At 46.4% G+C, this 135,326-nt stretch overlaps 1 protein-coding gene and 1 long non-coding RNA gene across 18 annotated transcripts; both read left to right on the plus strand.

Moving 5' to 3' along the window:
* Positions 1-29,033: 29,033 nt before the first annotated feature.
* On the plus strand, positions 29,034-120,051 carry CD44 (CD44 molecule (Indian blood group)). Of its 17 annotated transcripts, none has more exons than XM_042958586.1 (18): positions 29,034-29,252; positions 65,054-65,219; positions 69,393-69,526; positions 76,843-76,911; positions 79,109-79,342; positions 84,084-84,203; positions 86,327-86,455; positions 87,774-87,899; positions 90,261-90,374; positions 90,833-90,949; positions 95,309-95,437; positions 98,420-98,521; positions 100,273-100,371; positions 101,249-101,455; positions 104,285-104,350; positions 108,040-108,111; positions 110,421-110,499; positions 116,888-120,051. In XM_042958586.1, exons 1-18 carry the CDS (start codon positions 29,186-29,188, stop codon positions 117,090-117,092), a joined length of 2,235 nt encoding a protein of 744 aa, XP_042814520.1. In that variant the 5' UTR covers positions 29,034-29,185; the 3' UTR covers positions 117,093-120,051. The 17 variants fall into 17 exon arrangements, with proteins under 17 accessions (XP_042814520.1, XP_042814521.1, XP_042814523.1 ...); XM_042958587.1 differs by having other exon boundaries at positions 29,035-29,252; positions 100,273-100,362; XM_042958589.1 differs by lacking the exon at positions 98,420-98,521 and having other exon boundaries at positions 29,037-29,252.
* A 5,125-nt stretch (positions 120,052-125,176) lies between these two features.
* LOC122231191 lies at positions 125,177-129,162 on the plus strand. Its single transcript, XR_006208384.1, has 2 exons — positions 125,177-125,340; positions 128,685-129,162. It is a non-coding gene; the product is annotated as an uncharacterized LOC122231191 (long non-coding RNA).
* The last annotated feature ends 6,164 nt before the right edge of the window (positions 129,163-135,326 follow it).

Here is a 135,326-nt window from a genome sequence, read left to right on the forward strand (position 1 = left end):
AAGTTGAGGGCAGCCATGATGGGCTGTGTGTGGGTGGTGAGCTGTGGGTGGTGAGGGAAAGGCAATGGTTCTATCGCTATTTACAAAGCTTTCAGTATTTTAGGCAAACCACATTAAGAGCTGACTTTTCAAAGATGTTTCGACACAGGTTTAAAAATTGGCCAGAGAGAATGGTTCCTAGGTCTAAGGCAAGTTAGCTACATCTTCTAGAATCAGAATTACGGTGTTCTTTCATTCATTGATTCAAGGAAAGCGTATAAAGAAGCTAATGTTTGCCAGAAATTGGCACGCTCTGGGGAATGCGCTAGTGATTAACAAAGAGTGGTGGACCCTGCCTTCCCTGAGCTTGCAGTCTGGTGGGGAGTGTTTGAGTAACCAGGTCTCACAGAGCAGCGTGATAAGTCCTTTGTGGCGTCTTACAGGATGCTCAAGTTGGCACTGACCTAGTCTTTGGAAGAAAGGGTATATTGGTTATAATTGTGCTTGTCTACAAATAAGAGACTCCACTCCCCTCATCTGAACCTGTCTTCAGCGGGAAGAAAAACAGTGGCTTTAACAACTGGGAAGGTTATATTTCTAGAAGTAGGTGGTCCAGGGTTATATGGCAGCTCCAAGATGCCACCAGGGCTTTGCTCAGTCATTCTTAGCACATGGATCTTGTCCTCATGGTTCCAAAATGGCTCTTAAAGTTCCAGCATCAATTCTACATGCCAGGCAGTAAGAAGAGGGCAGATGGCAAAATGCCAGAAGAACCTGTTGGGTGTTTTCCAGAATCTCAATCCAACACCTTCTTATCTTTTTGGCCACAGCTGTGTCCCATGGCTATTCCAGACACAGGGGTGATAAGAAATGTAGCTTTGGGCTTTGTCAGTTCAGACTAACCTGGACTTCTGTCAGTCAAGCAGAAGGCAAAATGACGATGGGGCATCAATTACAACCATTTGTCCCAGGGGCAGTGTAGATGGACGAAGAGAGCATCACGTTCCTCGGCACTGGGTTGATGCCTGTGTTAGCTTTTGCGGTTATAGTGATCACAGGCTGGAGCACGGTGGGGGGAAAGCCTGAAATAACTTCCCCCTCAGTCCTGCCATTTCAGGCAGAACCACCTCGAAACATGCCAGGTGTGCTCAATGTCAGGATGCAGTGGTGAGCCAGAAAAATCCCTCCCCCGCAGGGACATCACACTTAGTGAAGGAGTCAGAAAACACAACCCTTCTTAGTTAAAACGTTTCACTGGTTTTTCACATCGTATTAATTCCTCCCAGCAAACTCGAAGGTAAAGCAGGTGTGTGGTCACATCACATGGATACAGGAAACAGAAGGCCGGAGAGGGTAGAAATTTGCCCAGGGCCAGACTGCTGGCTAAGGAGAAAGATTGGACTAGGGTCCAGGGTGACCACTTCCCGGAAGAGCGCTCTGTCCCCTCCAGAGTCATGTCCTGCCCGGGGTGTGGCGACCTCACAGCCGCAGGGGTCGAGCAGCAGTGAGCTGAAGCATATCCCTCGGGTGGCGGGGAGGAACAGAGAGGAAGACACGCTGGGTGGCAGGCGTCAGAGCAGTAACACGTGTCATCTACCTGCGAGCCGATTAGGCCTCACTGCCTACTCTCTCCGGTTCTCACAAGAGCCAACAGTGGTGTTTTTCCCCATGATCAGAGGCTTCAGGAAGGAATTCCCAGGGCAAGACCTGCGGGGGTGGCACCTCCCTGGACTAGTTCTCTTTTTTCTTAGACAAGCCCTGCTGGTTACTGCTTTCCCTCTGTGAATGGCCTGGGAAGATTGGTTGGCCTTATTACTGTCCCTTCTCGCTCTCCTGGGGCCTCCTTGGCCGTCAGTAGCCTGTCCACTGGGTTTAGGGTGGAGTCGCTCTGAAGAGCCCTTTGAGAAGCGAGGCCTGGCCTTGCCCCCCTCCCCACACCCCCACTTCCGTTTTCCCTTCATTCCCTCCCAGGAAGAAGGTTTCCCTCTTCCTGCCCAGTCCTGGCAGCCGTGGCTTCAATGTCAGATGCCACAAGGAAGTTTTATGCTTCCCCCATGGACCTACGCCTGGGTCCTAGGCTTGGTACCATGCTGGGTCCTCAAGGAGGCTCACGAAGGTGGCTGTGTGGACCGGGTGTTCTGGGCTGTGTCTTTCCACCAGTGTTTCTGCTGCCAGCAACGGTCTTTATGTCTTTTTCCTCTCTCCCCTTGACCATGAGATCCTTACGCCCTCCAGCTCTCAGACGGCACCTGGCACTCAGCAGGCCCTCAATAGGTATTGGGTGAATCAAGGACACATTATGGCGCAGAGGTTATAGAAGCGTGTGGAAAAAGCCTTTGCCACACTCTTGAGGTCACTTATGCTAAAGTAGCTGCCGGATGGGAGAGAAATGGCCCATGGGTAGGTCACATGTGTTGAGCACTTAACATACGCCAGGCACCATTCCAGGCTTCTCTGCGTGCGTTACCCTAGCGGGTGTTCACAATAACCCTAGGAGACAGGCGCTCGCCCCGGTTTGCTCATTAGGTAACAGAGGCGCAGAAAAGCGACATGCCCACAGCCCCACAGCCAGGAGGCGGTGGAGGGATTCTGGCGGTGGAGCTCGAGCCACTGACCCTTTACCACACACACTGCATCTTCAGGCGCCCGCTCGCGCCCTCCCTGCCGTACAAGAGCCTGGATGTAGCATGGGCAAGATATCCTCATGTGAATCAATCCGACAAAAAAGCAAGACACAGCCTGCCCCAGCCCTTAACACTCAATCCGTGTCCAAGTGCTAACGTGGGGGTGAGAGGAGGGAAGAAGCACTGAGAAGTGGAGCAGGGGAAGGGCCTGGAAAGCCTTCCGCAGAAAAGGTGTGTCCTTATCCAGCCTGGGAGGGCCCAGAAGGGCAGGCCCAGCACTCCCAGCTGACGCACATGGGCGGTCCCTGAGCCATCTTTCCAAGACGTGGCAAGGAGCAGCGGCTGGCCGAGACCCAAAGCCAAGGTGGGAGAGTGGCCTCCAACTTCCAACCCCTGGAGGAGGAAGGTGATTCCTGTTCATCAATCAAGGGTCGACGGAGATCAGATCTTAATAAGACACTGCTTTGCCTTTTGGAGCACGGCGGTCGTTTGTCTCCTACTCCAAGAGAGCTAGGAAACAGGAACCGTCTGCATAGGGCTTGATATCACCCACAAATGTCACCCCTCCATTCCGGCACTGCCACGTGCTCTGACACCATCAGGGAGAGATCTGGAAATGTTATCCCTTCCTCTTCTTCAAGATTAAAAGAGTTGACACAGCCATAGAGCTTGACAGGTGGCTAAAAGCGTGAGGTCCCTCATCGCAAGTCAGAGCTCCCGGTCTGCCTGGGAAGCATGAGGGACCCTGTAAGTCGTTGTTCAAGTGCCTGAGTGATGAGGCTGTTGGAATCCCACCTCTGACCAGCTGTGAAACCCTAGGCAACTCAACCTCCAGTTGCCTCAGCTTTATTTGCTTATAAGTGGGGTGATGACAGCACTCATCTCGTAGGATTGTTAGGATTGAAGAAGTAACTAACGTGATTAGAACCATGCCTGGCCTGTAAGTGTTATGCTGGTCCCATGTTACAGGTGAGGGAGACTGAGGCTTGGAGAGAAGAAGGGCTCTTCCCCAGGCCACACAGCCAGTTGGTGGCAGAATTGAAGATCTGATCTCTGTGACATGATCTTCCAGCTTTGAGGAGCCTGATGAGCCCCAGCGAGGAGGGACCCTCCTCCTTCCCCATCTTCCCCAAACAGTGATGCTCCTTGCCGTTTGGACAGGACAAACAGGTACCTGGAAGACAGGAGTAAAAAGAAGATGATGCGAAAAGAGATCAAGGCTTGTTAACACTCTGCCATGCACCAGACCGTCAGACTGGGACTCAGCAAACATTTCTGTAAAGAGCCAGCTAGTAACAGTTGAGTCCTTGGGGGCCCTCTGGTCTCTGTCACGACTACTCACCTCCACAGGGGCAGCCACAGGGAATATATAAATAAAAGGGCATGGCTGTGTTCCAATAAACTTTATTTCTGGACTCTGAAATTTGAATTTCGTATAATTTCCGTGTAATGTGAAATAGCACTCTTTTTATTTTTTACAGCCATTTAGAAATATTTTTTAAAAATCCTTTATAGCTGGGGGCGCCTGGGTGGCTCAGTCAGTTAAGCGTCCGACTTCGGCTCAGGTCATGATCTCGCAGTTCGTGAGTTCAAGCCCCGCGTCGGGCTCTGTGCTGGTGGCTCAGAGCCTGGAGCCTGTTTCAGATTCTGTGTCTCCCTCTCTCTCTGACCCTCCCCCGTTCATGCTCTGTCTCTCTCTGTCTCAAAAATAAAGGTTAAAAAAAAATTTTTTAAATAAAAATAAAAAAAAAATCCTTTATAGCTGAAGGGCTGTATAAAGAAAAGCGGCAGGCCAGGTGCCTGAGGGCAGTAGCCTGCTGACCCCAGATCTAGAGGTTAGAGTCAATCAACCCTGACCACAGCTTCGAGATTCATGTTACACACGAGGAAACTGAAGCCTGGAGGGGGATGGGGCGCAGGGGGTCACTGGCCCGGGTGACAGGGGAGTGGAGAGCAGAGCTGAGATTCAGGTCCTCTGCTCTGTCCCTCTGCTCCATGATGCCCTCGGAGCTGGTGGCTTGGGTTCCCTCTGCATTTTGTCACCACCATATGAAGACGTTGTAAGACCCACCCTTCTGGGACATGAGAAGCTGTCCTAATGGAGGTGCCTATGTGATGGCCCTTTGGGGAAGCAGCATCTACCAGCCAATGTTTAGACAGGTTCTAGCCAGGGCACCAGGCATGTGCCATAGTCCTGACTTTGTATGCGGCATGGGACAATGCTTCTGTCTAAATAAACTCTCTCTGCGTGCTTGGGTGGCTCAGTCGGTTAAGTGTCCAGCTTCAGCTCAGGTCGTGATCTCGCGGTCCATGAGTTCAAGCCCCGTGTCGGGCTCTGTGCTGACAGCTCAGAGCTTGGAGCCTGCTTCGGATTCTGTGTCTCCCTCTCTCTCTCTCTGCCCCTCCTCCACTTGAGCTCTCTCTCCCTCTCTCAAAAATAAATAAACATTAAAAAAAATTTTTAAACAAACCCTCTCTGAGCTCTGTGGCCCTGGTGATGAGGCTCACCGTTTCAGGGCTCACTGTTCTCACTGCACAAGAAAGACGGGAGGTCCACATGGTGGGTAGACATTATGGAATAATCCAGAAAAGTGGTTAGGGCTTCGGGACATCAGAGTGGGCAAGTGGCAGAGAACATGAGTGAGATGTGCGTGTCTAAAAGGTGAAAACTGGACCAGGAGGTTTCCTGGCGGGTGTGGCCCGGGACGGGGAGAGTCCCCAGAGGGCCACCTGGCCTTTCTTCCCAGGCTCTTCCCCATTCTCCACATGTCAGACCCCAGGCTGGCCTCTGCGTCATACCTCCAGACACGCTCGGCTGAGCCAGATGTGAGGCCGGGGTCAGGCGTCGCCCCCTCCCCTCGGGGCACACCGGAGACCCAGGAGTGCCCCGAACCCACACTGCTGCTCCCAGACTCCAGCAAAACCACAGCTGGGGCCGCCTGTCCTCAGGTCTGAGCTTGTCGAGGATTCACCGGAAAGGAAAATGCCACACCTTGTGCAATGGGTGCAGGCTGTTTGGGAGCCTCTGCTAAGCCCGGCCGAGGGAGGGCGACCGGGGACCCCGGTGCCTGTCTATTTATTTTGTGTCTTTTTAAACTTGTTGTTACGGAAATAAACCCTCTCAAAGTGGAAAGTTTAGAAAATACGAGTAAGACCAAAGAAGGGACAAATGCAAACCACCCATAACCATGCCCTCCCAGAAGTAAGTTTGTTTTACTTCTCCTTCTGGTCTTTTCTGCGTACACATGTGTGTGCGAGCTCCTTATCCAGATGGGATCGTAGGAGAAATTCTGCTTGGAGACTGTTTCTTCTTCGTTTCATACTGTAGGGAGGGTGAGCACGTTTCCACAGCAAATACATTTTTCGTTGCCGTCATTTTTGCCCGACGTCTGTTTTTGGCAACTCCCCTTCCGAAGGTGGATAAGCCCATGGATTGGGGTCGCAGGTCCCAACCGGATCACAAGATCCAGCCCTTTTTAGGGAAGAATGCTGGGGCTGGGCTCTGTGGTTTTGAGTAATGGAAAAGCCCCAGGCTCACGATTCGCAGCAAGAGCTCCTGCCCCAGCCCCACCCTGACTCATAGAACTGTCTTCGACTAGTCACTTCACCCCTCTGGGCCTCAGTTTCTTTACCCATAAAACGGGACGGTTGGATTAAGGGCTTGGCCAGCTCTAATGCTCCATGACTAAGCACTTGTAGACTTACAGGATTCCAGAAGCCTCTGAAAAATGTTAGCTGCTGAGAGGAAGTTGCTTCTCCCCTAGCCCTCGGCTAGCCAAGTGGAGGGTCATGGCCCGGAAGATCTGAAAACCCCCCGTGGAGTAGCCAGGGACTACGGGTGCCAGGGTCTCCGGGGGCTGCTGGGCTCTGTCCACCTTCCTGCCTCCTCCTCCCCAGTGTGGAGAGAGCAGCGGCTGCTCCAGGGCCGGCACTGACCCCACAGCCCCACTGCTCCGAGGTCATGGTAGGAAAAGCCGGAACCAGTGGCCGCCAGCTGTCTGTTACATTTGGAAACACAAACGATGTGTCTGGGCAAAAAGCACGGCCAGTGCTGGAGCCACCCTTGGAGCTGGTGGGATCTGGGAAGAGCCTAGGAGAAGCCTCCTGGGGTGGGCAGCCCTTCTCCACCCCTTCGTCCTATCACCCACCCCCACCCCACTGGCCCTTCTCCTGGCCCTCCTCTGCTCCTGGAGCAGCCACTGGCTTTGGTCCATCTGGTTTGGAGAGAGCCTGCCGTGAAAGTTGGAAGTCAAGGCGGCTGCTATGTGGAGGCTTCAAAGGGGCAAGAACGTTGTGAAATATAAGCGGCAGAATCCCTCCTCCCGGAGGCGTGGACTTGTTTCCTTCCACATTCTCTTGCAGAAATCATCATCCTAACAACAATCATAGCAATGCCACTACGGGGTAAAAAGTATTGCTATACGCTAGGCACTGAGCCCCATGTTTCACGAGCTTGTGTCAAATTCAGTCCCCACGAGACAGCTCCCCGGGGTGAGGTCCAGCTATTACTGTCCCCATTTTACAGATGAGGACAGTGAAGCTCAGAGGTTAGGCACTTTGCCCAAGGCACACCCCCTCCCCCCCCACCCCCCCACCCCCGGGCCTAATGAGTTACAGGACTGCAACCAGACTCAGGACTCTGCACTTGAACTTGTTCGGTTAATAATACTCCACCCTTCCACCTCCTCCAATTTCCTGCCCCCGGTGGTCGGGACCCTCCCGTAGCAATTTCAGCTTGTTCAATATGCAGACATTCCCAGAGACCTCAAATTCTATTGGTCCCCGCATCACGTGCCAGGTCCCCCACCAGGCGTGTGCCCCAAACGTGTAAGGCTTGGTCCCCAGGCCGGAAGTGTACCGTTTCCTTGATGAGACAAGGGATATAGATCCTGTGCTCCTAGGGTGCATGTGTCTTTCCCATGGAGTCCTGGAAAGAGTGCATGCTTTTGAGCTATGTGCCCACTGCAGTTTGAACGCTGCCTCTGCCATTTACCAGCTGTGTGACTCTGGGCAAATCTCCTACCCTTTCTGTGCTTCGGGTTGCTCATCTGTACAACAGAGATAATACTATCCCTTTTATATGTTGACTCTTAAGGATTAAAGGGAATGCTTATAAAGTACTGTCACAAAGTATGATGCTTAATAAATGTTAGCTACTGATTTGATGACTGAAAGCATACGGTCCTGAGTTAGATGGTCTGGGTCTGATCCCACCTTATCTCCTTATCAGTTATGTATGTGACCTTGGGTTGTTTAGTTTTACCGTTCCGAGCCTCAGTTTCCTCCTCTGCAAAATGGGGATAATTTGGGGATCATTGTAAGGAATAAGTGAATACACACATATATCAGAGCAACAAATACTAAGTCTCTACTATGTGCCTGATATATATTAATTGCCCGATATATACTAAATTTACTATTAACTATCATCATTTTGTCACTACAGGCATCATTTTCGTACTATTATCATTGCTATTAGTCATGCATCTGATTTATGGATTCAAAATTATCTCACTGCCTCTCCTAGATGATCATATTTCTATTCATGGCACTACATGTTTAAGTCATTAATTCACAACGTCAGAATCATTTTTAATTTTTCTTTCCCCATCTACAATCATCCTGTCTTGTCTGGAATGTGTCTTCCATTAAAATTCTCTTTTCTGTTCCCACTGGCATCATACCCTTACCAGTTATTTATACCTGATGTGAATGATTGTGGCAGCTTCATTCTTGGGAGTCATTTTTGGTGTGTAGAGAAGGAAAAGATATGATGGCAGTGAACACCTACTCTTCCACATCTGCTCTCCTCTGTTTTATTATTTCTGATAGAAACATCTAAATAATTTCACCTTGAACACAGTTCTGTTTACTCCCCTGCAGAAAAACATTCAATAGCTCCCATGCCTTTTATTATGCACACAGATTTTTGAGGCCAAGATTCACCACTTTTCAGTCTGGCCCAAGCCTACTAGAGGGGAACCATCGTGGCTGACTTCCTCCTACCTTGCACTTGGCTCAAGCAATTATTTTTATTCCATTCATGGTAGTTCTCTTGTCACTGACTGGTTCAGGAATGGGCAGTCCTAAGCCATTTTACATCAATGAGATCTGAGAAGAGGTTTGCTCAGGTCAAACAATTTTTTTTTTTCTTTCTGTCTTTCAACATGAACAACCTATGCCCTGGATGTTGCTGGCAGCCATCTTGCAACCATGAGGACGACCACCATGAGGGCAGCATGAACACAGAGCAAAGCAGACCCAAGAGAAGAACAGAGAAACAGACACGGAGCCCTGATCAAACGGCTCTTGGAGTTCCCCTGCCTCTCTGGAACTCCAGCTATGAAATAGAATTTCTTACTACCTACGCCTGTTTGAGACATAGTTTTATTACTTGCAGCTCAAAGAATCCTGATTCTCACCTTTGCAGCTTTATCTCCAGCCATACAGAATAACCTGCCTGTTCTGAAATTTTCCAACACCTTTGGTGACTTTGCCCGTTCTTGTCTTCCCCTGGAACGCACTCCCCACACTTTACTTGTTAGGGTCTTTTGCACTCTTCAGAGTCTGAATTCAAATGCACCAATGCATCCTCACTCACATTCAGGAAGACTGCTCTCCCATCTGAATCTCCAAGACGTTTTGTTTTTGCCTGCAAGCTCCAGAACACTCAGATTTACAGAAAGTTCATTTGCCTTCTTCACTGGGCTGCAGATTCCAGGAAGGCTGTTTCCCTTTTATTATCTCTGAATCCTTTAGTCCGGAACCCGGTATGCTTAGTTGATAATTGTTGCACGAAGATGTGGAATTCAATACAAACGACAACCAAATCTCAAATGATAGTAACAAAAATAATCAGTGTTTTGTAAGGCAGAAAGGGATAGGATCTCTGTGGGCTGAGCGGTAAGGAAAGGAATCTTAGGTCCTGAGATATGTGTGCCCCCAGTGGATGGGTAGAATTTGAACAGGCAGGGCTGGCAGGAATTCCTCCTTGGAAAGGGCCAAGCAGGTGCAAATGATCTGTTTTTCAGTTCCTCCCATCACTGCAGTATGTTGTTGTTGTTTTTTTTTTTAATATAATTTACTGTCAAATTGGTTTCCATACAACACCCAGTGCTCATCCCAACAAGTGCCCTCCTCCATGCCCATCACCCACTCTCTCCTCTCCCCCACGCCCCCCATCAACCCTCAGGCTGTTCTCAGTCCTTAAGTGTCTCTTATGATTTGACAGGCTCTCTGTACCTGTTGGGAAATGCGGTCTCAGTAATGAAATTCCTGTAGGTGGAAGAAGAGGAAAATAGGTTTTGTTCGAGTAGAAATGACATCTTCACTTTTTTATGATTAAAAGTGTCAGTTGGGAATGGGCTGCGAGTATCTTGAAATGGCTCTTTATTAGCCCAACCCAGTATGGGGGTGCTGGGAACAGCGAAGGGATGGTTCACCTACCACCAGCCTTCCTTCGGGTGTGCAGGCACTCCCTCTGTTTCAGTGTGCTTAAGTGTTCTAGGTTGTTATAAGAGGGGTTGTCTTCATAAGGTACTATGACAGACACATAGGTATGTATGCGCCAACTAGCTTGTTTTCTTTTCAGCCACACAAGACCATAGAGACCATCTGCGGACTTGTTGCATCCAAGTGTGACCGTGCCTTGCCAGTGTTGCAGTGTGACCGTGCCTTGCCAGTAGGACGCGGGTGGCACTGATGGATGCCACTTCCAAGCCTGGATCCTAAAACAGCCCATGCATGCAATTTCCCTGCTCTCTCTTAGCTTGCCATCTGGCCGAACGCAGAGCTCCCGCTCCAGGAGAAGACTCTGACGAGGGCTTAGGGCACGGCAAAGCCACCAGATGGAAGAACCCGGATCCCTGAGTCACAGCTTGGAGGAAAACTGCACGGGGTTGCTGATCAGCCAAAAACATCCTCATTGAACCTTGTATAAAAAAAAAAAAAAAAAAAAAAAAAAAAAGAAAGAAAGCTCTACTGTGTTAAGCCACTAAAATATTGGGGTTTTTTTTTTGCTGGTTCGCCAACCTTGCCTAACATGGATGGTGGAGAGAGGCGTTAGCGAAATCTCTGGGCATAGGCAGATGGCAGTTCCACCAAGATGACCAGTAAGGAACCGGAAGGAGGTCTTTACCGGTGGCCAGGAGGAAGACAGCTAATAGAGGCCCTCACTACCAGAAAGGTTCAGTGTTCACTCAACTGGCAAGGGGTGGTTTGTCCAGCTTCCTAAGGTTGGCTGCAGATGGTCCTTGCTGGGCAGAGGCTGGGCAGTCTCTGGAGGCAGACTCAGCTCCTACTCTTGGGGTCCAGTTACATGATGATCCTTCATTCAGGCCCCATGAACCTCTTCCTTCATAATATCCCTCCCACTCTCCTCCCTCTTCTGCCTTTAACTGCGGTAGATATTACCAAACTGCCATCCACAAAAAATAAGGCCATTTGAAGTCCCATCAACTGTTTAAAAGGTGGGGGTAAGTGCTTATATCTCTATGTACTATCCAGCCCTGCATATTATCAACCCAGAGGAGGGCACTTGTTGGCATGAGCACTGGGTGTTGTATGAAAACCAATTTGACAATAAATTATATTGAAAACAATTTCTTTTTTCATTTTTTATTGGGGCACCTGGGTGGCTCAGTCGGTTAAGCGTCTGACTGTGGTTCAGGTCATATTCTTGTGGTTCATGGGTTTGAGCCCCGCATGGAGCTCTGTGCTGACAGCCCGGAGCCTGGAACCCGCTTCACATGCTGTGTCTCCCTCTCTCTGTCCCTCCCCTGCTCATGCTCTCTGTCTCTCTCAAAAATAAATAAACATTTAAAAAATGTTTTTAAATAGAAAACTTTTATTGTGGTAAAAAAAAATGCATAACACAAATTTTGGCATCTTAACCATTTCTAAGTGTATGTGGTACAGGGGCATTAAATGCGTACACGTTGACGTGCAACCGATCTCTAGAAGTTTTCTTTCTTGCAAAACTGAAATTCTTACCCACTGAACAACCCCCCATTTCTCCTACCCTACCAACCACCATTGTACTTTCTGTTTCTAGGAATTTGACGAGTCTAGAAACCTCACCTAGGTGGAATATTACAGTGCTTGTCTTCCTGTGACTAGCTTATTTTGCTTAGCATGATGTCCTCCAGGTTCATTCATGTTGTAGCAGGTGTCAGCTTTCCTTTCTTTTGAGGACAGAATGATGCCACATTGTGCGCCTTCATTTATTTGTCCCTGAAAATGTGTGTTGCTTCCGCCTTTTAGCTCTTGTAAATGATGCCGCTATGAACGCGGGTGCGCAAATCTCTCTTCAAAATTCTGCTTTCAATTCTTTGGTCTAGACACGCACAAGTGGGATTGCTAGCTCACGTGGCAATTCCATTTTGAATTTCTGGAGGGACCACCATACTGTTTTCCATAATGGCTGCACCGTTTCACCTTCCCAGCCCCAGGGCACAAGGATGACAGCGTCTCCACACCCTTGCCGGAGCTTGAGATAGTAGCCATCCTAATGGTTGTGAGGTGACATTTCACTGGAGTTTTTAATTTGCGTTTCCCTAATAATGAGTGGCATTGAGCATCTTTTCATGTTTGTTGGTTCAGTCTGCTTCAGTTTGTTATTTACATTTTTTTTTTCATTATTTTTGGAGGTCAAAGAGGAACTCTTACCACCATGATGAGATGTTTCCACTCTCCAGGCTCGCAAGGACGATCCCAGCTTTGCAAACAACAGTTGAAGTCGGGAAGGAGTTGCACCCCAGGCGTGGTAGGAGAGACTCACGTTCCGCTCACCATGCTCGTCGCATGCCAGGTTTACACAGCACTCTCTAAAGTCACACACGCCGTTTCAATCGTCACAGCAGCCTTGCAAGGTGCAGAAGGCAGAGGAGGAAATTGAGGTTCAGACATGAGAACACAGAAATAGAAGGAGACTGGTTCTTTAACATCTCAACCACTGAAACAGATGCCTAGTGATGCGCAGTAGACATAGCTGGCTGCCCGCCTGACATCTGTTGTCCCCTTTCCCTTGTGTCAGAGCCCCGGGTTTCTCAGTGTGTCCACCCTCTCTAGCTATGAACAGGGCTAAGACAATAATGGGGGCTTCATCCTCTCGCGTAGAGATTGGTTTAGTAAGGGCCGGTGCAGTGTGAGGAGTATTTAAGGGAAGAGTTCCTCATTTAAAACGTAAAACAAAGACTGCATGGTCCCTTTTCTTTTTCTGGATGAGGTAATTCCTGGATGGGATGCCTAGGTACAGCGTGTACCAGAGGACCACGAGCAGGACCAGTCTTAGGAGGAAGTCAAGGGGCAGCAGGCAGAGCAGAAAAAGAGAAAGAACCTGAGTTCGATATCACTGAGTAATATTGCTAACACCACCTTCTTGTGATGGGAAATAATAAATCTCTATTGCCTGAGCCAATTTGAACTGGGATTTTTGCTTTTTGTTTGGGAGTTTTTGTTGCTGCTGTTGTTGTTACTGATGTAACCCTATTACATGATGGATGGAATTATAAATTGACAGAAAAGCAATGTGACAACATGATCAAGAGCCATCAATGCCAGGGGTACGTGGGTGGCTCAGTCGGTTAAGTGTCTGACTCTTGGTATAGGCTCAGGTCATAATCTCACGGTTCGTGGGTTTGAGCCCCACGTCGGGCTCTGTGTCAATGGCGTGGAGCCTGCTTGGGAGTCTCTCTCTGTCTGCCCCTCCCCTGCTTGCACTCTCTGTCTCTCAAAACAAATAAATAAACATTAAAAAAAAATTAAAGAGCCATCAAGGTCAGAGCTCCACCCCTATCTCGGGGGTGCCAGCTGTGGGTCAACACTGTCCTAGGGACAAAGACTATTCTGGGGGGTCATGGGGGGAGGCGAAGAGAGGAGAAGGGAAAGAGTGGGTGTAACTGTAGCTGTGAGAGGTCCAAATGGTAAGACTGCACCTGTCATCATCATGTCCAGCGGGCCAGTATGGGATCACATACTGGGTCCAAAAAGAAACCTACTGTTCCCTGGCCTGACATTTCCATGCCGAGAAACTGCAGCTAAAAACACCCCTGGCCTCTCTGACCATCCTTTGCACTCTCTTTTCTGACAGTGAGTTTGGAAAAAGACCAAATGTTCTCCATGGGACTCCTCCCCCTCCGTCACTTTCAGATGCACCTGCCTGCAGCGGGGTCCCTTCTAGGCCCATCAGCTCCCTGGCAAGTGCCAGAAGCCTGAAGGCTATTTTGAGGGGGGAAACGCTTCACGTTCATTTATGTGGCTGCCTATTTAGCCCTTATTCTTTTCTTCAGCTGCTCCTGCGAATAAAGCCGTTATCCTCACCTCCATCTACCTGACTCCTGAGTGTACTTCCTCTTTGATTCTGAACTCAGGAAGGAAGGCGAAAGGCACCATTCATTGGACCCCTATACCTTGACCCCAAACACAAAATTAACAAGTAGTTAACTCAATACAAAAGCTCACATCACCTCTACTAGTCTCCTGCTCCCATATAATTATACGTCCTGCAGGATGGGGAAGGGGTCGTTTTAACATACCTGCGGTCATCTGGGACCAGGGTCCCAAAAAGGCTTTGGAAGAGCCTTGAAAGAGATCAAGTGAGGGCTGAGATTTGACCAAAGTCTCAGACTCAGGACGGACACATTTGTGAGAGGTATCAGTAAAGCAAGAAGAGCTGAAGTAATTTGACCCGTCGGGTTATGGGGCAAACCGGTTTGAGTTTGCCTCTAGAAACATTTTCACTTTCAGCCACATGGGGTTGAGTCAGCTTAGTCTAAAGGAACAGAAAAACAGCGTGAGTGCGAGGATAGTAACAGCAGCCATGGGATGCGTCCTAGTAACAGCCCAAACGTACGGAATCTACGGTATTTTATTTAATTCAGTCCTCACTGCGACCACACGGATTAGGGACTCTATTTGCCTTCTTTCACTTTGGAGGAAATTGAGACTTAGAAAGAAAGTTGGTCCAAGGTTACACAGCTAGCAAGTGCCAAACCTGTGTTTTTAACCCTACGGGGACTCCACGCTTCATACTAACTCCATATTGCGATCAAACTATCCCAACCATTTTCATTTCTGATGACTTTTTGAGGCAATAATTCAAGGAAAGCAAAACATTACATGCATACACATTTCCACTAAAATGTTCTATATAAGTGTGACCAGAGGAAGCAACTGAAATGTATATCAGCAAGGAAATATTTTAATATATTAAGCTGTATCCAGTCGATGAAATGCTGGACATCATTTTATTTGCCTTTTTTTTTTTTTAAAGTTTATTTATTTTTGAAAGAGAGACCAGGGGAGGGGCAGAGAGAGAGGGAGAGAGAGAGAATCCCAAGCAGGCTCCTACATGGAGCTCAAATTCGTGAACTGGGAGATTGTGACCTGAGCCGAAATCAAGAGCCAGACGCTTAACCGTCGGAGCCACCCAGACGTCCCTGGACATAATTTTAAAATAGTAATTCTGGAATCTACGTTGAAAAATGAGCATGACAGAATAAACAGTAAGGGAGCAAAGCAGGAGGGAAAAGCAGGAGGGAAAATGTTGCATCCACCATCATGGCAATAGTTAGAAAAAAACTCAACCTGGCCATCCATGATCCAAAACTGAAAGGAAAATAGGCTAGAGCCAAATAAGTTTTAATAGTGAGTGGAGTCTAGGTTGATTTCTCCCTCTTCTTTCTTCTTTCTTCCTTCTTCCTACTTCCTTCTTCTTCTTCTTCTTTTTAGTATTTTCAACACTGTAGAGGCCCTACCATGTCAAGAAACACAGAACAGATCTGCATGGGACACTGTAGGTAGAAGCATGTGTTTGCATACCAGCTAGCTCGCTGGGGGGGGAGAGGGGTTACTGGGCATACTGGAGGGAGCTTAATGTGTGGCTCGGCCTCCATTAACCTGCAGATATCTCTCTGACCTTGAGAAGACTGTATCTGGATTCTCCTCCTCTCCTGCCCTAGGTCCCCTTTACCTTGAAGCAGACCCCGAGGTCACGAGTGCAGGTTTCTATAAGCCTCTCACAAAGGTAGGAAACTTTGGCCCTGACTCCAGACAGCTTGAATCCCGAAGCTCCACAGAGTGGGGAGGTTCTCTGGAATTTTCCCGCAGTGCTGGTGATGTCACCAAGACGTGGGCAGAGCAGTGTGCGGGCCGGGACAGGCGGGGAAGCTAAGAGGAATACACCATAAACTTTTCTAGAGGAAATGAGATGCAAATTAGTAGAGAGAGAAACAAATGCTGAGGTGCTAGATGATGGAGAGAGACCTTCTCAGATGGTTAAGACAGGAAAAAGCAGTCCATGGCAACCCTCTGTACAATAGAATGAACAAGGGCTTTGACACGAGGCCAGGCTCCATCGCTGGCTCCACTGCTGTGTGACTGTGGGCAAACCACTTCACCTCTCTGATCCTCAGATTTTCTATCTGTAAGTGACTGTAGCCATTCCAAAAACACAGAGTTCTGTGAGAGGTCCTGAATAAGCCCTTCTCCTGATAACATAACTGGTACTTCCCTTGTTCTCTGTAGATATGGAGCTCTGTAACCACTGAGACAGCAAAACATTCCCTGTGCCCTCCACGCCCATCCCATGCAATAGCTTCTTGTCATTCTGTCTTTCTCTCAAATAAGGGACCAGAGAAGCCTGTCACTGCTTCGTTAGAGGAAGAGAAAGGGGTGTGAAACAAAGATGTCCTGGGGGCTGCACCCCAGAGCCCTCCTTGTGCTCTGAGGGTGAGTTTCCAGATTGCGTGTGATGAGAATGGAAACATGAGAGGTCTAAGTCAGGCCACTGGGGACTGACACTCCGTGGGTGGGGACGAAAAAGGGACAAACCCCGGCTAGAGGGGGTGGCAGATGGGCAGACCAACGTGAGGGGAGAGAGCGCAAAGTTGTAAGGAAGAGAATATTTGTGGCTGGCGGGAGGGGAAGCCAGTCGAGAGACAGGGATGAGGGGAAGCTGGGGAGGCTGAGCCTTGTGAGGAGGGCAGGGGGGAAGAGAAAGGAGACACATCAGGAGGAAAACATAAAGAAGGTAGAGGGGGTGCCTGGCTAGATCAGTCGGTGGAGCGACTGACTCTTGGTTTCAGCTCAGGTCATGATCTTGCAGTTTGTGGGATCTAGCCCCACATCCGGCTCTGCGCTAACAGAGCTCTCTCTCTGCCCTTCCCTTACTTGCGCCCTCTCTCACTCTCAAAATAAATAAACTCAAAAAAAAAAAGGAAAGTAGAGAGAATAGGAGCTGAGAGAGACCAAAAGCATCTGTGAAACTGATAGAATTCCCATCAGCCCTCTGCCTCCTGCCCACATCACCCCCCGCACCCCCGCACAGCACTGGTAACTCTGAACACAACCTTAAGGGGAGCAGCCATCAGCCACTGGACATGGGGCTATTTCTCTGCAAGATGAGGCGACAGAAGTGCCATTGTTGGTTGACTTATCTCTGGAGAAACATGGCCTCCGTCTTGGTGGGGGGGTCCCTCTGCCCCACAAGCCTGGGCCAGAATAAATACAGTTCTCCATCCTTGAACAAGGCAAGCCATGGCTTGAACATGCCATTGCTGGTGTAGCCCCATCTGGGCTGGGAAAGGGGACTGCTTCTGAGAAGGCCAGCTTAGGTACAATTGGGATGCAAGCCAAATATGTCTTAGGTACATCCGCTCGTTCTGGAGTTTCCCTCTGGCTTTTCCGGAGGGCTCACAGTTTCCATGCCTTTGCTTACATCTTTGGTCACTGGGCCAAACTCGCTGGTGAGGAATGGTCTTCTAGATACTGACCCAGGGGCTAAAGCGACCAAGAAGACTTCAACAGTTCCGAGGCTAGACATGGAGCCTCAGCTGCGTGGCAGAAGGGGGGACTGATGGAAACTTCTCCGGATGATGTCGTATGGTGGCCCTGCCTCCTGCTGCCCAGATTTTGTCGTCCTCCCCCACATCACTTTTCAGAGGCCACCTGACAGAGCCACTTACAGCACTTGTAAGACCAGGCCAGATCCCCCCTCAGTCCCATTTCCCACAGGACTGGGGTACGTGAGGATGGGCGGGACTTCCTTTCCAATTCTACTGCAGGCAGAACGGGTCCACCCAGTGTGTGGTGGAGACTGCCCTCAGGACCAGGGTGTTTCCTTGGAGATGATGTCACAGCTACTCAGCATGTGTGTGTGTGTGCGTGCACGTGTGTGCACATGCACCTGAATACCCCTTTATGTTCATTGCATCTTAATATATTTTTAAAATAAGATTATTTGGGGGCGCCTGGGTGGCTCAGTCGGTTAAGCGGCCGACTTCGGCTCAGGTCATGATCTCGTGGTCCGGGAGTTCGAGCCCCGCGTCGGGCTCTGTGCTGACAGCTCAGAGCCTGGAGCCTGTTTCAGATTCTGTGTCTCCCTCTCTCTGACCCTCCCCTGTTCATGCTCTGTCTCTCCCTGTCTCAAAAATAAATAAAACTTTTTAAAAAAATTTAAAAAATAAAATAAAATAAGATTACTTGATTCAAAAGTGTGAATATATACGTATATATTATATATGTATGTGTTTTATATATATATCATTATTGCTGATTTTGAATTTTCTTCATTAGTGGTTTATATATATTAAAATTTTATAATATATAATATATTATAAAATATAGACATATATTTTAATATATATAAACCACTAGTGGAGAAAATTCAAAATCACCAATAATGTAATGACAGTATTGTGGTTTATGTTATTTCAAAGAGCCCTTATCTTTTAGAGACACATAATGAGCAATCTACCGATAAAAAGATACGATGTCTGGTATTTGTTCAAAATAATCAGGTGGTGAGGAAGGAAGTAGGAGGTGCAGATAGGCAGAATGGGTCATGAGTTGGTAATTGTTGAAACCGGGTGATGGGTATGTGGGAATTTATCATACTCCTTTTTTTTAAAAAAAGGGAGGTGTCTGTGGTCAAATAGTATTGGGGAAAACTGCGTACTATGGCCCCCTCTTGGAAACTTACAGTGCATCTTGGTGCTATATTTTATATCGCTGGAGAATAGGGACCATATGAGTGTGTTGAGAACCCATCCACAGAGCCTCGCATGGTGCCTAACGCTACCAAACACTTAAGAAATGGTTGATGCGTGAAAAAAAAACCAAGGAAGGGTGCTTAGAGTAGGGACACCTGTTCACCTCTTTTAACCTAGTGTTTCCCAAATGTATTTGTTTATGAAAAGTCTGTGATTGAAGAGCACCTTTATTTTAAAATCCTTTGAAATTAGTATTTGGGGACATGATCTCAGAGCAGGTTATAAATAGTATTAAAACTGGGCTCCCAAGGTTCCAGTGAGTTGGTAAAGAAAGCCACCGGTTTATAGTCCAGGACTACATGGGCCATTTCCCGCCTATAAACTGTGTTCAAGTTCCCAGATGGCTGGTCTTGGAATCAAACCCATGCTGGCAGTCCATTCTCTTTCTTTTTGCCCCAAACCTTCTCCCGATGTCTTCAATTGGACTAACCCAGTATTCAAGTGGAAAACAAGAAGAAAAGTGAACAGGATACTTGGAAGGTGTAGGAATGCTCAATGAGTGGAGCCAGTCTCCTTTCTCGTGGTTGTGGCATCGTAGGCGAAGTAAGCCTAGGGGAAAAGTGAAGAAACAGATAAAAACCTGGACATCTCCTTGAGGAGGTCTAAATCAGGAGAAGGAATGCAGGAAAGGATTCAGCAGAAGAGCCAGGGATGGATTCACCTCCCCTTTCACCCCCTTTCCACTGGACTCACAGATGGACTCCATTGCCCAGGGATGGCTAGAACCCATTCAATGAGACATGGATGGAAGCGATGGTCCCATACCAGGCCTGACTCATAACCACCCCACCACTACCACCACCAGACAGTGCTCCTACATGCTCCTTTTCCTTCCACTGATGGAATGGGAATGGCCCCAGCAGCGTTGAGAATTGCGGAGCCTCCATTAACATGAATCTTCCATCGTCCCCAACATCTTACCTATCCAAAAACCCTCGTAAGTGTTAGATGACTCAAAAATAAATCTCTATGTATTTGAGCCATTATATATGTGTTGCTGAGTTAATTTGTCACTAGCTAAAATTAGGCCACAAAATACGGAAAGAGAAAGCCATCTGAAAGGTAGAATGAAAAATGGGCTAGGGCAGTACCTATAAAGCCAAGAAAGGACAGAATTTAAACTTGAGACATGCGGAGGTTGGCTGGGGGATGATGAGCTTTTGAGGATAATTTTTCTCTTTGATGAAAGGAGAGAACCATATGATGAAAGATCCTTTTCTTCTTGCCTACCTCCTTTCTTCAGCTTTGGACACCGTCAAATGAGGATTTAATGCCGGGATCTTCGGTAACTATTTTGTGACATGAGGCAAACCGCATTGAGAAAGGAAGCTGGCATGTTAACAGTGGTACAGAAAGATGAACAGATTTTATGTCTATAACACTATCATTGAGCCACTGAACGAACTCTGGAACTACTTTTTTTCTGTACTTTTTGTTAATAAAAAAATAATAAAGGCTTTCTTTTAAAAAAAATAACGGTAACTTCAATTTTTTGGACCTGCTCTATTCCAAAACTTATGTTAAGCTAAATAGAGCATTGTTACACTGTGTACTTTAATTTTCACAATAATAATATACAGCATTAAATGAGTAACTTAAGCTCTAAGAGGTTGAGTAAATTGCCCAAGGTTACATAGCAAATATGATATTGCATCCAAAGTAATAAGTTAAAAGAGCCAGACAAGTGCAAAGACCCTATTGCAAACTGGTGGATGGGGTTGGACCAGGAAAAGAAAAGCATTTAGTGGGTTTGGAGAGGGTACAATGGAGCTGGAGGGTGACTTTCTAACAAGACCATCTATTAAGATCACTCAGGTACCCTTATCTATAGAGCTTTTTGGGAATATACCTGGTCAATGTCACCCCTTTCTGAAGTCCTTTTTTATTTACTACTCCTCAGCCAGTTCATTACAAAAATGCATCGGAGGGTGACTAGACTTTCTTTAACGTGGACTTACATGTTAGATTTTTACTGCTTACTTAGATTCTCCTCCACATATAGGCACATGGGAGAATTACCCTCTCTCAGCTCGCTTACAATTAGATGGGGTCATGTGACTAGTTTTAGCCGATGGGGTGTAAGCAGAAACGGCATGAATTATTGCTGAGCCAAAGCATTTAGTCACTGGTAAGAGATCCTTTACTGTTCTGTTTCCCTGATGCAGCCATTCTGTTAAAATGCAGGTGCCATAAAATCAAACCACGCAGAATCACTGAGCTACTGCATGGAAGACAGCCGCTTTGAAGAATTGCCTGGACCTACAGTAGACTTAGCATGACAAGAAGTCCCTTGGACGATCGCCTTAATCCACTGAGATTTTAGTGATGTGGCCACTGCAGCATAACCTGGGATGTAACCTGACTAGTGCAACTTAATATTCCATCCTTCTCAGAGATGGTAAATATTGATCACGAGTGTTACCATTGCCTCATCTATTCTATATATTCTTAAGCCATCCCTGAACTCTTCCCCACTGAGCTGTAAGGCTTCTGAATCTTTCTCATCACAGTGACCTAAGCAGTCACTACCAGTTCACCAGAGCTGGAGAGTCAAGGAAAACCCACCCAAATCCTTCTGAAATCAGCACAAAATCCTGACTTCCTACTGTGGCCTGCAAGGCCACCTAAGAGCTAAAGCTGACCCTCCTTCACTTTCTCGCTCGCCCACTCAGCTCCAGCCCCACCGGCCTTTTCTGTTCTTCAAACATACCAAGAATATTCTCATCTCAAACCTTTACATTTGCTCTGCCTTCTTTTTCGGAAGTGCTTCTCTAATGTTTTATACGGCTCAAATGTTACCTCTTCAGACAGACTTTCCCTTCTACCTTATTAAATTTACCCTGCACCCTCCCCCAATGTCCTCAGTAATAACAAAACACTGGTCTCTCTCTCTCTCTCTCTCTCTCTCTCTCTCTCTCTCTCTCTCTCTTTCCTGCTGTATTCCCAGTATTTAGAGTAGTACTTGATGCAAATAAGTGATTGGCCGACCCTGATCTAGACCATAATCATTTTGGGGAGAGAGGGTGGGTCTAGTTCCCCTTTGGTTTTTCCTTGGTGCTGAATCCATGTAATACGTACTGGAGATGTCCATTAAATTCCTGGCTGATGGTTAGAAGACTTTCTTTTCCCTTCCTATCATGGTGGGCTCATGTCTGTGCCCTTTTGTCCTCCCTCTACCACTCACACACTCTCCTTCCCCTTCCCTCACCACAACCTCCCCCAATTAAGTACAAGTTTCTTTCTCACCCACACAACGTCTTCTACAGTCACAGTCTACTGTGGCTGAGAAACAGTATCCAGCAATAAAACGGGTCTTGGCCCGGCCTCACATCCAAGTTCACTACCTATAACCTTTTCTGCAGGAGTTAACACCGAGACCCATCCAGACTTGGCTAGAGTGTTAGGCCTGTGCATTGGAGCCCAGAAGTTTTACCCGCTGGGTGTTTTGAAGAGAAGCAGCTGTTACCATTTGCCAGCTGAAGGGTTTTGCTTTTGAAATAGTCTATGAGGCGTGTTCAGGCAGAAAGGAGCGTTCTGGAGAAGGCCTGGGAAGGCCTGCCACTCATTTGGAGGGCCACACAACTGTGGGCAAACCATCAGGGATGTCTGGTTTCAGTAACAGTGCAGGAGAAATCATTGCATTCTTTGGGTATAATTGGATGCTAAGGGGGAGGGTTGGTAGGTGAGGTTGGGTAGTGAAAAAGAACATGGAATGCAGAATCACAGGACCTGAGATTAGAGCCAGAAGTCCTGAGTGAGAATGAGCAGTCTCTACCCTCCACCTTAGCAACCTTCCCTCCACCACCCCTACTCTAACAACAGTTTCTAAAGGCATCTTCCCTCTAAAAAGACATTTATTGGAATAAAACTCAGTGAAAACGAGTTCAAACTCCAATTGGCTTAGCATTTTTGCTAGATCCAGAATCAGAAAGGGGTCGAAATGTTCTGTCCCTGCATCTTGTAATGGCAAGAAAGATCTCCCTCAAGTAAAATAAAGAGGCTTGGGACAAGTCACCCAACCTTTCCAAGCCTGTTACCTCGTCTGTAAAGGAGTGAAAAAGAACTTTTCATAGGGTTGTTGCGGTAATTAAATAACGTTGGCATACGTACTAAGTACTGGTGGTAGTGACCATGGTGGTAATTGTGGTGATGATGGCGGGGGTTCTGGCGGTGGTGGTGATGGTGGCAGTGACAATGGCATTGGTGGCGGTGACAGTGGCATTGGTGGCGATAGCAGCAGCAGAGGAGTGATGAGAATGAATTATGACAGAACTAAGAATGTTTAAATTGTGCTCAGCACACAGTAGTCACATAGTGAAGGAACAAAGGGAACAATTTCCAGACAACCCAGGGACGTTAGTCACCGTTTATACGCCAACTATGAATACGGCCAGCACGAATCATGCTTAGATGTTCATCAATGCCATTCCCTTCCAGCCTTCCAGTAGACGTTTAGCTACCAATTCGTATGAAATGGAAAGAAAATGAATAAAGATTTTAGTTGCTCTATGAACTTAAAAGGAATACAACTGCATTTCTCTTAAACAATAATAGCGTATACGGTAGAGACTGTCTTACTTCTCTCACTTCAGTCTCTCACTTCCCCCCAGCTAGCCTTCCGCATAAAGCCACACACCATTAATTCAAATTTCACCTTCAAAAATTCACATTTCTAAATTAACTACCATTGAGCTGTGGGCTTTGACCTATCGGCATACTGTTTTAACTTTCAAAGGTCTGCATCACAGCTGCAACTGACATGGATGTATCCGGAATCAAGAGGCATCCGGTCCCCTTGGCATTTCTAGGGCGCGCTGGCCACACTGGCTATTTTATTTACCGTCCTTTGAAAGCCTTAGTAATGCTAAAAGCTCAGCACTGTAATCATACTTGGTTAGCTCGAGACTAATTAGTCATTCGATGCCATTTATTTGTCATGAAGATTGCTTTCCAAATTACCAGTTTATTTAGCCTTCACTAATAATTATTTCACAAGGGCTTTTTCACCACTGTTCATTTGCATGTGTAGAATTTACTCATTGAGAATGAACTAAAGATGGTTTTTTTTTTGTTTTTTTTTTTTAGTTAAAGTTGAACTGGAATGGTGTTTGATTTACTCTGCCAGATCGCTCCTTCTGTGGTAAGCAGCCCCGTGTAGGAATTCAATGTTGTCCCTTTAAAAGCGTCTGGTGGCCTGCTGTGTTTATAATCCTCAAATCCCATGATTCAGTCCCACCTCCCCGCCTTGCTCCACACACTCCTGCTCACATTTGGTTTAGATTTGACTTTTTCTTTGCTTAGGAAGAACAAGATTTTTTTACTAGTCAGAAGCCAGCAGGCCCCCAAATTCAGGAAAAATAAACATACGAATCCTAGTCTGCTAGAGTGAACCACGCTCAAATTCCACCAGGTCTGAAAACGGTCACCCAGATCGGACGCCGCGGCTTGCATTTGTCTAGAAAGCGTCAGCTTGTCCAAATGCTGCTATCTATTGGCTCCTGTAGTTCCCAAAGTCACCCTGTAAAGTGTCTCGGGAGGAAAAAGAACAGGCCATTCTTTATTGGGAAAGGTATATATGTCAGAGACAGGGAATAGTCAGGAACTGAGAGTCTCGTAATGACAGCGTCTAAGACAGATTTGTCCCTGTCCTCAGGTAGCTTAGCGGTTGGTGGATCACTGAGCCCTACCAGGAGGCCGGCCCCCCGGTAGAGTCCTGATGCCTTCTTTCACTTACTATTCACAACAGACTGTGAGAAAGGTCTTATGAACCTCATGTGGTAGATGAAATAACCCAAACTCCCAGAGGTTAAGCGACCCAAGTAAACTCACCGGGCTGATAAGGGGGTGAGCCACTGCTCAGACCTGGGCTTCCTCGGTCCAAGGCTGCCAGTCGTGTCCTGGACCCTGACCTAGTAGTGTAACCTCATGTTAAGTCAGATCAATTCAAGCTCTCTCTTCCAGTTTCCCACATCCCCTGGTTTCACTTAGAAAGGTAATTGGTGCAACACACAACAGATACTGAACATCTAAAATCAGTAACTTTAAGGACCTAAGCGTTATACAGTCTCAAAAAAAGAGCATGGGAATGTCTTTGTGAGACCGTGGTATGGCCAGTGTAGGGGGGGAGGGGGTGGGGGGCGGGGAGTGTGGGGTGGAAAGACGACGGTGAGAGGGTGAGCGCAAAGAGGTGATCAAGGAATTCCCAAAGGTTGGTCCTGACTCAGTGAATTGTCAGGTCAGTTTGAAATGACTCACTTGTGGCATGGGGCAAACAACCTCAGTCAGTCCCTCACTAAACTGTCGGGAAGCAGGCAGGCAAAATATTTCCTCCTGGAAGAATTTGCATGGCCCCCTAACCTTTGTGAGGCACCTTCCCACTCCGCACTTCATCTGCCGATTGTTACAACTTGCACATATGCAGCAGGGAACCAGGCTTCGCTGGAGATGGCCTCGTTGAGTGGTTTTTATATAACTTTTTCAAAGTAAAGTCCTTTGTGGAAATGAAGCCTCCCACAGTCCTCTAAGGTTATCAAACTGATAAGCTTGGAACTTTTGCGCTTGGAATGGGGTCAGGGTGGGGGGAGGCACAGCCCCCGCTTAAGCCTTTGCTTTGATCTCTGTGTCTGTCTCTGAGGGTCTCCAGGAACCTGCAAGTTCTATGAAACGCGGTAAGACAATGTAAACACATCGTCGCAGTGAATACCATCCCATTTCACTCCCCTCTTGCAACAAGGCCCTGGAAGTAATGGGAGATCTGCGAGGTCACTCCTGGGCCAGTGCCCTTTCCAGGGAACTCACTAGGCCTGGCTTCTCAGGTGATTAAAGTCTGAAGATCTTCTTGGGGGGGGGGGGCAGCCTGCCCCCATGTGTTTCAGGAAGGCGGTGCCTCTTGGGGACAGACAACTCTGCCACTACGGGCAGCATTTTTCAAAGCGCCTGCTTTTCCGATAGGGGTCAGAGGCACCGTTCTCTTTCCAGCTGGCACCCCCCCCTCCCCCGCCCCCCTCCCCCCTGAATCTTGAAACTGGCCACTGGTGGCTGGGGAGCAGGTCCCTGAGAATGCAGGAGGAGCAGCCTACACTCAAGCAGGCTCTCCCCAACTCGAACCCTTACACTGAACTGGAAAGCCTTTGTTATTGGCTGCGTGTTTGTCTCCCCCAAATTCATATTTTGGACTCTTAACCCCCAGTGTGATGGTATTTGGGGGTGGGGACTTTGGGAGGTAATTAGGTCAGGAGGGTGGAGCCCTTATGAAAGGGATTAGTGCCTTGATAAGAAGGACCCACCAGCAAGCTTGGTCCCTCCCCCACCCCATCTCAGTCTCCGTCTCTGTTTCTCTCTCCCTCTCCCTGCCTCTCTCCCTCTCTTCTCCTCCTTCCCTCTCCCTCTCCTTTCCTCCCTCTCTCTCCCTTCCTCTCTCTCTGTCTGTCTCTCTCCCTCCCTATCTGTCTGCCTCCTTCTCAGTCTCTGTCTCTCTCCCCCGCTTCATGTAAGGATAGAAGACAGCCCTCTGCAAACCCAGAAGACTGTTCTCAGCAGAACCCAGCCATGCTGGCGCCCTGATGTGGGACTTCCCAGCCTCCTGAACTGTGACAAATAAATCTCTGCTGCGTAAGCCATCCAGCCTGTGATGCTCAGTTCTGGCAGCCCAAGCTGACCAAGACGGTGGTGATAGCCACACAATTCTGTGAATGTGCTGAGGGCCACTGTATGGCTGCAATGGTAAATGTTAGGACATGTGTATTTTAGCACGATAATAATAACAACAACAATAACAGCAGCAAGAACAACAATAATAAGGAAAGTTCTATGGCTCACTATTTCCTAGGGGTCAAGTTCAAACTTCCTGGCATAGTCTATGACCTGAGCTGGCGGGTGGGGGGGAGGGGGGTCCTGTTTACTTCTCTGGCCTCCCTTCTTGCTGTCCTCCCTCGATATCTTCATCTAATCGAACATGCAAGCCGCTCTATGACATTGCCTGAACAAGTCATGTGCTTTCACTTTTCCCTGCTTAGTCACAATTTTGCTTTTAGTCATGATAGCAAACACATTTACGGAGCTTACTATATGCGTATATATATACATATACATATATCTAGTGCTTAATATACGCAGGACTTTTGAGTCATTTACTGCTCACCAATCCTATGGAAAGGACACTGATATTAACCCCATGTTAGATGTGAGAAGAACCGAGGACTAGAGGCTAATTTACTTGCTTAAGGTTGCACAACGCAATGTACGAGGCCAGGCGTCCTGGTTCCTAAATCCTTGCAATTAATTACTACAGAGTAATGCTGTTGCTGGATGTCTTGTGCCCTTGCCCTTTCTTCTGAAGAATCCCTCCTCCTCCTTCAAGACCTCAAATATCACCTCCCTTGTGAAGGCCCCCTGGTCTGGTGTTCCCCAGGAAAGGGTGCAGTGCTCTGCGGGCTCTCTTCTCTCAGATGGATAGCAAGATGGCTATCCATAGCGATCTTCTGCCGTGGATATTGTCACACATATTTCACAGCACATTTCTTATTGTGTGGTGACAGCCGGCTTGTGAGTCTGATTCCCCGCGAAAGTGTGAGGCCCCTGAAGATAGATAGGGCAGATCCTTTCCATCTTGATACTCTTGAGCGCTTGCTACAGGCTTGATGAATAAGGAAAGCTGCATGCACTTTCTCTCAATTTTTCAATTTCTTTCAACAAATAACAAAATCAAAAGGGAATTCCTTTGGCTCGGGAATTCTAGCCTGGCAAGAATTCAGTCCCACAGTCCCTGACAGCCATTACCATTTTCTATGTACCCCACCAGGCGAGAAGCCCATTCAGATACACTTTCAGTGGTCCACATTAACAATAAACACCGCTTTTGCTTTTCAAATGTCAAATCACTGGATGTTACAGGTAGATATGAGATTATAATGCAAAGTATGATTTTTCTTTTTTTTAAATTTTTTAAATGTTTTGTTTATTTTTGACACAGAGAGAGATAGAGCATGAGTGGGGGAGGGGCAGAGAAAGAGAGGGAGACACAGAATCCGAAGCAGGCTCCAGGCTCTGAGCTGTCAGCACAGAGCCCGACGCGGGGCTTGAACCCATGAACTGTGAGATCATGACCTGAGCCGAAGTCGGACGCTCAACCAACTGAGCCACCCAGGCGCCCCTCAAAGTATGATTTTTCTAACTCGAAATCCCTCTGGGGACCATCTTCCTCCCCTTTCTGAGATGTATTGGGGAGGACAGATAGGGGCAAGTGGATTAATGTTTGCTTAGCTAGGAGTATAAATAGGAGCGCGAGAGAGTGGGTGGATATTTGGTGGATGAGAGGGTGGATAAAATGGTGAATGGAGAAGTGGATGATGGGCACTGGATAGATACACTGAAGCACAAATGTGGCTGGCTGGCTGGCTGGCTGGCTGGCTGGAGAGGAGGACAGTATACAGATGGATGGATGTAGGGTTATGAAGAGGTGTGGAAAAGTGTATGGGAAGGTGGAGGAGAAGTTGTATGGGAGCGTCATTGGAAGAATAAGTGGGAGATGGATGGCTAGAAGAAAGGATGTGCCGTTGGACAAGTGGATGGAAGGGGGTGGGAAAGATGCAACAGCCCTGTAGGATGTGAGCAAAGATGGGTAGAAGATGAATGGGCAGGTGGAACGATGTTTGGGAGGATGAATGAATACAGGTGACTGGATGGATGAATGAGTGGATGGGTCCAGGTGCCAGCCTGGGACTGGAAGATGACACATGGGTTGGAGGAGGGAAATGGCAGTCCCCTGGCTGGCCATCCTTAGCTTTCTCTGAGCCGCCCTGGTAAGAAGGAAAACTCCACTTCGCTTCTCTTTCAGGGGAACAAGAGTGCGCTCGTCCTCTTCCCCTGGGAAGAATCACAAGCTCCCCACCCCTCCTTGCCACCGTGAGCTGGGGAGCGCCACTACCCAGTGCCGGACCTCGCCCCCATCCCATCTCCTGTCCCAGAATATCCAGCCCGCCGGTGAAATCCGAGAGATCACTCTCCAGCCCCATTCACAGAGAAACCTAGCGGAGAGGAGGGGTCGGAGGCTCAACCCAACCGGGCTAAGGTTTCAGGACGGGCCATCCCCTGGCCCGTCCAGAGGCCGCCCTTCCAGCGGGCCGGGAGAGGAAACCGGTGCGTCCCGGGGCTCACGGGCACCCCCGGGGCCCCCGCGGCGCCCGTTAAGGCCGCCCGCGTTTACGGTCTCTGCGCGGCTCGGGGCGCGGGGCGGGGGCGGAAGGGCCAGCGCAGGGGAGGGCTGCTGCGTCTTTAAACCTCTGCGGGCTGCTTAGTCACAGCCCCCTCGCTTGGGTGTGTCCTGCCCTCGCTCCCTCCCTCCCTCTTAGGTCACTCTTTCAGCCCTTGAATAAAAACTGCACCCAACTTCCCAGGCGCCCTCATTGCCCAGCCGGACCCCAGCCCCCGATAGGCTCGGGCCGCCCAGCTCGCCCCGTGCTCCGCCGGCCCCCGCCCAGCGCACCGGACCCCACCCCCGGCGCCCCGCGCTCGCCCCCTCGGTTGGCTCTCGCCATGGACAAGTTTTGGTGGCGCCTAGCCTGGGGACTGTGCCTCTCGCAGTTGAGCCTGGCGCAGATCGGTGAGTGCCTCGGGGGCAGCGGGAGGGAGTGGCCCGGGCGGCCGGGACGGACCCTGCAGCCACCTGGCTGAGTGGGCCCCCGGGGACGGGAGGCCAGCGGGCGGCCAGCGGCGTGGACTTGGTGAAGGAGAGCGGGGCGAGGATTTGCGCTAAGCTCTCGGAGTGTGGGTTGGTGCGAAGCACCGTTTTGTTGAAAGGAAAAGAGAAAGAGCGAAGAAAGTTGGCCGGGCCGGCTGCCGGCGCGCAGTTTTGGGTGAGGTCGCGGGTGCCGGAGCACAAGGCAGAAAGTAACTGTACTCCAGGGTGCGCGCCCTGTGTCTGGACCAACGGGCTCCTGTGCCCAAGGGCGCTGGAAGCCTGGCTGGGCTGTCCCCGGGCAGGGCAGGGCTAGGCGGGGCAGGGGCCGGGGCTACTGACCAGGTGGCCACAGAGGTGTTGGTGTGAGAGCTGGTGGCAATGAGCCTTCCAGAAAGGGGTGCCGGCGCCCTGCGGCTCCCCACCCCGCCTGGGTTCCAAAGCTCTTACAGTTGGCTCCAGTCACTGACTAGCGCTTGTGGGAACTTGAACCAGCTCTGTGAGGTTCTGGGTTTCCACGAGGTGCCAGCCTGGGGCAGGGAGTGTGAGGTGGAAAAGCAATGACTGAACCAGCTACTCAAACCTCCTGCTCCTGCCAATCAGTTAGGGGAAATCCAGACAGTAAGGTGGCTCATATTCCCAGCCTGGCAGCCTCAGAACAGGGAGGGGGGTGGGAGGGGGGGAAGCCTGGGCATCAGGGTCGTGTTAGGGACCCTGGACCTGGGGCTGCCGATACCCCCGTCCAAACAGGGGCTGTATCTTTCAGTGGCTGTGGAGTGGGTGTCGGCATGTGAGGTAGTCTGGTGAGACCGAACTCCAAGCGTTCCTTCCCTTTGTCTATATATGTACAGATAATTACATGGCTGATTTGCTTATTGCTAGCAAAATTAATTCTTCTTTTAAGAAGTGCCAGCTGGGTCATTAAGACAGCTCAGCCTATGGTTAATTCTGCTCGGCAAGTATTTATTAAACCCAGTTCTGGGGGGTACCAAGAAAGTAAAGATACAGTCTTACCTGGATCCTGCAGACTGGGAATAAGTGGGGATCAAAGATTCAGATTCCTGAAACACAAAGAATAATAATGATAATAATCATAATAATAGAAGAAATGACAGCACCAGCCAGCATTTTACCGCACGCTTTCACTGTGCCGGGCACTGTGCTCAATGTTTACAAGTGTTGCCTTATTTTGCCCTCACGGTGGCCCAGCGAGAAGCGTCCTGTTACTAGCCCGGCTTCAGGAGGGAAACAAACCGAGACTCAGAGAGGTTAAGTAACTTGCCAGTTCTCACACAGCCAGAAGGATTGGTGCACATGTGAACCCAGGCCCATTAGTCTGTGTTTAGTGGGAGTACGTTAGACTGTATGTATGGCACGGGCATACTTGGAAAGAGTCTGGGGATGGAGGGTTGAGGTGGACCCGAGGCCATCGGAGGCTTCCAAGGCGACCTGAGCTCCAACAAGTCCTTGAAAGGCAAAAACACTTGGGACGCCAGAGAAGAGAAAACCTGGAGTGCAGAAAGAGCCCTGGCCTTCTCTGAGACCTCCAGGGAACTTTATTTGTACATTACCTTCTGGTGATGTCTTCTGCTTTGTTTCTGAGGATTCTGACTCCTGACTCCTTCCAACCTGCCTCCCTGATTCTTCTTAAGGGTCGCATCCCCAAATATTTGACACCATCCTGACCCAGAGACCATGGGTTCACTCCTGCTCCACGTTTTCATGTTCCTTTTGGGAAACGTCATTTGGAAGAAGCACAAAAAAGTGCCAGTGGCAGTAACTGCCTGGGCCTTGGCTTTCATGTGCTTGTAACGTTGTTTGGAAGGAACTGAGACTTGGAAGGGAGATGCGACTTCACAGCAGCTTGGCTGGGCAGGCAGAGAGGGGAAGGAGGCAGAGGAGGGGGAGGAGAGGCAGTACTTTTGCCCCAGGATCCCAGTTGGGGGTGGGGGACCTCCAGAAGACAATGAGGAAACTTTGGAAAGGAGCAAGGCTTTGGGGAGGAAGAAAGGGTCCATCCTTCATATCCGGAAGCAAAAAGTAGAGAAATGGCCAGACGAAATTAAGCAACACTGGACAAGAAATTAAGTTGGAAGACACCGTGAATTAGGTGTCATATGCAGGAAGTAGAAAGTGGCCCTGGGTAGAGGACAAGTGGGATGAGCCCTCCCACGTCTGGTGTCTCTTTTCCCCTGTGGGCCAGAGGTCACTGCTGGGGAATTGCGCCCCTGGTGTTGAGAAAGAGGGGTACATCAGAGAGCTCTTGGGGGTGACAAGTGCCCTTCTGCTCCCTGGGAGTATTAGAGACCCCTCTTCCTGGGAGTTAGGGCTTTGGCTGTGTTTTCCCAGGTGGAGAAGCAAGAAATCCATCACTACTGAGGTTAGCATCAATTAATTCAGTTATTCCCCAGATACCCATTGGACATCTCATTTCCTGCCAAGGCGCCGTGCCGAGTAGGTGTGTGTGAGGCTGGCGGCCAGTAAGAAATGGTTCCATTTTCTTCCAAATTGCCCCACGCAGAAGCAGCATGGGCAGCATGAAATTCTTAAGTTATGACAGATCCCCTTCCATTCATTCAAAAAGTATTTCTTGACTCATTGTCATAGACTCACCAGTGGGGACTCCAAGGACCATTTAGAAAAACCCTTCTTTTTCCCATGGAGGAAGCAGACCCTGAATAGGAGGGAGGAGTGACTTTCTCTCTCGCAGCAGACTTAGGGCTGGACATCTTCCATCCGCGGGGCTCTGAAATACCCCCATCACCAAGGACTCCACCTCTGTCCCCGGGGTGAGCCTAACACTGGTTTCACACCCTAAATGCTACCTTCCACATTCACTACAATTTTTTATTTTCCTCTATAATATACACGGTTTGAGCTTAAGATAAAGAATAATGGTATATATTTCTTACCACAAAACAATAGTGCTTCTCGAGGAAGAGGCTCTGTACTGTCCTAGGGCCTCTAGGGCCTCCTTGGAGGATGGCTAAATCCCTCAGAGTTAAGAGCACCCCTGTTGTAAAAGCCCGACGCTCCTATTGCAAAGTGGGGTTCTAAGTCCCAGGAAATGCATTTACTGAGCACTGGCTTTGTGCTAGGCATTCCGCCAGGGGGTTTGAATAGATTATTCTATGGAAGCCTCATGACGTGCTAAATATGTTTAGTTAACCCCATTTTCTAGATCAGGAGACTGAGACTCAGGGAGGTGTTATGACTTGCCCAAGGACACACAGCTAGTAAATGGTGGAGCTGGGATTTCCCATTGTCTAACACCCCCCCCCCCACCCCGTGTTGGACTCCAATGCTAACGCCCCTTTGATTCACTGCTTTGGAAATTGCATGCGTATGTCGTTCCCATATCCTCCCCATCCCTTGTGACCAGCTAACGTGAAGCCTGGTGTGAATGGCTTTCTCGCTCCGCCTGGCAGGCTGTGGACTCCTGGCTGCTCTACCCTGCCCTACCCTGGACTGTCTCTCCCTAGGCTTGGCCACAGCTGTCAAGAGATGCCAACCTAGTTATTTGTGACTAAAATAAGTCAATTCCCTTATCAGCGTCCAGCTGCCCTTCTAGACATGCTCTCATTTGCAGGCTTGGAAAAAAGGGAGAGGCTGTTCCTTGTCTAAGAGACAAGTTAGGGCAATGTCCTCTGCCTGAAAATGAAAAAAGAGGGCCTGCCTGCGGAAGCCCTCACCCCAACTCTGCCAGCATTTTGGATGCGTTGACCCAGAAAGCCCCTCCTCACATGCTCACTGGAAACCTTCAGTGTTTGTTTAGCAGACTGTACGTGCCCCAGAGAGGGAAAGTCTTGAGGACCCGGGTGGCAGGCTGACATGGGTTTCTACAAAAGTCAAGGATCTTAAACTGAAAGGCAGAGTGGAGCAGTCTCCCAGGTGGGATTTGAGATCAGTTTGCAGTGTCCAGGCTGATGGTTCCAAGCTGGGGTTCCCTGACAGAGTAGAGGTGGGCTGGTGCTGTATCTCCCCATCACTAGGTCCTGGCTGGGGCTGGGCTGGGGCTGGGGCTGGGCTGGGGCTGGGCTGGGGCTGGGGCTGGGGCTGGGCTGGGTCTGGGCTGGGGTTGGGGCTGTGCTGAGGCTGAGGGCTAGGCTGGGGCTGAGGCTGGGCTGGGGCTGGGGCTGGGCTGGGGTTGGGGCTGTGCTGAGGCTGAGGGCTGGGCTGGGGCTGAGGCTGGGCTGGGGCTGGGGCTGGGGCTGGGGCTGGGGCTGAGGCTGGGCTGGGGCTAGGGCTGGGGCTGGGGCTGGGGCTAGGGCTCGGGCTGGGGCTGAGTCTGGGGCTGGGCTGGGTCTGGGCTGGGGTGGGAGCTGTGCTGAGGCTGAGGGCTGGGCTGGGGCTGGGGCTGGGGCTGGGGCTAGGTCTGGGGCTGGGCTATGCTGGGGCTGTGTCTGGGGCTGGGCTGGGTCTGGGCTGGGGTTGGGACTGTGCTGAGGTTGAGGGCTGGGCTGGGGCTGAGGCTGGGTTGGGGCTGGGGCTCAGCTAGGGCTGAGCTGTGTTTCCCCAGCCCCTCTGTTTCAGCCAACTCCACCCAGAGTCTAAAAAGGAAGTGACTCTTGTGAAAGAAGAGATGAAGCAGGTGGCAGATGCTGACAGACAAAGCGTGTTTCTCAAAGGGGATCTTTTTTGCTTCAGAAAGAAATTCTGGGGGATTGCACAGTGAGAAGCAGATGAGTCAATTTCCTTTGTGTCCCTGCTTGAATGGGAAGCACACTAGTGTTCTTTAGAATCATCAGGGTAGACTAGTGCCTCCTACCTTAAATTCAAACCCCACTTTTCACCCGCTGAGCAAGTTGAGATATTTTCTTTAAAAAATGTGCTCCCCCAGGGGCACCTGGGTGGCTCAGTCGGTTAAGCGTCTGACTTCGGCTCAGGTCACGATCTCGCGGTTTGTGGGTTCAAGCCCTGCTTCGGGCTCTGTGCTGACACCTCGGAGCCTGGAGCCTGCTTCGGATTCTGTGTCTCCCTCTCTCTCTGCCCCTCCCCTGCTCATGCTCTGACTCTGTCTTTCAATAATAAATAAACGTAAAAAAAATGTTTTTAAAGTGTACTCCCCCAAAGCTGACCATCAAGGGTTTGGGAAGCCAGACCAATCCGGCAGAGTTAGGAAGGGGTGTTTCCTAGTCTGTGGTTGTGGAATCTGGCTTGGCGTGGATAAAGTGATGGTGCATGCCAAATTTTCTAGGACAGTCAGGATTTCAAATGTGCAAATGGTCTACCAGTTGACGCATGGTATATATTTTGACGAAGTGTCTATATACTTTCCTACCAATAAATGTATAGCTTCATGTGATTAGAAGTCAAAAACTTCGCAAGCATCTTACATAAATGAATTCACATCCTTACAACTCCTTAATCGAGTGCCTGATTACATTGATGTCTGTTTCCAAAAATGTGTGCTTTGGAGAGAAATATTTAATATTCCTCTGCTCTACACTTCTTGATCTCTCCCATATGTGAAGAACCAAGACAAGCTATATATTTGACCCTTGCTTGCTAGATGTGGGCATGCATCCATTGTGGGTGTGCTTCTAAGTATGTATGTGTCGGAGCCCATGTGTCTACACGTAACGTGAATATTGCTGGTCAGTCCTTAAGAATTGATCAGGTGTCTTCTGTGGGTCCCACACTATGCTGGGTACTACAGAGGAATTACGTGTCTGAGGCTGGCACTTACAGCCAAGAACCTCGGGGTGCTACAGATAAAGCATGTAGCACTGATCGATAGCCGGGCCATTTTAGACTGTGAGGCTAACAGCATTTCTGAGCTGAGACCGAAATGCTGAGCTGAGCAAAGGAGACTGGAAGAATCCATGGAGGAGAGGAAGTGGCAATAGGGACAAGATAGGATTTGAATACGTGAAAAAAACAGAATGAAAAAGGTGTGTGTATTTCTGTTACCCTGCTATTAATTTACCCGCTCTCTAATATGTTAGTCAACTAGACAGTGTATTCAACAAACGTCTACCCCATGCCTCCTCGGTGCACCATGTAGTTTAGGCACTGGGGGGGGCCCATTGTCAGAAGGCCACAGTTCCTCACCCCTGACTAGCTAGCTCACGGTGTATGTAGTATTATATGGTTTCCTAGCTAATGGGCGACCGTGTATCTCTGGCTTCCACATACTGGATTCTGGTAGTGCACCTGCCCTCCCGGAGTTGTGACAACCAAAAATGCCTCCAGGCTTTGCCAAATTGGTGGTGGTGGTGGGTAGAGCCATCCCACGTTGAGAATCTGGTGTCATAAGATGGCAGCCATTCCAGTAACCTCACCTCTGATTATGTGGTATCTGGTTCTCATAGGGCCCCAGTTAATTAGCCTTAAAACCCCACCATAAAACCATGCAGGGAGGCCTTTTTATCTTTTGGGGCCACACTTCTAAAAAAGGGGAAAACCCAAAACCATCCTATCTTCTGTTACCCGTCCTCTTCAGCACTGTGGGAGCCCTCTGACATCAGGGATTGTATAACATTCTTTCTTTTTCTTTCTTTCTTCCTTCCTTCCTTCCTTCCTTCCTTCCTTCCTTCCTTCCTTCCTTCCTTTCTTCCTTCCTTCCTTCCTTTCTTTCTTTCTTTCTTTCTCTCTCTCTCTCTTTCTTTCTTTCTTTCTTTCTTTCTTCCTTTCTTTCTTTCTTTCTTTCTCTTTCTTTCTTTCTTTCTTTCTCTTTCTTTCTTTCTCTTTCTTTCTTTTTCTTTCTTTCTTTCTTTCTTCCTTTCTTTCTTTCTTTCTTTCTTTCTTTCTCTTTCTTTTTCTTTCTTTCTTTCTTTCTTTCTTTCTTTCTTTCTTTCTTTTTCTTTTCTTTCTTTCTTTTCTTTGGTGGTCCCAGATCCGAGGGTTGGTTCTAGCTACTGGTAACTGTTGAACTGAAATGAGTATCCAGATATAGAAATAACTTTGTCTTGTGTACAGAAGCATGCTGGACAACATGCATAGGATGCAAATACATCTGTGTGTTTATGGTAACAGTGGAGATGGCTGTTTTGCTCAGGGCAGGGCGGAGAAGGGCGCTTGGCCAGTCAGCTGCCCACCACGGGGTTCTTATTTGGTCTGCCCCAAACAGGGAGATCACCCGTCTGTTTGTGGTTTTGGTGGCTGCTTGCTGTGGCTGGGTACGTCTGTCTGAGGACAGGGTTACTAGCTTCTTGGGCCAAGAAGGGAGTGGGAGCCAGGCAGATGATGACTCCAACCCCTAAATTTAAGCCTCAAAATAAAACACTCCCCAGCAGCAGCCCACTTGGAGGTCCGGTTATTTTGGAGATGCTGCTCCGAGGTTGGATTCCTTGAGCACCCTCCTGACCCCCCTGCTTCTGGAAGGTGAAGGTGGTGGCAGCTGGGAGAGAAGCTGAAGAGCTTCACAGAAGATTCTTGCCTTCTCTGTGGGTCTCCTGCAGCCCCTGAAGGGGCAAGCCTTCTGATGGGGAAGCCCGATGTCTGATGGGAAAGCCACACTGGAAATAGCAAACCGTGCCTCCTCGCCATAGAGCTCGCCAAGTCTGGAGTTGCCCACACCTAGGACAGGTCCTGCCTACCCAGGGATCGTCTGCCCAGTGAGACTCAGACACGGGGGAGGCAAGCGAGGAACGAGGAGAGGGTGTCGTGGGGGAAAAGAACATCCCGAAGCCAGACCTTCCCCAGTGCTGTGCACTGGCTGCCTGGGTGTGTCCACCCAAGGCAAGTGGCCCTCCTAAGTGCAAGTGTGGGCAGACAGGTCCTAGGTGGGTGGGGAGGGCTGAGTCACCGAGGAGGTGATTTGCAAAACTCAGGCCCCAAAACTCTTCCTCGAATCCGCAGCACTTGAGAGTATAGGTTAACTGCAAAACTCCAGCCGGGAGAGACTATTCCCATTTGCTCTGGTGTCATTGCCAGGGTCCTCTGGAGGTGCCTCTAAGTTCGTCTTTCTTCCCCACAACCTTTCTTGACAGTTAGAGAGAGCTCTTGTACCTTCTGCACTGGTTTCTTTGCAGTGCGTTGTATAGTTCTGAGATAACGATCACCACAATTAGTAACAATAGTAAATACGAACTGAGCGCTAGCCATGTGCCCGCACCGGAACCTTCTGTTTCCTATCTACTCACCTTGTTTAATCCGTACGCCAACCTTATGAAGTGGTGCTGGTATTATCCCTCTTTTAAGCCATAGGGAATTTGAGTAACTTGTCCATGGCTACAGAGCTGGTAAGTGATGGAGCTGAGATTCGAACCTAGGGGGTCTGGCTACTGGGCCCAAGCTCTCAGTCACGGCATTACTGCGCTTCTCTTAGTACACGAAAATGTCAGGGCCCCCAGAAACCCGGATGGCGATAACTGGTAGTGCTCTGGTTGTTTTCATACACTCCATTCGGGAGTCAGGTGTGGGTTGGGCCACAGCGTCCACACAGCTAGCTTTGCCCTCCCCTTCGTATACATGATATCAGAAGAAGGGGCTGCAATTGCAAATACGAAGAAGAAGAAGTGGCCATGGAAAGTTCTCCCCATTCGTACTCTGAGCGACTCGTTCGTTCCAATTCCTGCATAGAAGTTCTTCTCTCCTCTATATGGTGGGGAGTTAGGGAGGGGATAGGATCGACAGGGATGGTGGGTTGAGTTATTTGTTCATTATCACTTCATTACGTGTCCCCCGGATGAAAGGCAAAGGTTGCTTCTTGGTGCTTCCCCACCATCTAGGACTTCGGCTCCCGAAGGGACAAAGCTGGAAAAGGAGTCAGTCAAATAACAGGAACGTGTTTGCCCTCAGTGCAAGGGTCCTTGGCCCGGGGCCTTCTCTCTACCAGCTAGAATTGATGAGGGAGGGAGGCAGCTCAGAGAGGAATCGGGAATCAGGCTGCACTCACCCTGCATGGGGAGGTGGGGGAGAGGGGCAGGGTTTCCTCTGGGTGCTTCGCCTGAGAAACAAGCCACCCAAAGAAAGCTGGAGGCAAAGCCCCCTGGGGACGTCCGACGCGGTCTGTAAGAAGGGACCTGTGCGTTTGGCCTGAGCTCGGAGGTTCATCAGATTCCTTACTTGTTTGAGTGTCACTTGAGCAGGTCTGCAATGCCTTCCATGACACCAGTCGTGGATCTGGGCAGCACCTTTTTCCACCTCCTCTCTCAGAGAGCAGCTGGCGAGCCATTGGGGTGATGACAGTAAAGCGTCTTCCCCAGTGCTCATCATTGTGCAACTTGAGATGCCCGGGAGAAACCAACACTTCCATGTGACCAGTACCTGGTCTCCTGCCTCCGATCGAGAAGGTGGTTTCTGCCCAGGCCCCTGCCCTCAGTCTTCACACACTCCAAAAGTAATAAACGAGGAACTGCCATCTGCCAGTCACAAACGCTGGCATTGCTGAGCGTGAGGTTCGAGAAGCAGAGTCCAGAAGAGCTGCACACTATCTTACAGCCTGCAGGGGACCGGTGGATGTCACTGAGTCAGGCCCACAGCCACCGGCTTGTCGCACGGTCACGTTTTCCTGCAAAGGGAAGGCACGGGTTCGGGTACCTACAAGAGTGCTGTTCGCACAGAGGTAGACCAGACTTGAAGAGGGAATCGGCACTGTCATAGAAGTCTTTTGTGCAGAAGTTCATCTTTGAGTGGATCTTCTGTCGAGGACAAGTTGTCTTCCTAGTGTCAGCCTTGGAGGTCAGGTACATCCCTCCAGACTTCCCAGAGTGACTTTTACTCTTCTCTGTTGTCTTGTTCCTCCCTGATAACTCACGAAAACCCCACAAGCGTATCTCCATCTAAAAGAAAGAAGTGTGAGGGATGCCTCTGAGCTGTGTACGGCCATCTGTTGTCTTTCACTGCTGAGCATATAAGCTCGTTATGGAAAAGCTCATGCTTTATGTACATTATATACATTTTTGTATTGCTGTCATCCCCAGCTGTCGGTTCTGCAATTAATGTAGATGCTCAATAAATGTTCAATGGCTGGGGCACCTGGGTGGCTCAGTCGGTTGAGCGTCCGACTTTAGCTCAGGTCGTGATCTCGTGGTTCATTACTTTGAGCCTCGCATCGAGCTCTCTGCTGTCAGCTTGGAGCCCACTTTGGATCCTCTGCCCGTCGCCAACTCCGTACCTCCCCTGCTCACGCTTTCTCTCTCTCTCTCTCAAAAAAAAAAAAAAAAATATATATATATATATATTGGATGACTGACTGAATGAATGAAATTTCTAGATTTGGCAAAGTAATCTTTCTCATTTACCTTCAGTGATTTGTATAGGTTGCGACTAATTCTTTTTCATCCTTTTTTTTTTCTTTCTGGTCTATAGAAAACTTTTCGTTTGACTTTTTCTAGTGTCCCTTGTAGTGATCCTCAAACCTCCTTGAAATTGTTTTTCTCTGCATTCTCCCTCATTTGAGTGTATCTTTCTTGAAGTCTGATATGTCAGGCAAGGCAGGGGAGGTTCCCAGCTCATTAGGTTTTGTACAGTAGGACAGGGATCTTGATTTCCTATACATCTGTCTGCTGCTATGCTCCAGCCCTCCCTTCCAAATCTGGTCTCAAGTATGAAAAACCCCAAGCCTCAAAATCATGTTCTCGGTGACACTTAGGGAAAAGATGTTGGCTTTTGGCCACTCTGTTAAAAGAAAAAAGAGGGAGTTGTTTCTTTTAGTGGTTGAAAAGCCTTCCATTCCAAAGACCACTTGGGCCAGACCAGAGGTTTACTGTGGTGCAATGGAAATGGAGTTTGGCTTTGGAGGAGTCCTGTGTAGAAGGAGTAAGAGCTGTGAAAAGAGACAGACCTCAGGTTGATTCCCCCCTTTGCCACTTTAGGGTGGCGTGAGCTCAGGCAGTGCACGTGTTAAGTGTCTAGAACAATGTTTAGCATGTGGTTTCTAGAGCTAAGTGTCTGGTGCATAGAGGTGCCTCGAAAATAAAAATGGCTATTATATTATTATGTTCCAGTTTGCTGAACAAATCATTTCACCCCTGTTTACCTTTAATTTTCCATGCCTAAAATGAGAGGGCTGGATTCGAGTTGATCTATAAAGTCCTTTGCAGGCCTCATGATCTATAAATCCACCTCTCCGTGGGCCACGAACACCTAAGCCTCATAAAACTTAATGGAAAGAATAACACGACTATAATGCAGTGCCAAAAAAATAAAAATAAAAAAAGTGATGCCTGGTTTGTATTAAATGTCAGAAGTGAATTATTAATCCATGCCAGCAACAAGTCTATTCATCCAGTGACACTCTGAACCTCAGGGGGCAAGCATGGCTCTCGGGAACAAGGTGCCTTGTTCAGAGGATTCCACTGGTTCCTCTCAGTCACTTGGGAATGGGCACATGAAGAAGCTTGGGCCAGAGAAGTTAGGAACATGTCTTAGTCACACAGCTAAAGATACAGGAAGCCAGTCCTGGGATTACCTGCAGGATCTGAATGCAATACCCTTTACCTTAAACTGTAGTTAAAAAACAAAACAAAACAAACCATTGTGTCAAGTGACCAGAAAATCTAACTCATGAAGAAGAGGAAAGATTATGTCCTTCACTCTCTAAGTTCCATGAGTAACTTGGATTTCTCAGCCTTCCTCAAGGGAATGCTATAACGTGTTGGTGCAAAACAAACCATAATATTCAGCCAAAGCAATGCGTAGAGGGTGAGCTATAGTAGCCTATGGAAAATAACTAGGGTGGCAATGGGGGTCTTAAAAAAAAGAGCAAACAAAACATAATATATATGTGTGTGTGTGTGTGTGTGTGTACACACACACACACACACACATATATATATATATATATGTGTGTGTGTGTGTGTGTGTACACACACACACATATATATATATATATATATATATATATATATATATATATCTCCACACAAACATACATACATACACACACAAGGCACAGGGCAAGGCAGACTTTTGAGATGGCAAGTTGCTGCTTCTACTGATAACTTTCCAGATTCCTGCTAAGATATTTATTTCTTTTTCATAAAGCCAGAGAAGCCCTTTTGCTTAGGAAAAGAAAAAAAAAAGGAAGGAAGGAAGGAAGGAAGGAAGGAAGGAAGGAAGGAAGGAAGGAAGGAGAAAAGAGGGAGGGGGGAAGGGAGGAAGGAAGGAAGAAGTAGTGAAGAAAAGGAAAAAAGGAGGTCATAAAGATAGCACTACTTAGGAGCTTGCCAAAGTGGGTCAGAGACTAAATGCCCTGTCAGGGTTCTGACCTTCTGTCAGTCACTTAAAGTCCTTACTGAGATCACATCCATCCTGGGTGTGCCCATTTCACATCCATCTGGAATCCGCCCACCAGAAGCTGAAATAAAATGCCAGATGGATTCCGATCTCTTGTCATACGCAGTGCCCTCAATTATTGCTTGGTCATCTGTGGCCAAGATGCCATAGCCAATCCCATAGACACAATTCTAGGAGAAGTGACAACCGCACGCAGCCAGTGGAGGTTTGGCGTTTCTCCCTCTTAGTCACAGGACTGTGGGCACCACTTGCCTTACGGTTTGCCTGTTTCCCCAGTTGTAAAATGGTGATAAACTCGCTAAATCAATCCACTAGAACATGTGGTGTCATTGGCGCCATGAAAAGAAGTGAGGGGGGGGGTGGAAGATCTAGTTTCTGTCCTCACAGAGCTTATTACAGTTTTGAGGGAGAAAAGCCAAACAGATGAAAGAACTCTACAAGACGATGTATCTTCAAGCACTAGAAGATGACTCTCTGTGAGTGGTGAGTGTGCAGGCTTCATGGAAGAAGTGGGATTTGATGATGAAGTGGATGAGTGTGTGGAAGAAAATGGACAGAGAGAGGAGAGAATAGGCAACCCACTGAAGTGCAAAGCTTGAGCTGAAAGTTTCAAGTGGGGGAAAATACATCTGGCTTGATGGGGTCGGGAGAGGGCTCAGCCTGCCAGAATAAGAGAGGCCAAGCTGAGGAACACCGAGGGATGGCGCTGGACAGCTTCCAGGTGATCAAGTGTCAGTGGCACCATCTGCAAGATCCAATTCTGCCCCCGGGAAGTTCTCACGACGCCCTCTTCAGAGGCCGCTAGACAGAGTTCAGAAGTGGGGCAGTCCCAGCACTACTTGGGATAAAACTTCAGCAGCTTTGACTGTGTTGGAGAGTGGCAATTGAAGAGAATCCTAAGCAAGCCCTACAGTACCAACAGCAAATAGATTTCAGCTCACATACCATTTCCCATTGGTTATTAGAGGCTACCTGGAGGGCTGTGCTCAAGAGCTAAAGCTTGACTCAGCCTCAGATGGTGCTGTGATCCATTAGTGCTGTCTGCCACAGGGTACTGTGATCCATTAGTGATGTCTGCCACAGGCACGTTATGGAAGGCTCAACCCCTGTCTCACAGGGATAACATTACAGTAGAGCAGCAGGCTTTTCTAGTTTTCCATTCTGATGGCTGCATGTCACTGGGACTTTACCCCTCAAGTCTAGTCAGCAAGTCTTTCTGTAGACTCCGCCTCCTTCCAGAAGAGTATAAATGCAGTCTCTTACCCAGAAGAGTTGAGTGACTTGAGCCTTCTCTCAAGATTCATTTGCACTGCTTTCCCGTCACCCCAAGTGAAGTTAGATGCTGAGAGCCAGGAATCTCCTCTGTTTGAACCAGAGCCAGACTCCTTGGCAAAAGGCCCCTTCTCCACATCAGCTTCTCCATCTGCAAACTGAGAAGACAAAAATGATGCCTCACCCATGGGGGTGATAGGAGGAATAACTAGCTAATGTGAGTAAAGGCTTTGAAGATCAAAGGGTTGTAGGCACACGTTAATTACAACTTTTATCAGCCCTGGAGCCTCTGCATTCTCAGCTGCCACTTGGGGCTCTTCTGTGCCTCTTCTATGCCTCCCAAATGCAAACAGCAACAGCATTCCACAGACTGGCCCCTCTGGGTCCTGCTTGTAAGATCCAAGTCAAGAAGGCTGGATTCTGAACTCCGGGCGGGCAAGCCCACCCTGGGCCACTCAAGTTTCCCACTACTCATGCCCAAGGGAGAAAGCAAGCTTACTGCCTGGGCAGGTACCATGAGATAGAACCAAGGTATAAACAAAAGGCTCCACCAAGAGTCACCTAGAAATAGCCCCCGGGTGAGATTAGGACACTCTGCTCTAATTCCCACCATGTCAAAGCCTAATTGTGTGACCTTGGGCTACTGGCTTTATCTGTCTAATGCTTCACTACACTGTGTGAACCACCGGAGGATAATAATCCCTCTGCCTCCCCTGGCCCTCTCCACCTTTGCCTGCTGGTGTGAAAGTGTTTTGTGCTGGTAGGCAGGAGCACGTGATATAGAACTACAAGGTCCTATTATTACCGGAGGTAACTTTCGCCTCTATCTCTGTCTCCCGTTGCTGGTTGACCCCAATCATTGAAATTGTATTCTTTGGAATGTTCACCAATCTCTTCAGAGCTGCTGTCCCCTCCTGGGCAGGGCTTATCTAGGAAGACGTGGTATGTGCTCAGGCTTCTCGGTTGTGCCATTTTCTGAGGCCTGCAGAGGCAGTCAAACTGGCAGGAGACGGGGCGGTGCCCTGTTAAGTTGAATCACAACGCTCCTGCTAGGGTAACTCGGTAAAAGTACCAGAGGCAGGGGTAGGAGGGTTTTCAGATGCTTTGCTAGGGCTTAGAAAGTGCCAGCTGGCCTGGGCCCCCATAGCAGCAACAAAATATGGATCCAAAGAGGGAGACGAGGAGAAAGGGAGAAAGGACCCTACGTTATCCTGCGCTAGTGACAAAAAGCCAAGGATGATGGCGTGTCAAAATGGGAAAGGATGCTGGACATTATGTGGCCCACTCATTTATTGGACAGGTGAGGGAAAGACGTCTCAAAGATTCTGCAAGTGACTTGCCCAAGGTCATGTAACTAGTTAGAGTCAAATCCCTGGCCTTCTGATTCTCAGTCTAGTACCCTTTCCATTTCGTACTTTGAGATGATAAAGGAAAGGCACTGGACAAGAGGACGCTGGCTAACCAGGGCCAGCAGACTAGCAGGACAAAGAGAGGAAGCGGAAAGGGTATTGGGTTTTTTAACACAATGGAACATAGTGTAGGTGTTTACACTCCACCGGAGCCTTTATTGTTCTTGGACCTGGTTTCCTGTGCCATACCTTGTATACCCATATTTGGTGTTCATCTTAATCCTTTTTGACTTAATGAGCACTTGGAAACCAGAAAGCCCAGTGCAACCTGGCCTGGCTTTTGCCCAGCCTCTCTGAGCAATTCTGTGAGCTGAGTCAATAATCAGTGGTTTTCAAACGATTCATTTGTTCCCTCGACACATGTTTATTGAACCATACTATGTGCCAAGCGCTCTACCAGGCACTGGGGATACAGTTTTAAACAAGGGAGACACGGTTTCTACTCTCACGGAACTTACAGTCTGTCTGGGAAGACGGAGAGCAAACAGGTGGGTTTTCCCGCATTGAATGGCAGTTGTGGCGAATGCTGTGCTGGAGAAGCACGGGGTCACTGAGAGCATGTAACAGGGAGGCCTCCTCTGATCTGGAACATCAAGGGAGATCTCTGAAGCCCAGTGGTATGAATAGCAGTAACTATGCTCACAGGATGTCCCCAGTTCCTTGGAGGCCCTGTTTGTTGAGCTTCTCAACCCCAACAGTGCTCAGGACCAAGAAGCAGCCTGGTGGCTGGGTCCAAAACCCCTTCAGCCACCCCAGCCAAGGAAGCCCCTCCTCTGGCTGTCTCACACTTGGCTCACTGAGTAAGAGAGCAAGGAAAGGAAGTTCTACTCCTCAAAATTCTGAAAGCGACTGATTTTATCATGCCTGTCCTGAAATGGACAGTGGTAAAAAGAGAACCATGGCACTCTCCAAGCTGAGTGAGACTTCGATGATGATGATGATGATGATGATGATGATGATCTTAATGAACGAGACCTTTAGAAGTATGTGTTGGGGGAGGCAAAGTAACCCAAACTCTGGGAACCAAAAAGTGTCTTATGATGCCGGAGTTATTTTAAGCCACGGGAAAAAAATTCATAATTTACTTAGGAATCTTGAATGTTAAGCCTTGGTTTAGGGTCAGACCTCATTGATTTTATTGCAAGTTTCTCAGGGGGTTTTTTGTTTGTTTGTTTTTGTTTTGTTTTGCCTTGTTTTTGAGCACCTTGTTGATCGGAGCTGGGGCCCGGGGTCTGGTTCGTGTGAGCACAGGAGGTCGTTTGCAGGATGGCTCCCAGCAGCCACACGGGTGCCTCTGTTGGGTCCAGGCAGCGGGAACAGGCAAGAACCCTGGGCGCAGATGTCCAACACCTGGCTGAAAGGCCCCAGACTCCTTTATCTCCTTTGTTGCTGGGAACTACTTGGAGATGATGTGTCCCCCGTGTAACTGCTGTCTGTCACACGTGTCTTGGTATACCCGTATCGGTGCAAGCCAGCCGAATATCTCTGTAACAGAACAATGGAACAGAAACCCTCGTAAAATGTTATCTTGCACAACAGAAATATGGAGGCCGGATGATTTTAGGAGTTCGGTGATGTTATCAAAGACCAAGTTTTCTTCCAACTTCCCACTCTGCCATGCCCATTGTCTGCCTGCAGGTTAGCCCTCTTCATAGTCTGAAATGGACTGCCAAAGTTCCAAGCATCCTGTGAGAAAAATAACAGTACCTAGCAGCAGAAGGAGGAATGCCTATTCACGAATGTCTCTCCCCCAAAGTTAGAGGAACGGCTCTTCCAGAAGTCCTCACTTCCCTTTCCTTTTCATTGGAAGAATGGGGTCACATGCTGAGACAGAACCAGGCACTGGCCAGGAGAACTCTGACCACCCTGCTTTGCTTAGACCAGTCATGATTCGCCCACTGGAGCTGGGAGTTGGGGCCTCACACCCCCTGAAGCACGAGTTTGGGATTTTGAACAAAACCAAGATTCGATTAGGAGAACTTTGTTGCATTAGTAACAATGTCTGTTAACAATGAGTAAGGCCCCGGAGGGCGTCCACCCATCTAGTAGAGTTGTGGTCAGAGACTGTATCTACAGTAAAGGAAAAAAAAGCAAAGCTAAGTTCTTGTGTTCCTAAGACACACCCTCCATCTTTTCGTGAGAAGACACGCCTAATGGATAGAGTTCACATGGGGGACACACTGCATTTTGAGACTTTGTGGCTTATACTCAATCATAAAGAGCTGCGACTTTATCCTGTTTTCTCTCCCCGCAAAAAGCGTATCAGGGAATAACCTTAAATCTGTCGTAATTTACGAGAAACAGTCAATCGTTTGTGCTCTTGAGCCCTTTATTATTAGAAACTCATACTGCAACCTATCTCATCACTGCTGGAGCTGCATCATGCATGAGGACCACGAATCTGCAGTGATCCATTTAGAAAGAATTACTATGACCTTGAATGAGTATCTCTTCCTGTAAATTATGAGATGATCATCCCCAAGGGAGATAGCTAGCTTCTCGTTTCTATAACTAGAGTGTTTTAATGTGTGTGAAGGGCCTTCAGCTCCATTATATAATCCAGCCCTTACATTAACTTCATGGTTAGCATTATTACCCTCCTGGATAGACGACAAGTGTAATGACTTTCTTAAAGTCATACGGTTAATTAATGCAGCTTTGGGATTTGAACCCTAGTTTTCCAGTCCCGAAGATGATGTCCGTGTCACTGCACTGTGTTGGCTTCCAGTGGACCTGGCTGACTTCCTTTCGAGGAATCTGAAATTGACTTTTTAATTTTATATTAATAATTGCTCTTTCATAAGCAGGAAAGCACCTTCCTGATAATTTCTTCGAGTCTGAAGTTCAAGGGTCTAACATCTTAACATTTTAATAAGCCCAAAGATGAACGGGAGGGTTTTCTGGGACAGTACCCTGCCTCCATGCAGCTAGCTCATGAATCTAGTAAGTAGTATGTGGGGAGAAACTTTGGGATTTTGTTTTGTTTGTTTGTTTGTCTGTTTTCACCTAAATATCATTAAAGGATTTATGATGACTGCATCCAGGAAAGAGAAGCCCAAGAGATGTTTAATGCAGACCTCGAGGAGGGGTCTGCTTGTTTTGGGTATCTAATGACGAAAGAGCTGGAGGAAACGGATTCTATTAAACCAGAATGATTTGTGGTTTATTCCGAGGGTGAAGTTTCTGACCATGAGGCTTGCCGAGCATTTGACTGGCTGGCTAGTTCCCAACCTACCTTCAGTTCTCAGCTGAAGCGGCATTTCCTTAGAGAGACATCCCTTGGGGACAGCAAAGGCCTTGGGGAAGAAAGGCTTCCCATTGGACTAATTACTCAGCACCTTGTACTTCTGTTATAACATTTTCCGTGCTGTGCTGTTGACGTGTTTAATATCTGTCTTCTTCTATGAGCCATCACCTCCCCTGGGACAGTGACCTGGCCTACCTTACTCAATGCCCGGGTCCAAGGGCTCAGCACACAGGGGCTGAATGAAACCCTGTTGAATGAATGAAGCTGAGACTGGAATTCTCTTTCCTGAAGGCCTGTGTCCACTTCAGTGTTGGGGTGGTTCTGTGGGATTGTAGTTTACCATCGTGGATTCAGGCTGTGATCTCTAAATTCAACCAACAGCACTTTATCTGTCTGTCTGTCTGTCTGTCTATCTACCATCTATATACCTACCTATTATCTTTGTATCTATCTATGTATCTATCTACCTATTTACCTACCTACCTATCTGTGTATCTATCTATCCATTTATGTATCTGTCACTTTATCTATCTATCTATCTATCTATCTATCTATCTATCTATCATCTATTGAATCATCTTTCTATCAGAATAAGAGACAAGCGCTTAAAAGCAAAAGAGGGTCAGCAAGCAAGCCACATTTCTCACTCTCTCCTTCTTCATGGTGCACACCACCCAATTCCCACCTCCCCTCCTTATTAGTTGGCATCATCTAAAAAACAGCGTCTCCCATGACTTTCTGCAAGGGCACCAAAGGGAAGCTGAAGAGGTGCAATGCCTGACCACTCAAGACGGATGTGAAAGACAAGGAGGAAACATTTTCTGTTTCGGTAGAGGAAAAATGAGGCAAGGTTTGGGGGAAGCATGCCCTGGGTCCTCTACACTCTTCTTGCTGGGGGCACAAGGAAGGACCTCCCATGGCTCTCTCTGGGACATATTTGGGGCAGCTCTCTCTTCTTTCAAACAAGTGTCCCCATATAAGCCCCAGTGTTCCTTTAGGACTGTTTCTCAGGAAACAGGAAATGTACCCTATTATCTCTTTGAGCTTCCTGTTCTTTATGTTGTTTGGAAGGCAAAAGTCAACAATCACTTCTGCATTGTTTGCTTTGTTAAAAACTGGAGAATTAATTGGGTTTCTTCTCCAAAGGAGCTTCCCATACCCTCTGGAAGGCTTTCAGAAACCAGCCTCTCTTCCAATAAGCCAGTAGGGAACGGTGTCTCTTAAAGCCAGGTTTCCTACCTGCTTCTAAAGGGCTGGCTTTGATACAGTTCAGTGCCCAGGGCAAGCGCAGGCTGTCAGGGACGTACAAGGGGAATTTGAGTCTGGTGTCCGGAAACTCAGAAGGCAGTGTGGGTGCTAGAGTTAGGCCTCGGTTGGAATCCTACCGTTCATCAATTATGTGGCCTTAAACAATTTACATAACGTCCCTAAGCCTCAGGTTTCTCATCCCTAAATTAGAGTAATAATACCTACTTGTCCGGTGGTGTTAAGGATGAATGGGATCATTTGCATGAAGCCCTTGACAGAATGACTGGCGTGGAGGAAGCATTCATCAGTAATCATTGTGATCACTGTGATTATTAGACCCGGGACCTCTCCCCCATTCAGCTCTGACTTCATTTCTGCTGCACCTGAGAAATGCTTCCCGCTGCCTTTGGAAGGTTTTCATTCCATTTCTGGGCAAAACATTAGCCAATGGACTAAGATTGAATTTGGTGAGGAGGGCGTCCCAGAGTGCTGACACCAGCATGTGCTTACTGGAACGATTGCTGCCAACCAGATAGAGAAGCCTGGGATGTTCCGGGAACCTTGGCCAGCGTGGTGGCTGGTGAAAGCGAATGGGGAAATGCACCGCAGGTCTTGTCTTGTCTTGCCAAATGACGGTCGGTCTCCTGGGCTGCTTGTCTCAGCAGGACCAGCCTCTTCCTGCCTTTGGTCCTGGGAGTTGGTGGTGGGGCCGGCGGAGGAGATGGTATTTTCCTCCCTCTCAGGTAGAAGTGTTTCTTTACAGCGCTGTTCTCCAGCCTCACGGTATGGAAGGGCCCTGAGGGACAGTTTAATGCGGTAGCTTCCTTCTCATTCTGGAAATTTTGGAGTTTCCCAGAGCCCACTTCCTCCCCAGAAGCCCAAGCTTGGAATTTCCTGGTCGTGGATGAGGGGCCAGCTTCCGAGTGCATAAAGGGCCCAGCCATCAGTCACTGGGGGGGTTCAATTCTCTCATCTCCAAAAAGACCATTAATTGCCTTTACCTGCTTAATTCTGCTAGGTTCCAAAGAAGGGAAAATCTGGCCACTCCCAGCCACACGTCAGAAGTGGCTAAGGATTTTGCACCTTTTAACGGGAGTGTTGGCACTTTTCTTGGATTCTAATTTTTGCTTTTAATTTCATGAGAGTGTGGCTGTGGACTGTTGTCCAGGCTGAAATGGAAGACTGTTGAAGCACAAATGGTTTTTCATGGTGTAAAGATATCAGAAATGAGAACCTGGGGATGCCCGTGGTATCAGGGAGAGCTAAGGCCAGTCGTTCAAGATTTATCTCCCTGTGGGAGAAGGAAAAAGCTTGACATTTACTAAGCACCTATTATGAAACAAACCCAATGCTGCCGCCTCATGTATATTTATGATCTAACTCCCATAAACTCCTCTTTGAGGTACATACACAGCCGGTATCCACCGAATAAATGATTGAATTTCATCAGAGCCATTTTACAGGCTGAGAAACTGAGGCTCATAAAAGTGAAGGAACTTGCCAAAAGATGGCTCAGCTCTCATGTGGTGGGGCTGGAATTCAATTCGGGGCTCCCCTCTCCCTTTTAACATCACACCGCGAGCTTCCATTCAGCTTTATAGGGCGTTAATCCTGTTCTTCCATCCCCAGAAGCAGAGGTCTTGAAAATTCAAAGCATCTCCTTTTCCTGAGAGTCTGGATTTTTCTGGCTGCTTGCAAATGAAGGGCCTGGAAACAGTTTAGAATTGCCGGGAGATATCTTCGGGAAAGGAGGTAGTGGGAACTGCTCTCCCTTCCCTCTTGGTAGGGGCAGGGGGACCTCCAAAACCACAGAAGATGGGGGAGTCGGTTGCGGGCTGGGGTCTGGCTTCCTACTAGTGTAGGTGGAGGCGGCCGAGAGCAGTGTCTTACTTGAGGATTGTCTCACAACTGAAGAATGGTTTGACTTGGCCCGTGATGCTGAAATTCACTGTAGGGAGCACTGGGGCTGTTTGTAGTAATTTAGGAGGCGCATCTCTAAGGAAATCAGTAATTCTGCCGTGTTTCCCTTAATTGAAACCATTCTTTCCCTCCAGCTTCGATGGGTCAGGTTCTAATCTCTGTGTGCTGGAAGGCGTTTATTTGGCGTAATCTGAGAGCGGGATGCCGGCGACACTCTCTTGTTGTGTCTATTGTCTCTTTCTGCTGGCCGTGCACCCTGCCTGCCGTATTTGTCACACCACCGCTGCCTGGATTCCAGAGCACGATGCCACAGTCATGCAGGCAAGAGGGAGCCGCTTACGTTCCTGGAAGGTGCTTTGGGGAGCAAGTCAGAAAGAAGCGTAGACTTCTCCTCCTCGAGACAAGGGTTTGGGTCAGCTGGGGATCTAGAGGCCACCAAGCCCAGCTTCTTCCTGGTCTGATGAAGAAACTGAAGCCCAGGGAGATAAAGTGACTTCTCCAAGGAGACTGACAGCTTGTCAGGAAGAAGCCTGGCTCTAGGCCCCAGGTCACGGGACTCTTAGACTAATGCTTCTCCCCTTAAACCAAAGAAACGTTTATTGGACACCATACTATATGTCAGACACTGGGGATATGAAGATGAACAGGTGTCATCCCAATGGAACCCACTTTGATATCACTCGAGGCAGGCTCCTTCCTCGGATGATGTTTAACAAATAGACGATCTATCAGACAGCACGCAATTATGTAGAGTAAGAGCTACATCTCTGGATAATTAGGCTTGTGGCTCCTGATTAAGTGGAGGGCTTGAGTGGCTGTTACCAAGGACACGGTGGGCAGCTGGCCAGTTAATCAAGAATTCAGTCAGAGTACACGGCCCTTCATATTTGCGCTGTCTTAAATAACACTTTAATCTTTGCGATGACTGGCTCACATTGACCAAGTACCGGGTACTTGGCTCGGCGCCAGCTTCTTTGCTAAGTGTCTCAGAGACTTTTCTTCATTTAATCTTTAAAAGCCCCCCCATGAGGTAGGCATTGCCTTCATTCTACTAGCGAAGAAACGGAGGTTTACAGGTTAAGAAAACATGGCGGGCCTAACATTCCTCAAGAGCCCACGCTGGCTCTTGGAGCCAGGCCTTTCCGAGGTGAAAGGCTTTGAGCATGGCCACCACGCCATCGTACAGGACCGCGGGGTAAGGTGCCCCAGCACGGGTTCCCAGGAACTGTACAGGGAGGGATGCCCAAGATGCTGGCCGGCCAGGAGGTCTCAGCAGTGTCAGACGGCTTGTGGGTAGGCGTCTCACAGCTGCGCCGGGACGAGCTGCACCATCATTTCATTTGATTTGCCTCCATGAAGTTGAGGCCAGGCCCCGGGAGGGACAGGTGCAGTCCACTCCCAGCAGCTCTGTACCCCAACAGAGCTCTTATCCCAGAAACCAGACCATTCGGTTGCCAACGTCTTTGCCTTCCAAGGTTCCCTTGTCTACCTGACTAAGCCCAGATCCTGGGGATCCTGGAGGCGAAGACGAATTCCAAAGACGAATTTCATCTGGGTGAGGAGGGGGGACAATTTCCTTTTGCTGGGTATCTGGTCACACCGAAAGGCCCATAACAAATGAGTAAAATATGTCCATAAGTTTACAGAAAAGCATCAGATGGCACAGACTTCCTGACAAAGCAGCCCCCATCATTCTCTATCATAGAACCCCTTTTCGTTGCCTATGAACCTCTCTTTGTACCTGAAATTGCCTTGTGGCTATATTAATCATTTACCTGTATAGTGTCTGCCTCCCCACTCTAGAAGGTAAGCTCTTTGATAGGAGGAACCTTTTATGTCTCCCTAGCTCCCAGGCGTCCTATCTGGTACATAACGCTTGTCTCTTCTAGAAGGCGTTTTGAAAGGACACCTTGCACCGTGGCCTGGGGATACTAATGGTGATGTGGGAGGCCGGGATTTCATAGGAAGAGGCTCAGTTGTCCTCACCCTGATGTTTTCAGAGCACTTCTCAAATATCCACCGTGAAAGGAACTCAGGCCTTCACCAGGTCTGGTCTCCTGCCGTGTCCGATGGCCATTTATTTTCAGGAAAATCAAGTCTTATTACCTTTGGCAACTTCCCAGAAGGGTCATTTGTTACTTCCTCCACTTTCAAGCCTCCTGGATCTGTGCATGGGCCACGTTCCTTAAAAGCAGGAAGTTGTGTTTGGCCCATCACAGCTGAACATGAAATGGTAAAGATTTTGGTCCAAACCCCCTGGCTTGAGTCAGATTTAAAAGCTTGTCAGAAATAAGTTCTCTGGAGCCTGGCATTCAAGGCTGGCATCTGTTATCCCAGTTGAGATTTCACAGATTGAAAGCCCAGGAAGGGATGTGAATTACAAGCCATTAACTCACAGGGCAATCGCGACGGTACCGATCCTGGAAATCTTTTGGCCCAGATTTAAAAAAAAAATATGCCCACAGTCCAGCCTCTCCTGTCATAGGGCTTCTGCTTTGGAACATTTGAGTTACTCTTAAAACCATCTGAAGAATAAATAGTAGTAGGCTTCTTGGACTGGGAAGGAGAGTCTCCCTCTTGTGTGCACGCACATGCACACAGCCACCTACACGTCCCTCTTCTCTTCAGCACCTGAGAGACAGAGACAGAGAGAATGAGAAAAGAGAGAGTTTGAGTTATGAAAATGTGAACCGATGATTTCTGAGGCCTCCGAATTCGAAACCGGTGGAAATCATAACCGTCCTTAGCCACTCACAAGACTTGTGTTTGCAGATAAATACTTTTCTGGCTACATCTCTTCCCTGCTGATGTGCTTGAAGAATGAGGGTGATCGAGACACATGATTCTTATTCTGTCTCAGTCCACCGTCGGTCAGGATTGGTTGTAAGTGAATTATAAGAACAGGGCTATTGGCAGCCCAGTGCCACGGCCTACAGATGCCTTTCCTTTCTCATAAATTGCAGCAAACGCCCGGCTATTCCTGGAAAAACTTGCATGCTCACTCAGTCGCATTCGGGTAAGATTTTTCGAGTGACAGGGAAAGAGGCCACTGGAGACTGCAAGGCGCCTGGTGCCCATCGGAATATGATTGGCATCGTCCCTTCTGTGGATTGCAGTGGTGCCGTGGGAGTGCTGTGGGGCAAGGAGGTTAAAGCATATCAGTCTAAGGGGTATCTGGACCAGACGCCCTCCATCATGGGAAGGAATCCAATCTGTCCATCAAGCTTGTCCTCTGCCTGTGGCCCGGAGATGGTCAACTCTGTCTAGGGCACAGGCTTCCTAAGTCCCAGGGCAGGACCGATTTTTCTGTGGAATTTTCCCCGTCCCATTTGGTCCGTTGGTAACCCTCTTGGAGGAGCCAGTAGCCCTCACCCACCAGCTCTATTTGCATGGCGCTAGCAAATATTAACCCAGTGGCGCTCAAACCCTCTGGCAAGAGGTATTATCCTGAAACTCTCCTGGAACTTCCTGAAGTTAAGCAGCGAGAGAGGCATTTGTGAGGCCGCTAAGAGAGAAGGGACCCGGCTACCTGGCCCTCTGCCCGTACGGCCGCGGGCAGGTTTCTTAACCCCTCTGAACCTCAGCTGTCTCATCTGCAATATGGTTTGAGGCTAATAATAGCATGCGTCGCGTATATTTATTGCGGGGGTTAAATGGGACAATCAGTGTGAAGCTTCTAGCACAGATCCCAGCACACAGTAGGTGCTAAATTAGTGTTAATATTACCGGGTCGGCCAGCCGGAGGCTCCGCAGTGGGAGCTGTAGGATCTTGAGTGTCCCAGTCACACCCCAAAGTGCACTTGCATTTCAAGCCCCTGGTGTGGCAATCTTTGTGCCCCAAGAAGAGAGGTGTGGCTTAGATGAACGGCCTTGACTGACTCACGTCGGAGACCAGGTGTCATTCCCCGGGCTTGACTCCTGCCCTGCCACTTCCACGGTGGGGTGTTGGGTCAGTTGTGCTCTGAACCTCACTATTTCATCTGCAAACTGGGGGTGATAACTTGACCTCTCAAAGGTGCTCCGGGGCATCACGTGTGTAAAATCTCTTACGGCCCCTGGACTAGTGTCTGACTCAGAGTAGCAGCTCTATAAACTCCAGAGCCTTTCCTTTATCACTGGAGAAGATGCTAAAAGAGATAGGCCAGAGGAAGTAAAATCAAAGTTGGAGGTACACTGGCCTTGTGCGGTAATGTTGGACCCCGTGGGCCTAGCGGCGGCCTTGTTCCCCTCCATCTGGATGCTTCCATCGTGAAGGACAACCGTCTCACCTCAGCGTCTGACTCTATAAATCTTGCCAAGTGCACTGTTACCCAGCCCTGCCCCTCTAGAATAGGATTAGAAATTCAGACTTTGTTGCCTCCTCACCATAGGGGAGCACTAGGGACAGTCTTCATGGAGAATTTTAAATTGCAAGGTAATTTTATTCTTGAGACGGAGGGAGGAAATACAAAAATAATCACGCTAAGCCTGTATCCCTTGTAAAGCATTTTTACACATTTGCATTTCGCTTGGGCTGCAGCCTGTGAGCTGTGAGCCCTGTGCTAAGTACTTAACGCCCCGACTCTGTTTCCATAGCTATCACGAGGAGCGACTAACGACTAACCGTCTTAAGGCTCCAAATGCTTTGGAGCCCCTGGCACGTTGCAGGCCCTGCTAAGTGGTTATCGTTGCCATGACTGGCCTGTACTGCGCTGGTTTCCAGAGTGTTCCACTGAGCCTCCTAGAAAGCACGGTGTGGGGTGTCAGGGCCATTGGTGGGGTGGGGTGGGGTGGGGGCTGGGCAAGAACAAGGGCCTAGGGTCTGCCCCTCCTCTCTTCTCTCCAGCTCCCACTGGGACACCTCTGCTGTCACCCGTCCTAAATATTGTGATTCTGCCTCGAACAGCGTGGTAGGGGGCGGTCTGAAAACCGTCACCCTACTCCCCGAGCACTCACCTTTCCCCTTTGCTCGATGACAACCCAAGATGCAAAGGACAGCTCCACAGATAACGGGGGAGGGGGGAACGAGGAGACCTTGGAAACCTGAGCTGAAGTCTGGGTTTTATTCAAACTCTGTAGAACTTTGAGTCTCTGGATCTCTTGCTCCTTGGTTTCTTCATCTGTAAAATGGGTCCATGGTATCTACCCGCTGGGCCTCGCAGGGCTGCTTTGGGACGTGGAAATGCTTCGTAACGGGAGAAGGAAACCACCCACGTGGCCAGATTACGGAGGCTTGCTTACGCTTTGATCTGTCTGCTCTGCCGGGCTTGCAGCCCAAATGTGGTCTTAATTAATATCGGATTTTTGAGAAGCTATCTGAGAGTTGAATACTCTCCCAGGTGTGCGTATCACTCCTCCCCCTCTCCTCCCACAAGCACCAAGTATTCCCTAACTGTTTATTTCGTCCTGGGAGGTAAGAAGGCGAGGTGTGAAGCTGGGGGCTAGAGTGAATTGCTCAAGGTCACGCGGCTTATAATTAACAGGACTGAGGCTAGAACCAGTTCCTTCTCCCAGATGGGGGCCCCTCCAGCATGTCAGTGACCGACTAACCACCCTGAAATGCAGCTGCCACCTGTGAGCGACAGCCTCAGTCTGTCTCGGCGTTCGTTGGAGTACTTCCCTCGGACTAAATAAGGTCAGCCCGTTCTTCAAAGCACAGGCGACAGACCTGAGCAAAAGCTGTACAAGAATGAGGTGATGTCGCCGGAATTGTCACTGCACCAGGAAAAACCGATCTAGTTACCAAAGCGGGACCCCCCTTTTTTTTCCTACTGGCAACAGGAAAAGCCCCATGTGGGCCCCTGAGATGCTTTTTCATTTCATTTACCACATCCTGGGTTTGTGCTAGTCAAATCTGCTAAACTGATACGATCAAAAAAGAAGAAAACACAGGTTTCAAGGCCAGACCTGAGTGTTTCCTGATCGCCATGGCAACGCGCAGGTGTACACACTGTGGTTTCTTTCTTTCTCTCTTCCCGGAGACTCGCTCACCAAAAACCACTTGACCTTCCAGAGATGTATAGTGAGATGACGGTTCTGGGGCACACACTGTCCTTTGCTGGAAAGACTCTGTTGGATCCAGGGTTGGGTGGGAACCTAAACAGGCTTCCTCCACCCCCCACCCCCACCCCCCCGCTTCCCCTGTTCCCATCACCCCACGAGGAGGCAGGGGTGGGGGCTTTCTTCAGACTGGGGCAACAACCCAAGAGCTCCATTGGGTCAGTCAGGGTGGTGGCTGAGAGATCCTTTTGGACTCTCCTCTGACAGAGTGGATGTAATGGGCCCCCGTCGGTTCAGTGTTGGCTGCCATGATGGGCTCGATGTTCCATGGACAAGAGGCTGAAAGGTCAGGGGGTACAGCCAGGCACCAAGAAGTTGGGGTGCGTTTCCTTTCTGAGTGCCAAGAGGTGCACAGCTCAGTTGAAAGCAACCCAGGACACATTCTGGAGGAAATTCTCTGGGTATGATGGTGTATGACTATTTTCTCTGCTCATTAAACCCTCACCCACCTCCGGGGCAATTCCGGGAGAGACTGAGTCACCCAAGACTCATGGTCTGCCCTGGGCGGCCAAAGGCGATTCGGCCACTGAGTGTGATTTTGGCCTCATTCAGAAATGGATCCTGAACAATAGATCCTTTCACCAGGCGCCCATCACATGGGCGTCAGGGGATGGGGGAGAGTGACGTGGGGGCAACAGGAAGCCTGCCAGCTTTCTGGCCTGGCGGGCCTGAGTGGCAGCAGGGGCTCTCACAGCTAGGAGAGTCCTGGATGGAAACTCGTGGGCTTTGAAGACATCAAACCGTCAAAGAAATGAAGAACAGAATGGTTTCTTCATGTCCCATTAAGACAGTGGGTTGTGGCTTCATTGGGAACAGCTTGCTCAGGCCTCTTATAAAACCAATTCAGGAGTAAGAGCACTGGACTAGGAGTCAGGAATCTAGCAGTTATGGACCCCGGGGGCCCGCTTTTCTCACAGCTGGCTGGGAGACCCTGCTCAGCCATTCTGGATTTTGTTTGCTCTTGGTTAGAAGCTGTCTGTTGCCCCACCTGGCTTTAAACATAGATGATCCAATGAGCCATAATGCTTTCAAAAAAAATTGGCCTTTTCTAGCCCTGCTTCTATCAGAGTCAGTTCAGTTGGGTTTGTGAGTTGTGTCATCTTTTTTTAGACACGAGCTCAGCCAATCAGAGGACAGAAACAGAATCCTGGCTCTTTCATGATAAACACTCTGAAAATGCAACCGCCACTGCCCGGAGGCTTGCATGCCACTTACTCCCAGGAGCTCCATGGAAGTGGCCGCCATCGGCCTGCAGGGCCATGCTCCTGCTTGATTGGCCTGGCATTTTCGTTTGGTCGGTTGAGATTTCTGGGCTGGGCAGAAGACATCCTCAAAATGTTACCAGGACAGCCTGTGGTCTGGTGTCCCAGCCCTGGGCCAACCCTGAGTCCCAAGATCCTCTCTTCATTTGCCCCGCCTGGTGGACCAGAGGCTGTAAAAGGCAAGGGAAGCCTGAGGCTATGGCTCGGGTTGGATTCTCAGCTCCCAGGGGTTTCATGGGGCAAGCACAGGTAGAATCAGAAAGAGGTGAGCGGCCCACGGTTGGGGAAATCCAGTGAACATGGAGACCTCCGAATCTTCTCCCCGGGGAGAGCGTGGACATTCCATTAGGGAGGGGTTCCCCGGAAGCTTTACCAGGTTCTTGAGCCAAGGGCCCTGAATCAAGGGACCTCTGATCTTATAATAATATTCCATAAGCTCAAATTCCTCTTTCCAGAGCTCTCTTTTAGGGCTCACCTCTCCGCACTTTAAAGACCACACAGAAGACAGGTGGCTTCCCGTAGTCAGAGTGTCTGGCCCCTGCACAGGATGCCAGTCACACCTCAGTGTAATCAACTGGACCGCCCAGTCTGAAACCAAGCCCCTGCTTATGAGCTCCGGCTACTCGCGTCTTCTCAATGAATCAGTTACCTCCTGCCTAAAATGGGGATAATGATGGTGCCAACCACATAGGATTGTGGCGAGAATTACATGAATTCTGAGGTGTAAATGCTGAAAACCTCGCACGCCGGCCTGCTGCTGGCAGTTCTCTGCATGGCCGTGGGAACTGCACCAGGCATCGGGTCCCAGCAACTGGCCCTATTCCCGACTTCAAGAAAAAGCAACTTCCCCAGACACATAGCCAACTCTGGGACCAAATCAGTAGAAAAAAAATCCTATTCTGCCTTTGGTTTGTAGAACCAAGAGTCTCTGGGCACAGGATGACTGTGTGTCGCCTTCACCTGGGACACAGAAGGGCCGTCACCCTCTCTCGGGAGACCTGGCCCCAGAACTGGCCCTATGACAAGGATGCCCATTGTAGACAAAACTTAGACAAAGCCAGCTCCAAAACTGAAAGTTGGTCTCTTGAAACATTTGCTTCTGGGGAAAACAGCAAAGGTTCTCAGAAGCAGATGCTTCGGGTTAAAGACATTTTAAGTGTCCAACAGGGAATTCTCAACAGGGCCCAGCTGGTGAGTCTTGAGATGTCATGTGGGGGATGGACTTGAGAGCTCTTCGTTTTTGCACCTCACAAGTCTCCTTGTCCTGAGTGGTGTTGAGGGTAGGACAGAGTATCCACTCATTCATTCATTCATTTGTTCAACATGAGCCTACTCTGTGCAGTGTTGTGCTGGGTACTGGGGACACAGTGATGAGGGAGAGATACAGTCCCTACTGTCATAAAGAAGTTCCAAAATTCTAGAATCTTGGAATCTCTCATTACTGAAGAGACCCTGAAGATAATAGTTTCTTGTTATTCTTTACCTGTTGATGTCATATAGACTTCTCTGAGAAACTAATGGAACCTAGGGATGCTGTCCCACCCAAAACCCTCCATACACACACACACACACACACACGCACACGCACATACTTGCACACACAAATACATATACACACATAGGCTTGCACACGATTTCGCAGGTTTATAGACACTCCCCCCCCCCCGCCCCCAAAGACCAGCTGGTGGATCTGGATGGAAAACCTCTTGTCACTCAGCTCTATCGCTGGTCAGCTGTGTGACCACCCCAGTTCCCACTCGCCCCTCAGGAAGTGAATGTGTGGAGGACAGCAAGCTAGGGAAACATTACACAGTGCTCGACTCAGCAGATGGGGTGATGTTTCTACCACTTGGGGAGAGACTGGGGCAAACCAAGAAGCTATTCGTCTCCAGCCTTGCCGTTTCATTTGGCAAGGTTTTGACATGTGTTGGGCCGATTTTACTAGACAGACCTATTTTCCTTGATCTGTGGCTTAGTGGAAAATATAGGTAAGATTAATGGTGTTAGGGGTCAGCTAGGATTTATGCCAAGAATGGATGTATCCCAGAACCCTGCCTCATTGGCAGTATAGCACAGAGGTCGGATCCCTGCCTTTCTCACCTCGATGACCGGGGGCAAGTTATTGAACCTATTTGTGCCTCAGTTTCCTTGTCTCTAAAACAGGGTTAGCAATAGTGCCTCCTTCATAGCATTTTTGCGAGAATTAAATTGGCTGAAGTAGATAAGCCCTTAATAGGTATGCCATACCATTGAGTCTAATTAAGTCCAAACACCGTATCAAACCCTGAAGGGTTGGGATCTTCAACCCATCGAGGAGAAGACTGAGTGTCAGAGAGGAGAAGGAACTACCTAGCCTTATAACCTGGAATGAGTGACCATGTCAGGATTTGAACCCAGCTGTGGGAGGGTCCTCAATAAGCTGAACTACTAACCCGCATGTGAGTCTGGTGCCAGGGAGTATGTTAGACAAGAAGAGCACTCCTACCTCTTCCCCTGTGGCAACGAGATCCCTGGGTGCTGGACTCCATGACCTCTCTGACCCTCCTATAGTAACAAGGGTTCTGACGGCCCGGGTGGCATTTCTCCCTCCAGAGAGACTCCTCCCTGAATCTGGAAGTGGCCTTGAACAGTAACCGTTGCCCGTTGGGTCTCTCAGAGGGAGGGACTTGGGACAGTTTACTTATTACATGACACAGGAAATTTATTGGAGACCAGAGGCCTCAACGGAAAACATTCTTGACTTATTTTCTGTTGGAAACGTTTGAGAGATAAAATTGGCCACTCAAGTGTTAGCCTTTTGAGTCACAACAGATCCCTAATCACAGAAGTCTCTGTTTTTCGGGAGAGATGCGCATACATCTGGGAAGGCCTGCTTCTCTGCAGGGGTTCGTGTTTCTGGTGTGGGTTAAATGCCACTGCCACCGATGCTGGAGCCCCATCGGGTGATGTGTGGTCCGTGGCTACTCACAGCTCAGCCTTGCTCTTAACTTCACTTAAACCTTGGAAATATTCTCAGCTATGCACTGGGAGTCATAGTTGGGAGGTCATAACAAGTTACCTAAATCAGGGTAGGGAGTAGTAGCCTATTGATTAAGTCCATAGGTGCGTGGTACCAGACTAGCTGGATTTGAATCCCAGCCCCATCATCACTAGCTCTGGGAACCTGGCCATGTTTCCTCCCTTCTCTGTACCTCAGCTTCTGTATCTGGAAAGTGGGGATAATAATATCACCTACCTCGTAGGGCTGGGGGTTTTTTGTTTGTTTTTTCAATCTTTTTTAACATTCATTTATTATTGGGAGACAGAGCGTGAGCAGGGGAGGGGCAGAGGGAGAGGGAGACAACAGAATCAGAAGCAGGCTCCAGGCTCCGAGCAAGCGGTCAGCACAGAGCCCGACGCGGGGCTCGAACCCACAAACCACGAGATGGTGACCTGAGCCGAAGTCGGACGCTCGACCGACGGAGCCACCCAGGCGCCCCTTGTATGGCTGTTTTAAGGACAAAATGAGTTCGTGCTTGTAAAGTGTTTAGAGGAGCGTCTGGCATATGTCTAAGTGCACAATGCATGTTTGCTACTGTCCTTGCTGTCGGTATTATCGGTATCCTTTGGAGTCATAATTTGGGTTTGCATAAGTGTTAAGGAAGCCTGTTGGAAAGTCTTCATCAATCATTAAAGGATACACAGCCTGACAGGTTAGTCCCTTTAAGGCAAGAGGGACCCAGAGGGGAAGAACTATAAGCCCTCATGGGGATAGTTGGCTTGAAGTGAAGTTTCGGGCACCGTCTCTGCAATCCCTAGGTGGCTAAAATCCATCAGGATTAGCAGCTGGACCTTGTCTGTTAGATTAAGGTAAATGGAAGCCGTGAAACTTCTAGTCTGCACAGAATTTCTTCTCTCAGCAGCCCTTTGCTGATCCCTGCTGTGTGGCAGGCCGGTGGACGCCTCCCAGTCGAGGACCACCGAAGGCTGAGTTTACCTGTTTCTTCCTGTCTTGGCTGGAAGGACAGACGCACAAAACCACCTGAACCCCCTGCTCTCCGCCGTGCGGACACACACAGTGCATGCGTGTGTTGTCTGGAAGGTCGGGTCGGCAGCCGCATGCGGAACTCAAGGCATTTTATTCAAAAGTCTCAGTTCCTTTTGCATTTGCATGTTCTGGATGCCAGGTGGCAAACTAGAATTAATTTTAATACAACAGAAACTGCCATTCAGCTCCAAACCACCGTCCTTGGTGGTTTATTTTTAACCCGGGAGTGACACGGGCCACCTGGCCAAGTGCTGCCAGGCAGTCGCCCCTCCTGCCGTCTGCTGAAGCCTCCCCCAGCAGCCTCACCTCCAAGGAGTTGGTTGGGAGGCTGTGTTTTACTTTTGTAGGCTGCCGGAAGGGCTGTCACCCCAGCTTCCCCGGTGCGAACGTTGGCTGACAAAGGCCAAAGCTGAAAATGTCAGTGAGAACAAACAATATTTCAAAAGGGCCTTGTGCATTTCTCTCCTCTGTCTTGCCTCATCAGCCAAGTGTTGTGCGAGTGGCTCCAGAAGGACACCAGTCGACCCAGGAAGGAATTAATCACGCAAAAACACATTTCTCCAGTCCACTTAGTTCTGATGCTATTAAGCAGCACCTACGTGCTAATGATATGGGGAGAGAGAGAGAGAGAGAGAGAGAGAGAGAGAGAGAGAGAGAGAGAGAGAGAAGCAATTGATACCGGTGGATGTCTTTTCAAAGCTCCATTTCTTGTTTCTTCTTTTAGTATTTTCGGGCTCAGGAAGGCTCATACAGAAATGTTATGGTTCCAGACACTGTTCACCGGTGGTTAGCACCTGCTTCCTGCTCAGAAAGGAGAAAGCGCTTCCTGTCCATCCAGCTCAGTAACACTGATCCTATCTTAGTCCTTACGTAGTCGTCGTTTAGGCTTGCCTCTCCCCCTTAGAGCGCAGATTCGCTCTGGTGACACGAAGGAATCCCAGGGCACACAGCGAAGCGGTTTGGAGGGTGGGTTTGGGTGACACAGACCTGAGCTGGGACTCCAGCCCTGCCGTGTAATAGCTGGGTGACTTTGGGAAGGTGTTTCCATTTCCTGAGCTTCAGTTTCTTCGCCTATAAACACTACAGACATGCATACAATTCACCTCTCAGGGTCTGAGGAAGATAATGTAACATCGAACCCCAAAGGTGCTGGGGGCGTGGGGGGACTCTGTAGGAACAGGCCTCCCCCCCCACACACACACACCCCGACCCCGGGCTCCTGGCTCAGAACTGTAGACCAAAACAACTGAGATTCAGGAAGTCAACTACAGGCTCCAGACAGAAATGCCTGCTTCCTGGGGCCACTTACGTCTCTGAGCCTCAACTTTCTCATGAATGAACGCGCAGAATCTTCTGACCACCTCTGGAACAGGCCAAGTGAGCGATGGCGTCTGAGTTAAAGTCAGTGTTGTCTGAAGCCACACCTGGCCCCTGACTAACGATGTGGTGCCTGGCCTGGCACGCGGGCCACCATGCAGTGGGCCCAGAGGAAGGTAAGCTTCCTCAGGAAAGGACAGCCCTCGAGGCTCAAGGAAGTACGCTTCACCAGGACGGCTACAATGACTTAACCTTTCCGCGTTGGAGGTTACTGAAGTGCAGACCGGGGATAATAACAGTCCTAGAAAAATAATGAGTTTTCTCCTAAGGGGCTAGAAGCCTTCTGAGATAGTTACACAGGATCGGGTAGAATCAGATAATTTTTCAACTCCTTCTTGAGATTTTAGGTTCACGTCTGCAAAATGCACAGAAGCTCTTGGGTTAAATAATTCTTTAAGCAGCTGGTAGCCATTGGGCCTCTATTCTGAATGCCACTGACTCTTGGGAGCCAGCAACTGATCTCGGCTCTATCTGTCAACATGTTGAAAGTGTGTTTCTTAGGAAATTTTAATGAGTCATTTATTCATTCAGTAAATATTGGTTGAACATCTACTCTCTGGCACACCGTTGTGAGAATTAGAGAAACACTATAAACAGGGAAAAGGCCTTGCTTTTTTTGGAGCCTCCATCACAGGAAGGGTGGATGGATAATAATTAAATGCAAAAATAAATAAACAAGTTGCTGTGGAGGCACAAAAGCAGGGTGAGTGAGGGAGACACCATGGGTTGGATGACAGTGTTGAGGGAAGTGAGGGGGTGACGTGAAGCCAAACCAAAAATGCCATGATCTAAGGACAGAACATTCCAGACAGAGGGGGTGGCAGATAAAAGTATTCTAAGGTGGCAAAGGGCTCAGTTCCAAAGGAACTGAAGGCAAAGCCTTATGGCTGGAGCAGAGTGAGCTACAAAAGGTTAGAGAGGGAGACAGGAGCCAGCTCGTGTAGGTCTTATCAGCCATGATAAGGACATTTATTCTGGGTCCGACCAGAAGCCATCGAGGTTGTTAAGTTATGGGAACAATAAATACCACATGATTGGGGGGAAATGCTCATAGTATGAGATTAAGTGGAAAAAAAGACCATCAAATCAAAAACTGTATATTTAGTACCATTTTTACTATGTAAGTACATAAGTAGACACACCCGCATGAGTGCACACACACACACACACACACTCAGAAAACTGAAAGAAGATACAGCAAAATATTTAAAGTGTTGGCGATAGTTGGTGGCCTTGCTTTTCCTTCATTACTTCCCTGAATTTTGTCGGTTTTCTACAAGTTGTATGACCTTCATAATCAGAAATAAATCCTGTGCTTTTAAAAAACTTGGTTGTAAAGCAATTGATGGAGAGAAAGTAGAGTGACCCTGCTTTACTGTGTCTGATCTCAGCGTTGAGCTGAACGTGTGGGGCTTTGGAAGGCCATGTGAATGTGGGAGACTCTGGCCAGTAGAGGTTAAGTGAGTCTTTTTTTAAAGTTTATTTATTTTGAGAGAGAGAGAGAGAGAGAGAGAACCCCAAGCAGGCTCCACACCTTCAGCGCAGAGCCCGACGTGGGGTTCAAAGCCACAAGCCATGAGATCGTGACCTGAGCCAAAACCAAGAGTCGGATGCTTAACCGACTGAGCCACCCAGGCGCCCCTTAAATGAGTCTTTTTAATGAATCTACCCTAAAGCAAACTTCTTACCCTTCGCAGTAATGTATGCAGAAGTATCTAACATTTCTGTTTCATCCACAGATTTGAATATAACCTGCCGATACGCGGGTGTGTTCCACGTGGAGAAAAACGGTCGCTACAGCATCTCGAAGACGGAGGCTGCTGACCTCTGCAAGGCTTTCAACAGCACCCTGCCCACCATTGCCGAGATGGAGGCAGCCCTGAGCATCGGGTTTGAGACCTGCAGGTGAGAGGCGAGAGGGGGCGGGGCTTAGAACCCAGAGGCTCCTCCCTGATGGCTGATGGATGGTTGTCTGAAGGTCGGCCCCACCCATTAATTTGGGCAACTCAACCTGGAACCTGTAGGACAACTGGAATTGAAAGCCGGCTAAAGACACCTTTGTGAATCATAGTGGGGTTGCCCGGAGGAGGCCATTAAAGGTCAAGGGTTGGAATCCTCTTGCCTAAAGTGCTTCCACAGCGCTCTCCCGGCTTTGAAGAAGCGTGCAATATCATTGTCGGAACCACAAGAAAACGCAAACCAAATAACAGTGTTTAAAATAAATACGTGCCTGGTGGAGTCTTGGCTCTGCAGACGTGGCTCAAAGCAGAGTTTCCAAACAACTCCCTCTCTCTGTCTCTCTGTCTCTCTCTCTCTCTTTTTCTCTCTCTTTTTCTCTCTCTGTGTCTCTCCGTCTCCCCTTTGTTTGTTCCTCTTCTGTGTTGCTCTGGTTTGAGACTGTAAACGAAAGAGCATGACGATTATTAAGATAGATTATTACACGTGATTGGGAAGTGTTCAGAGGGACCCAGAAGGCCTCCGGAGAGACCTTGTGCGGGACATCACCGCGCTCCATGGACCCTTCTGCTGCAGGACGGTCACAGCAGGCAGTGGCCTTCTGCTTCTGAGTTTCCAATGGCCCTGTGGCGAGTGGTACACATTGAAAGCTAGCAGCGGTGACAACCACGGTGAAGTGGTTTGGTCTGGTTTGTTTTCACTAGAAGAGTTCTGGGTAATCCAAACAACCGCTCTGAAGTCTCCACCCAGCCGGCAGCTTCCCCCTGTTTTTGCAATATATGTCATTAGGTAACACGCTTCCTCTTTCTCATTATACACACACGTACAAACACAGGCTGCTTTTTAAAAGTCAAGCTGCAGGGGCGCCTGGGTGGCTTGGTTGGTTAAGCGTCCGACTTCGGCTCAGGTCATGATCTCACGGTCCGTGAGTTCGAGCCCTGTGTCGGGCTCTGTGCTGACAGCTCAGAGCCTGGAGCCTGTTTCAGATTCTGTGTCTCCCTCTCTCTCTGTCCCTCCCCTGTTCATGCTCTGTCTCTCTCTGTCTCAAAAATAAATAAATGTTTTAAAAAAATTAAAAATAAATAAATAAATAAATAAAAGTCAAGCTGCAGACATCTTTATCCAAGCCATGAGATGTGAGTTAAGTACGCCTGTCCACATCCTTGGCTACTGTCCACATCCTTGGCTACAGGGTAACGCCCACATTAGGAGTGGGAGCCCAGACTCTCCTGTTGAAAAGGAAAAGGAAAGTCTTGACTCCAAAACTGCACCGATAAGGTAGCCACTCACCACGTGTGGCGGGCTCACTGCAATTCAGTAAAATTGAACCCTGGTGCTTCAGCGGCTCTGTTGACATTCAAGTGCTCAGCTAGGACGGATGACTGGCACCTGCTCTATTGGGCAACACAGATGATAGAACATTTCCATTATCGCAGACAGTGCTACGGAGCAGTACTGCTCTGACAGAAAGGGCAGATGTGCACAGACATCTGCGTGTGCTCTGAGCGAGGTCTGGGAGAATGGGAAAGCGGAGGAAGAAGCTTTGCTGACTCCCAAACCCCAGCTGTAGGCTGCAATGAAGGAAGGCCAATTAGCAGATCCATTTATTCTGTTCCCCCAGGCTAATTGTTTAAATACAGCCCTGGCTAGGCCAGTAGCCTAAAAAAGTAGACTTACGAAGCTGAATTTTGATTGTGAAATACAGGCAAGACATACTTAGGAAACACAGAACTATTCCCATCTGCTGAAAAGAGGGAGGTTCTTCCCACTCCCACCGGCGAACTGTTGCGCACTTAGGGGTTGGGCGCCCTGCTCCCCACTCGCCCACGTCCCCTCAATGCTCAGACTGCACCCTGGGTCGATCCTATTACTCCAGTGTCTGGATGAAGCCACTGAGGCTGGGAGAAGTGCCGAGGCTCAAGAAGTGGCCCCAGGGCCACATTGTGGGTGTGGGGAGGAGTCCAGATCCCAGTCCTGCTTCTTCGCCTGAGCGAAGGGCCACAATTCAATGACCCTCCCCAAGGGCGGACTGCAAGGGGGACGGAAGCAAGGTGCATGGATTTGCTGAGCATTTCTTTCCTCCCTGTGAACAGCAACCTGCTGGGGCGGTATACACACATTTAAATTTTAACATCCCAGCTCATGTACGGTGGGATGCATAAAAGTGGCAGTTGGCATGATGTGGCAACAACTCAGGAATAACTTACAAAGGGAATGCAGATTCTAGAATGTCAGTATTACACAGATCTCCTGAATGTGATGGGGTGGGGTCACCAAGGATATTGTTAATTTAAAACAGAAAGAAAGAAAGAAAGAAAGAAAGAAAGAAAGAAAGAAAGAAAGGGAGGGAGGAAGGAAAGAGAGAGGAAAGAAAGAAAGAAAGGAAGGAAGGAAGAAAGGAAGAAACAGGGATGCCTGGGTGGCTCAGTCAGTGAAGCATCCGACCTCAGCTCAGGTCATGATCTCACAGTTGGTGAGTTCGAGCCCCGCATGGGGCTCTGCACTGTCAGAACAGAACCTGCTTGGGATCCTCTGTCTCTCTCTCTGCCCCTCCCTTGTGAGTGCGCTCGCTCTCTCTCTCTCTCTCTCTCTCTCTCTCTCAAAAATAAATAAACACCCCCCAAAATTTTTTAATTAAAAATAAAAAAGAAAGAAAAAGAAAAACCAAAGGGGCCTAAGAAACCTATCCTTCCACCCAGAGCAGGTATTAAATGTTGCAAAACACATTTCCATAATTTCGCTCCGGTAGCTATGAATCAGATATCTGCCACAGGACAGGTGGCAAGTCTCATAGGCTCCCATAAAACCTTAGCAGCCGCTCTCTTCTGTGTGCCCCGCCCTGATTAGTAGCCTTTCCCAGATATATGGAAACTTGTTAACATTTAATTGCTCTCCCTCTGCCCACCAAGCTCAGGAGTCTTTGGAGAAACCAGTCTGTCCTTTCAGATGGGGAATTAGTCATGCGCTACAGTTGCAACATAGACGTAATGAGCTCTATGTGCTTAGACATTTCAAATTCATGGCCATTTCCGTGGGTCTTGCAGGGCTATGCGCTATGTGCTGTTGCCTCTGGCAGGAAAGATTAAAAGGATCTACGCTGCGCGTTTTAGCCAGCATTGCAGTTTCAGAAACTTGCTGGATTTAACTTCACCCTCTTTGTCCTACCCCCACCCCCTCACCCCCGCCGCCACCCTCTTCTCAGCCCACATCTCATTTTGAGGCATTTTCCCTTCCGGACAGATTGTGTAGTGAGTATTCAGCTTCTGCGATACGGATCCAAGAGGCCCGGGTGCTGTCTGTTGTATCCAAAGGGGCCTCCAGCTCTGACCTGCTCCCCTGCTCCTGGAAACATCCTGGTAGGGGCAGAGGGGCCTTATGCACTTCTCTGACTGTGCTGCCTCTGGAAAATTCCCGAGCTAAATGAGGCACCGCTATCTACTTACTTAATCACTATTACTCCCATTTTAATGACAGTCAATTTACTTCCACTGGCAATGAAATTATGCCTGGGATGCTCATGAGGCAAAATGTACTGTGTTCCTAGCATCTAAACAGGGCTTTGTGCTTGCAGTAATGGAGTCTGGAGCAAGGGAATCACAGGATAAGGTGAGGCGGGGAAGGAAGGGGTGGGGGGTGGGGGTGGGGGAAATAGGCAGTTTTGACATTCGCGGGCTGATGCGAAGAGCCACCTCGTCCCATCCTTTGGGGGCTGGTGATTTGATGTGTTTCCTGGAAAATGGGAAGGTGATGGAGAGCCAGAGTGGAACTCACATCAGAAAGTGGTCGTTCTTCCCTCTTCCGCGACTCCGGCTTCCCTCCGCCTGTTCGAACGGACTTGCTGCTGCTGCCCACAGATTTTATCTGAAAACAGGTTTTTCCTTCCTGCCTCTTTCTTTTTTAAAGCTCTGCATAGAGCTCTAAATAAAATCAGCGGAGTCGATCCCCTCCATTCTCCCTCTGCTGTTGTTTTTGGATTTCGTACAACGCAGTCGTTGAAACGTCTGCCGTCCCCAGGGGTGAATTGAACGAGGCGGCGCAGCGTGTGAGATGTCACGTGATGGTGTGTTCTGAAACCCCCATCGCCGCCTTGCAGGTGGATGACCTCTTGCTTGTCTCTTGCAGGTACGGGTTCATAGAAGGTCACGTGGTGATCCCCCGTATTCACCCCAACTCCATCTGTGCCGCGAACAACACCGGGGTGTACATCCTCACATCCAACACCTCCCAGTATGACACGTACTGCTTTAATGCTTCAGGTTGGTTCCGGGTGGATCGTGTCTGCGCTTGGGGTTGCTTCGGGCGTGCGGGCCTTCGGCAGTGTAGCTGACAGTAATTCAGTCTTGGCTGAAGTGGGGGGGGGGGTTCATGTGGCTTCCCCTCACATAACAGATGCTCACTGAGTATCTCCACAGCAGAGACAAGATGTCTATCTCCAGGGTGCTGACTTTCTAGGCAGGGAGGCCAACAGGAAACAGAGAGATAGTAAATACCTTAAGTGATGGGAGAGAGTGGCGAGTGCTCTAAAAAGGAAAGCAGAGCGGGAAGCTTCAGAGTGCTAGGGGAGGTTTGGTCTGAGAAGGTGGCCAGGGAAGGTGCCTGTGAGGAGGTGCATTTGGGGGAGCCCCAGCTGGAGTCAGGAAGGAAAGCCAGGGGCAGGAGGGACAGCCAGTGCAAAGGCAGGTGTCGGGGAGCATGGTGGCTTATTCTGAGGATGCCAAGGTGGCCAGGGTGGATAAAGCCCCACTAGCAGAAGCGAGAATGCCAAGGAATGAAGTCAGAGGGGTAGACGGGGGCCAGATCACAAGGGCCCTGTAGACCATGATAGAGAATGTGGATTTTACTAAGTTCACGTGATGGAAAGTCATTGTGGGGTTTTGAATAAAGAAGTGACATGAATCTAATGAGAGCGTTGGTGTATGAGCCAAATGGCTTAGCTCAGAGGTGTTTATTATATGTTGGGGCTGTAGAGAAAGCTGGGAGGATATACTACAGTATATCCTTTGACCTTCTTGAGTTTCCTTTCCCAACAATTGAGAGCCTGACAACTGGAGAATAAGAGCGCCAAGCTACGACGTGCACGCTGGGCTGCTGGCCAGGCCCCTCTCCCTGTCTAAGGGACCTCCTTCCAACCACTGGCCTAGAAACATGCTCATAAGTCTAATTCAGGCTCCAGAAAAATTCAAGAATTCCATGCATCGTGAATCTTCAGCATCTTTTGAGAAGGGTCAAAAACGTAAATGTCAAATTTTGAATGCCGACAATCAAACATTGATCGATTACTTACTTCTCAGACTGGGCCTTCTGTCCCTTAGGAAGGTTTTAGATTGTGTGAAAGGAAGATGGAACCACAAGACAAACCCGATAAACACGACTTCCTGGCATATCAGTTCTCCTTAAAGATGGGAAGGAGGGCTTAGTTAAATTAGCTGGACAGTGATTAAAGACAGTATCTGTTGGAGACAAATACAGATTATTATACGATGACTGAAGATGTTGTTTGCATGAGACAAACACAGATGTCATATATGGTAGTAGAATATCAAATCTGCATGGATTTTTAAGTGCAAGTGGAAACATCAAAATAATTGTGAGATTACATCAGTAGCTTTCACTCTCCGGCCACCCACTGTGGCATGACCAGTCGGCATCCGAGTGGGAAGTCGAAGGAGAAGTCTAGACTTTAGGAGAAAGAGAAAGTTTCAGGGTTGAATAGTTGAAATGGAGTGTGTGAAGCCAGTAAAATTATGTCAAATGCATGCAGGTCCCTAAGCCTGTGGGAGGGACATTCAAAACACAGAGGAGAAGACCGCAGAGTGTTTGCTCTGCCCTGGTATATGAGCGAAGGGTGCGAATGAAGTTCAACCAAAAAGAGGAGAGTCCAAATGAGGCTAAACAGTACATGGCCCATACCCCGTTCCCACACTCAAGCCCACACTGTCCGTCTGATGACACGATGGTGAGAAAACCCACGTGCAAATAAAGGAGAAATAGACACAAAGCCACATGTGGCCTAGCTAGCTTATTTTATTGCCAGAGGTCAGAGGAGGGCTTTGGGAAGACGTGTTTTAGACGAAGGGGTTGGTCACATGGGACAGGGCTGGCATGGGACTATGCAGTCCAGAGTCTCTGGGTCCTGCCTGTTTCTTCTCCCACCGAATCTTGTCAAGTGAGTGTATGCCATAGATTATGTTGTTGTGTATCCACATTGTCTCACCTGTTTGACGAGTTAGTATCGCTTGCTGGAAAGAACCTGAACTCAAAAAGCTAGAAGCTCGCACTGTTTTATTGCCTGGAATTGCAGCCATCTAGACAAGTTACTACGGAGACTTCTCTCCCTGCCCTTATTTTTGCCTGTAAGGATGGGCCTATCCTCAGAGAAGGGAGTGAACAGTACTAATCAACTTTCCTCTTCTTTGCGGGGGAGGCGGTAGTCCAGCTGAAAAGTTGGAGAAGTTCAGGGAGTGTGTGCATACGAAAATGGTTGTGGCAAAGTAGTCAAGGTTAAGGGGAAGATTTCCTCTTCTCTTATCCAAATTTACCTAATGTAGATAGGCTGCTTTTATACGTTTTTCTTTAAGTTTTTGGTTGTTGTTTTGTTTTTAAATGTTTATTTATTTTGAGAGAGAGAGAGAGAGAGAGGGCACGAGTTGGGGAGGGACAGAGAGAGAGGGAGACAGACAATCTCAAGCAAGCTCCAAGCTGTCAGCACAGAGCCCGATGTGGGGCTCGATCCCACAAACCTCGAGATCATGACCCGAGCTGAAATCAAGAGTGGGACACTTCACCGAATGAGCTACCCAGGTGGCCCAGTTTTCCTTTAAATTTTAAAAACAGTATTTATCGATCAACTATATGTACCCAGTACTCTGCTGGGCAAGTCGAGTGAAAAAGAAACAGTGGCCATATTTCTTGTCTTGGGAGGTTATTTCATTGAAGCGATGAAACAAACAAACAAACAAAAGCTGGAGAAGATTGTATATCTCAGGAGAAAGTCTAAATGTCTTGGTTTAGAGTCAGATGAAAGAAGTGCTAAGGGGACTATGGGTCTTGATAACCTTCTGTTCTATGCAGGGATCTCATTGGAAAGGTCCTTGAATCCAGCTTAGCTGGAGAGTTGCCAGCAGCTAGTCAAGACCCAACGATGTGATCCCCCACAAGACCCTTTTGGTCTACAGGGACCAAATCCAGCTCAATCTTAGCAGATCGCTTCCGTGTGCTTACAGTTTCAGCAGTAGTTTTGTAAAAGAGGGCCTGTGGGTTACAAATGAAAATAAGGCAGACCCTGGGAAGGCTCCATGATTTTTATTTTTATTGCCTTCTCTCTCAGGAAGGCCCAGCACAAGCATGGTGACTTTTGTGTTAACAGCCCAGAGAACTGACTTGAGTTGGTCCATGCTTTAAGTTTGCCTCCAGTAAAACACCCCGTTCTTTTTTGAAGGAGGGATTTAGGAGAAGAGTCTACATTCCTCTGTCTCTTCGCTCTTTCATCCATTCGACAAGTACTTATTGGATATCTAGAGTATATCAGGCATTGAGGAAGATGTCTTTCTACCTGGCACTGAGTCATTGGCCGGATGGAATGATTAACATTTCTCTTGGCTGTTTTGCTGCAGTGGAGGCAAAGTTTAGAGAGGCAGCCCACCAGGAAGCCCACCCCAGAGTCTTTCTAACGACCCCTTCGGTTCAGGAAAGGCTCACCAGGCCTGATTCTCCCAGCAGTGCAGTGCTCATTAAACAGAATAAAAAACTGTCAGTGACGCTCTGGTGTCTGACAGGGGAGCGTGAAGGTATTAATTGCACATTTGGGTCACCATTCATCCTAGTGTGCTCGGCAGATTTGATATTCTTTATAAAAGTTAAGGTGAACTGGAGCATGAAGAGGCTCCGTTTGAACAAATGCTCTAATGATTTACCAAACTGTCTTGGTGTTTTTTTACATCGTGCCCCGGTCTATTACAACCCAACTCCTAGAAGTTCCTTCCCAGGGCAGTGCTGTTGTGTTTGAATTTGGGGAACGTCGTTCCATCCCTGTCATTAAGAGGTCATAATCCAAGGCTGTTTTCCGGATTTGTGCAAGTGACAGTACCAGAAGCATCCGTGGGGCACCTGGGTGGCTCCATCAGTTGACTACCTGACTCTTGCTTTCGGCTCTGGTCATGATCCCAGAGTCATGGGATCGAGCCTCATATCAGGCTCCATGCTGAGCGTGGAGCCTGTTTAAGCTTCTCTCTCTCTCTCTCTCTCTCTCTCTCTCTCTCTCTGTCTCTCTTTCTGCCCCCTCCCCCACTTGAGTGCTACCTCCCTCCCTCCCTCCCTCCCTCCTGGCTTCCGTCCCTCCCTCCCTCTCTCTCTCTCTCTCTCTCTCTCTCTCTAATAAAATAAATAAATAAATTTTTGAAAATTAAAAAAAAGAAGCATCTCACAGGTCAGGCCAGTTTCTGGTGGCATTACCACAACAGACAGGGTAGATACTCTTCAAGATCTCCCAGGTTGGCTATCTGTCCCGATTTTCAGATGAGGAAATCCTTGGGAAGATTATTTGAAAGCTGTAAAAATCTAAAGAAGTATTGTTATTGTCCCCCATGACCTTGTGAATTCCTCAAAAGCAGAGACAGGAACGTGTTCATCTTTTTGCTCTTTTTAAAAAACCCATCACATGAGTAATGTTTAAAATGAATAAACGAACTGATATTTCTAAAACTTTTTTAAAAATATTTCTTACGGCGTTGCCATTCAGGGTTTATCTAAACATTTCTTGACCTGTTTATAACGGCAGTCCATTTGGAGGGTTAACATCTTAGGTGTGTCTCCTGGAAGAATGGGCCTGTGAGAAATTACCTTGGTATTTCCTCTTTCGTTCATTCAACAAATATTTATTAAGTGCCTTTCTGACCGATCACACATAAATGTTCTGCCCAAGATAGCTAAGGTCACTACTCATCGTGTAGAATTTACATATTTCTATGGAGCAGGGGTTAGGAGTTGGGAGATGTGCCCTGAACAACCATCAGGTAAAATGAACAAGATAATCTGCGAGAGAAGAATCCAGAAGAGCTGCAAGCAAATGTGTGATGGTGGTGTATGTAGGGGTTTGGTAAAGGGCTGGCTGACATTGGACAGTGAGGAACAGCCTTACTGAGGAGGTGACTTTCTCTGAGACTCTCTTCTGAGAAATCTTTTACTTAGCCTTTACAAGAATGGCTTTTCCTAAAACCTGTTTTGTTTTGTTTTTCCAGTTGAACATACAAAGGCATCCCCTTTACCTGTAGGAAAAGATGCTTCTGGGGGTTGGGAAGCAACCAAACCTTGTTTTGGTCAACTTATGTTTCTGTCCAATGTTATGAGTACCCATTAATTTATGGCAGAACACTTAAAATATTTATAACAGCCTTCCTAGTGATAGCAGTCTTCCTACCTCCATCCATCCATCCATCCATCCATCCATCCATCCATCCACCCGTCCCTTTCTTTGTCTTTTCTAAGAAGCAACTCTAGGGAGAAACCAACCTAACAAATAAGCTGCCATTTTGGGCACAGGTGCATGCGTGCACACACACACACACACACACACACACACACAGTATAAAAGCTATAATTCACAAATGGATCCAAACTTCCTACAATAGCACAGCCAGTTCAAAGTTCTCTGAGTTTTTAGAGCTCAATACAAAGTCTAGTTACCAAATAGAGCATTTGGGCATAAATGGAACAGCTGGTTAAGGCATTCTTCGATCTTGTTTTTTTAGGGCTTGGGTATGCAGGGTGGAATTTTCAGTGGGCTTTACACAGTGTTCTCAAAGAGCTACTTAGTAATGTCTCTAGGTGGTTAGGAGTATCCAAGGTACAGTCAGAAATCTTTATTCCTGAAGAAGAGGGGAAAGTAGAAGATAAGATGGAGGACAAAGGAAAAGAAGCCAGGGTACCCGGGTGGGATATGGCAGCACAGTGGTCTCAGGAAATAGTCTGGGCACCTAGACCAATGGTGGACAACCTAGCTCATTAGCTATATGTTGAGAAGAAGTCTAGACAGAGTAGGCACTTAAGGATCCAGCTAAGTTAATCAACACATCTGTGCATCAAGAAGGCACTAAAGATTCGTTTGTTTTGGAATATTTTTTTTGTTTTAAAACTTTTTTTTAACTTATTTTTTATTTTTTTAAATTTACATCCAAATTAGCATATAGTGCAATAATGATTTCAGGAGTAGATTCTATCAGGTAAATTCTTGGTGCTTATTTTAATGTATGTATCCTCATGCTGGTCACGTTTGATTATATTGGTCTGTCCTGTGTTTCCATCATTTCTATAGAGTATTGGGATCGCATATGATTTTTTCATTATAGTTCACACTTCTTTATTAAAAAATGTTTTTACAGGGGCGCCTGGGTGGTGCAGTCGGTTAAGTGTCCGACTTCAGCCAGGTCACGATCTCGCGGTTCGTGAGTTCGAGCCCCGCGTCAGGCTCTGGGCTGATGGCTCGGAGCCTGGAGCCTGCTTCCGATTCTGTGTCTCCCTCTCTCTCTGCCCCTCCCCCGTTCATGCTCTGTCTCTCTCTGTCCCAAAAATAAATAAAAAACGTTGAAAAAAAAATTAAAAAAAAATGTTTTTACACTGTTCCCATATTACTTTTATTTATTTATATGTTTATTTATTTTGAGAGAAAGTGCATGTGCGGGAGGGGCAGAGAGGGAGGGAGAGAGAGGATCCTAAGCAGGCTTCATGCATCAGTGCAGAGCCCGACACGGGACTCCATCCCACAAACTGTGAGATCATGACCTGAGTTGAGATCAATGCTTAACCAACTGAGCCACCCCAGCAACCCTCCCCCCGACATTACTTCTATAATAACACACTTAAGAAGTAATTTCTAATCGATGCCTCATTCCAGAAGGACATGTCTATCTTATCTACCATAATATCCCCGGCCTTCCGCAACACTTGATGGAGAACATACATATGTGTTTGTTTAATGAATGAATCTGTTAGGGTGGAAAGAGGAACAAGTAAGCTTCCCAAAATGTATGAAGGTAAATAAAAATGGAAAATGCATCACAAAGGTCAGGGAAGTTCCTAGGAAACTTAATCAAGTTTCAGAAAAAGAAAATTATTTAGTTCACTTATACGCGAAATCTAAAAACCAAACGAACACGCAAACAGAAACGGACTCGTAAATACAGAGAACAAATTGATGGTTGCCAGAGGGGAGAAGGGTGAGGGATGGGTGAAACAGGTGAAGGGGAATTAAGAGGTACAAACTTCCAGTTCTAAAATAAGTAAGTCATGGTGATGGGAAGTATGATATAGGGTATGGTGTAGGGAATACAACTAACATTGTAGTAACGTTGAAAGGTGACAGATGTCATGGTGAGCGCTGAGTAATACGTAGACTTCTTGAATCACTATGCTGTACACCTAAAACTAATGTAACATTGTATGTCATCTGTATTTCAATAATAAAAAAAAAGAAAATTATTTCAGAAAATGTTTAATAAAACCCCATACTAACCAACAGAAATCAGTTCTGCTCATAGTTTTTACTGTTCTCATGCCTTTTTTCTTTGCTACCCCACAGCTCCACCTGGAGAAGATTGTACGTCAGTCACACACCTGCCCAATGCCTTTGAAGGACCAATTACCATAAGTACGTATCTCTTCGAACCTTCATTGAGTTTCTCCATTCTTGGGAAAGGGATCAGATGCATTTTCTGTGTTTCACATTTGAGCAGAATAGTTGTTTCCCTCGGCCAGGGACACTGGCTGTGATTCACTGGCCCTTCCCCTTCTCCCGCAGTGGCTTGAAACTACAACTTGGTTGACCCCAACACATTGTTCCTCAAACTGCAGTCATTCGAAAACCACTTTCTTTTTGACGCCTCTGTGTACACAGAACAATCATTCCCTTGATATTTTGCGTTTAATTGGTCCATTCTTTTCTACTTAAACTATGTTCATTTAAAAAAAAAATGCCTGAAAATGGAAAACCCAATTCTTGGTCATAAGTAGAAGGTATCCTTAAACATATACTTAAAATGTGGGACAAATTAGGTCGCGTTCTTAAATTCTAGCTGCTGAAGGTTCTGAGTCTGAGCTGTGTTCTTTCTCATAGAAGGGGATTAGTAAGTCTTAGGGGGAGAGGCATTCCAGCCCCCTCAACTTTGTTTAATGGTAGTATTGAAAGATAATTATAAAGGGCATAGATTTCCTGATAGGGGTTTCAACATTACTTATACCACACCCACCTAAACTCATCTTGATTACCCCAAGAAGTAGGCATCTGGCACTGTATGAGAACAGAAAATCTCAACCAAACTTTTCAGAGCGGTCAACTTATTAACCCTGACCTTCTGGCCTCTGAACCTCATTTTTGGGGAAAATGTCATAATGTTGAGGAGGCCTGGTTTCTGCCTCCTAAGGACCAGACCCCTCAGCGTACAAGGAAACAGTGGTGGCAGTGGCAGAGGGCTGAGAATTCTTCCTGGCCGCGCCCATCCAGCCCCGCACTGTTATATAAAAAATTGTCCCTGACCTGTGCCTCAGGGAAGGAAAGGGAGGCCCTCACGGTGAGATGTGCTGTCTCAGTCAGGCTTGGTCTAGTTCCTTACCACCTGGGTGATCTTAAAGGAAGGACTTACTGTCTCTGAGCCTCAGTCTTCTCATCTGGATAATGGAACAACAGGTGAGATTTGAAAAGAAAGTGAAGAAAGGCAATACGTCTAATGTGTGCTTGGCCCATAGTCACGTTCAATAAACGTCCCACTTCCTCGGTGCTTTCCAATGCCTTTCAAAGTCCAGACCTATCCGAGTTGCGTCATATTTTCTGATTAAATCTTCATTTGCAGAGATTATCGGGCTGTTTGAGACTTTGGAATATTTTTTAATGTATGTTTTACTAATAGTTCCACTTGGGCAAGCCAGATAGGTGGACACAAGGATATTTAGTCCAGTGCAATATAGCAGAAAATCATTTCAGCTAAATGCACACTTGTGCGGTGAGTGGGCCAGACTTGACAAAGGCAGCCAGTCTTTTTCAGGGGAGCAATGAAGGAAATCATTCTTGCTTTTTCTCCTCGTGTCTATTCTAGGCATTGCCTTGTTGAAATCAAAGATTTTGAGCTTTATATGCCTCTGTGCTTCTCAAATTCAAGTTTGAATTTTACAGAGGACGGGCAAGGGCTCTGTCACTGTTGAGGCATGCTGATGTCTTAACCAGAGTAGGGGTTCATGAAGACTGACAACATTCGCCCCTTCGAAAGAAGGGGGCATTGATTCTTCATGGATTTGCAAATAATATATTCCCTGTTGAGACTACTAACCTCTTTGCTCCTGCTTCCAATCCTTTCTAGAAATAGTTGGAATCAATAGCAACAAATTTTACATGTCCTTGAGAAGGGAGAATAGGAACCAGTGGGGAAATTATCATTTTTTGAGACCAGCTAAATTTTGGATACTATGCTAAGCACTTTACATACAGTGCATCATATAGTGCTCGTAACAGAAGGTAGTACTTTTCCCATTTTACAAATGACAGAAGTGAAATGAAGCCCGGTACCAGCTTTGTCGAGAGGCACACAAAGCCGGGATTCAAACATGGACGCGTCCAAACACACCCTCTTTCTCCCGCCCCATTTCTAAGAGGTGGGGGTGGGCAGGGGAGGGTACACTTTCTTAGTGCATCACCTACTCCCCCCACCCATCTAGCTAGGTAGTTAAGTATTGTTTTGCTTCATCACAAAGAAAAATAGCTTTGAAGTCACTGTCTTACATGATAATCCACAGTCTTGCTTAAACTCAGAAAATGTCGGCTGTCAAGCTCTGAGAGTGCCTTCTCTTTCTCCCAGCCATTGTTAACCGTGATGGCACCCGCTACACCCAGACGGGTGAATACAGAACTAACCCTGAAGACATCTACCCCAGCAACCCCACTGACGATGACGTGAGCAGTGGATCGTCCAGTGAAAGAAGCACTTCGGGAGGCTACAGCATTTTCCACACCCACCTTCCAACTGCCTACCCGACCCAGGACCAAGACAGTCCCGGGGTGTCCGACAACCCAGAGAATCCCCCCATTACCAGTAAGGAGAATGAATCACTGTGCTTTCTGATGGCGATTTGTTTGCAGAAACGTCTCTGGTCTTCCTGAGTGACGGGCACTCACTTGTGTGTCGACTGTCTCCTGTCTCTAGAAGTTGGTGACCTCATGTGGGGAGGTGGGCTATTACGGTTGTCAGTGCCCTGTATGCATCGGCTGCTACCGCCTGTAATTTTTGTCCATCCGCTTCTCTGTTTTGCTTACCTTGGGAGAAGTAGTGCCATTTTGGAAGTCTTTTTAGAAGAGTTTTTCTTGTTCTCTTGTCTCAGGGACGTGGTGACAACTCAAGCATGACACGGAAGCTGTTTTTACTTTTACATGTTTCTTTCTTGTTCTTATCCACCTTTGGATAAGATTGTTTTCATACAGCTGGGATCGTAATGCATGCATACCAGTCCATGCGCTTTTCTCAACCGAACCTTACATTTTTGTGTTTTAACTTGATTCATGCTGTTTTATTGATGGCGTGAGATTCAGTCACCTTCATCACCCGTGATTTACTAAACAGTCCCTTTGTTTTGGCTTTAAGGAAGCATATCTGAAGGAGTTATCTGATCAAATTAAATCTGCTTAAAAGTTGTATATCCCAGCCTGTAGGGGAAGGCTGTTAATACTTGCTTGGATATGTGGGTAATTCATCACGTTAGGACTGCGAGAGTGGAAATATGTAAACATTGTGTTCGATCTCGTTGAGGGTTTTTTGTTTTTTGGGTTTTTTTTTTTGCCCTTTGTGCCCACTTTCACTGGAAAGTGTTTGCATCGCCCTCTCATCTCCTTCTTTGCTTTTTCCCTATGGTTTGTTTTAAAACAGGTTTTCAGATTGGCCGCGTTCCTTCTGTGGAGGATTACTCAAACTGAAACAGGGTCTCTGCCTCTCGGGCAGCTTTCCCAGTATGGTGTGGATTTTTCTTTCTTCCTGTCTATGGCTCTGGAGGGCTGGAGCTCTGGTCTCCAAAGAGTGTGCCAGAAGTTCACTGCTTTGCCAATGCTCAAGATAGGGCCCTTTTCGGTGCCTCGTCCCCCCAGAAGCCAGGGCCACCTTCAGAGCACGGTGACTTCATGTAAGGTTACTTGCTCAACAGCGTTTTAAATTCCTGTGAGCAGCTGGCTGAGGGTGCGGAACAAATAGGCGTGAGGTCTGCTTGTTCTTTGCAGATCCTTTGCAGCCTTTCAGGAAGCGGATGTTTTCAACCTGCCCGTGCTTTCCCAGATTACTGGCTCTCTGAGGATTGTGTCTCCTCATTGTCTGTCATCCCATGGATGACCCTTCTTGGGAGGGGCTTCGGCAAACCAAGCAGGCAGTGCTATTGGCTGCTTGCTACTTCTTGAGCGCCCTGCCTTGGTAAAGTAACCCCGCTGAAGTTGCCTATCATCCGGGCACGCGATTTTGTCAGACGTCAGCGAACATAACAATTAGTGGTCTCAGCAAGAGGCAAATCAAGTCTACTCTAAGGTACTATTTCCCACCGAAGAAGAAAATCATGACAAAATGTATCTTTTAGGAACTAGATGAAATTCACAGTCAAGCCATTATTAGCTTATGCAAAATAGTGAGTATTTCACGTGTGCTTTGGAAAGGCAACGGGGTCATTTTATGGACAGTCGTAGCACATCTTTAATTTTTTTTTTTTTACCGTTTATTTATTTTTGAGAGAGAGAGAGAGAGAGAGAGGGAGGGAGCGCACAACCAGGGGAGGGGCAGAGAGAAGGAGAGAGAGGACCCCAAGCAGGCTCTATACTGACAGTGTGGAGCCTGATGCGGAGCTCAAACCCACAAACCGGGAGATCACGACCTGAGCGGAAGTCGGATGCTCAATCGACCGAGCCACCCAGGCGGCCTGCACACTGTTTAAAGGATTGCACATTTCCTGCTCAGGTTAGTTAGTCAGAAAACATATTTTGAGGACCTACTATGTACCAAGTCTGTGCTAATGCTTGGGATCCAGTGGTGAATACCATTAGAAAGTGATACTGAAGGGAGATAAGGATTAGTAAGCTAGTAACCAATATTTACTAAGTATTAAGCAATATTTGAGGTCTTCTCTGTGCCAAATGCTGCTCCAGTTACTCGGAACCCAGAGCTGGACTGACTTTCTTGGAGCCCAGCTACTGTTCAGAAATCAAGGAGAAGGAATGCTTTGAGACTTAACGAAAACATAGGATTTGGGTTGAGAAAAGAAGTGTTCTTCCCTCTTTTCAGAGCACTTAGCTAAGTTTTTCTTAGTAGTTCAGTAAGAGAAAGATTCATTTATCCAACAGAATGGCTCTCAGGTTAGAGTCACTGAAGTGCTACAGCATCCAAAAAGGCCAGTGGAAGCTCCAGATAAATCCATCTGTGCAAAGAAGGGTATCCAAGAAAACAATCAGGTAAAAACTTGAAAGCAGTCCATGTTAGAAAAAGTTACCAGTGGTAAGTTCCTGGATAGACCCCATTATCTGAGGCCAGTGAGGAGATTCCCAAAGCTTCATGACTGTTGGACCAAAAAGGCAGAGCTTGGAGGGAGGGAGTGACAGCAAATCCTCTGTAATGGGTACATGAGGTCAGATGTCCAGAGGAGGTTGGGCTGAGGACAGAGAAGCACGTCTTTAGCTTGGCTGGCTCATTCCTTCCTTAAGGGTCCCTAGTGGGTGGCTGTAGGGAAAGCCAACCAGAACAACCATCTGGAGAGGCTTTGATTTCCATCAGGCTTTTTATTACAAATGTGATTTTTGGAAGAGCCTCCCTAGAGGCATGTTGTCAGCCTCTTTTCTATTGGTGGTCTGGCATTCTCTGGAATCCAGAAACCTAAACCAACTCAGGAAGCAGCCTCTTACCTTGGAACACTCGATTTCCTCGTCTTCTGGGTGGCAAAGAAATATATACATATATATATATATATATATATATATATATATATATATATATGTAAAAAAAAAAATTTTTTTCGGTCTGGCATGGCCTACTTGGGTTGGGAAAATTGGAAACTCTGATGGCTCTGACTCCTTTCAGGAAATTAGAAGTATTCCTATTTCTATCTTGCTCTTGTTTATTTGCTTCCTGTCGGTCTCTTCTTGGTCTTTTATACGGTGAAAGTGGCAGAAGGTCTCCATATTTAAAAAGGTTTCTGAGGGCAGAATGAGGTGCCTGAGAATTTTTCAGGGGGATGCTCAGGTTTATCTGGTGAAATTGGCTCCTATTCTCTCTACTCTGTGCCAATGTGTCTTTTGTAGCACAGAGCATATTGCACAGGTTGTTGACGTTTTCTGAATACAGAGTCAAAGTTTTTTACCTGGAATTAGTGGGCTTCCCATAGGTTCAGTGATGGGTTATAAGGTGTTCAAGAGCTACCTGAAATAATATGCAAAATTTTGAGAATGTGTATCTGTTGGATCACTTTTTTGAGGACAGGAGTCATAACTTATATCAGATTTTCAAAAGGGTATATAACTTGAAATGGCTTTTAAAGATCTCGAGTGGTTTAGCTGTTTATCCTGATGATCTTTGCTGTTCTTCGTCTACAGGGAAACATTCTCTTTTTTTATGTGTATTTATTTTTGAAAGAGAGACAGAGTGTGAGCTGGGGAGGGGCAGAGAGAGGGAGACAGCATCTGAAGCAGGCTCCAGGCTCTGAGCTGTCAGCACAGAGCCCGACACAGGGCTCCAACTCAAACCATGAGATCATGACCTGAGCCGAAATTAAGAGATGCTCAACCAACTGAGCCACGCAGGTGCCCCTGCAGGGAAACATTCTAGACTCAAGCCCCACTTGAGAGTCAAATGGGAGATTTCAAATTGCACAATGTTACTGATCGTCCTTTCTCTAATTTGAATAGAGTCCAGAATTTCTCTAACTTGGGCAGTCTTGTTTCTTTTCTGGAAACACATTCTGAATTAGAACTAAAAGTGACAGGAAGTGATAAATGGACACTCAACAAAGCTTCATCTGATTTCAACATTTTGAACACACACCCTTTGCAAAGCTCCTCCTGCTCAAGCATAAAGCTTGACTTGAAGTTAATGAGTGTAGGCGGAACTTTGAAATGGCAGTTGTCATCAGAAGCTACCTGCATAAAGTGATAGACCCAAGAGATTACAAACAAGCATCTCTAAAGACACTCCAAAAATAAAGGAACGAAAGCAACTTTATGAAATGCTGCATCGAAGATCTTCAGTTCATGACTGGGTCGCCCTATCAAGTAAAATAACATCTCTTTTCCTTCACCGGTTATTAAGTTCCTACTTGGTTTTGCTCTGAGCCTGTGTTCAGAGGGTTCCATTTGAGAAATGAGTACCACTGAATTGATACCCGTGCAGAATTTGCATTTCTGGGGGCTCCTGGGTGGCTCAGTCGGTTAAGCGTCCGACTTCGGCTCAGCTCATGATCTCACGGTTCGTGGGTCCGAGCCCCGCGTCGGGCTCTGTGCTGACAGCTCGGAGCCTGGAACCTGCTTCGGATTCTGTGTCTCCCCCTCTCTCTGCCCCTCCCCTGCTTGCACTTGTCTCTCTCTCTCTCTCTCAAAACTAAATAAACGTTAAAAATTTTTTTTTAAAAAAAGAACTTGTATTTCTGATGTTGCTCTAAGATTCTAAGAGACGTTAGAAGACGGGAGAGATAAAAGCAGGCCTTAATCTTTCTTTGGTAATCTCCGCTCTGTAATAGATACCGACTTTCTATGTATGTAGAACTGGGAGTAAAGGTTTTGTGGAAAGATCTCACTAAATGGTATTTTCATAATTGATCCAGTTACTTCAACTGTGCACTCAAACAGCCACGCAGCAGTTCAGGAGCAAACTAATTGGATGTGGTCCTGGTTGGGTAACTCACAGCCTAAGACTCAGGATCACACAGCAGCTGCAACAACAGGTAAACTGTTATGTCTTCTGTTTCTCCATTGCCCTCAATGCCAAGTTTTTCCAGGTCGAGGAGAAGGACACCCATGATCCTGGAGAAATTTCCCACCCATGTTCCATCTCCTCCTCAGGGAGGGAGGATCCTCCTTAGAGGATCTGGTACGGACCAGAGGGCCTGTGAATCTGGGGATACAAGTGGACACTCTTATGTGTTCTTTCTATTTGTTTTCCTTTTGGCCACACGCCCATCGAATCAGAATTATTTTTCCTTCCGAAGCTTCAGTTAGGAGATTCATTCAGAACGTATCCTCTTGAAAAGAAGTCTATTACAGAGTGCACACTCCTACCTTCTGCCGATCTCATCATCACGGCCAGTGATAACAGAGGGAAATGCTGATTTATGGGTGCAAACTGTCACCCCTGTGCACTGGGGTGCACATCTAAATCCTCAGCTATAAAGTGGAGGAAGTAACCTGTTGCTTTCTGTCGGAATCTAGGCCTCTGACCAGTCCCCTGGACGTTTGACTAAGTCTAAATCCTTGCAAAGTATTCTGAATTGAGAGCTTGTGTGGGAAGAGATTCCAAGTCTATAACAATGGGAGATTACAAGCATATCTTCCTTTATTAACTTTTGCTGATGGATGATATGACCGTATTTCAAAATCACTGGGCGTTCTTTCTGCAGAAGGAGGGTAGTAAAAATTGTCCTCTACCCTTGCTTGGCTTATAAACACATAGAGTAAACCGTATTTTTTATCTTGACAAATACTTCTATAAGGAAAATAGTGTTGATGTTATGTTGTGATTACATGTCACAGTGGTTAAGGTAATGCTGGAGGGGGTGTGCAGAATAAAGCATATGCTGTTCTTAAATGTTGGCAATGTTTATCTTCATAGAACAAACATTGTGAAGGAAAAGGTCTTCCTTGTCAGTTCTTCATCTTGGGCCATTTCTGGGCTTTCTTAATAGCTGAAAAAAAAAGATATCTAATCACCTTGCTTTTGTATTTGGGGATTTAATGATGGTTTCAGCCTCTCTGCCTGAGCCGTTTTTCAGCTTTTTATCTGAAGAATATGAAATATTCTTCCGGTGGACATTATGGTTACAGAAATAGCAGTCTTGGGAAGTTTCAAACCAGGACTCTTATTTCTGATTTTGTCAGTGAGATCATTGGTTCACTTTGTTTGTGCCTGTCTTTCCTGATTGATTACCTTCCTTTCACAAATGGACTCAAAATGTCACGTTCTGCTCCGCAAAATACGATGGTGGCATAAAAAGTGGCCATGGGCAAAATTGCTAGCGGATCTGGACGCTAAATGGAAAAAGATGGAAAGGCATCTTTTTGCATTTTCCCCTTCATGTGGGATCCTTCTGTGCGTTGGGGATTGCTGGGGTTACGTGTCTCGGATTGCTGGTAAAAATATCATACCCTAAATTCATGGAGAATGATATTGGTTGGCCAAGATAGAGTGTGTGGAAGATGATGGGCTCAGACTCTGGAGAGCTTGGTTTCGGAATCATAGACTCTCAGATTTGGAGAGGATCTTCAATAGTTTCACTCAAGCAACACTTCTAATCATTTGATCTGCACAGTTTTCCTGCTAAGCGATCTTTCTGACCGTGGGGAACACAATACTTTATGAAGAAGTTCATCGTTGGATAGTTCAGATTGTAACCTTTTTACATCCAACATTTGGAAGAAAAGTCGTCCCCTGCAATTCTTGCCGCGGGTCCTCGTTTGGCCTTTTGGGACCACAGACAAAAATTTAACCCCTCTGTGGTGTTATAGTTTTTCAAAATGCAAAGACCGCTGTCACGCTCTTTTTGAGACCTCTCATTTGGCCTTTCTGACACCACACAAGGCAAGGTCTGTCCAGCACAGTTTTTTCCTCTTTAAGATGAGGATCATTACCCAGATGATATTTAAGGTCTTTCCATTTCTGACATTCTATGACCTGCAGTATGGGCCTCTAAAATAAGTGGAACTCCTGTGTGCTTTTCCTGTTTCTTGCCTCCATGTATATTACGTATAGATGACTCTCCTGAGTAGTGAAAGAGTAAAAGCGTATTCAGGGCTACTTCTTAGGAACTGATAATTAACCTTTCCACCATCAATTCAATTATGGTTACAACAGCTTTGATGAGTTCTAGTGGCACAACTTCCAAAACAGCAACCAAGAGGCGAGAAGCCCAGGATTGGCTTTCATGGTGGTTTCAGCCATCAGAGTCCGAGAATCCTCTTCACACAACAACGATAATGGCTGGTAATGAGTTGTTATTATCTCATTTCATAAGATCTCTTGACAGTTCTTGAAAGACAGATCTCCTTCTCTGAGACAGATCTCATTTCATAACTATCTCTTGATAGTTCATTGACCTCAGGGATACTAAGTCTAAAGTCCATTCTGGCTTCACAAATGTTTTGGATGACTTTTGAAGGATCATGAGCTCTGAGATCCGTGTTTGATTTTATAGCATTCATAAGCAGATTTCTTCTTTCTACTCTATGGAATTAATACAGCCCCGGAGGAGGCTAATAAGAGCATGGTGAAAGGGGATCAGGTCTCTCTTGATGACAGAACTGAAGGTTGGCCCTGAAAGATATTCTACAATGACAAAAGTCATTAAAACTTCTTGACTTTCCGTGGGAAAATAAAATAGTGTAGCTAGAACTAGAAAAATATAGAAAATATCCATCAGTGGAACTATTCTTGGGGTAGACACTGATTGTAAGAAAACACAAATGTTCGCTCCAAAAGATAGCATGAATCTCATTCAAAATATAAGAAGCCCTTTTTCAGTAAAGAGGCATCTTCTACAGCAACCAGTAAGAGGAGGCAGAGGGTTTGGTTTCCATCTTCTTTCCTGTGATGCATCCCAAAGGGAAAACATGAGAATTTCTCAAAATCTTGGCTCCAGTCCATTTTAGTCAACCCTTTTGGTTGACTAATAGTTGCCAGGCATGATTTCTCTTTTAATTGATTCACTTTTTTTTTTTTTTTTTAATGTATGCTGCAGTGTTGTTGGGAATGGTAATTCAGCTTTCCTTTGCATTCAAAGCTAGGGTGATGTGATGCTCTACAAGGTCAAAAATGAATTAACAAATCGTGAATACAACTATGGGATTGTAAAAATGATTGACAAGTGTTTAGATTCCAAAATTCTTCTGCAGGTGGCTGGACAAAAGAAAGAGGCATGTGTGAAACCTTTCCATTCTATTCTTGACGCCCTAGTTTTGATGGCACATGCTTAATTAATAAGTTAACAATCTGAAAGCAGGGAGGGGGGAGTGTTTACTGGCCTTTTTTTCTTTTGTGTCTTTGGTGGGATTATGTCCATATGTATTCTTTTAACTTCCTTAAAGAGATCATTCAGTTGTAAAGGTCATAGCTGGTTGTTTTTAAACCTATGCATTAGCTTCAGAGACCAGGATGCAAGAATTTGGGGATACACACGTTAGATGTCTCACTCTGCTCTTACAATGTTGGGAATTCCATTATACATTCTGTGCCTGATTTTCTTCCTCTGTCAAATGGGTTGTTTGGCATCCAGTCCAGCCACTAACATAAGTCACCACAACAGGTACGGATTCAAATATCATCTCAGCAGGCTGGGAACCAACTGAAGAAAACGAAGATGAAAGAGACAAACACCCCAGTTATTCTGGATCAGGCATTGATGATGATGAAGATTTTATCTCCAGTACCAGTAAGGATAATCAATTACGGTAGAACCATTTATGCGAGGCTTACTGATTAACCTGAGTGGTGCCCAAGAGGGTCCATCTTGGAAAATAGTTAATGTGGAAAATGAGCATAAACCCGTGACTGGTCACACTTTAGTTATACCTTGATAAGATTATGAAGGAAGAAAAATTATTTCTTCTAATGGAAGCCCAAACATATTTGGAAGAGCAATGGGGCAAATAACTTTTATAAAACTCCTAATGCCTTGGGTTCTTTCTGTTTTGGTTTATCTATTTAGAATTAGAATTGATTCAATTCTAAATTGAAGACTTAGACGGCCCTAGAAAGGCTTAAACGTTGGGAACGGGCATTCAAGAATGGTAATCAAAACTTGGTTGAAATCAAGGGAGCACATCTGGTTTTAACAAATGAATAGGGCACCAACAGGAGAGAAAGACATTGAAGGGAAGGACAAGTGTCAGCTGAGCTTTAACAAAGCAGCGCCCAACTGTTAAAAACAATTGTGTTTCAGTAGTGAAACCACTGCATAATAGTATCCACATTTGTGACAGTTGTAAAACTTTTTGGGACCAGAGATGGCAATTGAGCTGAAAAGCATCCTTAGAGAAAAACAGGCAACGATCAGTCTAATATTCCATCAGATGACGGGGTTTCCTCGACATATCTGTAATGATCTAAGATATTGCTGAACAGAGATGAGAATTCTGAACCTGTCCTTAGAGAAGGTGTACCTTTGCCATGAACTCTCCCAGGTCACTGAAGTTCTGTCTGTCCTATTGAAACCTGAGAGTACTATCCCCAAGTGGATAGCACCCAGGAAGTGAGGGGCCCAAACAATGGCTTGGGCCCTGAGGCATCTGAGTATATGTATGGCATTGAAAGCCACAAATACTCAAGAGAAATAGAGAATACTCAAGGGAACGAGATGCTTGTAAGTGGTGTATTCTTTAGCCCGGACACCTCTGCAGAGCTTGGTCTATAAAACAAGGCAACTCTTTTTAATGACTTCAGAAAGAAAAGCAAATAACCAAGACCATGAGAACTTTATTTACTATTACACTGTATTCTGGGTTCAGGAAGTGGGCCCATCTTCCAGGTGGGGCCATCAGTAAAGATATGGACTTGATACTTCAGAAACTCAGCTTTCTTGGGTGGTAGCCCAAACCGATCAACCAGAAAAATAAACTGTGTGATCAAGCTCCTGGGGGAAACTTGCCTGGGTATTTTTCATCTCTGTGGCGTATTTTCCAATTTCAGTTCCCCTTTCTACTTGGCACCTGTGCATACAATTCTGCAGGCTGCCCTCTTTCTACTGTAGGGGTGTGTCAGCTGCCGCTTGTTTCATGCTTCTGGGGAATGTGGATAATGATTCGAAACCTGACGTGCTTAACTTGCGAAGTAAGGGCTGATAGCATTACAGTTCTGAAAAGAATTTTGTATCAGTGGAGTATGGAAATTAAGTTTGAAAGAGTTAGGGTGGATTTGCAAGTCGTATTTTCACAAAAGCAATCGATCCCGATTTTGTCATGATCCTTCTGTCAGGTGCCGTCCCCTATCCCAGCTCTATCGTCTTGGGTGACAGTATGAGGCTGCTGGTGGAAGTTTGCCTTTTTTTTTTTCTTTTTCCGGGGAGCTGCTGTGATGGTGGTTGGTTACCTACGGTGCTTTTGCACTGAATGTGCGAATCTCGTTTTTCCTTCATTGGCTGGGAATGGCTTGCTCATGAAATGCTTTGCCTGTGATGAGAATACCGTAGGTGTTTGTAACTATTCAGAAATGGATAGCTAAATCCTATGCTTGCTACAGGGAGATGTTCTTTCTTAGAATCGTCTGTAGGAAATCCGTGGCTGCTTACGGTGTTCCTTTCCCCACCAGAACTACTAATGAAAGAAAGTGATCATCGTGGTATAATTTTCAGGTATCTCCCTCGTCAGCCTGAGGCTCTACATGTAGTGCACTTGCCAATGATACCAATTCCTTGGGCTTTCAAGTGCACAGGGCTGTTACAGACTGCATGGATGGGCAAAGCTCTGACGTTTTTGCGTCTCCTCGGTGGAGGGCTGGTGTTTGCAAAACTGTTCTTTCTTCTGCTGCAGCTTCTTGGGCTGCTTTCTCCGGAAAATCTCATGTTCTGACCCGAGCGTATTCTATGACAGAATGCAGAGGACACTGAGCTGCTTAACAGGGTGGCTGAATCAAGCTGAAGTGACTGTCTGCTTTCCCTCCGTTTCCACTCAACCATCTATGCAACCTGCTATAGATGATTCACTGCATAGACTAAAGAAGGGAGACATGTACAGAACAAGTGGTGGAGGCTCGAGAAATAACATTTTCCTAATTGCTTCAATCATCGTTATCACAGTTTCAACCACACCACGGCTTTTTAACCACCCAAAACAGAACCAGGATCGGACCCAATGGAGCCCAGGCGAATCGAATCCAGGAGTGTTACTTCAGACAACTGCGAGGATGACTGGTAATGGGTTATGCATACTTAATTAAGGACTTTTTTTCCCTCAAAGTCCGTGATGCTGCAAAGGTCAATCATCAGGACACAGTGGGAAATGTAGTTAATATCTCATCACAAATTCTTAACTTTGGCGAGGATACTCAGTTCAACCTAGGAGCCACTTACCAATCATACCATCTGGGCTCGAGATGCTTTATTATACAAATGAACCCATTAAAATGGTTTATGACACTGCCCTTGACAAAGTGGTTAGAGTAAAATAAGAGGTAATCATTAAGAAATTTCATGCCCATCGATTTTCTCTTGGGAGAGATTGGTGGAGCCGCTCGACAGTATTGAGCATAGATGCTCAGCGATACTGTTGAGGCAGGGCGCTATTAGATAGCATGCATTTTAGTGGAAGAACAGAACATCAAAGGTTGCTTGATAAAAAGTCACAGTGTATGTAACCATCGTCACGGCAGATGTGGACAGAAGCAGCACCATTGCTAATGGAGAAAGCTGGACCCGCGAACCACACTCTCCTCTCATTCACCATGAGCGTCATGATGAAGAGGAGACCCAGCATTCTACGAGCCCAAGTAAGGAGGATGGTGGTCAGCAGTCCTGATTTAGATGAGTTTGCGAAGTCATTTCGCAGAATAGGGAAGACTCTTTTGTTAGACATTAGCCACATCTTCTATTTCCATGCAGTAATTTCTTTTAGCCACAGAGCATGAAAAGCCGTCAAATCTATACACAAGTTTTAGAAACTGGAAGAAAAATGCTGACTTGTCAGGTTGCCTGAAAGGCCAAAATGTTGAAAAAGTTAAAAATGGTTTTGAAATGTGCATAACGTACCTGAGATAGGTTGTGTGTGTGTGTGTGTGTGTGTGTGTGTGTGTGTGTGTGTGTGTGTTAGAGATTCCTAAAGGTTCCGTTTGGTGATGTGTGTGTGTTTATGGAAATGTGTGATGAAGAGTGTATCTTTCCGTGCTGAGCAGAGGGGTCTGTAAAGAAAGCTTGACAAGTGCAGCGGTCTTTGGAATCCGTATCATCTGTGAAGATCTTTGATGAATCTGGTTTCTTTCTTTTTTTTTTTTTTACATTTTGTTCCTCACTCCACTGTAGAAAGGCATCCCTTGTACCCTTGGAGGGAAGGTCAGTAGCTCATACAGACTGTATTTGAATGTCTGTGACTGCTCTTTTTCTGTTTTTAAGCCCAGAGTATCTTGGGGGGAAGCTTTGACGCTGTTACTTCTATTTATGTGCAAACATCTCAGGTTTTCCAAAACAATCTCAAGTACCACTACTGGTCTGTGAGGATAAGACAAAAAAAAGTAAGAAGTATATCCTCTTTTGTCTCTCTGTCTTGGAGCCATGCCTATCATGTTTCAAACAAAAGAAGCTTTAATTCAGGATAATAGCTTGTAGCATCTTGAAAACTGCAGTTCAACTGTCATTCTCTTAGCCTTGGATACTCCGAACACAAAAATGTCAGAAACAGCCGCTTAGAACCCAAAGGGCAAAGCTATAGTTTGAGGGATGTCTTCAGACAACACAAGAAACATTTCAGACACCCACTAGGACATAGGTTTTAAGTCCTGGCCATTGTACTGAATATGCCCAACAGGCCTGCCTCTCATTACTTTTCCCAGTGGATTTTATTTTCGTGTGAGGATTACGAGCCGAGTTAACAAGAGTCTTCTGATAGAAGAAGGAAATGAGAAGCAGACGTCTCTTCAGAATGGGATTCCATTCCAATCCCCTTTTGGAAGCGAAGAGTATATCTTAGAATTGAAGGCAGTTTGTACTTAAAAATTTTCGCAGAAAGCTACTTAAGAGGTTTGGAATTAATGAGACCATTGTCGAAAGGTGGTGATGGGGGGCGGGGGAGAAGAGGGGACATCATGCCTGGCGCGTAGTTGAAAAACCAGATGGAACAGAACCTAACAGAGGGAAAGGGAAAGGAGTAACCATGCTAGCAGTTCTCTTATCAGTACTTGCAAAACATAAAGAGATTCTGGTTGGTGACCTCGGGGCTTTATCAAAGAACATTACAACTTCTAGAAGAGAGTCAACCTTCGTATTTTATGATGGAAATCCTATACTCTGCTAATCCATATGTTAAAAACAGCAGGGGTTACTGGGTATTTAAAGGATCATTATGTGTATAAAGACAGTGCTAGAGTAGTATGTGTGTGTGTGTGTGTGTGTGTGTGTGTGCATACGTGCGTGCGTGTCCGTATGTGTGCACACAGGCGTACATTTTGCTTTTTCTTTCTTTTCTAAAACATTTTGAATGGGCGGTTTGTGTTTGGGTTGATGTTCCCATTTTTTGTTTTTCCTAACGCTCCATGGTTTTCCTAACTTCATTATTTGTCAGGAGGTAGTGATTTAGTCAGTGGGAGGTAAAACCGAAGACTTGGGGGAGTCTTTTTTCCTCCCTCTGGATAACGAGTTAACCCCAGGAATGTTTTGGCCAACGCAAAGGTAAAATGAGGACACAAGTTTTAGTTTTTTAAAGGTTTTTCTTATTATCAAATCATACATATCATTTTCTAAAATTATGAAATACAACCAGTCTTGCCGGTTGCCAAATATACTTTGGCTTGGCGAGTTTATAGACTCTCATTTTCTTGAGGAATGAAACATTTGCTATTCGTTGCTATACATGAAAACGACAGTGGCTTTGGCACCCTGATACGTTTTATTCCATTCATTTTATTCTTTTTAAAACTGAACAATTACAACACTGAGAGGTTGGCATTTTTACCCTGTCACACATTGTTTATATAATGCCAAACACTGGCTAGAATAGTTTTCTTTCATTGACTTACTTTTGGTAAAAAGCAATTTTGGCAATCTTAATGCCACGTAGACATAACGTCGTAACGTGCCGGTGCAGCAGCACCCGGTCATTGTCAACATCTTTTGTGCTGGCAAATCCGCTCCTGGTGCATTTCCAGGGCATGTGATCATGAGTTATGTGATCACCATTTGAGAAGTCCTCCCCCTAGGCTGATCTTGTCATCAGCTGGTATATAATATATTCCTCCCTCCAAAATCACTGCAGCAAAGAGGTTAATTCTTTGAACACATGGTTCTCTCCAAGGATATGTGAGGCTGTGGACAACAGTAAATTAAGAATCATACTGGGAATTCATGGACTGTGGCCTAGTCCTGACTTGGTGCAAATCTGGCTACAGGATTTTGAGCAAGACTACTTTGGGTCTTAGTTTTCCTATCTGAAAAATTGAAGGATTGCACTGTTGATTTCTTTTTTTTAAATATAATTTATCGTCAAATTGGCTTCCATACAACACCCAGTGCTCATTGATTCAATACCCCTTTCAGAATATGAGCGCTCTCACTCCTTGCTGCTTCCCTTTTCTATCTTTTCTCCCATGTGTATGTGGCCTGAAAGTAGAAAGTTGTGTGTCGGTAAGGAAACTGAGCAATAAAGGCTCACAAATGACATCTTCTCACAGCCCAGGAAATCCCTAGTCGTACAATGGAAGAAACAGCTACCCAGAAAGGCAGTGGGTTGAGAGCGGATGGCATGGGGCATATCCCCAATCATCCAAAAGAAGACTCTCATTCAACAACAGGGACAGCTGGTAATGGATTGTTTAATAAGGAAGCTTGGGTGGAAGTTTCCTTGTGGGTTAAATGCTGAGCGCTGAGGACATGGAACAGAAAGACATTGAAGGAATTGTCACAAGATGTTAAGATTCTTTAATAAGTTATGATGTGGTCAACACAGAGCCAATCCTTAGATGCTCATAACAAATCACCGAAGAAGGAGTAGATACAGCGTACAAAGGGGACATAGAGAATATGCCCTTTTTGTATATCACTTTCAGATCCAGTTTTGGGCATCCCCTAGTGAGATTGGGGCAGAGACTCTGATCTTATCAAATGCTCCCTTTTGTTTTGTAAAGGAATCTACAACGTGGCTTTTTGAAACACTGGGCATGTCAGAAAGCCCTTGGTCCGAACCCCAGTGTTGGAAGAAATGGAGCCAGATGGTTTGAGGGAAATACCTGTCTGATGTCATTTAGCACTTTTGTCATGTCTATCTGGAGCTTTCTCTTTGAATTCGCAGTGCTTTTTTCTGAGCTTTACCAAAAACGCACCTTCTCTAGTCCAGAATCGTGGGATCGTGGAAATCGGGCTCGAGTCGTGTCGTCATCTCTAAGTGATGCCAGATAACTTGACTCCGCAGGCTCCTATGCACGATTCTTGGTGTGGCAGAAACGTGGAATGCCAGTGTGTGAAAGCCTCTGAATGCATACCTGGCTGAGCAGTGGATTCAGTGACTGGCTATGGCATGTGGTTGTTGCGGAGGGGCCACTGTTGTACTCTTCTCTACCCATATATCTCTGCTGGCTCAGAATGAAGCAGTGGCATGTGCTGAATTCTTATGTGTCGCTTGTGCTGTGGATCCCATTGTTAGGAGGTAACGCTTCTAACGGGTTCCATTCATGCTTTTGAGATGAATGGCATTTACTTTCATGTTTATCTTGTGGGTGGCTGTTACCTGATTCCTTCTCTAAATCACTACCAGCCTAATGTGCATTTCACCGGGATGTGGTTGTCTTGGAATGACATCATGTGCTTAGACTTCCTCCTTTAGGGGATGGGGGCAACAGGGCATGTGGTTCAAGAACTACTTCTTCGTCTTTGCTTGACGTCTGTAAGTCATCCTGTATTCCCTGCAGGAGTCATTAATGATTTTGCGCCGTCTAGTTCACCTGCTGACTGCTGAGTACATGAACATGAACAAACCCATACCTGCCAAAACATTCTGCGCTTACACAACTTCTTTGCCCTCTATACCAGGAAGATGAGTTCATTGTCTTGTCTAGAGACTAAAGTCTTTTTAAAATTATCAGTGTATCCCTGGCCCAATGTCAACTAACACTTTGACAATTGCTTGAACTACATGGTCACAACAGCCCCGGCCCATGACAGCCATCCAGACCAAAGAATGACAACGCAGAGTCAAGAGGACAGCTCCTGGACTTACTTCTTCGACCCAATCTCACATCCAATGGGACGAGGTCATCAAACAGAAAGATGGATGGGTAATAGCCTCTGAGCTTTTTTATATATATATTATGTTTTTGAAAGCCACCAAATGGCTATTTAACTAGAAATGTGCCCTTGATTTTAAAACAGTCTACTTCCTAAGGAACTTGAAGTCGCTTCAAAAGTTAGGTTTCTATGTGGGAGTGATATGTACATTCATCTGAATGGGAATTCCTGGGCTGAGACTGAAGAATTCAGACAGAGGGGGTCAAAGATCCTAAGAGGGTGAGAGTGGAGGTTATTTTCTCTGAAGAAGGAGCAGTCTCAACATTTGTTTTCCATTTCCTTTTAAGTGCAGTGTTCTAAAAAGAGTGAAGTGATTGAATTCAGTGACTATTTTCCTTGTAGACCCAAAGATGTAACTTGTCTTTGGTAGAGAAATCTTAGAGGTCAAAAATTGGTGAGTACTCATTTCAAAAAAGTAACTAAAAAGTTCAGAAAACTTTCTTATTCATTCTTGCCACATTTAGAGAGAAATACGGTACCCAGTGACTTAGGCTTTAGACCACTCTTGGCTCTCAATAAATGTTTACAAATTTAACAAGTAGGCAACTTTTAGACAGGATGGAATCCCTGTTTTCTTAAATACCATTTTGTACTTACGTATAAGTGGTTAAAAACAGAAATGAGAGAGAGAGAGAGAGAGAGAGAGAGAGAGAGAGAGAGAGAGAGAGAGAGATACGAATGGCAGTTCTGCAAGAATGGAAGACTATGATTTTATTTGACCAATTTTTATATTCAAAAAGAATTCTTTCTTTATCAGAACAGATGAAAGCTTTCCTGAGAGAATCTGCAGGACTTGGCTGCAGGTGGTATCCCTTTTTTCTCAGTCATTACTAAGCTGAAGATTCCATGTTCCTTACCGTACCCATGAGTTGAGCTACTCAATTTTTTAAAAATTATTCAGTAAGATATCTTGATCCCAGGGATATAACATTCCGAAAAGAGAGATAGACAGGAAGACTCAATAAAGGAATGTGAATTTTTGGTCATAGCATGGAATATATTATCTGGATCCAAACTGCCAAAAGCATACATAACACAAACTATTGAAATGGGGACTAAGAACATGACGATGATGTCTCTTGATATTGAGTTGAACAAAATTATCTCTAAAATGAATTCCACAGTCTCCGTGGCTTCATTTCTTTAAAACATCCTATACTGTACCCAAATATTAATGATCAGATATCCCTTAAGCTATAATTGTATTACATTTCTGCTGATGTGCAATGCAATATAGACACCCAGTGATGCCTGGGTCCGTGCTCTTAAAGAACTTAAAATTTAGCTAGGGAAGGAAAACATTTGTCACCAAAATATATCTAACAATACTAGACAATAAGCAAATAGATGCCAAATGAATGTTGCCAACAATAAACACAAAAATCCAGAGGACCCTCTAGAGAGTGTCAGAGAAATGTAGATCAGACTTAGTTTTTCAAAGATGGAAAAACATGGAGAGGCAGAGAAAGGAAGTCAGGGAAAGGTGTTTTGTTTTGTTTTGTTTTGTATTGTTTTGTTTTGTTTTTTAGGAAGGATACTCATGTAAGGAGAAACATAAAGAAAGGGAAACCAAGGAATGAGTTTCTCAGAGTTACTGGGTCCATTTGTCATAAAGGAAGATGAGTTTGAATGGCTAGGTTGTGGCCGTTGGGTTGAGTGGGTCAAGGCTACATGCAAACCCAGCACACATATTTATGCACGTGGCAGCTGGAGGCTCTGGTCTATCCACGGTGGGAACCAAGCCAGTAAAGCAGCTTCAGAATCAATTATCCACTGATGAATAGAAAGAAAGTCCATTGAGTTAGACATGCAAAGGGCAATACAATTGGCTTCAACCACAGAACGGTGCGATACATCTTGAACGATGCTACTTACAGAAGGGGAAGACGATGAACAAGTGTGTCTAGAGACTTTCAACAGACAGGACTCTTTCTGGGAAAATATCCATTTGGGATTTCAATTTGGGTTAGCTCGCCTTTCCTCTTTTTGGAGACCTGGGATAGTACAGTTAGCCACGTCTTGTCCTACAAAGATCTTGATTCTCTTTTCTTGTAGTAAAGGCCGCAGGGTGAATGTGAAGGCCCAGTATTCCAGTGTTTCCCACTGGAGTCATCTGGACCTGGTCAAATCTCTCCAGATGCAGCAGTGTGGGGGTACTTTGAGCCGGAGAGCCAGCAACAGTGATGGTGCTTGTGGGTCGATTGGTGACTCTTTCACTTAGGACTTACCATTTCAGCAGCACTTTGCAACGATTACTGGAAACAGGATATATCAATATGTCGGTGACATTTCTGTACCACCCAACGTTGTACATGTTAAGTGCCAAGGACACCTCATACTTGTGTTTACGGGGAGAATGATTCACTGACATGTGCTTCTTTTTTCTTGCCCCTGAATACCTCCTGTGGCCTTCATGGAGGTAGTATTGGATGATAATTTTATGTGTTATATGCCCATTCACTTTGTGGCGCAAAAGAGGGCCAAAAGAGGGAAGAGGGCTGTAAGAAAAAAACAAAACAACAACGACAAGCTTTTGACCCAAGTGAGGGAGATGTGATAAAATGGTGTCCGAACCAGTGCGTTTTGTCTTTTCTCTACGATCCAGATCACGTGCATCTATAAGGAAGACAATGTGTAGGGAACGGGACCAGTCACACCTGGGCTATGTTTCTGCCTTTTTGCGAGGCTTGGGAGGCACATCGTGTTCTCATTTAGAGCCCTGCCAGACCCAGCAAAAGCAAACAAAAATTGTACCTTTCATACACTCAGTCTTTAAGTGAAAGCCACCTGCTTCTTACGATTCTCTTTTGAAGAAGCAATCGTTTGTCCCGGTTCTGCAGGCATCAATCAGTATGAACGTTTTTTCCTTCTTGTCCAGGTTTGAATATAAAAATAGTTTGTCTGTAGACCCTAAACCACCCTCAGGAGGTGGGTTAGTAAATCAGGCAATAACACCGATTTAATTCCCTCAGATACGGACTCCAGCCATAGTACAACACTTCAGCCTTCTGCAGATCCAAACACACATTCGGTGGAAGAGTCGGACAGGACAGGACCTCTTTCCGTGACGACTCGTAAGGACATAACAGCCCCTTTATTGGCCTGTGATCCTGCTTCAGCTCTGGCCCACACTGGCCTGGATACAGAGCTTGTATCCAGTTAGTACTAGGTGGCTTGGCTCAGCCCAGAGGATAAAAGGGTCTCCATTGCCGATATTTTCCTGGTGGGTTCTTTAAATCTGATTTTTCCTTCATTCTTGGTGATTTCCCTACTCAACGGCCTTATCTTAAGGAAAATAAAAAGGTTGGGGGATTCCGCTCAAGTTGATTTTCTGTCTCTAAATAGTTATGCCAGTGACACCCAAGACCACGGCTAGGACGGTGGTTTCTCTATGTTTCAACCATGTCCTTTGGTTCCCATCTTTCCTCCAGTCAAGGCAGGAGAGGGGTAGGGTTGCTTTCATAGCTGCAAAAAGATCGTTTGGGCCTGGCTAATCAGAGAGAGTAGGGAAATCACCACAGCCCACAGAAGAGGGGCAAGGCATGTTGTTGACAATTAACAAAGGTGACAGGGCCTGGGAACAGAAGAGGAATGTTTGCCAGGACCTCTTCCTACTGGTAAACATCCGGTAGAAGCAATGCTAAACTCCTCAGGAGACTTAATTTCCACTATATGGACAAGGCTATCTTAGAGATCAGCCTGAAATCATTCGCAATTTCTTCACAGAATATGAAAGAAATCCAGAATTAAGAAACTCATTTCATTTCTTGCTACACATAATGGACAGAGTCCTTTTAGGCAAAGGAAAACATCAGCAAGCGTGTGCTGATCACCAAGAACGTATGTAGCACAGTGTTACGTATCAGAGGAGATGGAGATAAGCCTAAGAATGGGCCCCTCCAACGGAGGGTCTTGTATTTCCACTTTATGGCCCCGATGTCTTGTATTCCGATACTGGGATTGGGATTGGGGTGAATGTCTTCCTCCTGGTTGTGATGTGTGGTTGGTGGTGGACGTGGCTTATGGATGTGGTTTATGGAATGCCTGCACCTGTAACTCAGAGGTCAGTACCTTTCCTAGAAGGACCCAAAAGAAATCAACTCAAAACAGTCCCAGGTGATCTCAGATATGGGCAATGGTTCAACCTCAAATTGATATATGTCAGTGAAGGTCCTGTGTTTGCCCAGGCAAGCGTTTCCTGGCATTTTAGTGCAGTGATGAGAATCCTCATTCACGGGCGAGATCAAAAACCTAATACTAGATGAAAAATGGTAACTTTAATTTAATATTCTTTAGAAGGTACTGAAGTATTTCTTTGTGTAAATTTGATCCGAGTTACTCGAGCAGGTTATTCTAGATTCTAGAACTTCTTCCTTTTTTTGTCATTAGGGGCAGACTACCTGCCGCTGTCGTATTTATCGCCCTACGGTTGTGCTTCTTGACCCGCAGCTAGGTACTCTTGACCATTTATAGGAGCACTGGAATTCAACCATTCCTTTTCCCCTGTCTCTATGTTCCCTGGTTTTCCCAAGCGACTTGGGCCAGGATGTTCCAGGGTGGACAAAGTCTGGGTTCAGGCTTCACCTTGTCACTTTGCCTTTGTTGATGACACTGAAAGAGAAGTTCTTAGGAGCCAGTTAAGGGACAAAACAGAATTCCGTTACACATTCCTCTCAATCAGAAGAGAGTGGCGTGCACAAACTACAGTATTCCTCTGCACCTACCCATCGGGCACTGCGATAGTTAGACCCCTCCTGTCAGCAGATAACAGAGGATGTGTTTCACGGCTCCAAATTAATGCTGGATTCATCCCTCCTTGAAACAGAGCAGAGTAAGACTCAGAGCTTCTCTACATCACATGGAGACTGGGAAGAAGATAAAGACCATCCAGTGACTTCTACTCCAACAGCTAGCAGTAAGGATGGTAAAGCCCAGTTGGCTCCAGCTCTTGCTAAAAATCGATAAATTATGGATGTCTTTGCAGTGTCTTTGGTGGAGGCACATCAGTTGACTGCTGCTATGCTGTCACTTCTGATCAGAAGGTGTGGCTGGTGATGGCTCTTTGATTTTTCTGCTTTGTAGACCTCTTAGAAGCTACTGTCTGTACATTGAGTGCAAACCGTATTTCTTTCTTAGTCTTAAAGGTCAGGCTTCTTAAGCTGGGGAATTAGTGGCGTGGTCTTAAAATAACATATTGCTTATATATGGTTTGCAATCGGAGTAAAGGTCTGAATGCTATCACTTTCTATTTCCCTTTCATTGATAACATTATTTTGCCGTTCATCATCTGGACATAAATCCATGGTGCTGGCGACTGAGGAGCAGTGCCCTTATGGCAAAGGAAAGAATAATCAAAGTGTCGGGTCTTTGAAACCTTGCATTTGCTACTCCATTTGCGGGCAGCATGATTTTACTTTTCAGTTCAGTGATGTGTTTTTTCCACTTCACCCGTGGTGGGTCTAACTGAGTAAGAGCTCAAGATTATCTAGTCCCTGAATTGACTTGAAGGCCACAGTTAGTTGTAGTGGCATAAACCTAACTTCGATCATCCGGGCAGGTGTTGCAACAAATGCCCCTTCTAGGTATGGGGATCACCGAAATCTCTTCCGTAGATGTCCAGGTGATGCCAATTGCAAAATATTGCTTCCCTTCGATGGTATAAGGAAGTACATGGTCTTTTGCTCTGTACTCGTGAATAACGAACGGAAAGCTTTTGTAGCATTAGACCATTCTGAAGACAGGCATCTGCTGGGTGGCGGCCTCACAAATGTGGGTTTACCATTGATTCCGCCTCCACACAGATAGGACTGATGGCAAAGGTGGAAGAAGAAGTGGACGTCTTCCTGAAGACTCAGCTACTTCAGTGGAAAGTTATACTTCTCAGTCCCCAGCCACAAAGGAACTCAGGACCCTCATCCCAGTGACCCCTGCTAAGACGGGGGTCCCTGAAGTTACTGAAGTTAATATTGTTGGAGATTCCGACTCTAATGTTGATCGTTTCTTTTCAGGTAACTTGGCCATTTGTTATCTGGTTTGATTTTTCTACAGAGAGAAACAACGCGTGCTTGAATACTGCGGGGGGACATTTTCTGTGTAGGCTGTGATTAGGCTGATTTGTGACATGGGAATGGCTTTTATTACAGGTCATGATTCTAATGCAAATAAAGTTAGATTTAGGTTAGATAAATAATGCTTTTATTTGTCAAAGTAATCTCCATTTATTTTTGTGACTTGGTTGTTATGGTAGAATTTCTTTCTTTGCTGCTAATCTCGTGATATACTAATTTGAATCATACAAAGTCAATGTTGTTGTAGGTCCAAGTCGTTAAATATTAGCAATTTCATTTGATTCAACTAAGATATGCTACCTGTTTAGTAAGGGTTTACCCAACATGTGAATAATGTCCATATGCTAATGTCTTTGCTCTGAAATTATTATCTCTACTGGTGATGGATTGGCAAATTTTGCTTTCGATGAAGGGCTTGTAGCCAAACCTACTTATGATTCACACCTCAAACTTTATGAGTTAATCTACTAATTATGAATAGGCACGATTTCTCTTGTTGTAATGGCAAAGAGAGGACTAAAGATGACTTATTCAATTAAGTTGGACCCAGACCCGAAAGGAGCGTGAGACTTCTTTTCTCAAATAACAGTCTCCCCTGCTTCTCCCTCGCTTTGTTCCCCTATTTGCATTAAGAAACTTACACTGAAGAAAAGAGAACTGGAAATACCACCTCTGGCTAACAGATGAGAATTGGAATTGTTCCTCCTTGTGCCCTTCCCACTCAACCATTGAATTATACTAAATATTTGTGATTAAAAAAACATATATATATATATACATATATATATATGTATATATATACACACATATATATGTATATATGTATATGTATATATATATATACATATACACACACAAATAAATATATAAATTTATTTATTTATAGCAAGATCTTTCTCTCCTTCCTCTCAAAAAGAATAAATCTTATGAGAACCCAATATATGAAACAGATGGTATCTGTGAGGCTCTGACTGATATGGGGACAGAAGACTCAGAATACCACCTGCTTGGATTCTTTCCTCTGGGCTGCTCACCATAGAGGTTCTGGAAAAACAAAAAACACAACAGTTTTTAAAAATACTGACTTTGGGGATATTGGTATGACAAAGCTCCTTACACCCTTTGGTTCTTTTTTTCACCACGGTTCTGTGCTCAGTTATGAAAACAATCCAAGTAGCACCGTCAGTTTTCTTCCAGAGAAATGAATCTCAGAGCAGTGCCTGGTTTCTCCCGGCAAAATAAGGCCTGTTGGGCAATTGAATGCATTTAAATTTAACATGGCAGTTTTAACGGCAATAGTAGCATAGAAGGGCTAAATAGCCTATTTGCGGGTAAATAAAACTCTTTCTGCAAAATGGATATTCACATACGCTGAGTCCTTCTGTATTCCGTGGTCAAACAGAGTTTTCATGGTTCTCCATGGATTAAATGATTAGTAAGTGATCTGTCATCCTTGGTTTTCTTCCAAACCACTCAGATACAGCTTATTTCTTCCCATACATTTTTCTCAGTCTTTATGCTTGATATTAAGAACTAAAACATTTGCACTTGTGGTCGTGGTGGCGGTGGTGATGGCGGAGATGATGATGGTGGTGGCATTGGGGCTGCTCGTATTGGCGTTTCAGCGAATGCTATTTTCAGGTATTCTAACGAAGAAACAAAGCAATCTGATTTTTCCGTACAATTATACAAGAGATTACAGGTCGCCTATTTCTGCCTTCTCAAATCAAAGACATGGTGATGATCAGATTACCTTAATCTTCATAATGGGTGACTACAGCCACTTTATGAAACCATTGTCCCTTTTGTTATTGCTGTTTGTCTTCTTTTTGCTTTGTTGTTGCTTTGCTTTTTTTTTTTTTTTTTTTGAAAGATTCCAGTGTAGTGTTGGAAATGTGTGGGGAAGAGGGAGAAGAGCAGGGGTTCCCATATGCTGAATCCAAGATTTGACCTGTGGATCCAGATTGTAGCAACTCAAAAGCTTGCTTCAATCTAAAGGCCTTTTGCTGATGGATGATTGAGGGGATAGAATTATATTAACTCTTGGTGTTGAAAAATACAGATTTCGTTTTTGAAAAATATTGGGTTTTTTGAAACATACTCTAATAACCAGGTCCATATTTTTCACAGGTTAGCTATCTTCTTATTCCTTTTTCATTTGTCTTCTGACTTTTTTCTCTAAATAAGCAGTTGAGCTTTCCCTCTGAATCTTTACATAATTCAACACCAAGATCCTTTACTGCACACCAAAACCATTGTCTATTTCCTGCCTCAGAGAAAGCTCTTTAAATGGCTCATGTTCTGAGCCAGAGAGTACATCCATACCCAGTGATCACGTTTGTGTAATTCAAAGCGTATCATCTTCATTTCAAAAACACAGTATCAAGTTCCAACCTCAGACCTGAGAAGACATCATAATATTTTTGTTAGAGTATTATGGTTATTAGATTTCTATCAAAACCGCACTTCCCGTGGTCATCCTGGATGGTCTGTGCTGTCCCAGTTTCTTTACTTTTGATCAGAGCTCTAGCCTCCTCACCAGGGGGTCAAGCGATGAACAGTAATTAGTACCAATGGAGCCGTTCAAGGCTCCTTTGCCATTGCTTTTTGGTGACTCTTAAAAGCCTGAACTTGGTGAGGGGCTGTTCGACAACGCAAAAGTGAGGAAGGGCAGATTCCCTGGTTACTGGAACGTATCCCCTGTTACTGGAACAGATTCCCTGTAACAGGAACACCCAGTAACGACCCTTTTCTAATTGCTCCTTACAGAAGACCAAGACTCACCAGTTCACCCCAGTGGGAGGTCCCATACGACTCATGGATCAGAATCAGCTGGTGAGTTTGAGCTGCTTGAGTAATTTACTGTTATCATCATTTGAGCCTACTTAATAAAGTATGAGTCAGTGTCTCAAGAAGAGCGGTTCTCAGACTTCCTTATGCATCACTATCACAGAGAGTGCTTATTAAATCACACTGCTGATGAAAATATTATGGTGTTAGCTACAGTACCCTGTGCGGAGGGTTACGCTGAATGCTTTCCACAGGTTTCATCATTTAGTCTTGAAAACAATGCCCTGCGACAATTGTGGTTATCCCAATTTTAATCGTTATGAAATCGAGTCTCAAATCCCTTAAGCAGCGTCCTCAGTATATGGAGAAGCTGGGATCAAGCCCAGACCGTTCTTACTCCAAAACCCACACTCTTATTAATCTGGTGTAGTGCAATGTTAAATTGAGACCCTACTTGTATTCTTCCTGATCCTTTCACACAGAAGACTCTCCTCCGGCGCCATAGTTCTCAAAGTGCAGTCCCCATCCCTGCGGCATCAGCATCACCAGGGAACTTACTAGAAAGACAAATGCTCAGGCTCTACCTCAGACCTGCTGCATCGGAAACCTTAAGGATGCGTAAAGCAGCGTAACCCCCAGAACAGGGTACCTAGCATTTACTGAGAACGTACTGTGTGCTAGGGACATTGTTCTAAACACTTCGCATGTGCTAGGTTGGACCATAGGAAACTGCCCTTTTTTTAGGTCAACAGCCAAAGAGCCACAGTTTCGTGTGGTTCATCTAATATTACCATATTTCATCATCCTACAAACCCTGTGACTTATGTAAGTACTGTTACCATCCCGTGTTACAGACAAGGACACTAAGACCCAGAGAGGGCAAGTACCATGGCTGGGTTGACATGACTGGTGAGTTGAGCGGTGGAGCCAGCTTTCAAGCCCTGGGGGTCTCATAATGCCTCTATAAGCCCGTTCTGGAGAAAGCACTCCGTAATGACCATAATTACGGCCAGGCGTGTATGATTAAGTGGATATACATTTGCCGTGACTCAGATCCCACCCATGGAAATATTACTCCAGGCAACAGAAGTCTGACATGAGGCAGGTTTACCTGTGACCGAAAATGGTGGGGCCACTGAGAGGTTGTGTGTCCCTGGTATCGTCAGTCCAGGTGATCCATGAAAACCAGGTAAATCCATATGAACCACGGTCTGTCCTTCACGCCTAAGTCGGGGCCACGGTTGCCTCCGGGCCTAAAGGTTCACACACTTAAAGCAGATATGAAGGTGGGTATTTACATGGTGCCTTGGTAATAAGCTTTTATGTAAGAGCACAGGATATAGGGGTTCATTAGAAATGTTTCTAAAATAAAGACAGAAGTCCCAAGGTCTCTAGGTTCTGTGGTTGGGGCACTTAGCAAATTAGCCTTTTTACGTTTCCTTTAAGTTTCCTTCTTAGTAAAAAGGGGACCAGGATACCTGCCTCAGTTACCTCCCAGAGTTCTCGTGAAGAACGTGAGGTATCAGGAAAATGACAAAATCTTGGAAATGATAGGGAGTTATTATTAAAACACATGCTCTCTAAAATTAAGAGGCCCCAGTTACTCCAAGTGTGGTCCTTGGACCAGCCACTGGGACATCAACCTAGGAGCTGGCTGGAAATGCAGAATCCCCAGCCATCCCAGGCCTGCTGCGTCAAGGTCTGCGTTTTAACCAGACCTCCCCCCATACTGGGTGTGCACTGAAGTTTGAGAAGCTCTGTCCTGGACTGTTCTTCCCACAGTTGAGGCCAGTTGAATGATCTCTGTGCACACGTCTCAGGTTAGCTCTCATCTCCAAACTACAGTGTCAAGTGTCCCTCTTTGCAGAACTGGCTTTCCTAGCTAGCCCTACCCCGGCTGGGTTTGCAGACCTCTAGGGTGCAAGGTGAGGCCTGCTGCATCTCGTCCATCTTCTTTGGCCTTTGCTTGAAGTGAGAAGCAGGTGGGCGGGAGCGGTCTCTTTTGTCTGACTCCTGCTCCCGGTGTCTATTGTTCAAGTAGGAGGCTTCATCTTGTTGCACACACACCCCGATCTTTCCTTGCTGGGAGCGCTTTTTTTGAAAACCGAAATCAAGAGATTAAGATCCATTAGTGGCCTCCTTTTCAAATATCGAAGGCTGCTGTGAGTCCGAGAAAGACCAGTGAGAGCATCTGCACCACTTACATGGTTTTCAAGCCCAAAGATCTCCAGGGTGCATGGCCCACATCCAGTCACCTGCACAGGCGAAAACCTGCCAGTGACCAAGGACTCTGGGAGGCGGCCAGAAAAAGCACCTTGGACTCCTTCTCAAGTTTGTAAAGTAAGAGGCCACTCTCAAAGTGACATGAGGTATGTTGAATGGCCAGAAGTCTAGTCAGAATTTGTTTTGTTCCATTTCAAGGTTAACAAAAACAGGAGATTGTATAAACAGGAGTCGGCTGCTCTAAAATAACCACCAACATCGAGATTTCACTGTCCACTCTGCACAGTCTAAAGTTTGACTGTCCTTGGAAATCTTCATGTACTTCAAGCCTGGCCATCTTCATGCGTTGCTTAGCCAAACAGACTGCCCTGATTACTTTTTTGTCTTCCCTCGGTGGACTTTTAGAATTTTGCAGTGGGTTCCCCGTTGGTAGGGGGAAATAGTTCATTTTCGTGGGATGTTTTCACATTTTGTTCTGAAGCAGTGGAGGAGGCATAAAAAACACAAGCAAAAAAAAACCAAAAACCAAAAAACAAAAAACCAAAGCATTAACTCAGGTGAGTCTCTTCACAGATGTCTTAAAAGTTTCCTTTAAAACATGATGACTCCCTCATTTTGATGAGCCTCCCGTTCGGACTTGTGGATGCTTTGTCTTGCAACACTCCCTTCCAGTTTGAGCTGTTTTGTTTGTTTCCTTGTCGTGTTTTGTAGTGGTAGAAGATATTCATTCTTCTGAAAAGGCATGTTCCAATAACATAATAGCGGGGACTCTACTAGGGTGATTTTTTTCTAGACAGAAAGGGTCATTATCCCCTAAACCCTTATTTTTTTAATATTTATGCTTGTGTCCAGGAAGACACTCACTGCAATTGTTAGATATGCTTCGGAGTTTCTGGAGCATATGAATCCTCTAGGGATCTTGTTAAGATGAAGATTCTAGTTCAGTAGGGGTGAGGCCTGCGATTCTGTATTCCTAGCAAGCTCCCACATGGGACACCTCGGCAGCTGGTGCAGGGACCCCACTTTGAGTAACAAGGTCCTGAATCAGAACGGAGCCTCTGCACACAATTCCCATCTTTGTGTCCTTCTTTAAACCTCTGTAAATGACGGTGAAGTGGATTTTATTCTCATTCCCATTCTCCGAATGAGAAAACTGAGACTTGGAGAGGGTAGCTTGACTCAGCAGACATTGCTGGCAAGAGGTGGAGGCAGGACTCGAACCCGGGACTGCCCTGCCCTGGAGCCCAAGCTCTGAAACACTGTGCCGCACCACTGGTGAGAATTCTCCTGTTCTTGATGAAAATAACACTTCCAGACCTCAGCCTTAACCAAACCAACTTTTCTGGGGAGATGTCTTTCGTGTAACACTTTATAAATGTCTGTGGCTTGAATCTATAAATAGCTGCGCAGTGAGCAGAACGTAGAGAGGTTGGCCCTGTGTACTGCTCTGTAAGGAGCTCGTGGTCACGCATTCCAAACTTGGGTTGAGAGGTGTTGTTTCTTCCTCTCAGGACACACAAGTGGAAGTCAAGAAGGTGGGGCGAACACGACCTCCGGTCCTAGGCGGAAACCTCAAATTCCAGGTAAGTTTCAATCTGTGAAGCGAAAAAAAAAGGGGGGAGGGGACTAAAACACATTCTTGGGGCACCTGGGTGGCGCAGTCAGCCGAGCGTCCAACTCCAGATTTCTGCTAGGTCACGATCCCAGGGTCGTAAGATCGAGCCCCGAGGGCTCCACACTCAGCATAAGCCTAAGGTTCTCTCTTCTCTCTCTCCCTCTGACCTTCCTTCACTCACATGTGCACTCTCTCTTTCTAAAAAAAAAATAAATAAATAAATAGAAAAGCATATTCTTTGCAAGCTCAAGGGTGAACGAGAGCACTTGGTAGGAACGAATGAAACTCTCTTTTCTCTGGGACCCGTAAATTGAATGAGCTAATATTCAGACCTGTTCCTGGCCTATCCCAAAGAAGTGACACGTTAGTTACTAATGCTTCCTTCCCAAATGACTGACTCTGTGGACTTTATGCCGTATCCAGGTCCTTCCTATCCCCGCCCAGTTTCCCCTTAATTTCTGGGTTTGGGGTGAAGCGTGCGACTTTCCTCTCACACTGCAGACGGTGAGGAGATATAAGGGCCATGTGTGTGGAGTGGAGTGAAAACATTCTTCTGATCCCCAAACTGCTTTTTCTCGAGGGACAGTCTTTACTGATCCAGACAGAAGAAAGTGTCTAAATGAGTCACATTGCGGGGTGAGGAGGCTGGGACCCCTGGCTTTCCTGACCATCAAGATTTAAGGCACTTGAGGCAAATTCTTGATCTGATTGACTTGGGCTCAAAACCGAGCATTTGGTGGGGTGGGGATGGGGGCGGATTACAAAGAAGGAACGGTTTTCCTAGGGTTGTAAATTCTCTTTTTAACCTTCCCCTCTTCAGAGGCCTCCAAGCTGAGCCTCCCTCGGGGAAAGGGGAGAGTGTAGGAATCACTTCATCCCCCTGCCTCGGCTTGCCAGAGCCCTCTCTCTGAGCTGGGAGAGGAGCAAATGGAGAGACACAGCGGGCTGCTGGGGATGTGGAGGTGGCGGACGTGAAATTTGCAATATTCTTCCCTGCTCTAGCGAGGGTGAATGTGAGGCATCTCAGAGGAAAGACCAGAGAAAAGAACAGAAATGGTATCTCCTGTTGGCCTCCCCACCTCCTGATGCCACCTCCCTCCCCAAAGTCACCTAACCAGGTGGAGGTCCGGCAGAGGCAGTCCTGCCCTGGACATGGGAGGAAAACCAAGACTCTCAAAGACGAATGGATGACCTATGACTTTGCACTCTTCTTGGTTCTTGAGCTCTAGCCCATTGCACAGACACACAACCCACTTGGCAAGGGAATTGATTCAAGTTGTCAAGTCATGTTTTTATCCCATTAAAGCTTGATTTTAAGACCTGTATATAACACTTTAGTGGTCCACAAGTAATACATGATTACTGGAGACATTTTAGAAAATTCACACCAAAGGACAAAAATATAAATCATTTCTTATCTACCTCACCACCCAGAAATATGGTTACCATTTTCATATATGTCCCTCCCATCATTTAAAAATGTAATTTCTATACAAAAATGTAATTACATCATGCATGCTGTGTAGTAAGTCACCACTCCCAACTGGTTGCTCGTTAAGTTTCCAACGTCATTAAATATCCTTCTCCTGTTATCAGAGCCCATACTATAGTGAGTATACCCTAATTTATGTAACTGATCCCTTACTGTTATTTTAGGTCATTTTCAACTTTCACTAATATAAATAACACAGCAGTGAACATCTTCATAACTAATTCTGAGGCGCTGTAAATTCCCGGAAGTGTAACTGTTGGCTCAAAAGTATGCACATTTGGAAGGATGAGTTTTGCCTAATGACCACCACCCTGCCCTGTTGAATGTGCATAAGTTCAGACCTCTGCAGGAGTGTCCTTTATCTATCCACTAAGTACATGGTCCCCTTTTGTGTTTCTTCATAAAACGTAAGGTTCTTATATAGGAGAAGAATGTTCCTTTCAAGGGAAACATAAATGTCCTTTAGTCTGCTTAATAATATTGCACCAAAAGCTTTTACAAGTTTCTGCAGGTGATTCTCTGATTTTCTGGAGACACGCCTCTTCTGGAGGAACTTGAAAATTCTGACCGGTGATAAGAGTTTAAAACAAGAGGTCTGTTGGGCAGACGCCTATAGCAGAACTGTTCTAGTATTATCTGCCAGTTGGCGAGGCCGTTTGGCCAGACTCAACCTGTGGTGCTGAGTGTAGTTCTTGTTTGGACCAGGTCAATTTATAAAGTGCATTTTTGTTTTTATAAAGTGTATTTCCCAAGCTCACAGGTGTCTTTTGGTTCACTCTCACCAGAATGGCTCATCATCTTGGCCTCCCTCCTGGCCTTGGCTTTGATTCTTGCCGTCTGCATTGCTGTCAATAGTCGAAGAAGGTAAGGGGATGCACCTTGGGGCCTTTGCTTTGAAAGGACGTCACTTAAACGTGGGCTTTACGTGCTTGCTATTCAGAGTGTAGCCCCTGGAACCAGTGGCCTCGACACTCTGGGATCTTGCTAGAAATGCAGAATCTGGGGCCCCACCCAGATGTCTTGTGTCAGAATCTGTGTCTTGACAAGATTCCAGGGATTTGGGTGCAGTTCAAGAAGCCCTGCTTTTGCACATTCTTTAGATAAAACAGACACTGTGATTATTTGGAACATCACTTTTAAACAGTGTGGAATCTTTTGAGGTTCTTAATTTTTCAGGGTTGAACCCTTGGAGATTCCATCTGATGAAAGTTACAAAATATCTCACTGGGAAGGCATAGGAGTATGTACTCATTCATTGATTGATTAAACAATATTTAGTAAATGCATCCACATTGCAAAACTCGCTGTATAAAGATCTAGGAATTGGTCATCTTCTTTAGTCTGTCTAAAGCCCACAGAACCTTCTAGAACCCTTACCTAAAATAGGCATTGGATTTCTATGGGTTTCTTATTGTTTTCGTTTGTTGTTGTTGTTGTTGTTTGTAACGATACCGTTTTCTCTTTTCTGGGAACTATAGTTGAAAGGATTTGGGTTATTGCTTAGGAAGAGCTCCCCAACAGTCTATGAAATGATGAAGAATTTTCCTTAAAAAAGTCTGAATAAAGACTGTCAAACAGCATCTGGGCCGTTTGTATAGCCTCAAAGATCCCTCTCTCTCCCTGCCTCAACCAAGGCCTATCACGCTGGAAGTTATTTAAATAATACATATACCTGATTTAGCTGTGACCAGGCTCAAGAAGTAACACCACCTAAAGTGAAATGAATGGAAATAGTCATTCTGGCAACAGAGGACATGAATTTTGACAGGGTACATAGTATTCTACAAGTCTAAATTTCCTGCTCAAAATGCTCTAAAGATGCATTATTTTCCCCTGAGCATATGTAGAGGAACATTAAACCTTCTGTAAATGTCCCTTGAGATTGCTTCTTATACGGTATAAGAATCTTATTTCCAAGTAGGGCTACCTTTATTGTGTCACTAGATCATCTAACAGGCCAGAAAATGCCCCTAGCTTGGGGAGAAGATCTGGGGAAAATGCTAGGATGTTTCTTGTTGGCTTTTGTAAAGCAACAAACAGCTAATTCTATTGCCATGTGCAGCCCATGCAGTATCTCTCTCTGAGGAAATCAAATAATGTCACTTTACCCTGGTACGAGTTCATAAAAGTGCTGTATTAAAGTCAAGAACTGTTGCTCTCTGTACCTTTGAGAGAATAATAAAAAAATTACTCATGATAGCCAATTGTATAAGGAACAAACACTAGGCAAAGAAATCCGAAAGACCTCCTAGAAGCCTCTCCTGACTAAATGGAAAGAGATTTTGTTTGCTGAATTTGAATAATGTGACTTGAGGGAGCCCTTACAAAGAGTCTTTATACTCTCCCTCAGCCTTCTTGTTTTCTCTTAGATTACTTTTGCTCAATTAAAGATGAATTTCCCATTGTTGAAAATGAGTCCTTTTGTTCCAGGGCCTAGACTGTACCCCTTCTGCTCACATATACACATATACAGCTTTGCGCATGTTGCCATAGAAACGCTGGCCCCGGATGCCGTCCATGTGGGAAATTCTTCAGAGAAACATCTCAGCTGTCTCTGAGAGCAGCTGGAGTCCGTACAGAGGGGCTGGTTAGCTCATACGTCACTCCCCATCATGTCAGCTGCAAAAAGGGGCCTCACGGCTGCCCTCCCCCTTGTCCCAAGACCGGTAGTCACCCTAGCAACAGGCAAACAGGGACACGCGGGATCCGGCACAGCGAGTATCTCACCGGGAAAGTAGCTGCTTGGACGCCTTAAATTACTATGTCCTGATTAGATAATCTAAACCAGATTTGCCACGCAGCTAAGAGGGTGGTTAACGGCTGCACGGGCCCCTTAATGTGCACTGCGTTTCTAAAGCCGCAAGCCCATTCCTAATCCTCTTAAAAGGCTGGGGCCTTTCTGCTTTGAAAGTTACATTTGAGAGAGATCCAGAATCCTATTTTCATCAAAGAAAGTTTGGTGGAAAGTAAAGACCTGTGACAGGCTTCCATGTATTTAGCAGACATCTTTCGAGTAGCTCCTCTGACTCCGTGCTGGCGAGGAAGAAGAGAAGACTAAAAGTGGAAAGGGTGCCGTCCCGTCCCAGAGAACCTTAAGGTTTAGCGGCAGTGTTGACTTATTGGATCTGAGTCAGCTGATTGAGAACATACTGTGTGCCAGGCACTGGTGTAGGAATTTTGGTTAAAAGACGGAAGTGGAAAAGCAGTTCGTGACGTTGGCCTGCCAGGGTTGACCGCGGGCCTCCACGACGAAGCGATCTGTGAGTCACGCCTGCTAAAGACGCCGATTTAGGGGTCCTATTATTGCTGTAGCTTTTCCTGCCTCCACGTCCTCTTTCCTTGCTGTTGCTCATGTAACCAGACTTCTTGAATTTCAGCTTTCCAATGGAAATCGTACTTCATTCCATTTCCTTAAGAGCAAACGGTTGTGTTAGGAGTCAGTTGGGTTGGTAGATAGCGGATGGGGCCCAACAGAAGTTAGGTGTCTTTCCCCTAAAGAATTGATTTGACGTGTATGAAGAGGAGAAAAAAAAAATGAGAGGACCTTATGAGACAAGGTCTCACAAAACAGAAATGATTCAAGGATGTTTGTCTACTGACTGTGCAGAAAAGGCCTTCACCAGCTGTCTGCGTCAGGGGAATAATCATCTTTTCTGTAAACAGTCATATGCCCTCTGCTTAGTAGGTCCCCTCTAGAAAGCTCCATGGTTTAGAAACGCCTTCCTTCTCTCAAGCTACAGGCAAGCTCATTGCAGTGTGTGTCCATCCAATGTCATCCTGTCCTCTGTAACAAAGCTGTCCACTAGAACTTCAGTAGTGATGGAAATGTTCTACATCTGCCCTAACTCACGACCACCAACCACTTGTGGCTCCTAAGCCCTTGACGTGTGGCTAGTTTGACTGAAGAGATGAATTTTTAACTTTGTTTACTTTTAATTGGTTTTGCATTTCAATAGCCACGTGTGGCTAGTGGCCACCATACCGAATGGCACAGCCCTAACACAATGCAAAACAAATCTCTAAATATCTTTAAGGTTTCTCAGGTGGAAGAGACCTAAGAGCAGGTGTGAAGCTACTCCCCTGTAATCTTTCAGGATACATTCCTCCATGCCCTAAATGTGTGCTACCTGGTTTCCCACCCCACCCTCTCCTGGTAAGGCCCCAGTATGGCTCCTTCCGTATCTCGTGGTCACTGTTTGCTCAACGGATCGATGCCTGAGATTTAAGGAGAAAGAAGATGAAGAGGGATGCGATTCTGTAGAGATCTCTGACCTTTGGAGTCAGAAAAATCTAAGTTGCAGATACTCTGTTTCCTGCCGTAACTAGTCGTGTAGCCTCGGACGGTACCCTTGACTTCTTGGACTCCGTCTCTGGTTTTACATAATGAAGAGGTTGGGCTGGGTGACCTCTGAAGTCTCCTCAGCTCTAGTGTTCTTTCTGAAATAACGAAGAAGAATGAAAAACTTAGAGCTTGTGTTTTTAAAGTACTTATTAATGCTTCTGAGTTGGTGAACCGTGAAGATTTTGAGAGCGTGGTGCTCTCAGAGAGGCATAGACTCTCCCGCCCTTTCCCCATACCTCGCCCTGTGCACCTCTTTCATTGGCCGCTTCTGAGTTCTATCCTCTTGTGATAAACTGGTGATGTAGTAAGTTTTGAAAAAAGGACTTATTGATGCCTAGAGCCCCGGATATTGGACTAGTTATTTATGAGAAGCATCCTGTCCTCCTGGAAGAGCCCAGATAACAGAGACACATAAATCCAAAGGGAAAGGGGGGGCAGGACAGACCCAAGCACAATATTTCTGCGCCCTACAGGTCCAGTGTTACCCACTTTTAAAATCAGCTTTGTTTAGTGGCGCCTGGGTGGCTCAGTCGGTTGAGCATCCGACTTCAGCTCAAGTCATGATCTCACAGTTTATGAGTTTGAGTCCCACGTCAGGCTCTGTGCTGCCAGTATAAAGCCTGCTTTGGAGTCTATGTCCCCTGCCCCGCCCCTGCTCTGCCCCTCCCCAGTTTGTTCTCGCCCTCTCTCTCTCTCTCTCTCTCATACACACACACACACACACACACACACACACACACACAAATAAACATATAAAATAAATAAATAAAATCAGCTTTGTTTAGACTAAATAATATGAATCCCAAACTCCTGCCTGTGCACCGTTTTTTACAATTATTAATCACTTTCCTACAATATTTCATTCAACTTCGAAATCACCCATTAGGTCAGCAAATGGGATTTGGTTTAATGAGACACCTTCCCTCCAAAGAACACCTGAGGTACCATTTGAGAATTTAAAATAATGCAAGCAGAGTTCCACCTTCAGCCTTCTGGGCCATCTTCACAGTAAATATAGTGACCAGGTGGAGACAGCCAGAAGAAACAAGCAAGACCCAAATTCTTATGGCTCTGGTTATATGAACAGCGACAGCCAGTGCTTCTCGAAAATTTCCTGTGTTCCAGATTCTGTCCTAAGTGCTTATCCAAGGCCTTGGCTTTGTCACCCCTTTAGTAAGGGCAACAAATAATAGCAATAATGGACTCATGTATCAGTGCTGGGCTTTGTTTCAAGGGCTTTCCACAATCCTATGAGATTGGTACTCTTAATAGCCTGATGTTACTGTTAAGAAAACTGAGGCTCAGAGAGGTTAAATGAGCTGTCCCAGGTCACACAGCAATAAGGTCTCAAAATCAAGTCCCTACCCTTGTCTATGTGGACCGCACAAGGCGCAGCCCCACAGATTTGCTCCAAAGTCCAAGCAACCCTCCCTCCGCCCCTCATCAAGCACGCATCATGCCAGAGGAGACAGGATCTACCTCCTGTTGAGGAGGTATAATTTCTATTTCCCCAAATAAGAGATTAAAGTTTATGGCCTTGGCAGTTCTAGAGGGAATGGCCCATGCTCATGAATAATAGACGCTTTGTCTCTACAACTCCAAACATCCAGCGGCAAAGAGAACAATTCCGACTTCATACTGTTTCCAAATCTCCAGATGGTTGGCAGCATGAATAGAGCTGGGCAGAGCCCAGGCTTCTGGTCATAAAGGCGTAGATTTGAATATTGACTCTGTCTGTCTGACTAGCTATGTGACCTCAGGCTAGTTGTTAAACGTCCCTGGACCTCAGTTTCCACTGCTGTGTGACTAGAATAACAGCTGCATTGCGGGATTGTGGTGAGGATTTCATGAAATTACATGTAAACCGCCTGGCATTCAGGAGGTGTTCAATAAATGCTAGCCCATTTCGCCTCTTGCCGGCCCCACTAGTAGTTGTGAGTCTCTGCAACTTGGCTTCCGTCAAGCAATCTGACTTCTAGATGTGCGGCAGGGATCCTGTTACAGGAAAGAGGAAGTATTGCATCAGGCTGGGCGGGGGAGGCAATGCTACAACACCACGACCCGGGGACACGATCAAGGTCATGCTCTTCCATAGAAGACCTCCTTGCATTCGAATCTTAAGTAATGTTACTGAGAACCCTGGCAGCAACGGTGAACAGCTTGCCTTATATAGTTAAACCTGTGTCCAGGGTTATGGGAAGTTACCCAGTGTTAACCAGTGAAAATCAATACGGCCTTACCCTTGTAGGAAAATGTTGCATTTTTCTCAGTCCGTGCAGTAAGAACCCTGGTAAGCCGTGTCGCCCGGGGAGAGGAAGTAATGGACTTGGTTGAATACCCAAATCAGAATGATGTGTAGTCATCATGTTTGTGTGCATCGAAGTCTGCAGAAGTTGCTAAAGTGCCTAAAAAAAGGCAAATGTTGCCATCGCGTAGGAGGGGGAAGGAGAATTAGAACTCAGGAGTCAGACACAGAAGGGCCGGAATCGCGATTCTTCTATGGCAGAATAACTGGGGCAAGTTAGTGCGTTTTCTGAGCCTAAGGAGCTCTTCACTTGCAATAGGGGAACAGTGCAAAAGGGGAACAATGCTGTGACCGTGGATTCTCAAACTCAGGGGTGCATCAGACCCCTGGCGGGCTTATTAAACCACAGACGTTAAACCCACTCCTGGAGTTCTCTGATTCAGTGCATCGGGGGTCGGGATGAGCATTTGCATTTCTAACAAGCTCCCAGGGGACGCTTTTGCTGCTGGTTTGGGGACTCGCTTTGAGAAGCACGGGACTGTGAAGAGTCAGTAAGATGAAACCTACTGTGACCGTCGAAAATTGTCGTGATGGTGATAGTGGTGACAATAACAATGGTGGTGTGTGTCATAGCACCTTCTCACATGATTTTTTTAAATTACTAGGTGTGGGCAGAAGAAAAAGCTGGTAATCAACAACGGTAATGGAGCGGTGGAGGAGAGAAAGGCAAGTGGACTCAACGGAGAGGCCAGCAAGTCTCAGGAGATGGTGCACTTGGTGAACAAGGAGTCCTCAGTGACCTCCGATCAGTATATGACAGCCGATGAGACGCGGAACCTGCAGAATGTGGACATGAAGATTGGGGTGTAGCACCTACACCGTGGTAACCTGGGAAAGAAATGGCAATTGGAGACACAACCAATTCGAGGAGCTGGGACACTTCACAGATGCAATGTGCTACTGATTGTTTCATTGGGGGATATTTTTTTTTAGTATAAAATTTTCTACTCCTTTTTGTTTTTGTGTTTTTTTTTTTTTAAGTCAGGTCCAATTTATAAAAACAGCATTGCTTTCTGAAATGAGGGCCAAATTAATAAGCCACAAAAATTTAACTGTTCCAGTTCCCACCTAGAAGCCTCCATCCCCTAGGATATGCTATGCATGGCTTCTAACAAAAGCCACAGATACATCTTTCTGATCCCCAGCCTTCCCTCCACTCCCCCACCTAGGCAACAGCCACCTGCCAAGGACATCCCACAGGACTAAGAGGGATTTGTCCCTGGGAGGAAATTTGGATGGGCCCTTATCCCCTCTCCTGCAGCCCATTCCCTGGGAATTTCTTTCCAGCGGGGTAGGGGGTCAGAATGTACTGGTTACACATCCCCTTCTACAGACCTGGAAATTTTTCAGATGCTTCTGGGGAAATACCCAAAAGGTGAAGCTATTTATCTGTAGGAACCTATTTATCTGTTTTTGAAATATTAAACCCTGGAGGTCCTTTGATCAGTATGATTCTTTTTTTTTTTTTTTTTTGGTTACTTTTTCAGAGGCATAAAGGGTTTAAGCTGTTCATAATAAACATCTGTACTTCTTCCACCATAACCCTTTGTGCTGTGATCCTTCGGTTTTTTTAACCAGCAAGATCTGGTTCCCAAAAACTCATCAGGAAGATGCGAGAAGGTCCTCCTTGAAAGTCTTCATCTCAGAGCCACTAAGCCCCCATTCAGGTTCACTCAACCCAATCTCAACGAACATCAAGGAAGAGAGCGCTATTTTATTTCTGAGGCTTCAAAGACTTTCTCCTGTCCTAGCATTAGAATTAGGAAAGGAGAAGCTTCAGCTGCCTTTATGTGCCAATGGCCATTGTTTTTCTGCCCTGAAAAGGCTGTGAAAAGTGACCTTATGGTGCATGACCTACCATTCGTGGCACCCCATTTCATAGACACCCAAGTGCTGTCCAAAACCAATATGGAAGTACCTTTTGATCTCTTGTAGTTAAAAGAGAAGTCAATGGATATGAAAGAGAGTCCAACAGAGGGTAGCCAACTGATTGGCACAGGTTGGGGAAGAGGGGAGAGAGCTGTGTAGATCCTGTTTATTTTTATGGCTGTATTTGTTTATACTCTAACAAGCCAGTTGTCTTCCCCTGATGCAGTTGCTACTCAGGGTAAGTCAAGTGCCTGGGAAGTTGCTCAGAAGGTTACAGGTCTTCCTACCATTGGAATCTTAGCACTAGATAGGCAGGTGTCTGACCAAATAAGAGAATAATGGCTTTATCCCTTGCTTGGTGGTCTATATTCATAAGTTGAGAAGGTCCCATTGGTCCTGGAACTTCCAAAGGTGACTTGTAATAGAAGCAATTGTAATAGAAGCAATTGAATCTATAAAGAACTCCTATAAAATGGGACCTCTTACCTTATGCTTCCGTAGAAAGTCATCTGTTGCCAAACTGATGTTTAACTGGCAATGTTTCTAAGACAGAAAGGGAGAGAGAGAGAGAAAAGAAGAAGAGGAAGAAGAAGAAAAGAAGAGGAAGAAGAGGAGGAGGAAGGAGGAGGAGGAGGGAGAGGGAGAGGAAGGAGAAGAAAATAGCTCAGAAAATAAGTCAGGGCTGGACTTCTACATGGCGTGATTATGAAGTATCTAATTTTAAAAGAGATGCCCACTTTGTGCACATTTCCAATTTCTGTTCTCCCTTTTCCACCCCCATAACCTCTTCCCAATCATGATCTTTGAAAAGTCCCTTCTTCTATGTGAACATAATTGGTCAGTTCCATATCCAGCTGTCTGGTTTTCTTTTCATTTTCAAGTTGGAAGGAAGGAAATAGACATACAGCCACTCTGTTGTCACAGCCACTACTGTCCAAGTGCTCCCTGCTTTCCAAGAGCAGAGGCTTCTCTGACAGGTTCACGCCAGCTCTTTAGCCACTCCGGGATCCGGTTCAGGAGAGCTATAGCAGGCTCTTGCCTGTCCCCAGATTCTCTTTGGGGCCATGGATAGTGTGAAAAGGCTCACAGCTAGGGATGATTTTCCTTTTCCAGACATTGCCAACAAATAGGCTAAGATAAGTAATTGTTTTCTATTTCATTTTAGAATCAAATATGACTTTTCCTTTTATTATTGTTGTATTTCTTATTGGATATACTTCTGTGTTTTCAAGATAGGAACTGGATAGATAGGTCTAGAGCTTGCGTCCCTTGGCGGCAGTACCCCTGCAATATTGCCTGAAGTTCGTGGAATAAGAGATAATCTCTCCCATTAAGCTGAGAGCTTAAGATGCAATTTTGCCTATAATTGTAAATCTATTGTGTCTCCTGGGAGCTGCTCTTAACACTGGGTGAAAAGTAAAATGGGGCAAAAGACACCTTCATATCCACATTTTGCACATCCTAGCCTGGCAGAATGGATTCCTCCAGCAGACTCTCTCAAAGTTTTACATTGAGACCATGATGCCACGAATTGATTCCATAGCCAATGTTTGTTTAGTCAATGCTGGTACCGCAGAGGAGTGGGAGAAAGGAGTCTCTGACTTTTCTAGAAATGTCGAGTATACTTAAGAATAAGAATGACATGGTCCGTGCGACTTCATGTAATGGGTATGCCCTTTTATAAGCCATTTGTGTTGCATTTTTAAAGGCTAGCTCATTGTTCATGCATGTACGGCGACCATTGTTACTTTGATTTTTCACAGCACATCCTTCCTCTGATTTTTGTATATTTATTGATGGACAAGTGGTAACGAGGAAAGCATGATATGTATATTGTCCAGTTGAAAGCACTTATTGGAAAATACTAAAAGGCTACTATTAAAAGGCTAAAGGAAATGGACTCAGGAGTCTCTGATTTAAAGGGAATGGACATCTGGGAGGGGCAAAGGTATGATTATCTGGCGGTCTGGGTAATTGAGAACCACGAGGTTGAAAGTTGTGAAGTGCCTGAAGCTGTACACTCATTTGATGGTTTCTAAAAATAAAAATCGGTCACGTGGACTTCTAGCACGTGAGGGTCTTCTTTTGGAGAAAGTTTAATTTTCTATAGTAAGTGTGTGGTTCGCATAGCTCACAGTAAAGATATCGTGAAGTGTTCTTTAAAAAGCTGAGATCTACTCCTGGATTTCCAGATAGACTAGTGAACATACCTCCATTCTCTCACGCAGGCCTCTGAAAAGACAATGAAGAGATATCCCAAAGTAAGCCAGTGGGATCAAAGAGAATGGAAGAAGAGACCATAGGGAAAAACAATTTGAAGCTGGAAAGTGATAGCTCGTTAGTAACTGCGCAAATTTGGAGAAGGCGAATCCTAAGCCAGCAGTGGGGAAGTTAAGAGACGAGATTTGTGAAGCAGAACTCCTCTCCCCGGACAAATCTCAGAAATTGGCAGCATTAGCTACCTCTGGAATGTGCTAGAGAAGATGGGGCTAAAATTAGGAGGATGGGTTTAAAGTCTATTCAAGAATGCAGTTAGGACCCCAGATCTCCCTCTTCACTCGAAGGGCCTGAGTGACGATTTTTTCCCAATCCCAACCGATGACCGGAAGGCTATTCTCTGAAGAGAGCAAAGTCTCTGAGGGGCAACAAGGCATATCCAGTTGACATTAGAATACCACACTGAGATGCGAAAACACATAGAAAGAATGTTGAGACCCCCCAGCCTTCTCTCCCAGCTTGGCTTCCAGACCAGCAGACAATCATGTATCCATCAGACAGAAGTTCAGTCTTCCTGGGGAAGCCGATAAGCCTGAGAGAAAACTCTACAGACGCCAACATGAGCGTTCCCACAAGGAAATGGCTCAGCAAAGCAAGCTACGCTGAAGAGCACATCTGAAGCCACACCAGGCACATAGGGCTTTTGGCTTCCTATGGCTTCTTACACATCAGAAGTAGAGATAATTCACAGAGAAGAAAACTTTAAGAAACGTCATTAATAACCTCCTTAAGGTAAGAGTAGAGAGTGTCTCGAGAACACAATGCTAGGGTAAAAAGAAACACCGAGGGAATGCCTACAAAAAAGGAGCTCTTTAAACTCAAAAGTACAAATTAAGAACTAACCTCAAGAGAAGGTTTGGAAAATAACGTTGAAAAAAATATCCCAGAAAACAGAGAAAGGCAAAGCAAAGGAAACAGGAGAAAAGATAAAAATAGAGAACCATTCTAGGAAATCTAATATGCAAATAATAGGAGTTGCAGAAAGAGAAAACAGAAAATGAAGAGGAAGAATTGGGTTTTTTAAAAGTTTTATTTATTTATTTTGAGAGAGAGAGAGCGAGCACAAGCGAGGGAGGGGCAGAGAGAGAGGGAGCAAGAGAATCCCAAGCAGGCTCTGCACCGGCAGCACAGAGCCTGATGCAGGGCTTGAACCCACAAACTCTGAGCCAAAACCAAGAGTCAGATGCACCGACTGAGCCACCCAGGCACCCCAAAGAGGAGAAATTCATTCAAGAATAAATCAAGGTTTCCCAGAGTTGAAAAACATGAATATCCAGATTCAAAGGACCAAGTAAGTGCTTGGTACAATGGATGAAAACAGACCCACACTAAAGCACATCATCTTAAAAATTCATCACAGTTGGGACAAAGAGATTATTCTACAAGCTTCTAGAGAGGGGAAATTGAGAATATAGAGGATTAAGAAGAATAGAATCAGGCTTCTCAACAGCCCCATAGAAGACTGGAAACAGTGCCCTCAAAATTCTGAGAGAAATATTCCCCAGCTAGAACTGTAATTTAGATAAACCACAAATTAAGTGAAAGGGTAGAATGAAGGCGTTTCAAATATGCATTGTCTCCAAACTAGTTCACCCATTTTCAGGCAACTCCCACAGGATGTACTCCATCAAAACAAGGGACTTACCAAGAAAGAGGAAGGCATGAGATTCAGAAAGCAAAGCAAAGGGAATTTTTTCCCAAAATGATGAAAAAGGGAGATCCCAATGGAAGGGAACAGTCCGTTCAAAGCAAAGTACTGACAATGAATGAAACAACAGAGGCTTCATGGACCTGTATGTAATTAAGAAGAAAATCACATTTTTGGTTATAGCGGTTAGCGACTGGGGCATTAAAAACCACTCCAAAATGCAGTAACTTAAAATAGCAAACATTCGTCGTTTCTCATGAGTCTGTTCCTTGACTGGGTGCTTCTTGCTGACCCGGGAAGAGCTCAGGTGAGCACGATTGTACTCACACACGTGCCTGGCGTTAACAAACAGGTCAGCTGGCATCTTTGATGGCTTCATCTGGGATGGCTGGGAAGATGGGGCGACTCTCTTCCTCACATGGCCCCAGTTGCCTCATCCAGGCTCAGCGGGGATCCAAGTGATGGTAGCTGCCCGCAAGTCTTCTTGAGGCCTAGACCCAGAACTGGCCATCATTCTGCCATATACTATTGCCCAAACAGATCACAAGAGCCGCCCACACTTAAAGGATGGGAAATATATCTTCCCCCTTACGGGGAGGCGTTGCAAACTCACATTGCAAAAAGGGTGGTTACCAGCAGGCCAATGATCGGGGTCATTCGTGTAATCAATCTCTGATAGGTTGAAAGATTCTTGTGCTTGAGGGCACCTCTTATGCTGTTTATGCTTAAGTACACACACCATTTTGGCGATGTTGGCAACAGCATTAATTTAGAAACCCATAAACAACTTCATAAATGCCATGGCTATTGGAAGAAGAAGGAGCAGGATCCTGGGGAGATACACGTTCCAGAGATTGCCTGCTACAGCAGAAAGAGCGTGAGCTTTGGAATCAGAAGAACCTGGATTTTAAGACTGACTCTACCACTTAACTGTGCAACCCTGTTCACGCCTCTTAAATAATTTGAGTCTTAGGGGCACCTGGGTGGCTCAGTCAGTTAAGCATCTGCCTCTTGATGTTGGCTCACACCGTGATCTAGTGGTTCGTGAGTTCAAGCCCCGAGTCAGGCTCTGCGATGACAGTGTGGAACCTGCTTGGGATTCTCTCTCTCTCCCTCTCTCTCTGCCCCTCCTCTGCTTGTGCTCGCTCTCTCTTTCTCTCTCTCAAAAATAAATACACATTAAATAATTCGAGTTTTGATTTGCTTATCTGTGAAAGAAGGACAACAAAACCTTCATAGGGCCACAATAAGGATTAAATGAGGTAATAATATTACATGGCAACGTCTGTTAGATATCAGGTCCTCGAAAATATTAATTCTTAAGTGAATATAAATTCATATCCCTCATGCATGCAGTAGTTACTTCTCTCTTCACCATCCCCTCCAGTTTCCAGAATGCTAATCAGCTTTTAAGCTATTAAGGTGCCTGGAACCAGAATATATCGGAATCCAAGGCTCTTTGATTTTAACAGAAAGATATTTTTTTGCTTTCAGGGCAAGACTAAAGAGCAAGGGATCCAGGAAGCAGATTAGCTGGCACCCCTGGATGAAACCTTGGCCATTCGAGCTGTGGCTGTGGATTGACCAAAGTTGTGGCTCCACCCACGACTTTGATCAAGATTTCCAGAAAGTTGCCTCACCACACCCCTACCCAGGCTGAGTCCACTCCCCCTCGCACTGCCATCTGTTTACCTTGTCCACATGTCATCGAAGCAGGTCTTCCTCTGCCACTTAATTAATTGGCCCATGGGCCTGTCTTTTCCACAAGACAGTGAGCCTGAGGGCAGGATTTGGGTTCTGTATCTCCAGTGCACTGCAGAAGGCCCAGATCAATAATGGCCTCAAAAGTTACCCTCTACTGAACACTTACAGATACCTACAGACACCTTTGGGTCTTTCCTATAACCCATAAAGGAGAATTATCCTATTTTTAATAGATGAGGCACCTGGGGATACAGAGAAGTTCATTACTGTCCCTAAGATATACAAGTAGAAAGTCATAAAGCCTGGAATGGAGCTCAGCTCTGTCCAGAACCTCTGACCTAACATTTGGTAAATCGAGCATCAGTGTTAAGAGGTTGTCTCCACATACTGTAAACCAGGTCAGCATGCCCTCGTTCTCTGTGCCTGGTGGGACTGACCGAGGCTTCCAGAAACCACAGGAAGGGCTGGGGAATGAGTAAGTGCGGATACATTCACTACTCAGGCCATATTGGTGATATAATAAATTCAGGAAACTGTAAACAACCTCAGAGATGCTGCCATGTTTACTGGAAGGAGAAGAAGCAGGCCACCTGTAGATATGATTTTTGCCGTGCTGCCTGGGCAAGGGGTCAGGGGAGTAGGAAGTCTGGCTGCTTTTTTCTCCATAACCAGCACCCTGGCCTCCAGCCCCGTTCCTTGCCTGTGTTGACATCTGGTCTTCAACACCGGTAGTATGCCCATCAGGGCTCCCCATAACTCGCCTCCTCAATCCACCCCCTCAGGCTTCCAGACTGCTTGCCTCATCATGTGATGACTACTGTTTTCCAGAAATCCAGTCCAAACCACTTCCTCTTTCCTCACTCCTTACAGAAGAATGGCAAGAACCTCAGGAAAGGCAGCTAAAGTTTAGCTAGCAAATGGTGGTCTCTAAAATAAAATCCTGAGTACAAATTTAACCCTGCCACTTACTCCCTATAGGACCTTGCATAAGTTTTTGAATGGCTCTGTGCCTCAGTTTCCTTACCTGTAAAATGGGAATTATAATTACTACCAGAAAGACTGACGAGCGATTAAATGAGACGTGCGTAAAAATGCGTGGATACAGGTACACACAGGTTTTCTCCCTCCTTCTTGCCACCTTCAACCTTTTCCTTGTGTGAATACAGAGGAGGGACCTAGAAAGAATGCAAACCATGGCGTGGGGGCAGTCAGGGTATTCTGAGAATTTCTGAGCCCTTCTCACCCTTCCAAGGATTGGGGTCCTAAAAACCCTCCCACTCTGAGATTCCCAAACAGCTATTGGAAAGAAAAGAAGGTCCCCCTCCTGTTGCCTGGGGAACACGCAGGTTTATTATTGCCAACATCTCACCACACAAAGACCCTGACGGGGCGGGGCTTCTGAGTGGCTTCTAGATGAGGAGAGAGAGGAGATGGGGTTGGAATTCTAGGGGCCTGGCTCCAGAGAGCCCAGGCCCACGCCTTGGGAACCCTTCCATGGAGAAGTGGAGAGGCAGGTTTTCATCACTAAAGACTTACGGGCAATCACACACTTCAGGCGAGGTTAGTAGAGTTCGAAAAGAGCTTGTGCTCTTTATTTTCTCCTCCTCCAAAGATTCTTTAAATGTCATTAAGAAATGAAGAAAGAGGGGTGCCTGGGTGGCGCAGTCGGTTAAGCGTCCGACTTCAGCCAGGTCACGATCTCGCGGTCCGTGAGTTCGAGCCCCGCGTCAGGCTCTGGGCTGACGGCTCAGAGCCTGGAGCCTGTTTCCGATTCTGTGTCTCCCTCTCTCTCTCTGCCCCTCCCCCGTTCATGCTCTGTCTCTCTCTGTCCCAAAAATAAATAAAAAACGTTGAAAAAAATTAAAAAAAAAAAAAAGAAATGAAGAAAGAAGTATCAGGAAAAAGCTATCGGAAGGATACAAATAGAATTAAAGATAAAAAATTACAAGGAAGAGCAAGCAAATGTAGTGGAAGAAAGTTCTTAGGCCTTTCTGCATACAGCAAATAGAGGGATCCTGATAGGTATGAAGTCATCCCAAACGAATCTCAACAAGGAGAGCACCTCTCCTCTCATTCCTGGTGAGGTTTGCGGGGCAGGTAGGATTGGCCACAATTGGCCTCCCTTCTCTTTCACCCTCTGAAGCCAGTTTCACTGGGTGCTGGGACACGGCACCTTCAGAACCACAAGGTCTGGCCTGGGCTACAGAGCCACCGGAAACGCTGGGCTCTGTCTTAGGGCGGCACCAGGCTGGGACATCTTTCAACGGGCACAGACTCCCTGACCCTCTGTTGTAGATCACTTTCTCCTTCGGCAGAATGTAGAGCTTTGTGTAAAAGCTAATCAAGAAAAGTCCTATGTGTTCGTTTGGTGAGCCAAAGATGGGATCAATGGGAATCTTCCCATCTAGGTTCACGTCCTTTCGGAAATTATTTTCCCTGTTAACCATCTTGCTGGCCTTCTCCGGCCTGTTGATAATGCGCCCCCTTGTGGACTTGCCAGAACATTCCATGTGGAAATTGGGTCCTGCCCCTGACTTCCGTCCTTGACTCCTCAGAATAAAACCAGAAAGAAGAGGGTGAAGGTGGGTGTCCTCGCACTAAAGGCTGACTTAGGGCAGAGTGGGAGGGAAAGTGGGTTGCCTGTATGGTGTGACAAAGGATCAGGGTACAACTGATGGTCCCCAAACTCCTTTTAGTCCATGTCTTGTGTTTTGAAAAGGATTCAAAGATCATAAAGAGAAGGAACCAGTACTTGGTTGCCATTTAATCATGATCCCGAATACCTCCTGCACGCTGGACAGCGTGCTGTGTACCGAAACATACACCCTTGTCCGAGAGACACACACAGTGTCTTGGAAAATGCCATGGCGGGCGTGCGGAGGAGGGTCTCTATCTGTGATGGCTGACACTGTTTTCTGTCTCCCAGACACCATTTAAAACATGCTGTGCATCGTAACCCAATTAAGTTATTTAACCTCCCTGTGCTTAAATAGACCATAGTCCACAGCCCGTAGACTTACCAAAACCAACAGAATTAACAGCTTAGGTTTTAGAGCAGTGCCTGGCACCGAGCACTCCAGAAGCATGTGCTGCAATAGGAAAACTGAAATAAGATTCAGGAGAACCCTATGGGACAAAGCACTTTATTACTTTTATTTTACAGATGGGAAAACTAAGGCACAGGGAGCATAGTCCCTCAGTAAATGGCAGAGACAGGATGCCAACGTGAACAGCGTAGATCTGTCACACTGGTCTCTTAACCCCTCCATCACGCTGCTTCCGCTCCAACATACCCATCGTTGTACCGGAAACAAGTTTCGTTACAGCTCCTAGAGAAGGCTGGCTGGCATTAGCACCGATGAGCCATTCACTGACTTTCAAAATCATCCGGGGCTTTAAAACGGTTTATGCCTATTTGTTGGTTCTAAACGCAGCACATATTAAGTTGTCTGGTGTTTGGGGAAAAGCTCAATCCTGTGCCAGCTTTTGGTTCTCGATTTGATTTGGAATTATTCCTTTGGCTAAAGAAATTTGCTGAAAGAATCTAGGGTTACTCAAAGAAGACGCTGGCTTATTTGGTGTCTTTTATTGTTCCTTAAAAGGAATTTAACATTAAAAATACACAAGTAATAGTCTACTCCATTTCTATAGAAAGGTAAACAGACAACCAAACGTCTTTTTTTTGCAAAATTCTTTATTCCCAGAAGTTTTATGCTGGAAATGTTTTCTCTTCCAAAAAGTAGCCTCTAAGCTTGTTGACCAGTTACACAAATGAGTTAAATTTCAAATCGTATCAGCCTGATGGATAAACTGATTTCCTTCTGCCTCCAGAAATTAGGGAAACGTGATTTGAACAAGATACGCTTTATTGTCCAATAAAAGTAAGGTGTCTGGTAAATTACCTCAGCGGCAAGGCGGGTGTGAATGCTCTTCAGGCATATTAAGTCCAGGGTATTCCTTCTGCTAGAACTGTCAAGATGAGTGGAAGAAAATGGTATTTGTTATTTAGGTCAGGGCAGGGGTTTCTAAAAGAAACTCATTCCGGAAATGATGAGATATGTTTGATTTTAAGTAATCGAGGGGAACCCCAGCCACCACCCAGGGTGGCAATTTCTCACCAAGATTTTCCTCCCATCCCTCCCGTTCTCAAAGACAAGGGCTCACTTCTGAGGAATCCAGAGGGCATGGCGACAGACCCCATCATTCTCTGTGGAACAACTGTAACTTGAAAGAGGAGAAAAGTAATTGACATCCAACACGGAAGGTTGGGAAAGCTGAGGGAGGTAGAAGGAGCCAAAAGGGGCAGAGATTTGACTATTTCTGTGGGCAGGGCTGGTGGGTACTGAGAGAAAGTGCTGTAGGGATATCAGAAATAGATGGGGTTCAGATGGGATTCGTGGAGGAGAGATAAGGAACAGGAATGAAAAGGAGGTAAAGAGAAAAATCTTGGAAAGGCGTATCTTTCATTGCCCACCCCAGAAGGAAACCTCTCTCTCTCACACACACACACACACGCACACACACGAACACGGGCTTATATGCTTGTATGGTTGTATGGTTTGGGGATAACGTAGGTAGATCAGGTCCACAATGCCTGGTCTCCCTCTCCCCACTTCATTCATATAATTTTGTAAGATTTTGGGGGGGCACCTGGGTGGCTCAGTCGGTTGAGCATCTGACTCTTGACTTTGGCTCAGCTCATGATCCCAGGGTTGTGGGATGCAGCCCCATGTCTGACTCTGCACTGAGCGTGGAGCCTGCTTAAGTTTCCCTCTCTCCCTCTGCGCCCCTTCCCCCTGCTCTCGCTTTCTAAACGAACAAACAAAACCCACAATTATGTAGGGCTTCCAAATAATCAGTAGCGGAATATGACGCCTTCATAATAAACGTCATGTCTCCTGCAGTGTCCTCTGCACCTAGAAGAATGCCTGGTGCCTAATAGCTGCTCAAGGATATATGCTGAATAAAGGCACAGATGAACCATAGGAAGAGGCACGTCTTATACGACGGAAGAAGAGGAACCTGATTCACTGCTTACATTTTGGAGGCTTTTCCAGAGTATCTGAATGAGGACATGATGGCTCATTACTTCCAATCCAAGTCACAACCTAGAATTGAGCTGGGAATATATTCCCCAGGCCAGCTGCTAAAGAGTTAGAAAGATGTCACCAAGATGTCAGAGTGGACCGAGCCAGTTAGCAGAGCAACGGTATTACATATGAGAGTTTCTTATGCAACGGCCTATTTAAGTGAGGGATGTATACAAGGCAGCTTCATGCTGGCTTGACTCTGCCCCTTGGGAAGGGGTGTAAGTGTGGTTGCTCCATTCGAGAACGGATATTCCATCTCAGACTTTCAGTTAAAGTCAACGGATTGAATATACTCCTTTGTTTTCCTTCCTAAGACTTGCTCAAATGGTAGCAGGTGTAGTGAAAGAGTATAGACCTATGGGGGCGCCCGGGTGGCTCAGTCGTTGAGCGTCCGACTTCGGCTCCGGTCACGATCTCACGGTTCCTGAGTTCGAGCCCCACTTCAGGCTCTGTGCCGTCAGTGCAGAGCCGGCTTCGGATCCTCTTTCCCCCTCGCTCTCTGCCCCTTCCCTGCCTGCATTCTCTCTCTCTCAAAAATAAACAAACATGAAAAAAAGACTAGAGACCTGTAAATACAGAAAGAATGGAGGAAGAAGGCACATGAGCAGAAAAAGAGATTTCAATAGGTTCTGGAAGACAGAAAGTAAACGATAGAGGGGTGACTGGGTGGCTCTGTCGGTTAAATGTCTGACTCTGGCTCTCAGCTCAGGCCACGATCTCAAGGTTCCTGAGATTGAGCGTCGCTTAGGGCTCTGAGCTGGCAGTGCGGATACTGCCTGGGATTCTTTCCCTCTCTCCCTGCCCCTCCCCCGCCCTCTCAAAACAAATAGACTTTAAAAAGAGAGAGAGAGAAATAAATGGTAAAGGGATTCCTGGTTTAGCCGGTGTGGAAAGCTATAACCCAGTGTGCATGCAGAGTGAGGATCTCGAAGCGTTCCCGCAGAACCCATCTTCCGTAGGAGATGCCTGTGTCCTGGGTCAGCGAGTGGACTGAGGGGAGGTAAGAAGCAAAAACGCATGACTGAAGCTGGAGCTAGACAAGCTGGGTGCAAAGGACCCTCTTGCCCGGGACTTTGAATCTTGAGACAATGGCACTCAGATGGGTGAGAGGCGGAGAGAGATTCTCAGCGGTGGGAACGTGGCAGCTATGTCCGGGGACAGAGCTGGTGAAGAGCTGCTATGGGGCAGCGTCCTTGCCAAATTAATCTGCCTCCCAGCCTCCAAATGCCCAAGAGACAAATAGAGGAGGGATGTCTTTTCCTCCCTGCTTTTTAATAGCTGAACAGACATTATACCTGTGGGCATCTTACTTAACATATTTGGGCCTCAGTTTCCTCATCTGTGAAATGGGCTTATTGCACCCCCACTAAGCTGCATAAGCATTTCCCCACAGCAAGACACAGCCAGACAAAGGAAAGTCCAATTACCTGACTCATCTCTTCAGAGGACAACTAGAGTCCCATTCCTTGGGGGCAAAAACAAAATTAGAACATCAGTTTGGGGTTATTTTTTTAATCAATCAATTCAACATTTTAGCTTTCAATGACACAACTGTTTAGGGAAAAAAAATCTCACTTCTAATTTGAAACTGGTGCAGAAAAAAATATATTTTTTTTTGTCATTCTAAACTGTCCAGTGTCAATCTTAGAAAAACAACTCTTACAGTGTATCGGCTGAGACTCCCTTGATCTATGCTGTCTTTTCCTCCACCCTGCCTTCAGAAGCCTCTCTGGTGATTGAGTTCCCTTTCTTCAGGACAGGTAAAACATATATCGTTCCCATAGGCATCATTGGATAGATACTGGCTCGTAAGATGTGTTTCATTTTGCTTCCAAATGAGGCTACGACAAAGAGGAAACATCTAAGCTGAGACCCCAGAGTAGGAGATAAATTTCCCTAATGTAGCAGGTGGTTGTTTGCATTAAAAACAACCGCAAATTCTCTATGGCCCCAAATGGCAAAGTCTATTGCTTACTCGTGCTATATGCCCATCATGAGTCCCAACAGGCTCTGTCATCACAGCCACTCAGAGACCACGACTGATGGTGCGGTCACCATATCAGGTATTTTCATTACTTGCCAGAAGGAAAGAGAGATTCTAGAAATGTGAACACTTGTAGAGCTGGAAGAGGCAACTACTTCTCAACCCCAAACAGGGAAAGATAAAGTACAGATGTACTGTGTGCACTAACTGTCTCAGAAGCAAAATCAGTTTGAGTATATGGTCATCGTACCTCTTGCTAAAACCTCTGCAGGAACTAATGTGGCATCCAGCATATTCTTTCATTAAAAAAAAAAAGAAAGAAAGTGACTCAGAGAAAAAGAAATCTAAGGCTATGGCTCTCTGCCTCAAGCCTGATTGGCTCAAGGTACCCACAATTATGAGAAAGGGACGTGTTTCTAGAAGGGCTGAGGGTGTGGCTGTTGGCATCAGAGGCTGATTAGAGTCAAACTTATGAAAGCCGGGGAAGATGTTAAGAGTCATGATGCCAAAGACACTACAGACCTCAACTAGAACAACTCTGTGACTGAGGAAGACTTGAAGGAGCCCTGAAGCCTAACTTTCTATGAGCAAAAAGCAGATGATGTTGCTAGAGGAGAGATTATTCCTATATGCTCTCTTCACATGCAGCAACAGAGCATAATGGAAAAGGAGGGGCTTCCTAGGAGGTGGGATGAAACACCATGGGGGGAAAATGGACTGGGGAAGCCCTTTCAGGGAGCCTGATTAGGACATAATCAAGAAATTTTCCTTATTCAGAGTGTAGGGGGCCCTCTAATGTCTGCCCACCAGGATTTCTGACATGCTACAGCTCAATGACTGAAGCCTTCCATCTGACCCCTTTCCAGATCGGATATTATGGCGATGAATCGGTCCTTATTCTGCCATTGGAGCATGTGTATGTGAGGAGGGAGGGGAAGGGGAAGGGATGCAGTGAATTGCATTTCGTTTTCACCACTTTCTGGGCCAACAGGAGCCACGTCTGAACCATATATAGAAACTCCCACGTGGTACTCTGAGATCCTGAGTGGTACTCTGAGACTTTGAGTCTGATGCCGTGAATGAAGGAGACTTTGTGGAGTTCCCCTTGGGGAGGAGGTCGGAGTCCATTTTGCATTTGTCAAACAGCAGTTTGTTAGCACACGTGTTTCTGGATCTCGTCCATCCTGAGTACGGAGGTGGGATTCCATTTCGTTCTCCCTTGAAGCCACAGGGGACCACGTGACTACGTCCGATCAATGAGTTGTAAGCTGAGGTGACATTTGACTGCTTGTGTGGAGGACCTCCCTAGAGCTCTCTTTCCCTATGGCATGGCAACCAACCTGTTTAAGGTAGTAGCTGCTTTAGCATCTCGGGTTCCTGGGGAGGTACAATGAGCAGAATGACCACTGCAGACCAGGGGTAGAACTATGCTATAAGCCGACTATGCTATGAGCCACTGAGAGTGCCTCACTCTTGACTGATCAGCCTTGACGCTCGAGATGACACCCATTGTCCTGCTGACTTAGCAAATATTTTAAGGGAGAGAATAATCTGTTCTGACGAGCTGGGCCAACTATTATAGGTGCATTTTGGGGGCTCCAGGTATCCATGGAGATCTTCTCTTTACCAAACATGGTTTTCATGACTCCGAAGGGCACCTAAGTAGGTGATACAGGACCATATGGGATGACAAGCATGACCAATTTTGATTGAATGCCCTGAAGTCTCATGCATGATTAGGCTTCGGGATTAGACATCAAGGAGTATTATACCAAGCATAGGGGTTCAAATGCCGTTAAACATTGATAACATAGCAATATATTCTGCTGGGTTATTCGGGAAAACAGAGCCAGTATATTACAAAGACCTCCAGACCAGCTTTTCCTTTGGTGTATGTGTTTCTGAATATGAATTGCATTATCTGCAAAATTAAGGAAGGGGGCGTAGTGGTGATAATACCTACCTCACAGAATTCTCGTGAGTACAATACGACCTCATGTACATAAGAGCCTGCCACATGGTAGGCATGTGTGGAACAAAAGCTTCAGTTGTTGCCGTTGGTTCTTTGCCCAGATCCCCTTCTTGGGTTGGCACATCTATCCCCTAACTGTGCTCTTGACAACTAACAACTCACAGCTGCCCTCCTTCTCTAGAGAATCGTTCTTGGTAGATGGGAGCTGCCTTATCCTGGAGATTATAACTCTCTCCTGTCAGTAGCCTACAACCAAAGACTGACAGGTGTGAGTGCTCAAAGACAGGTTTCCTTTCTTCAAGGATAACTCACGCTCAGAGTTTCTCTGAGACTACCTTCTTGCTCAGCTTTCTCTTCCCTATCCTCTTTCCCTCAATTCTTTATAAGGTTTTGTAATAAGCACTTCACTCAAAAAAAAAATCATGTGAACTCGGATCCTGTCTCAGGTTCTGCTTCTAGGGATCCCACCTAAGACTGTAGCTACTATTAGTCATAAATAGAAGGCTCCTAAGATTATGGCTATGTCCCAAAGTTGCTGAAAAGTGTAGGAAAAGTGTAGGAGGGCGCCATTTTGAGATGATTCGAGCTCCCGAAACCATGAAGCTCCAAAAAGTTTCTCCCAAGTTCTATTCTTGAAACTGTTGAGGGAAAGAACAAATGTCATTTGTGAAAGAAGACAAGGCAAAGGAGAAAGGGATGATGGGAAGGAAAGCTGCTGAGAATAGACCAGCCAAGGGAGTTCTGTAGGGTTGGGCACATTCCACAGAAATGGCCTTTCTCATGACACTAAGCTCTACTAGTATATGCAATTCTGTGAGCTAGGGACTCCCCAAGGGGCTTCTCCAGTGAAGAAAGAAATGATTTGTTCCTGGATGTCCTGTTTCCCATTTGGAAGAGCCAACTGGGCCTCCCATCCTGGTGAGAGGCCACTTTAGCCAGGCTGAGACTCACTTCCTTTCCCTGAAGAAATCTAGTGTGTTTCCCCATGGCCAAGAATCACAGCTTTGGTAAGTAATAGAAGAAAGTATTAGAGGGCCATCTGGAATGTAAGATAGGACAGGCTCGTGATGTCCACAAAGCTTCTCTAGCAGTAAATAGAGAATAATCTCTTGCATTTGTCAAACAGGGTGCACCAAATATTGGATGAGCAGAGACGTGGACTATGGTAATTTACTAGCACACATGCTTCTGGATCTCGTCCATCCTGAGAAAGGAAGTGGGATTGCATTTTGTTCTCCCTTGAAGCCGCAGGGGGACCACGTGGCTACTTCGGATCAATGAGTTGCAAGCTGAGGTGACATTGGACTGCTGGTGTGGAGGACCTCCCTAGAGCTCTCTTTCCCTCTGGCAGAAAAGGCTGAAGAAAGGAGTAACGGCTGGGGTCAGAGAGGACATGGTCTATGAAAAAAGCTCAGATTTGTGGAAGACCAGCTCTGAGTTCTGGGTTATACGCTTATGTCCATATGGTATGGTTGGGAAAGAGGCCAGAGTGGGAAAGAGGAAGCATGAACTTTGAATAGCTTAGTCACTAGGAAGTTGTTATTGATAATGTTAAGGGTGGCCATCCTCATGATGATGATGATGGTGAGTGATAGTGATAGCTTTCATTGACTGAACCCTTACAATCCATTGGTCCATAGCTAGAAGAGATATAGAACCAGGGTTTAACTTCGGTTTGCCATTGTGTTACCCCTAGTTCATTTTCCGTTAGGGTGGCATTTCCCTCATCTGCAAAAAGGCAGGACTATACTTCCAATAGTCCCCCTCCGAGGACCTTTCTGGCCTTATAGTCTGGCACGATCTCTATCCTCTTTGCCAAGATGAGAGGAAGGTTTGGGATGAGCAGAGGAGCAACCGGAGAAGGGACACTGTGTTCCAGCCGAACTTCTCACTCAGATGAAGGCAGTGTGGAAATTCTGGGGCCCCTTCCTCTGTGAGCAGTATGTTACCCAGGCCTGGAACACGTCTGAGAAGTGACAGAGGCCGTTGGAGAATTCCGGGAGAACCAGGTCGTGCAACAAAAAGAGTCTACCACAGACAACTGCAGTTCTGTATTTGCCCTTTTTTTCCTTAACTGGAGGCCCCTAGATTTTTCCAGACAATATTTGGAAGGCTAACATCTGATTACCCCAAGTCACCAACAAAAATAGATTTCAGGGTTTTGTGTATTCATTCTGACCTGATAAAGAGGGAGCGGGGGAGGGGGGGGGAAGGTCACAATAATGATTTATATGTCTGATTTCTGGAATTCGTAAGCATTTAAAGTCGTTGCTTTTCAATGTTTGAGAGCAAGAACAGTATTCACATTGGATGATTTTCCTCTCTTTATACGGTTTTTGGACAAGTGGTGTGGACCCAACCAATGCTCCTGAATTTAAGGCTGACTCCCAGATTCAGTCTTTCTTACAAGGACACGGGACTTAAATATGGCCTCTCACTGCCTCAGCGGGTGGGCGAATGAACTGAACTTTAAAAACTACCAGGAAGAAAAGTATGAAGC

The sequence above is a fragment of the Panthera tigris genome, chromosome D1, assembly GCF_018350195.1.
Source record: "Panthera tigris isolate Pti1 chromosome D1, P.tigris_Pti1_mat1.1, whole genome shotgun sequence".
NCBI lineage: Eukaryota > Metazoa > Chordata > Mammalia > Carnivora > Felidae > Panthera > Panthera tigris.

Coding starts and splice junctions, on each gene's coding strand:
- CD44 (XM_042958586.1), top strand. CDS start 29,186: ATGGACAAGTTTTGGTGGCGCCTAGCCTGGGGACTGTGCCTCTCGCAG. Junction 79,343..84,083: donor AGAGAATCCCCCCATTACCA/GTAAGGAGAATG, acceptor TAATTGATCCAG/TTACTTCAACTGTGCACTCA. Junction 100,372..101,248: donor AACAGCTAGCAGTAAGGATG/GTAAAGCCCAGT, acceptor GCCTCCACACAG/ATAGGACTGATGGCAAAGGT.